The sequence below is a fragment of the Mauremys reevesii genome, linkage group 1 (assembly GCF_016161935.1).
Source record: "Mauremys reevesii isolate NIE-2019 linkage group 1, ASM1616193v1, whole genome shotgun sequence".
NCBI lineage: Eukaryota > Metazoa > Chordata > Testudines > Geoemydidae > Mauremys > Mauremys reevesii.
This window is the reverse complement of record NC_052623.1, coordinates 201,629,855-201,742,240: the sequence shown is the minus strand read 5'-3', so window position 1 is coordinate 201,742,240 and position 112,386 is coordinate 201,629,855. Positions and strand designations below refer to the sequence as shown.

Genomic DNA, 112,386 nt, shown 5'->3' with positions numbered 1-112,386 from the left:
AGCAGTCCAGGCTCCTTGCAGGCTAGGGGTATGAAGTGAGGTAGCTTCCAGGAGGTCAGTGTGTTGGGGGAGAGCATGCTGCTCTTGTCCTTGCCCTCGCGGAAGGATGTGCCTGCGCTCACAGGTGCCCTGCCCTGCCCTAACTCCCCAGCCCCATGAGGCGCACAGAACAGGGCAGCCTCACACCCCGCTTCTTTGCCCGCAACTTCTCCTGTCCAGGGCAGAGCACGTGGCCGCGCTCAACAGAACTACAATTCCCAGCAGGCCCATGTGCGGTCGCTTCCATTGCGCTGGCGCCCGGCCCCCCCCCCCCCCCCCCGTGGGTCTATCCGCTGAGGCCGCGTTGGCCGGGGGCTGAGATGCTGCCGGCGCGAGGAGCCATGGCCAGTGAGTGACTCTGCCTCGTGCGGCCTGGGGGCGGGCTGCGCCGCGCCGGAGTGCGCGTGCGCGGGGAGAGGGGTCTCCTAGAGCAGCTCCCACCCCGGAGGTGTCCGGGGGCTTCCAGCGTGTGCCTGTAATAGCCACTGCCCTTCCCCCCCCGCCCCGCGGGCTGGGCTGCCGCTGGAGGGGGATACATGTAAATCTGCCTGCTGCCCCCACAGCACCTCTGCCTGCTGCCCCCTAACCTTCTTCCCCCCCATGGGGCTCCCTGCTCCCCCCCACAGCACCTCCCCCCTCTGCCTGCTGCCCCCCAGCCTCCGTCCCCCCATGGGGCTCCTGGCTTCCTGCTTCCCCCCCCCCCCAGCACCTCCTCCCTCTGCCTGCTGCCCCTAACCTCCTTCCCCCATGGGGCTCCTGCTCCCCACAGCACCTCCCCTCTGCCTGCTGCCCCCAGCCTCCTTCCCCCATGGGGCTCCTGCTCCCCACCGCACCTCCCCTCTGCCTGCTGCCCCCAACCTCCTTCCCGGGGTTCCTGGCTTCCTGCTTTCCCCATGGCACTTCCCCCTCCCAGCCTGCTGCCCCCAACCTTCTTTCTCCCCTTCCTCCCCTGCCATGTGGCTCCTGTTTTCCTACTCCAGCACCTGCCCCCTCTATCTCCAGCCTGCCATCTTTGGTACTTTTTCCTCTCCTCTCCCCTGGTAGACCACAGTCAGCTACGTGGTGGGAAGGGGAAAATGGGTCTGTGAGTCTGTAGTTTACCTGAATCTTACTGTGTTCTCTTCCTTTCACACCAAGTTCTTATACTTTACTTTCAGTTGTATGGGATGTTGGATGCTGCGAAAGGCAGGATCCCAACCTAGATCGTCTGATAATCTGATCAGGTGTGTTAGATGTTGATAATTTTAAGCCTTCAAACCATTTCACAGACTGTTAAACTAAGGTTTGTGAAATATTAAAGGCACACAGGATTAAGCAGGCTTGTGCATTCTGCACTTAGCAACAGCGGTAGAAGGTTATTGAGCGCTATATTGGTAGTTCTGAACATGATGTGTTTTCAAAGACTTGATCTCAAATTTGTTTAGCTTCTGATCTTTCATAAAGCACAAGGATGCTTTGTAGTGAGGCAAAGATGAAGTAGTTTTGGCTTTTGCCATCCGCTAAGCAGTCTGCATGCCTGGAGACCTGAATCCATCCCTAATGATTTCTTGCGGTGTATTTTCTGTAAATGCCAGGACATACTAAAAGCAGACCTAGAAAATTAATATAATTCTCTGTCCTTCTATTAGTTTACCATCTAAAGATCTTAGTATGCTTAAGAACATTAATTTATTAAGTCTCATAACTCTTAGTGATGTGGGTAAGCTTTATTATCCCCGTTTCACAGTTTGGCATTTAAACACCATGCCAGGCTATTCAATTCTGCACTGTGCGCACTCTCTCTTGCGTGCTCTTGCTCTCTCTGTTATTCTGTCTGAATAATTGAGATAATGTTCAGGTATAAAGTCTGTTTTTATTTCAGTGAGCAAATTTTCTAAAATTGTTCTCTGAGTTTTCAGAGGAAGGGAGAGTTTAGAACACCACAAATTCTTGCCATTGTTAAACAGACTCTGAGATCGGATGCTTTCATGTCTGTTTAAAATTTCAGTGAAGTTTTATTTACTCAGTAAACCAAATATTAAAACAGTCTCCAGTGTGACTGTGGCATTGTGAGGATTTTATCATTTGCTTGACCTTTAGCACTCATGAGCTTGGCTACTAATGGGTGACTAAAGGTGGAAGAAGGTCTTTGACTGAAAGTATGTTACATTACAAGCAGCACAGCTGCAGCTCTGCCATGGTAGCATAGACACTTTCTGCAATGACAGGGTTTTTCTGTTGCTGTAGTAAATCCACACCCTCAAGAACTGGTAGTGAGGTCAATGGTGGATATGTCTATACTACAAGCGCTTCAGCGGCAGCACTGCCTGAGCTCTGCCACGGTAGCATAGACACTATAGCAACAAAAGAGGTTTTTCCATTGCTGTAACAAATCCCCCTCTCCAAGAGACAGCAGTTAGGTCAATGGAAGAGTTCTTTGGTCAGCCTCGCTGCATCTACAGTGGTGATTTGTTTGACCTAAGATTTAGTTGGGGATTGGTCCTGCTTTGAGCAGGGGGTTGGACTAGATGACCTCCTGAGGTCCCTTCCAACCCTGATATTCTATGATTCTAAGTAAGGCCATGTCTACACTTACAAGCTTACAGCGGTACCGATATAGCTGTGCCATGGTAAGAGCGCTTAAGTAGCCATGTTATGCTGATGAGAGAGAGCTCTCCCATTGACATGACATAACACCAGCTCAACGAGAGTGTCTCCCGCCGACATAGCACTGTGCACACACGTGCTTATTCTGGCAAAACTTATGTCACTCATGGGGGTGTTTTTCACCCCTGAGCGACAAAAGTTTTGCTGACATAAGTGCTTGTGTAGACATGACCTATGTGGCGCAGGGGCCAGAGTGTTTTAGCTAGGTCAGCCTAAGTTTTAGGTGTAGACCAGGCCAGTATTTATACCAGGGTTCAGATCAGCTTAACTGTGTCTTTCAGGGGTGTGAATTTTTCACATTTCTGAGCAACGTAGCTAGGGTGACCTAAGTTTTAGGTGTAGACCAGGCCTGACTCTTCTTGGCCCAGTCATCTCTTCTCTGGGACCAGTTTTTGCTCTTCCTCTCACCTTTGTGAAGTGAGGTTTATCTTTGCTCTTTCCTGACCCTGTACTTATCTACCACTATGGAGGAGGTTGGGGACATTTTTCCACTATGGAGTGGGTATTTTTCTTCTCCTGGTTCTGGTCTGTTTCCTTGCAATGTTTGTGGGCATTTTTATTGTTGGTAGGCTGGACAAACGTTTTTCAGAAGCCTGGGTTGTTCTGACACTCAAGCTAATGGTAGGAGTTCTAAAGGAAGCTAATGAACTCAGCATAACACGTGATTAAGGACGGGCTTTGCGGAGTGTCTGCTGGACTAGAAAAAAGCACAGTAAATAAAGTCTACTAGCCCACATAATTCAGAGGACTCTGCCAAGGTATCATCTAGTAGAAGTTCAAACAAGCACAGTTCTGCTTACCCACTACACAAACTGACATTGCTGTGTAACTCCTGGGTCAATCTTCTGTCTTGATAGGGGTATAACTGAATTGTAAATGTGTTATCTTTACTGTTAGATATGTTTTTGCATTAATTTTGCCAGGGATGAGAGGGGGGGAAAGAGAGCCATTAATTTTGTGTAAGACTTTGTTTTTAGCCCAAAATAATGGTTCACTATCACTGTCCTGTGGTATGCAATGCCAGTTTAGCTGACGTGTTCCCAAAAGGTAATTCTTAAGCAGAGGAGGTAGGTTGAGGGGGAAGAAGCAGACTCAGAAGAGACCATGGTTGTGAAATGGATAGAAAAGACAAGAAAAACACCATTAGGATTGGTGTCTGGCCACTGTTAAATTGAAATAGACAAGGCAGGTGAGGTAATATCTTTTATTGGACCAACTTCTATTGGTGAGAGAGACAAGGTTTCAGACTCCACTGAGCTTTTCTTCAGGTCTGGGAAAGGTACTCCGTGTGTCAGAGCTAAATACGAGGTGGAACAGATTGTTACGCATGAGGAGTTAACACGTTGCAAGAAACAATTGCCCACTTCATTATGAATGATTTATTGCGATATGTGAAACTTTACTGTACCTGAAGAAGAGCTCTGTGGAGCTTGAAAGCTTCTCTCTTTCACCAGCAGAAGTTGGTCCAATAAAACATATTTCCTCACCCACCTTGTCTGTCTCATCCTGGGACTGACACAGCTATAGCAACACTGCAAACACTATTAAACTGTCATTTTTGGACTCATGCACTTAAAAGCTCCCCATTCCTTATATAGGATTTTGCTTGAGAACTTGGACAGAGAGTGGTACAGTGTTGAGTGGGTTTCTTTCCTATAGGTCTGCCCACTTTGAATTAGCATTTGAGTTTATGGTTGTTAAACTGACAGAAGTCTTGGTGCTGTGCAGCTCCTACCTATTGGAAGAGCTGGCTATCACTCACATGCATGTACTCCTCTTGGTACAGTGGTTCTCCAGAGGCAGCTGCAGGATCCTCCCTGCACTTATTTGGAAATGGTATGTGTAGTAATTAAGTACATATATAAGTATACGTGCAAATTTTATTATTTGTTCAACTCCTTTTAAAAAGCTGTAATTTAGAAGTGTTTTAGCAAAGCTGCATTGACTAATTATTTGTCTTCTCTGTCTTTAGACTTCCGTCTAGCGCTAATCCAGCTTCATGTATCTGCTGTCAAATCAGATAATCTGAACAAAGCTTGTGGATTGATAAGAAAAGCAACAGCACAAGGAGCAAAAGTTGTGGCTCTGCCTGTGAGTATTGACCAAATCTCCTCAAACTACTATGCGGCACACACCCACAGAAATCTGTTTTTCTTGGGCCAACGCTGCACCCAGCTATGTTGCTATGGGGTGTGAAAAATCCGCCCCCTTGAGCAACGTAGTTAAGGTGACCTAATCCCCAGTGTAGACAGAAGAATTCTCCCATCACTGTAGCTGCAGCCTGTCGGGGAGATGGATTAACTTCAGCAATAGGAGAACCTCTCCTGTCACTGTAGTGTCCACATTTAAGCACTATAGTGGTGCCGCTGCAGTAGTTTAAGTGTAAACATAGCCTTGTATTGGTCAAGTACTAATTTCTGTCTCATTTCTGGTATGCTAAGGTTCTCTGACATAATAGAGTTAAATAATAATGAGCCATGTTAGGGGTTAATGTCACTTGTAAGAAACTTAAGCGTACAACGAGAGTTGTCTGGAACTAAGCAGGTCTTCTTTACATGGGGCCAGATTCTGATCTCTGTTAAACTGATTTAAATCCAGAGTGACTCCATTAACTTAAATCAGTTTACTATGGATGGATAATGGTGTAGTCAAGATGAGAACCTGTGCCTTATTGTCCTTTTTCTTTTCTGTTTTTCTTTTTGTCACTCTGCTACTTCTGCTGGTGCACGCTCAGAATGAAGAAGTGAAACCAAATGGATTCAGATCTTTCCTGTGGCTCCTTAGTTGCAGAATTTCCTGGCACTAACATTTGTACAAAAAATGCCTTTTAAAACATGAAAGCTGTGTTTGCTCCCAGGAAGAATATACAGTTGAAAATAGGTTTTGAGACTTGCATCCAGCTAGTGAAATGTGTTCTGATCCAGATATTTCATCTTCCTATGCTTGGACTTTTTTTTTCTTATTGATCTAATGGCTTCTGATCTTTCTAATTTGTATCTTCTTATTTTTTCTTTTGCCTCCTAAGGCCATGTCTATATGTACAGCGCTGTATGTGTACAGCTGTGCCGCTGCAGCACGTCTGGTGAAGATGCTCAGTGCTGATGGGGGAGAACTCTTCTGTCGGCATAAAAAAACCCATCCCTTTGAGCGGCAGAAGCTATGTCAGGAGGAGAAGCTCTCCCATTGACATAGCGCTGTTCACACAAATGTTTACATCAGTGTAACTTATGTTGCTCGGGGGGTGGTTTATTCACACCTCTGATCAACATAAGTTATGCCCACGTAGGCTGTAGTATGGATATAGCCTAAGTGACTGCACTTGCAGAGGTGACTTTTCCAATGCATCTATGAGCTTTTTTCTCTTACAAGGCCTATTTGTTAATCCTCTGCTGTGCAATGCATAAGTCAACAGTACAAAGTTCTTGGCAGAGTGGACTCTAAATCTAACTTTTTAATTATTGGGAGAGTAAGTGTTACAGGCAAACTTCCCTTCTCAGTTGTGCCAAAGCAGCTCTCTCAACAAATATGACCTTTGATTTTGCTGCATTTGGCCTCCTACATATGTGCAAATGCCAAGACCACCAGACGAACTTCTTTAAAATGAATATGTAAGAGAGCATAGCTCTCTGTGGGCTTGTCTTCCCGTACAGCACTATAGCAGTGTAACTGCATTGGTGCAGCTGAACTGCTATAGCACTATATGTGAAAATGCTACTATGTCAACGGGAGAGCATCTTCTATCAACGTAGTTAATCCACCTCCCCGAAAGGCAGTAGCTGTGTCAATGGGAGAAGCTCTCCTGTCCACATACCGCTGTCTATATGCGAGGGTTAGGTCAATATCACGATGTCACTCAAGGGTGTGGATTTTTTACACTCCTGAGCAACATAGTTATACTGATATAGATCTGTAGTGCAGACCTGGTCTTAATTGCTCATTGGTTGTGTCTGACAAGCTCAAAGCACTGTACTAATGTAATTGAATTAAGCCTCACAGTACCGCTGGGAAGTAGGCAAGATGTATTATTCCCTCACCATGTTTGTTTGTTTAAACAGGTGGGGAAACTGATACACAGAGAGGACTGTCTCAAGTTCACATAGTAATTCTGTGCAGAGCTGAGCAGGGAACTGATGGCTGACTCCCAGGCTCGTGCTTACACACACAGACCACTTTCATCAGTCCTACACCCCTTCTAGTGGACTTTAGTGCTGCATTGGGGTGTTTTCACATGGCATACAATGTTTGACTTTGTGGGGAGAGGGACACTGTTCTCATTACACATTTACTACTTGTTAACTTTTTTCCCTTTCAGTCCTGAACAGAGAAATGTCAAGGCCAAAATCAAGTAATAATATTTATAAATAAATATTAAAAAATTAAATACAGCTGCAGCTGTTTCAATTTTGTTACAGCATTGATTTATTGTTTAACTCCATAAACCTGTGCCATAGTCCCTGGTATAACTTTTCCCATTCTCAGTGGTATGTAGTTCCTGCTACACTCAACTCCTCATGCTGGTGCTTTGATTCTTGTTGCCCTAGCAGCACTAGTTGGGTTGATGATATTAATATAATAGAAAAGATCTGCTATCCAAAGAGGAGTCCGCAATGAGGAAAAAAGGAGTTGGGTTGTACAACAATTAGTCCAGTGTTGACTCATGGGTTATACGGCTGGAAGTGACCACTCTGATCATCTAGTCACCCAATTTGGAAAACACCGATCAGGAGTGGAGCATGGACAAACATTTGAATTGTTCTCCACAGTCTCAGCTTTTTTTTTAAAAAGTTAGTCACTAGAGTCACAGATTGTTAAGGCCAGAAGAGACCATTATCTTCATCTAGTCTGACCACCGACATAGACATAGAACTTCACACAGTGATTCCTGCCTCAAGCTACGTAATGTGTGGATTTTTTAGATTGGTGACTTCAGCATTCATATCTGTGACAAAATTTTAGAAGGACATTCCAGTCTTGACATGAAGAACTCAAGTGCTGGAGAATCTAGCACAATCCTTGGGAAGCTTTCTCAGTGATTAATTTACCCTAAGTGTTAAGAATGTGTACTTGTTTCCAATTTGAATTTTTCTAGTTTCAATTTCCAGTCATTGGAGGTCAAAGGAGAGCAGAAACTTGATCCAACTAACCAAAGGGTACATACCTCTCTTTCTCTGGCTGACAGTAAATCTTAGCGATGGACTAGGGATGGAAGACACAGCTTGCTGAGCAAATAATATTTAACAGATTGCTTTGGAAGGCCTAGAGGAAGGAAAAACACCTTAGAAAATAACTTGTGTTTGAAAAAGCACTCTTTAGATCATGGGCTATGCATAGCCACAAATTCCACAGTGCTGATGGGGTCTTCAACCATAACTTTTCAAACCAGCCTTTTGGGGGGACCAGATAGCTCAGAGTAACAGTAACAGGAGATGGATATTTCAACTCAGGGTTGCTGATTCAAATTGTTACCAGATTGATAAATAAGCAGAAATTGTTACCATCTGTTTGGCCTTTGTTAAATGAGCAGGTGGTATCTCCTCAGTTTCCAGTGCAAAATTCTTCACATTAAACGACTATCAGAGTTGGTGCCAATTGTTAGTCTTCCTCTGGCCTGTCTATTAGCTTATGAGTAACCTTGTAGATTCTCGAATATTATGTTGATGAGGGCCATTTAAGTACCTAGATAGAGGTTTCAAAGGCCACACCTTCCAGTGGTGCTTTCAGATTTTAATTTTGTTTCTTTGTTTTCCACTTCTAGGAATGCTTTAACTCTCCCTATGGTACTAAATATTTTTGTGAATATGCAGAGAAAATCCCTGGAGAATCCACACAGAAGCTCTCAGAAGTTGCAAAAGAGTGTGGCATCTATCTCATTGGAGGTAGCTTTTTTGTTAGTGTTTGTCTTCTGAGTTTAAATTCAGGTCTTAGTTTGAGAGCAGCACAAGCATTGTTTCCTTATTTGTGTAGCTGGATCATCACTATATGTAATTGTTGGAAATCTGTCTTCTCTTCCTAATAAAGGATCCATTCCAGAAGAGGATGCTGGGAAGTTGTATAACACGTGTACTGTTTTTGGACCTGATGGTGCTATGTTGGCTAAGCACAGAAAGGTGAGAAAAGATAGAGGCATTTTGTTATCCGTGGGTTTCTCTTGATGTGGCTGTGACTGATATTTGGCTGTGTTGTGCAGAAGTGATAGCTGCTTTCTTTTTAAGTCTACATCTAGGTTTCTAATAGGAACCCAACAGCCACAGACTTCAACATTGAATATGAGGAACAAAAGAGGTGGTAGTTATGAGACTATGTTGTGCTATAGTTTCGTTGTTATATATAATGTAGGACCTAAAATAACTTTAAAAGGTGGTGGGGGGGTGTAATATATTTGTTTTACAGATGAGGTAGGTGAGGGGCAGAAAGGTTAATTAGCTTGCCCAGTGTGCTATGGCAAATCAGTGTTAGAACTGGGGTTCACACTGAAGTCAGTGGCAAAATTTCCATTGATTTCAATTGGGTCAGGATTTTACCCTATGCCTCCTGCCTCTCATTCCATTGCTCTGTCTACAAACCCGTGTTGTTACTATTTTGTCTGTTGTTATAAATACATTTTTGGTTTAATTTAGCTTTTTTGTGTTTATGAAAGTTTGGATTTTTATGTTCTTATTCGCTATTTGGTGAACAATTACAAAGCGTTTGTCAACAAATTTGATCTGCTGGGTTGTTCACAAGCTATTTGCCTCCACTCTCTGCTGTCTGTGGTGAGCGATGGGTCACTCAAGTCATACTTGTGTATTGTCTGCTCCCTGATTGGATGGTAGAAAGTTTCTATACAGGACAATAGCAAATAATAGATCCCCTTGCTTGCACACAGACACCCCAGCTCCCATGAGAATACACGTTTGTCTGAAAAACACCGGTTGACCAAACACTTGTGTGAAGAATATTATTTTCTTATGAATGTAGTAAGTGCAGGCCCTAATAAAGGCCCAGTATGAGGCCTGAGGCCTGAACTAAAGTAATGGTCAAGACCTTGCTAACATAAAGCAAGTTGAGGTAGGCCCTGCTCACAAGCTGGCATGAAGGGCTGATGACAGGCCGACCCATCCCAATGACAGGGGCAAAAGTAAAAAAATGGATATAGAGTTTTTTTTGTTAACCAACATGTACAAGGTAGAAGGTGGTGCCTTAATAAAAAAGGTTTGTAACTTGCTATGAGAGAGAGTTGTGTACCTTAAGGTAGGTGGTGTGTGTGTTGTGTGTGTGTGTATAAAGAATGCAGCAGTCCTGGGAGGCCTTGTTTGTCCAGCCTAGGGGCAGTGGAAATCCCGCTGACTGCTGAGCAGTCCATTCCATTGTCAGGGTACATATGCTGGCTGCTGCTTGCACCTCACCCTGGACTTGTTTGCCGGGGGGGGAGGGCTGCTGTTTTTTTTTTAACACAACCTGGCGTGCGTGCCTACTTTACTTTCTTTTGGTTGTGGGGGGGTTCAGGGGGGGGTGCTGGTGGTCTGCTCTGCGCAAGAGCTGGGGCAGGCACAACAGGAACAACACACCAACACACGTGATAGAGTGATATCAGAGAGAGAGAGAGCACCACACCAATGCACTCTGACACAATGAATAGTGAATAACAAGAGGCTTGTGCTGGGCCATTATTTTTTTATTATTTAATATTTATGTACCATAGCACCAAGAGACCCACCTCAAGGTTGGACCACCCCCACTTTTGCTAGATAGAAGCAGAGCCGGTCTAAGCTTTTTGAGGCAAAATCCCCAGTCCTGCAATCACTTGTGCATATGACTAGTCAGAATGAGTTTTTGGTGGAACTTCTTGACTTGGTGGAAAGTTACTTGCCTGGGTAAGTTTTGCAGGACTGGGGTTAAGTCCATGTTATCAGAAAGATAATTATCTTTCTCTTTGAACTAAGGTCTCAGATTTTACTTACAACTTCAATGTCGGGGTAATTTAAGTGTCTCTTAATATGTACATATTCCTTTGGAAGGTAGCTCATCTAATCTAATCTAGTATAAATGAGTGAGGACAGAAACTAGTAAGGATAGTTAAATAGAGGAACAGGTTGCCTAGGGAGATTATGGAATCCCCATCTTTGAAGATTTTTAAGAATAAGTTAGACATACACTTGTCAGGGATGGTCTAGGTCAGCTGTTCTCAAACTGTGGGTCAGGACCCCAAAGTGGGTCCCGACTGCCTTTGAATGAGGTCGCCAGGACTGGCTTAGACTTGCTGGGGTCCGGGGCTGAAGCCCAAGTCCCACTGCCCATGGCCAAAGCCTAAGCCTGATGGCTCCCACCCTGGGTGGTGGAGCTCAGGTTGCAGGCCCTCGGCCTGGGGCTGGAGCCCTTGAGCTTCAGCTTTGGCCCTCGTGTCTGGAGCGGTGGGGCTCAGGCTTCCTCCCCACCCATGGCAGTGGGGCTCCTGGGGTCGTGTAGTAATTTTTGTTCTGAGAAGGGGGTCGTGGTGCAATGAAGTTTGAGAACCCCTGGCCTAGGTATAATTAATCCTGCCTCAGCATGGAGGGATGGACTAGATGGCCTGTTGTCCCTTCTAGCCCTACATTTCTATGATGAACAGAGTATATAAAATCCTCCTGCTATTTCTGAATGACTCGTTTCATGAACAAGTTAGAGAGCCCCAATAGGAGTTCTTTATTATTCGTTATGTCTTTAGCTAGTTTTACATAGTTTCTATTACTGCATCACACCAAAGACTTTTCATTTTATCTAGTAAGCAGTATAAAAAATGGGCCTATGGATTAACTGGTGCACATGATTTAAAAGGCACAGATATTTTTTCAAATAGTTTAGGAAACTTGTACACAAATCCAGGACAGGCTTTTGAGCTAAAAAATCTTGCCACAGTCCCCAAATACTAATCACGTCTAAAAGAATATTTGATTGTGATTCTGATAAGGCACTGGTCTAGGATAATAAAATAGGCCAGAGCAGTGGTTCTCAACCAAGGGTATGTGTACTCCTGGAGGTACGCAGGGGTCTTCCAGGGGGTACTTCAACTCCTCTAGATATTTGCCTAGTTTTACAACAGGCTACAGAAAAAGCACTAGCGAAGTCAGTACAAACTCAAATTTCATACAATGACTTGTTTATACTGCTCTATATACTATATGCTGAAATGTAAGTACAATATTTATATTCCAATTGATTTATTTTATAATTATATGGTAAACATGAGAAAATAAGCATTTTTTCAGTAATAGCGTGCTATGACACCTTTGTAAGCAAGTAGATTTTAAGGGAGGTGAAGCGTGGGGGTACACAAGAGAAATCAGAATCCTGATTTCATCTGGTACAGTCATCTGGAAAGTTTGAGAGAGACTGGGCTAGAGGATCCATAAGTTTAACATAGGCTCATACACAGTAGGGAGAAATCCTTGTTAATATCATTGTGCTGAATAATTTGTAAGGAGTGTCTTGGGTTATTTTTGAAACAGATTCATTTATTTGACATTAACGTTCCTGGGAAAATCCGGTTCCAGGAGTCAGAAACTCTGAGCCCAGGGGACAGTTTCTCCATGTTTGATACTCGTGAGTATAAGACAATCAGTTACATTTCTAATGGGCCCTAATAAAATGACAGCAACCACCATCTTGACATTGACATAAATACTACTACTATGGTGGGAAAAACAGTGTGCTACGCATTTGACAAACAGAGGAAGTTAGAGAGTGCAAAGCACTAAAGTCCTGTTATCAAGTGAAGGAGCCTATCTCATTGGGAGTCAACGGCTCTTAAATCTCCCAGACACTTCTTGAAAAGTTTACCCATAGTCAAATCTATGATTTGAAAAGACAAAGACAGAGGGTGGTGGAAAGAGATGCAACATCCAAACAAAATGATCTGGGCAGTGATAGACATGTATCATGTTGGTTCCATTCGTTAAAGATGGTGGTTGTAAGTTTGTATAACTAGAAGTCTTATACTTTAGTCGAACAGAAGGGTGAATTCTATTTTTGTAGGGCCTGGTTTGGAGTGTTACACATACCATGAGCTGTATTTATAAATAGCAGTGGTATCTCCCAGGAGTGATGTTGGTTTTGTGGAGCCCTGGCATTGCTCTTGTGGTTTGGAGTTCTGGTTCCATAATTCCCAGTTGCCTGTTCACAGATCGTGCCGAGGCTACTGTAAGATTTCCTGTCAAACTAGAATGGAAAGAATGGGAAAAGCAATTACTGAAGCAGCTTTTTTGTGAGGGTTCAGTATTCCCATAGCACATGCTGGCAGTTTACAAAATTCGTTTGAACAATGGAATCATTTTATTTAGGTCATTTATATGGGCCTCATTACACCCGAAAGTTGGCTTGGAAAAGAATAAACAAAGTGTTGAACTAGACCTGACAAATTATATCCTATGAGGATGGCATGGTAGTGGAGATTTAAAATTTCCAGCTAACATAGCAGAATGTCCCATGTGATTTGTTTTTATATCCACTCCCAAGACGACTTGCTCCCTTAAGTGACGCTTGCACTTGCTATCATCCCCACCAAAATTACCATGTCCTATTAACTGAGCTCTCTCCAAATTATCAAATATCCCTTGGGCTGTGGTCATCTCCTTTTGCAACACAATGGTTGTGTATGGGAGAAATCTCTTAGCAACAACTGTTATTATCTCAGTGCATGTAGTTTGTGTTTTTTCTTTCCCATCTGTGTGCTTCATTGAGAAGTTGATCAATAATTTTTGAGACGATACCTATAAAACCAAAGACATAACATGACAAGCTTTTAAAGGATATAGCTGCTTGATAAGGCAGTTGTGACAGGGACCTTTCTACTCCATAAAATAACTAACAATATCCACATTTAAAAAAAGAAAATTCTCAGACTGGTGCACTTTCTTGGGTAACACTTGCTGAAATTCACTGCAGGTACAGTGGTTGCAGATAAGAAAGCACATGTCTAAAATCAGTGCTTGTTTCTTGTGGTGGAAAGTATTGTACAAGAGCTTTCACGATTGGTGGATGGAGACCTGAGATTCCCTTCCTGCATTCAGCATGACAGTGACTTCTGCTTTGTGTCTCTTCTGTTTTGGGAACAGCATACTGTAAAGTGGGACTGGGGATCTGCTATGACATCCGATTTGCTGAGCTTGCTCAAATCTACACACAGAAAGGTGAGGATGTGTTGCTAAGTAAACTTGTCCAGACTTTGTACAATGGGGACTTGCCATTAATTGAGAGGTGACCCATCCATACAGAACTGCTTCAGAAAAAGTGCTTCTTGCTTTTCAATCCACAGCTGCATACATGTGGTCAGACCCCATGATTATCCACAAACTGCATAGATAGCATTAGGAATAGAGCTCATGAGCTTCTGGTCCAAAAATACAGCTATCTGCTTGGCTAGTCAAAGGAGCAGCGCCTCTAATTGAGAAAGTAGGGAGGTGCTGGTCCTACATGACTAGATCAGAATATCAAAGACTGATGCATGCACCTGTTCCTGTGAGCCAGTGCACGAAAGTATTCCCTGTGGTTTACTTGGTATAAGTGTGTATACATACCCTTTGTGGAGGTTTTGCATATTCTAACCAGTTATGGATACTGATGTCTTTAAGTAAATACATTCAAAGGAACTTCTCCTCCTCCTCTCCCTCTCCCCCCATTCCCTTAATCCCAGCCACGCAGTTTTTCTGCCCCCGCTGTGTGCCAGAATTGATTGGGGAGGATGGAAAGTTCCTGGCTTAGGGGAAGCAGGGCAAATCAGGACTTTACCTCCCCACATGCTGCAAACCACCCTCCAAAAGCCAGATTGGGGGTAGGGGAGTAAAAGGATTGCATGACTCATGACATAAAAGGGATGATGCAGATCTTCATAGCCTCTCTTCCCTTTCTTGTTGCATGCTTTGATGAGCAGTAAAATAGTTAATAACGTTGCCATTTTAAAATGTCAGTATTGGGTTTCAGAATCATCGACCCGTTGAGATAAATCAGGCAGTTCATGTCTCCTGACTGTCGCTTTAGGCTGTCTGCAGAGTCCAAGCATCTGATAATATTTGCTGCACAATGTGAAGGTTTTCTTCACAACCTTAAGGGGAAGAGACTTGCTCCTCTTTAAGGGAGAACTTAGATTCTGGAGCACAAGATGGCAGCTGTGACAGAAAGATACCAGGTCACTGAGTCACAGTGAACTGGACTAATTCCTCCCTGGCCTGTCTTTTGAAAGGAGTGTAGAGGAAACAGGTCACATGAAGAGGTGACTGTAAAGAGGAATAGTTCTGGATCTTGAGGTTGCCAGGGAGGGGAGGCACTGAGTTAGTTGAGAGGACCCCGTACAGAAAATCTGAAGATGACCATATTCTATCCTTGGAAGAAGGCACATCTGTTATAACATCTGGGGCGTGCTCCCGGAGGATGATAGACAGCAAGTCTGCTGCCAGGCAGCTATGAAGAGCCAATACCCCCTACACTTCCCCACCGTCACATGGCTTGTCCTGTCCTTAATTAGACTCATGCAACTTACAAACTTTAGACAATGTAGAAGTTAAAGGCCAGTGACCTACAAAGCATTTTAAAAATGAGAAAATACATCACTCCACGGTTACTGCAGCTGATGGAAGAATGTTGGGCCTTGTGCTACATACAGGAGAGGACAGCTGGGCAGCTGGGATCAGCCCTAGTAGTCCAGGTTTCTTAGTGCCTTCCCTCTGAGGGTCTCCAGATACTTTCAAAATATTTATTTGATTTAGCCTCACAACACACCTGAAAGGATGTATTGTCTACAGATGGGTTAACTGTACATTAACTTACTTGCCCAAGGCCATGCAGGAAGCCTTTAGCTAAGCTAGGACTAAAGCCCAGATTGCCTGTCGCTCAGACCATCAACCCCTGCCTGTAAATATAGCACTGAGCAGCATTGTTTTTGAGTGTCTAAACACCAGCTGCCCTCTTTTATTGGAGGGTGGGCCAAGTTTCATAGATCATTAGGGTTGGAAGGGACCTCAGGAGATCATCTAGTCCAACCCCCTGCTCAAAGCAGGACCAATCCCCAACTAAATCCCCAAATGGCCCCCTCAAGGATTGAGCTCACAACCTTGGGTTTAGCAGGCCAATGCTCAAACCACTGAGCTATCCCTCCCCCCCTTAGTTTTAACAGCTAAGTACAAGTCAGCTTCGTGGTGATCGAAGTGTTCAGGTAGCCTGTGCTGGCTGTCTCCTAAAGCCACCACACTCTTTGACACAACTTACCTGATTGACTGGGTGTATTTCAGCAGTGCAGGGATACTGCAGCTCTGAACTGCAATAACCATGCTTCCTCCATGACAACTTCTTTTGTTATCTTATAATACCAAGGCATTTCTTTTTTAACCAAGGTTGCCAGCTGCTAGTGTATCCAGGGGCTTTTAATATGACAACTGGACCAGCCCACTGGGAACTGCTGCAAAGAGGACGGTAAGAACTAAGCAACAGCCTTTCCTTCCTCCACCTGAAAGGGATTTTAGCTTGTTGAACTGACTCAGAATTTTATTTTTAAACTGTATTATTTAATACAGAACTGGGCTTTGGTGTCAGGATAGAAAGAATCATGTAACTCCCTTATATCTTATAGGCCATACACAACACCAAATAATTCCCACCATCAATAGGAAAACTCTAATACTTCAGTCGTGATATAAACACCTTTGTGCCAATTTCTCCGATCCCAAGCTCTGAGAAAGCTCTGGGTGCTTTACACAGAGACGTAACACACATGGGGTAGCTTGAGGCACTGAGAGGGAGAAGGGGGTTAATTCTAAGAGTTGCTCGCTGTGATTTTTCCAAGATCATGCTGAGTCAGTGAAAGTCAAGAACAGAACCCAGATCTCCTGAATCCCAGCGCTGCTTAGTCACTTAGTTGGCATGTTTGCTCCTGTGTTACTGTCTGGATCCTGAAATGTAGGCAGTGGTTGGGATTCAGACTGAGTGTGATTCAACCAGTCATCCCTATTGAGCAAAGGACTTAACTTGGCATTAATGGGAGCTTAAATGCTTTGGACCATTAAATCTGGTCCACTTGGCATATAGAGATTTCTCCTTTCCTGAGTCTCTGGATTTTTGCCTTGCTGACCTTCACATTATTTATGGCTTTGGCTATTTTGAATCTCCTAAAATGAAGCGAGATGGAAAATCCAGATCACCTTTTTGGCATAATTTTTCCTTCCCTTCTGTTTATTGTTTTTCTCAAATGCAGCTAATCTGCGGCGTACAAAGATGTGGACAGTAACTTTTTTCTTGTCCTTCTTTGAATACAGAGCGGTTGATAACCAAGTCTATGTGGCTACTGCATCTCCTGCTAGGGACGAGAAAGCATCTTACGTTGCCTGGGGACACAGCACTGTAGTAAACCCATGGTAAATGGAGAAGAATAACTGAATTTTTCTGCTAACCAAGCTTTAAGGGACACTGTCACACTTCTCTCTGAAAATGTTTCTACCTACTCTTAAAAGTATCACCTAAGATTCCTTTAACTGAAAATGACATACAGTTCTCTACTCTAGTTTTACAATTCACTTATGCATCTGACAGCACCTTATGTATAGCCACTTTGCTCTTTTTGTGGGTTTTTCACATAGCAAGAAGAAACAGAGAACCTTAGATAAAATGTGGTTCAAAAAACACAGAAATTGTCTGAAGAATTCAGAGGTAGGTGTAGCAACTGGGATTACTTCACCACTTAAAAAAAAATAGGCTGGATTTCAAGTTGTTATAGTGTCCATCTAAGAAAATCTCCTTTCATTAGCTTAGTTCCTTAAGCTAATACCCAGCAGAATTGTGAAAAAGCCATTAAAGGAGGAAAGTAAGAATATTTAACTTCCTGTGGGCTTGTGCATCCCCTTTCTAACAAAGGGAAAATATTACTTGGCTATCAGTTAAAGTGCAACAAAAAGACTAAAAAAAAAATAATTACTGCTCGGTAGAAATATTTTAAAGCTAAAGGGAAGCAAACCTTTTACTGCAATGTGATCAGGGCTGCTTGGACCAAACAAACTGGGTTTGGGTGAATGATCAATATCCAAATAACAATGGGTTTAAAGTTTTCCTCTGAATATAATTGGAGTTGAAGTTGACGCTTTGAAAGCTTTTTACCTGGATTAAAAACTAATACCAGTGTATTGAACCCTGCATCATCCACTCTCTAACTAGCTTGATATTTTTAATTTTGTTTAAAGATCAGACATAAAGATCCAGTTAAAAAACAATTGAGTATATACCATAGTCTTGGGAAGGATAAAACAATACATTCAAGTTGAGTATCTCATCACATTCCACAAGATATCTACTCATTTACATGACGCTTACCAGAATTATCTGCATGAGAGAGAGAGTATTAAAAACCAAACCACCATTCAGAAAAGTCAGTGTATTATGTGGTTAATTGCAAAGCTGAATCACCTTGAGAGCTGTCTGCTAGAAACTCCTTAACTAGAGCTTTACAGGCTTTGGCATCATAATCGAAGAATAAAACAAACTTGATCTTTGAGACAGAATTAGCGGGGCATAGACCAGATAGGTCAGAGTGTATTCCATGAGTAGCAGTAATTTTCATCGATGAGCCTGAGTAGCTTTGGATAAATCAGGAAAAATATGTAACCAAGAACCTTTCTAGGCAATAATTACCTTTTTTCTTCCAAATAATTAACTCCATTCATGTTACTAATCAGCTAGAAAATGGCACTCGAAGTTCTCGTGTAAAGCTCAGACCTGTTTATCTGATTGTTGGTGCCTTAGCCCTTTCACTTAGCAAAGAGTCATGCCATTGCAGCGAACAGCAGAGGTGGTGAAAAAGAAGTGTGTAGGCTCAATGTTTGTTTGTTAATCCTGACTTTAAAATAGACCCCTCTATGCCTGCCTGGTTCCTTGCAATAACACACGAGTAGAATCTGAGATGGGACGGACTCACTAGCTAGTCAGCCTCCAGGATGGGCAGTATGCTGGAGAATATCTGATGCTAAACTGATTCTACAGATAAACTTTGCCTGTGCAGCAAAGACATTTTTTCTCCATATAAAGTACTTTTAGATTTATAGATTCAGTGCTGGTTTGTCTACAGAGGATCACTTCTTAACAAGAGCTATATGCAGCCTTATGTCTACTAGAGAACTTGAACCTTTGAAATGTGAACTCTTTTTTACTTCAGGTTGAAGTGGTGCAATGCATTCATGCTAGCCGGCCTGGTTTGGTGCAGTACTCGCATGCATGCATCCATCCATCCACTTCACTATGTTGCAATAGTATGTTCTTCTAAGTACCTATCCCGCAGCTCCTTAAAGTGGTGGATTGTGGGAGATTGCTTAGGGTATTGTGCCATGTCCAGGAGGCTTCTGGGAGAGGGAGATCAAAAACCTGCTGTCTGCTCTGGCACTGTAATGGTGCAGAATGACATAGTGAGGAATGCAGGAGTGCTGAGACCTGCTCAGGGCAAGTGTTAATCATCAAAGTGCTGATACAATTATGGAGGGGAATCTAATGAGGTGTAATCTTCGTGAAGCAGTGCAATTCCAGAATGACTTCCAATGTGTGTACTATGCTTGCTGATTTTTAAACAAATCTTCTGATTCAATTTCTCAATCTTATTACTTAGATTCATTTTACATGTTTCTTCGTTAAAACCAAGTGCCCATGGTATGCTAGAATCTGAAAGTGACGTACGGTATGGGAAACGTTCTACTTCTCAGGCTCCCTCGGTCCCAAGAGAACTTGTGGGTGTGACCATGACCTTGTGCTTAGATTAACTCTTAGATTGTATATTAGTGGGGGCAGGGACCATCTTTTTGTTCTGTGTTTGTACAACACCCAGCACAATGGGGTCTGGGCCCCCGGCGGGCTCTCAGGTGCTCCTGCAGTACAAATACTAAATAAATATTGTTTCATTTTGCAGGGGGGAAGTCATAGCCAAAGCTGGCACTGAGGAAACCGTTATCTACACAGATATAGGTAAGCCAGTAGTGTTTTGTTCTTTCTTCCCCCCCAAAAAAAGAGGAAAAAGAGAAACTGGAGTCAGTGAGGCTAAACCACAGGTCCCCAAACTGTGGGGTGCGCCCCCTAGGGGGGCATGGGGGGCAGGGATGGAGTGCCACCCTGCTCAGCTCCTGGCCCCGGCTGCTGACCCTGCACCCAGGATCTCAGCCTCAGCCCTCTTACTCCTGTCTGCATCCCCCCCTCTCAGAGCAGTGGCCCCACAGAATTCAGGGGTGTGTGTGGACATGGGGGACATGAGGTAAAAAGTTTGGGGACCACTGGGCTAAGCAGACCAAAACCCTCTGTAAGCTGGGCAAGTTTTATTTTCCTATTTTTAAAGACATTCTAGTGAAAGGTGAGAGCCTCATGGCCAGCCCTCAGCTTCAGAAACTGAAGGCTTCTAGTCATTCACAGAAACCAGTATAACATGGGTAGTAGCAATGCCAGACCCTGCAGATCTGCCACACCGACCTGGAAGGCTCCTCTAGGGGCATAGGGAGTTCAGTGTCCATGAGCCATTCAGTCCTTTGCCTCTCTGCCGAGACCGCCACCTATGGTGCCTAGCCTTCTCTGTGCCTGCTCCGCAGGCAATACAAGCACTCCCCAGTAGGCCTAAGTAGGCCCTGCTATTTTTCTGCAAGTTGGGGATGGGCACCCTCTGGCCATCTGACTGTCTCCCTGGAGCATCCAGCCCTATTCCACTGGACACTCGCAGTATTCAGCTTTGCTACTTCCAAAGAAGCAGTGCACCCCAACTTATCAGTTACGCCTCCGCTCACCGCTCTGCTTAACACACAGCACTTGTGTTTATAATGAAAACAAGTAAAAAGTTTATTTAACGAAGTATAGTGTGGAGCACTGCGATTCAAGTGGCAGCAAGTTAGAAGTATTGGAAACAAATGGCTGTATAGAAAATCATAACACAGATTCTAGAACCTAGACTTACTTAACTGGAGACTTTCCTGTCTTTGAGAGAGCAGAGCTCACCCAAAGTCCTTCCAGCATTTTTACAGCCTGGGTTGGTTGTGATCTTCCATTCGTGATACAAACCACGCTGTCCATTTGCCGCCTCGGTGAAGGATCCAGCATGTCTGTTTGCACCCCAGACATATCAGAACAATCCATTGCCCTTACTGGTAAACTGGATCACTCCCCACCCCACACCCCCTGACCTATTTTGTAAATGTCCTCCCTTGAAGATTTCAGTCTCTTGATTAGCATTTGGCTCAGTATGCAAACAGGCATCCAGTGTGAGACATACGTTGCTCAATACATACTTCACCAGCAAGAGGAACAAGCATCCGTTACCCACCACCTGGTTACCTGCCTTCTGAACATAATTTTTAATATAGACACAACTCCTTAAGTATTATCTGTCCATGCCTTTTGCAATGGTTATGATGGCTACTGGCTCTGAGTGAAAACCTTAGTGAATTATACTGCATATATCTGATCCTGGGGAACCCAGTGAAACTGTCTGCATCCTGTGCCGTCTGCCAGTTGGCACCAAGAGATTTTTGGGTCACAACGTCACTTGTGGCAATAGTTTTTGTGATCTAGCCATTGACCAGCCACAGAAATGCACAGGCCCAGATTAGTCAAACCCATTCAGACAAGTTCCTCTTCACGTGACTTGTACAAGTCTCCTGCCTTGCATAAGCATCAGGCTCTGTGTTCATGCACGCAAGTCAGGGACACACAAATGTGTGCAGGTTTGAAAATCTCACTAATCCTTTTTCAGTTTCTCCAGCTCTGTATAGTCTCTTTCTCATGGATCTTTGCATACAAAGTGGTGCACATGCTTTTTTCCAAGCATCAGCTGGAGTTTGTCTAAACTATTTAACTTTTCACTTTTTACAGACCTGAAGAAGCTTGCAGAAGTCCGCCAGCAAATCCCCATTCATACTCAAAAGCGCGCAGATCTTTACAGCGTAGAGGCAAAGAGAGTGTGAGGCTTCATGCGTACAGCTCCATGCTCTTCAAAACTCAGATCAAGAGCCGCTCTTTTGACATTTGCTTGTATCATCAGACAGAACAAGACAGTAAAATAATCATTTTCACAAGCTATTGCTGACCTAGTATCCGATCCCATACAGTTAAGCACAAGAGCACATGCTGGTGTAATTCTGAAATGAACCCTAAGTGAAGCTGAATAGAGGGGGCTTGTGAGCTGGCTTTTATCTCCTTTCATACTTTAGCTATTTCATGGCACTTTACAAAGCCATGACTTAACTGCTGGGGCAGAGTTTTGCCTGCAGCTTTTGAACACTTGACCCTTGTCTAGCTGAGGAGGAATGCTGGCCAGGACCCTGCACTTTCTGAAAAGTGCCATGAGACTTTTAGTTTCTACCCAAACGATTACTGAAGGTCTAGTATCTCGACTGTATTGGATAGAGTGAGTCCTGCCGTGAGGCTTGAACCCACTGCTGTGGGTCCAGAGGTACGGCTAACACCACCCCACTGACACACACCGAAGTTATATTTTCTGTATGCAGTGATGTAAAATCAAAGGTGTTTCTACTGTGCCTGTCACTGTCATATCTAGGCATCAAATTAATACCGACTTTTCTTCTCCTTCCTTTCTGCCCTATGCATGCCAGCCCGGGCGTAGAGGATGAATTCCTACTCCCATTTGCTGCTGCTCGCAGTTCTCTAGCACTTGCCTGTCTTCCTGCCTCAGGTTCCCTCTGGAGCCTATTGCTGTCAACCCTTAACTGGCTGCAGAGGAGGGGGAGCTGGGCTAAGGCTGCCATTTTATGCAGGATCCTTGCAACTGTGTTCAGCATCAGTATCTACCAAGTTAATTTTTACACTGTTCTTTATATTAAACACACTATTATTCTTAATTTGGTGCTTGTGTTTAATGCAACAAGAGGAGCTGGCGTGGATTCTTCTGCAAGCTATAACCTAGTGGTGGTGGTACAGCATCCTTTTGACAGGCTCTAAGAAAATCCAGTTAAACAAGACTGGCTTGAGATGGCTCCTGGAATATTTTACCACCTTGCAATGTACAAATAAAGCACCAATCACTGGCCCTAATAGAGGTTGTGATCCTGCCACCCATCTGGGTGTGGAATTCCCCCTCTCATGGAGGGGATGATTAGGCCTGTTTTAAATTGCAGATCCTTAAAACAAAACTACTATGTAAACAAGTGTCACCAGTAGCAATTCGGGTAAAGCTAGTTAATGAAAAATCTGTAATAACTCCTCTCAAGAATGTGGGATACCAAGGCTGAGAGAGGAGACCATCACACACATTCCCCCTTATATTTGCTTTGGTCTCCCTGACTTCTGGAGTTCTCTGGACAATCTAGCCCCATTCCCTTGTCACTTTAATGGCTGCTTCTCAAGTTTGTAAGCAAGTGCCCAAATTCTTTTATGTAAAAGTTTTTTAAAATGTAGATTAATAGTTTGTCACCATTAGCTCATCTAACAAGCAACTCTTCCTCTTCACTGCTGTAAACATTTAACTCACTCTTAGCATTTACACAAGTCATTCTGTTTAATTTCTAATTAAAGCTGGACTCCAGCCTGTGTAAACATACTAAAAGTGAGGGGCTAAATTCTGCCCTGGAACAGCTAGACTATCTGCAATGGAATAATTCCAGACGGAGAGCAGTGCTAGAAAGGTTTTAGACCATTATGTCTTGCATGTAGAGTCTAAGCTAATTATGGTGCAATTCCTGGCTTTGGCAGCTGGTGCTGCAACTTTAGTGATGTGGAATTCCTTTTCTTTGTGTGTCAGGACTCTATGTGCACAGACTTTGAGGTTCAGTACTACCTAAAGTGGCTTTTTCTAATTGTTAATTATGCCTCCTGCTATTTTGAACTGAATAATTTGCAAGCAGAAGAGGTGGTTAGAAAGGTACCTTTTGCTGAGGAGCTTTTGAAAACAGGCCTATTGCTGGAATTTGTGTTTGGGGTGGGGGAGGGGGAGGGAATTACTACTCGAGCAATGTGGGCCTACATCTGAGACATACTGAGCACCTGCAGCTCCCACTGAAGATTACTGCACAGGTGTTTGCTGAACTAGCCATCTGGGTAGAGATGAGGCCTATCAGCTGTAGAGGATCCTTCATTTCTTTACTATTCCCCTCACTGAAATGAGGGACAAATTTTGGTAACATGCTTCATCATGACAAACTGGCAATTTAAGTGGCTAAAATACCTTTGCAATAAAACAATGGCTTTTCTGCTATCTCTGAGTCTAAGAGACATTGTTTTCCAATTTCCAGGGTTTACAGTTGCCTCTCTCTCAAAAAAAGCACCATAACAGTAGCTGCATTGTACAAGGCCCTTTTAATAGCAATCACAGCAGCTTGCTTCTCAAGTAAAAAAATAGTCATTTCAGCACCTTGTTTTCATTAAGTAGACACACTGCATAAGAATTCCCCAAACCACACTATAAAATGAAATGAAGATTTATTAGTTGAAAAATATAAAAGATTTAGCAAACAATGTACCATTTTGAGTCTAGTTTAATATAAATTTCTGCAAGAAGCCATCCCCCAAGCCCCTCCTGTCTGCCACCCTCAGCATGATGATAACCCAGGTCAGCATATATGACTTATAAAACATCAGCTATTTGTTTCATTTTTAAACTACAGTGTCTGATAGAAGGATAAGGTTTGGGTTTTGTTTTTTTTTTGCTTCCTGTGCAGCAGAATGTAAATTAAAGTTTATTTTTCATGTTTGGAGGATTAAAAAAAAAGCAGGATTCTACATTGCCTGATTCTTAGTTTTGCAAATGTAAAGTGCAATCTACATCTGGTGGTAGGATAAAGAGAAAATTCACATCTAGGCAGGGACAATTTTCTTAGAGAGCCAAACTGCAATAACATTTCTCAGTTTGACAAGAGGTCACAAAATGATCATAGCTGAGGCTCACATATATAGCACTGTTATGAGCAGGTGGCAACCTTCTTACATCAGTTCTTGATGTGGCTCATTGATCTCCTTTTGAAATGGATGCAGTGCCATGTGTGGGAATTTGGGGGTATTTTTGTTTTTTCACACAATAAAAAAAAACCCTTCCCACACTATTTAATAGTTAAAGCAGTCACTAATGTTTTCTGTGCTGATGAAAGACAGATACTTTATTAAGGTGCTGTATTATATACATATGCATCAGAATTCTATAAATATAGAATATCACCAGCACTGCACCAGTATCAGCATATTCCCCAGAGTTCAGCTGCCAGGAAAAAGTAGTTTTAGGAATGACAGAAAAGAGGGCAATATCTTGCATTTAGACAGAAGGCAGGAAAGCTGGTATGAGCGCTGTTGGGAGGTTTGGGCCGAGCTATCCCTACTGATTCAGCTGCTCTCACTCCCCAGTCCAATAGACTATATAGACCAGTTGTTGAATAGTTACAATTTAGAAGCAGCAAAGAATCCTGTGGCACCTTATAGACTAACAGACGTTTTGCAGCATGAGCTTTCGTGGGTGAATACCCACTTCTTCGACTTGCATCTGAAGAAGTGAGTATTCACCCACGAACGCTCATGCTCCAATACGTCTGTTAGTCTATAAGGTGCCACAGGATTCTTTGCTGCTTCTACAGAACCAGACTAACACGGCTACCCCTCTGATACCAGTTACAATTTAGTTTTGGAAGCCTGCCTTCATTTTTCATCTTTGGAATCTGGGTTCAAATCCTGCTGATTTAAGTCCCAAATGAAGCATGATCTCTTCCTAATCTCCATTTATGCACCTTGTGAACTATTTGGCATGCCTCTCTAAGACTCTTTGTGCAAGAACTAGAATAGCAGGGATTTTACAAGATCAGGATTAAGCTACGTGGCAGAAACATGTGGGGAAGCTGCTTCTCACAGTGCCTGGTGCACCAAGTCTGCAGTATCAGTGGCTCACTTTCCCTAGATTATGTTTTTAAATAAACTATGGAAAACAGGAATTTTTAAAAGCTGGTTTACATTCCTGGCTTGAAGGCAATCCTTAGTGGTCATGCCTACAGCATGCTATTACTGGGATTCTGAGCAGAAACTGCATACAGGTAAGTGGAATGCAGAGTGCTCAGTTTCCTCATTACAGATTGGATGGCCTTTCTTCATGTTAAGTTCTGAACACTGTGCCTGAGCGAATGGCAGGAGTCACAGCTTGGGTTGTTTGTTCATCCCACTCTTTTTTGGAGAAGACAAAAGGGAGTTTTGAATATTCATTAGTTAGAATCAGTTCCTCCTAGATTCACAGAAACCTTGTTTACACAAAACAATTCTAGATTGGTACAACTTCCACTTAGCAGGTAAGTAATTTTCCACCAAAACCTGGCCTTATTATGTAAAAGAGAGAGATCTGAATGTAATATTTATTTGGTGACTTTACAGGTGATAAGTCATTTACAAAAAAAAATTACAGACAAATGCATCTTTCAGTGCAGTTTCAACTATCTGACGAGCAGGCAACAGTCCGTGATGTGGAATGCTAGTATTAGGCAGCACATGCTTTTTCCCCTTAATCTTTTGGAGGAAGAGGAGGAGGAAAAATAACTGTCCGTTGTAGATAAGGCCATGCAAATAAAAACCCTGCTGGAGAACAGGATACAGTCAAGCTTATGACTAGTTTCTGAGGATTTGGCATGTTTTTGTTTTCGATTAATAGAAAAACAGATTGAAAATTTCATAAGCAGCCCTGTGCTCTTCTTTAATGCAGCGTCCTTTGAGACTGTTTGTGTCTTCAATCATCTTTCATTCCACACCCATACCACTGGTTCAGAAGCAACTGGTTCCTGAATCGTGTAAATGGAAGGATTAAGCCAGTATGGCTCCAGGTCCTCCTCCACCCCATTATTCAGAGCAATTGCTGGGAGGGAAGGGGAAAGACAGGGAGGCTGAGGTAAAAAAAAATACAGCTTAGCTCATTCCTTTAAGTGACACAGATTAGAAAGTCACCATAGATTTGCATATAGTTTTGGGGTGGAGATAAGACCCAAAATTAAGGGTATGAAATTTGATGATATGCAAGATAAACATCTGCAAGATATGAAGAGCTCCCTACCTCCCATGAAGCTAGTGGGAGGCAATCATGGACTGACTTTGGTTCCAAAGAGTAATGAGCAGCATCTACAGTCCCCTTCACAGTTCCTAGCCATAGGAAGTCTTCATTTATACTAGTGTTCTAAGAAAAAGTCATTCAGAAGGAACGTGCTGTTCACTGAACAATTGTGTTATTTGTACAGAACATTTGTAGTTTTAGCAAAGTAACAAGAAAATTAAGATTCCAAATCCATTACTGGGTAGTTCAGACAGCTTTGTTCATTTTCTCATCCAATCCTCTCGTGGGAATTTACAAACACTTGGCTAGAACAAGGATCTATGCATTTTCTTGAGTTGAAATGTAAACACCGTATTATCTGTTACATCTAGGCCAAAACTCTGAACTGTCCCAAGTTTGAACTCAGACACGACTGTACCTTGGCAGTTCCAGTCTCAGCAGAACATTCAGTTTCTTGAAAAATTCTCAGAAGCACTGGGACGCTTTTTAACAATTTCTCCTGGCATTAGAGTGAGGACAGCTGTAGAAGGAAAGGGCATTTTCCTTTTCAGCATAATGAAAGCTTTTTTAAATAGCTCTCAAATATAGTACACAAGTGCTTTTTGGGGAGAGGGAAATGACTACCAAAGTAACCTCTTAATAGCTCCCACGGGACCATTTCTCTAAGTAGTTATGCAGAGGGTGGAAGAGGTTGTAAGGGAAGATGATTGTGCAGGCTTGGATGTATGTACAGGGTTTGTCTTCACATCTATTGGCTTTTAAAAAATCCCTACAATTAAATAGTTTAGTAAATTAAGTTTTGTTTTTGCAAAACTAAATTCAACCCATAGAAATTAATTGCATATAAAAGAAACCTATTTTACAGCACTATTAGCTATAAAATCAACAGGAAAACATGCTGTAAAATTCTATTTTGATAAAGCAAAAATCGTTCACATCATCAACACCCAAAAATTAAAGTTTTTATTTGCATGGCCAAAATATACTTTGTTCCCTTGCAACTTTGTTTTATTTCCCTTAACAGCTGGTAAGGTTTCCTGCATAGGGAACAAGTCACAGCACAGCATACTTCCTTCAACAGCCACTCCCACAACACCTAAACATTTAATAGATGTAACAAATGACAACACCACGAACGGGAAAAAACTAAGTTCCACCATTCAACATCGTTTGCAACAGTGTCTTCAAGGCTAGGTTGAAGTGGGCAACTTTACTTTAAAAGGTCATTCTCTCCCTCCCCCCTCCTTGTTTCTTTACAATGTTGGCGGTTTCAGTCCATATTTCTTTGCAACTTCTGTCTGGGCATAAGCAGCATCACAGAGTGAGTAGAGGTGGGCCATCTCCATTTCAGATTTGGCCAGGTTAATAGCTTTGTTGAACATTTCAATGGCTTTATCCAGATTGCCTCTGAAATAAACCAGATCATCATCAAATTAAGACACTAAGTAACATTTTACATTTCTATAGAACCTTTATTCCCAGGGAGTTTACCAACCCATAGGTATTGCACCAGTGAAACGCAGCAGCAAGTTTGGTAACCAAAGGCAACACAGGGGAGGGAAACACTTGTCTTACAGATCACATTTTGAAGTTTTCAGACAAGAACTTTCCATGACTGATGCAAGAGAGCACAGATTTAATTAGCTTTGTTATTACTCAACTACATCATCTAGAGGAACAGCTTTCAGTGGACTCTATGACATGCCAAAAAGGGGGAAGTTTAGGGATTACACAGGCAACATGGGGATGCCAGGGAGAAGTTTTCAATCCGTGTTCTTGAGGAAATGGGCTCTGTCGCCCATAAAAGCAAATGTATTGAACTTGTAATGAAGTAGCCTAGTAGCGGCCTTCTAATCAAGATGGCAGCTGAAGTAATGCAGATTAATTATTCTGAACAAAACTGCTTGCAAATTATTCCCTGCAAAAAAAATACAACTGTCTGCTTTTTTGATGCCAGGTACATCATGGACTTTGTCAGAATCTACACTGCCCAAAACACTTACGCCAACATGCTATTCTTTTATCTTTACCAAGTCAGTTTGTGAACTTGGAAGAATTGCAAAGGGGATACAAACTCAAATAGCTGGAGGAAGGGATAATAGGTAAAATATTGCAAGAGGTCTTAACCAGTTGCCAGCTAACTATCTATATCCATTCTAAGAGCAAAACTGGTTCACATTTTTCCAGCATAATGAATTTTCACAGTTGTAATACTAGTTGTTATAGAGCACTTTCTATCAGTAGATCTCAAAATACCACAAAGGAGGTCAGTATCATTATCCCCATTTTACAGATGGGGAAACCGAGGCACAGCCAGCCAGTGTGACTTGCCAGTGTCACCCAGCAGCCAGTAGATCAGCTGGGACTAGAACACAGATCTCCTGACTCTCAATACAGCACCCTTACTACTAAAACACACTGATTCTTAGACACAGCTTAAAAGGGAGGGCAGAAGATGAGACTGATAGGCTTGGTCAGAGGGGAGACAAGGACTCTTCACTGAAACTCAACCAAAGCCGTGAGTATCTGGCTTAGCTGCCAAGTTTATGACTAGATATTCTGCAAGTGGTTTCAATCTGATTGCTCAGTTTTTAGTTAGACTATTTTGGAATTTCATGCCAATAGTCCCAGAGAGGTGAAACAACCCTCAACCTCTAAGAAGAGTTAGTCGGGGCCAGGGTGTCTGGAGCCTAGTCTGCTCAAACTTCTTGGGGAAAAGGGCATGGATTAAGGAGTCCTCTGCCATCAAGAGATATTACTTGCAGAACTATGGTTTAACAGAAACACAGGGAATGCCTATTAGTCATGGATGTGAAATGAGTTTAAAGAGCAAGAAGGGACATGTAGATGGGTATTTAGTTCACTAATCAGAGCAGTCTTTTTTGCTTTTCACAGGCTTGGGTGTGGATTTTTTTTGAAGGTCATACCAAGGGGTGTACAGAGGTTATTTTTAAGAAACAACTTTCACCACATTACTACACCCTAATTGACAAAATCCTATCACCTGAACTTCAGCTGATCTAGCTGCCCACCAAAAATTGTATAAAATATGGCCCTTGTATTTAACTTGCTCCTCCCACACTCGACATGTAAGTGTTAAAGGCTGAATCATGACTGGAAAGCAATTCCTTGAATGCAATGTGTGAAACCTGCACTATGCCAATTACAGAAAAGGGGTTACTCCAGACACTATTCTTATCTCATTAGCACAAACTCCTGGTGAACTGGGGGAGTTTATGGGGCCACTAGATGGTGAAATGCCAGGGAGAAGGGAGGATTTTCCCCAAACGTTACACTAGGCAAGTCAGGACTCTTGGGTCCTGCCCCACGGCTTCCCATTGTTCGGAGCTACTCTCCAATACAAAGAAGTTTTCAAGAGTGGTAGAGAAACCTACTGGATTTCTATAATTCCAAAGGTAACTTGACAGCTTTAGTCTCTGCAAATGAAAGCGTTATATTTAAAAAAGTTACCTTTGCACTTCAATCGTTCCCATAGTTTCATATGCAAAATCACATTTGTTATCGATTTCAATGGCCTTGCTTATGAGCTCCAAGCCTTTGTCTAGATCCTGCTTCCACTGAAGTTGAAGTAAACTGCAAAAAGATGCAACAGTTACAGACCAGACTTATTTCTATATATTCCATACATAGTCCTATCGTAGGGAAAGTGAAATCCCATATAAAAAACATAGTTCCTTTTGCAGAGTGGGCAAAGATTTTCACTTCATATATGAAATGAAGACACTTAAGTCATTTAAATAACAGACTGTCAGCAGTTTAAGGACAACAAAGAGAAATTATCTCCTCTTCATGTGTACATAACTCTTTCCATTAGGAGGATCAACCACAAATTGTTTTTGTCCACATGAAGATTTGGAGCATAAAGCTCCAATTTAGAATGGTTATTGACTGCGTAAAGAAGTTTTAAGATTTGTAAACTAACATTCTTACACTGATATCAATTAGATGTGCCTTTCGGAATGCATGTTAATGGAAAACATACTGAAATTTCAGTTCAATTTACATTTTAGTTGAAAAAAACAAAAATTATAATGCTATTTTTCCAACTTTGAAATTACTCAAGTATTTTCAGGGGAAGAGCAATTAGTCTTGGGTTGAACTTTTAAGGCAAATATACGTAATCAGGTGATGAGGCCTTAAAACAGTGACTTATTCAGAAATGCAGACAGTCCCTTAATGGTAACAGAGACAATAGTAACTCAATAATACATACCCTTTATGAACATACGTAGTAGCATTGTCTGGCTCAAGGTCAATACACTTATCGTACATTTCATCTGCCTTACCAAATTGCTGCTGATCTGTTAATGCCTGCACGAGAAGAGATACTTTTAAAAAAATGAACAACCAACACACTGAGCGAATCTAGAACTACTTAAAACTGTGTCGGTGCCATTCCCTCCCAACTTGGATGTCTCATTACAGATATGGGCAGGCACATGCACAAGTTAATCACCATTGTTAATTTGCAAAAAAATCACTATTGTTGGTCTTTTGGTTCATCAACCCTTTCAGAAACATGCCATAGAGCAGGGGTAGGCAACCTATGGCACGCGTGCCGAAGGCGGCACGTGAGCTGATTTTCAGTGGTACTCACACTGCCTGGGTCCTGGCCACCTGTCCGGGGGGCTCTGCATTTTAATTTAATTTTAAATTAAGCTTCTTAAACATTTAAAAAAACTTTATTTACTTTACATACAACAATAGTTTCGTTATATATTATAGACTTACAGAAAGAGACCTTCTAAAAACGTTAAAATGTATTACTGGCACGCGAAACCTTAAATTAGAGTGAATAAATGAAGACTCGGCAGATCACTTCTGAAACGTTGCTGACCCTTGCCGTAGAGCTTTAGCTGCACAGATTAGTGATCACAATGTGCGTAATGGCAGGTCCACAATGACCTGTTCTAATTATACTGCGAGTGAGGAACAATAAACCAGTGAGCACAAGTCTGAGGTTGTGAGCTATACCACGCCCTTAAGAATTCTTGTCTTCAGTAACTTCTGCTGCTGAAAACACACAGACATAATAGGAACTCTATTCTGGTCCCCACCTGCATTACCCATCTGAAGTCAGAGTACCAGTGAATGCATTCAGATAACTTAAAGCCAACTGACTGACTATTCATTCCAGTCATACTTTCTTACAATGGAAACCACATAAACAAGTGTACTTAACACAACTGTGCCAAATTCTATTTGCTTAGTGCACGTTATTTTTATATGAGTAAAACAGAATTAGTTTATGACAGACCTGAGCATAGAGCGCATAACCTTCAGCACACCTTGGAAATATTTTAATGACATCCTCAAAGCCTTTCATGGCTGCCTGAACTTGTAACGGATTATTTCCAGTATAGGCTTGGCGATACTATTAAAGAACAGAGTAAAAACATAAGAAAACAAAATAAGTAGCCAGGACAGGAAATCAGCCTCCTGAGAGAAAGAGAGAGAGTGTTAAATTAAATCCAATATAATTACAAACAAATTACACAAAGTGGTACGCATGCCTGCATTCGGCTAAGTCGGCATCTGTAGGAGTTGGCCACACTTCCAACCATCCAGTGGCATGGACCTTGCATAAGATGGGGAGGCATGGTAGTCACCAGCAGCCTCCCTCCCTCCAGAAGGTTTGGATCCCTTCCTACTCCCATTATGCTAGCTCTCCCCTGCAAAGTCTCTAATATGAGTGGAATATCCACTTGCTTGAAATAGATACTTTCCCCTTCTAGAAGACTGTCTTGTTTTTTCCAGTTGCATTAGTAAAGAACAGCTATATTTGATGTGATTAATGAGAAAAAAATTTTATTGCTTTATTACGGGATGTTAATAAATGGTTACTTTTAAAAATATTGATATGATAAGATATGAGGTACTTGCCCAAATACAGAAAAATTGGTAAGAATTGGCCAAATGAACAAATACTCCCAGGCTGACTAAAAAGTTTTCTGTATTAATTCTTGAATTTGATGTCAAAGGATTGCAAGATATATTGATGCATGATATTTCAATTCATTTAAAATGAAAATAGGAAACCAAAACATCAAAATAAACCTGGACAAGTTCAGTGAAAACTGCAAAAACACAGACACAAAAATTATAGGACAGCACTTACCAATGCAAAACATTTCTGTGCTTGTGCCAAGGCAGAATCTGGTCGTAATCGAATACATTCATCAAAGTCTTCCACAGCCTCTTCAACTTGGTCAAGAAGGATTTTCAGCTAGAGAGAGAGAATAAATCCTAATTCTGTGTTTAGTCTGTGTTTTATATGCTTAAACAGGATTTCTATGTTGTACTAGTTAGTGATATGAAGAGGTTGTTTGTTCAGTCTTACAATTGTAGCGTAAACCCTACATGATCTTCAGGAAAGTCCCTGGCACTGAATGTACCAAACAGCTGTCAAAGAATTGAACTTTGGCTTCATTCAAAACTGTTCAAATATAAGCATGCAGCCTATAGGTCTGCACCTCCTTTTTCTTATTTCTGATGCTGGTTATCTGCATTAATCCTTTGGCACAGATTTTGTGGGTTTTCATGTTGCTCTCTGCATTGTTTTCCAAAGCCACTTGACTTCACTTCATTTGATACTAATGGATTATCTGGAGGTTAACAATATAATCTTAGTTCTCTAAACTTGTGTTTTAAAATATCTTCTAAACACAAAATTAACCAAGTTCAAATTCTTCCTTTTCATTCACCCCAGGCATTTATTTTATGTTTCCTAAGTTACGTTGCGCAGAAGTTTCATTCCTCTCATAAGTAATAAAGAGCTGGGTTTCTCGTTTAGCATGATCAAGGTAAGCAATGCTAAATTATTTCAACAATTCAGATCCACATTCTGTATTAAACAAAAAAAAATGCGATCTAACTCGTGAACAGAACCATTTAGTCTTAGTGAGTTTTGCCTATGTATTTAACTATTACCATATATGTATGCACTAACTCCCTTCTATTTCTAGTGGATTTAATGTTATGGTGTAAGCTTATTATTGTCAGAATTCACAGTTTTTGCCATGCACTATATCAAGTGTGTATAACAATTTATTAATCTTTGTTCTGTATTTTTCCTTTAGTTCAAGCTAATCAAATATTTAAACTTAAAAAATTAGGTAAAACTCTGCAATACACCTCTTACCTGTCCTCTGTGGTGGTAAACATCTGCATTCTGAGGATCAATATCAGCAGCCATGTTAAAATCTTGAGTGGACAGCATAGGCTGTTGCTGCTGCATATACATACTACCTCGTTTGATCAGGGCATTAGCACGGAGCTATAAAAAAGTTCAAACATTTTTATTTTTAAATATCAGATGCTGGTCTTAAGATTTTTAGTTACAATAATGTTAACGGACAACTTTTCATTTAATTGGTCACTCCCATGATAAAACAGAAATTTGTTTTTCATTCATTCTAAGCAGTAGTAAATTGTGCTACATAAGTTTAAAAGCATTAATACAATTACGTGCAAGGGTCATTTCATACCAAGTCAACTCATGCTTCCTCCTTGACTTAATTTACTTCTTTTTGATATATGTCTTGTAAGTGTAAGGGACATATCTACCAAAATCAGCAGCCATTTTCATAGCAGTTTAGTGTGCAAAAACCAACTGAGCTACTGTCTTACTTATGAATTAAGTTGTTCACACCTAACAAGTACCTTACCTTACTGACTTCAAATCCTATCTGTTCTCTAATTTTCATCATTCAGCCCAGGCAAACCCTTCTTGTTTCTTCTTTATTTTCTAAATGGAGATTCTGTCCCTTAGTCATTCTGCATAGGATATTAGGAATTTACCAATCTGAGCTTCCTATTCTAAGGTCACTTTTTTTCTTCTCAGATGTAAACGGGTCGACAATTAGGAGGTGATTTAATAATCATGTGAATTATTTTTCTGTATTTATATTTTAATGTCTCCGACAGTTTACAAAGAAACTAAGATAACCACAAATACAGATAAAATGTGGCACTGAACATGATCCCATGATCTGCTTTTAGTTAGAGAGCCCAGCATGACCATTTCATAAGTTGTTACACCTGTGGTATTAACACATGGTACTCACGTGACAAAAAAGACCTTTCCAAACTACTGAAGAGCTAACTGATACTTAGCTTTCTCGGGTAACATCTTCACTCCACACTACTGGCAGTGGCAAGCAGTGTACCTGGAGCTACACGCTGCAGTGAAAAGCAAGCTGCATCCATACGGTGGTGTGTAGCTACACGTCAGTGAAAGGTTCTGGCCAAGGGGAGGCAATGGGAAAAGGCTTCAGCAGCTCTCCACTGCCAGAGCCTTTCACTGCGATAGGGAAGGGCTCCAGCAACGGGGAGCATGCAGAGCCTTTCTCCACTGCCAGAGTCTTTACCTGCAGTGGGGAAGGGATTCAGCAGCGGGATGATACACTGCTAAAAATAGCAGTGCAGACAGGGAGGCCTGGCTTGGGTGAGTAGGGAGAGCTGTGTAAGAGTATGTAGTCTGGTATATCCCCACACCCTTCAGCCGTGTCTTTACTCTACTTGCATAAGTCAGACCTCACTTTGAACACTGCTGTTTATACTTGTGCTTGGGAGGCTACCTGAATATTAATCTACAAGCTGCCGAAAAAAGCGTGCGGTGTGGATATACCTTTAAGGATGCCAATCACAATGCAATGAAAATATCCACCCATTGATAATAAGCACACTACAAATAATTAGGCAAAGTGGTGAAAAAAGTAGGGCTGTCAAGCGATTAAAAAAAATAAATCACAATTCATTGCACAATTTAAAATATTAATAGTGATGACTCGTGCTGTTAAACAATAATATATTTAAATATTTTTGGATGTTTTCCACATTTTCAAATGTATTGATTTCAATTACAACACAGAATACAAAGTGCACAGTTCTCGTTTTGTATTTATTTTTTATTACGAATATTTGCACTGTAAAAAACAATTATTTTTCAGTTCACCTCAAAAGTACTGTAGTGCAATCTCTTTATCATGAAAGTTGAACTTAACAAGTGTATAATTATTCACAAAAAATAACTGTATTCAAAAACAAAACAATGTAAAATTTTAGAGCCTACAAGTCCAATCAGTCCTACTTCTTGTTCAGCCAATTGCTCAGACAAATAAGTTTCTTTACATGTGGAGGAGATTGTTTACAATGAAAGTGAGAACAGGTGTTTGCATGACACTGTTGTAGCCGGCGTTGCAAGGTATTTACGTGTCAGATGAGCTAAAAATTCATATGTCCCTTCATGCTTCAACCACCGTTCCAGGAGACATGCGTCCATACTGATGATGGGTTCTTCTCAATAACTATCCAAAGCAGTACAGACCAATGCATGTTCATTTTCATCATCTGAGTCAGATGCCACCAGCAGAAGGCTGATTTTCCTTTTTAGTGGTTTGGATTCTGTAGTTTCCGCATGGGAGTGTTGCTCTTTTAAGAATTATGAAAGCATGCTCCACACCTCGTCCCTCTCAGATTTTGGAAGGAACTTCAGATTCTTAAACCTTGGGTCGAGTATTGCAGCTATCTTTAGAAATCTCACATTAGTACCTTTTTTGCGTTTTGTCAAATCTGCAGTGAAAGTGTTCTTAAAACGAACAACATTTGATGGGTCATAATCTGAGACTGCTATAACATGAAATATATGGCAGAATGTGGGTAAAACACAGAGCAGGAGACATACAACTCTCCCCCAAGGAGTCCAGTCACAAATGTAATTAACACATTTTTAAAATGAGTGTCATCGGCATGGAAGCATGTCCTCTAGAACAGTGGCTGAAGTATAAAGGAGCATATGAATGTTTAGCATATCTGGCATGTAATTACCTTGCAGTGCCGGCTACAAAAGTGCCATGCAAATGCCTGTTCTCACTTTCAGGTGACATTGTAAATAAGAAGCATGTACCATTATCTCCCATAAATGTAAACAAACTTGTTTGTCTTAGCAGTTGGCTGAAAAAGAAGTAGAACTGAGTCAACTTGTAGGCTCAAAAGTTTTAAACCATTTTGTTTCTGAGTGCAGTTATATAGCAAAAATAATAAAAAAAAAAATCTACATTTATTAGTTGCACTTTCACAATAAAGAGGTTGCGCTATAGTATTTCTATGAGGTGAATTGAAAAATACTATTTCTTTTATTATTTTTACAGTGCCAATATTTGTAATAAAAAATAATATAAAGTGAACATTGTACACTTTATATTCTGTTGTAATTGAAATCAATATATTTTAAAATGTAGGAAAAGAGCCAAAGATATTTAATAAATGTCAATTGGTATTATATTGTTTAACAGTGCAATTAAAACTGCGATTAATTACGATTATTTTTTTTAATCGTGATTAATTTTGGGAGTTAATTGCATGAGTTAACTGCAATTAATCAACAGCCCTAGAAAAAAGCTAAAACATCTTCCATTAAATGGCCAGGGAATTTGAAAATACTGAACTGTTTTGCAAGCGTTCACACTTTTTCAGTAGAATCCATGCAAAGTAAAATCTGACTTAAGATTTTTTACCTTTACATTAGCATCTTCCATACTAATGACCTGATCTAGATCAGGTCTGGCAGCATTTGCATTGCCAATAAGCAGATAGAAAGTGGCTCGCAGCAGCAAAGCTTCTGCCATATATTTGCCTTTAACGTCAATTTCTTTTGTGCTCTCGCTGATGATTTTATCATAGTTTTCTTCTTCCATATACTGCTTTGCCTTTAAATATCCAGATCTGCAAATTTAAGTGTAGAACAGTTAAAATACGTAAAAATGTGAATGTTTCACTAGGAATTCAGATTTCTTGATCACAATAGATAGCAAGTTTGCTACACTATCACTTCTAACAATTAGAGATATTGGCACCATGAGTAAAGTTACAAACATAGTTAAAAGGTTTCCTGGATGAGGGCGATTGTAAACAAATTAGTTTGGAGGAAAATGCACAAGTTACATCAGTGGGGGAAACAGAATCCACTCCAGCCCTCAAAATCCACTTCTTTAGAAATGATAAGTTTGGCAGGGGATGATTTTTGGTCAAGGAACAACTGTCCTTACACTAGGACTCTGCTTGGCCCTAGTGCTATTATGAAGTCTTCTGCTTACGTCATCAGGCAATCATAACCTCTGCCTGAAACCTGGGAGAGTAGGCAGGGGATATAGATCAGGAAATAAAATATTAACAGTAGTGCTTTTTAACATTTTTTATAACCTCAGCTAAATTAACACATCAATTTTTATATTCTGAAGAGGATTTGGTGGAAAAAATCATACTTTAAACAGTGGTGTCTGCTCAACTGTGTGCCTTTGAATCAAAACATTTTCACAGAACTAAAAAGACCATTAACTCGTTTCCCCCAACTTGCTCTAGGAAGCTCATAATGCTACTTGCAATAGTTTCCTTATTGAGGGTGAAGATGTGATCCAACAATAACTCTAATGCAAAACAGTAAAGTAAGCAAGCACCCCTCATTACATTCAATATACAAAATATGAGTACCCAGCATTTGTTTTTCTTGGTAAACAAGCATTTCATTTAGGTACATTTTAGATATTACCATTCTGTACAATATCAGATGGTGTTTATTAACTTGTTAAAAACTTTAGGTTTTTCGGCCTCCACTGTTTTAGTTCAAAGCTGCTGCTATGAAAGGTGCTAGTTTGTACAGCACACTCTTCCCCATCTCCTCCCCCCAGCATTATTACAGACAGCACCAAAGGAAGGAAGGGAAACACTCCTTCAATCCAGAGTCTCGCTTCCTCTAACAGCATTGTTGCAGCTATCCACTTCCTCCCATCCACCAAACCTTACTGCAGCACTGTTGATGTTCAGTGTCCCTTCTCACTGAGCCAGCTACCCACACCATTACTGCTGTTCCCTATGGAAATACAATGCTAAGAGAGCTAGTATTTAGGGTGGAGTCAACGCCACTCTAAGTCTGGAACTAATATTTCAGATCTAATTAAAATTTTATTTTTCTTTTAAAAAGTTCCTATCTAGTAATTCTAAAATTTCCTACCTTGACACTATATTATATAATGTATAAAATAAAACAGTGCAGAGTATCTGAGGCTGCAACAAGTTTTACCAACAATCCCCATACTCACTTTTCTTTAACTTCTGAAGCCTCCCCCTCCTTGTCCTTATCTTCATCAGATTTCTCACCCTTAAGCAGAGGTTGGGAGATAATGTCATCTGTGAAAGAGCTGAAGTAAGATTTGATGAACTGTGGAGAGGGCATCAAAGGTTCACGGTTCTGAAATGGGACAGAAAATGTAATGTTCATGTTTTAAATACTGAGATCAGGTGGTAATGAAGATGTGGATGGGTTACTAGTGAAAAAAATATATATTTTGCACTGAGAATTTCCTGTAAGCCTGGATCAGTACTCACATACTATAACACTCTGCCTTAAAAAGGCAGATGCATTTCCCCATCAAAAGGGAAAATGAAAGCAAAGATTAAATGAAGGAAGAAACAGGATATTTTCTCATAAGGTAGGAAATGGGGAATCCCTTTAATCCTGCTTGCTCTTAACACATTTGGGTAGACATACATTTCCTCCTTGTCCCTCCCACAAGAGAAGTTTGTTGATCCCTATGATGAAGGCTCTCTCTTGCTAGAGAACATACTCACTCTGCCTAGCGCTCTGCTCAGACATCGCTCATTTCACCTTTGATCTGACAATTACCAGGGGTGAGCTCCTTTGTATGTCAATACATAGTATCTTGTTCAAAGTGAGGGTAATACATAAGGGTTACAATTCACTCCTTCCTGATATAACAATTCAAATGCACTCACCTTAATTTCCCAAGTCCTAATTAACTTCCAAGATAGTTTTGTCCATTTCAAACAGCTCTGAACTAAGACTGATAACCTTGTTCAAGATTATTCACTTACACATTATTTATTATATCTTGGCTTCCCAGTCACAGAAACTCTTGGAAAATCTGAACCTTTAACCAAAATAAATTGTAGATGTGTGTCTTTCATCCAGTGTTCAACACTGAAACACACCACAAAATATGCAATCTGACTTAGATGTGTCTTCACTCCTCTACCTAGGCCCTCTACCCCATCTCCCAGACTCCCTTGCTCCTGGCTACAGGCATGGTTCTACAATCACAGTTTAGATACAAACATCTCACAACCATTACTATAATAATGAATACAGTGATACTCACAATACCCTTCTGAGATATTACCACCCCCAATTTACAGATGGGGAAGAGAAGCCAAGAATAAGTGACAGACTAGCCCAAGGTGATGCAGGTAATCTGCGACAGAGCTGAGAATCAATCCCAGATCTCCTGACACAGAGACCAGAACCGTAATAATAAAGCCTTACTTCCTACTGCATCCCTTTCCCTCATGCTGCTGCTCCTCAGTTTTTAAACAAACTATCATTTCTTTATGCTTTAAAACCAAAAACTCTTCCTTGACCCATCTCCTTCTGCTTATTTTGCCCTGGCAGTATGGAAAGATTTCAGTTTCTAACTTTCTTTGTTTATTTAAAAAAAAATAAAATAAAAATCAAGAACATGTACAAAACACCTTGCCAATGCCCTTTTACATTTTAAGTCCATTATTACATCGAGAACAGAACAATTGATCACAACCACTCTTCATCTTTCCAATTACCGTTGACTGCCTTGCCTAACTTGACAAGCACCATAATTAAACTGATAGCCTGCCATTTAACTGCACATTTGGTTGATAGAACAGCAGCAGAGAAATAGCCTTTGGTGACACTTACTGACAGCCCCTAAAGTAGTTCCCATTATACCTTAATTCTAGTAAAGCCCTAGTCAGGAGTGTCGCCTGTGCATAATAATAAATTAGGCTGAATTGTATGGGTTACTGTCTAAGATGAAACCACCAAACTGTTTTGCTCAAATCCACAATATGTAAAACGATGTATTCTAGAAGTTAAAAAGCATCCATTCCCCATTTCTTACAGGTTGTTGTTTTGTTTTTTTAATAAAAGGCTGTGACAGAGCTCAGTGGAGAACAGCATCAGTGAAGCCACAGCTCAGAATGACAGAGTGCTTATCTCAATTTTAGTTGGTTAAAACAGTAGCTAATTAATAATCATTGACAAAGAAGCTGAACCATCATCAGTGCTTTTGTAATCAAAGCAACGTATCAGATGGAAGCAGAACCTTTAAATTTGTATTACAGTCATACCTTATATTTCTCTTTGGCCTTTTCTTTTCCAAGGAGTTTAAGAACTTTATCAGCTAACAACATGCTTTGCTGGTTTTGAAAACCTTCTAAAATACAGACTGCAGTGACATCTGGGAAAAACAACACAAAGGCAGGATTGTTAGTAATTACCAGTGCAGCGGTCTTTCAAGTGCTACACAAACAGCTAACGTAATAAATCATTACCGAGGAAACAAAATCACCCATTCACAGGCTGAAAGTTTTCACATGAAGTTTGCTACATTCTCCAGAATATCAAGTTGTTTTTAAAAGACATGAGGCTATGTCTCCTTGTTGCAAAGAACTTTAATGAAGAAGATGGATGTAAGTAATTTTGTGGTATCTACAGCCAAACAGGCTTAAACCAATGTATCTAGAGGTCTGAACTTTCATTGTTTGTATGAACACTTTGAAGCTTATCTGAGAGAGTAATCTGCTATGTTCACGGAAACAAGCCCGCTAATGTGGATTCCTGTTTGGTGACTAGGTCTCTTATTGCTCTCTAAGATCTCTAATTTTCTACCTCTTCAAGTTCCTATCCTTTCCTGCCCTGTATCCTGCACCTTCCCATCTGATCAGTGTTCTTTACAAGCTCCAACTCAAACTGCACAGCCTTCATCTATGCCTGGGGAAGAGGGCAAGTTTAAAAGGAAATCCCAACACTGTGCTACCTCCTGGCCAGCATTAAGTCCAGGTTGTATCCACTTCCACCCATGCATGATGCTTCCGCAATACTACGAGCTGTGTGACAAGAGAATCGTTGTTCTAAGGCTGCCCTGCAGACAGGTTAATACACCTGCATGGACTCATACAGTCACAAGGACTAACTGGACATAAAAGAATCTTTTCCCACAGTTCCTCAAGAAATGGGAGACAAATTGAGGGGACAACAAAAAAACCCTCAATATATGCATGCAATACTGACACAGGTTTTCCCATATACTTCTACTCAACTGTTCCCTCATGCAAACAGATATATTTGGAGGGGTGGGGGAATTGGGAGGCAGATGAGGAGGAAGGGAGACAGTGAAATATTGGAAAACTGTCTACCACAAACTAGCACAAGTCTGGAATATAATTCCCATTAATAACCTTGCATGCTGAGTCAATTTGCAATGAACGGGACTTCTCTTTCAAAAGTAGGGGGTCAATTTGACTCCTCGTAAAAACCAAGCTTTCCATCCTTTCCTTTCTCAGGGCTTGTCTATACTATGGTGTAAGTCGATCTACGTTACGCTACTCCAGTTACATGTCTACACCAGGCTGCGCTCTCCTGTCGACTTCCATTACTCTTCTCATAGTGGTACCCGTTACCAGAGTCGACCAGAGAGTGCTCTGCAATCGACTTAGCAGGGAAGACCCACTAAATCGACACCTGCTGCATCGATTGTCACAGTGCCAGTCTACTGTAGTTTCTGTAATCCTGCATGGTTACAAGGAAAGTGTCCTCCACTAACCCATTATTCCTAAGTAACAGAAAGGCATCTCACTCAGTAAAGAAAGCAACAAACAACTAAAGGTCCTTTTTTCCTCAGCTTAAGGACCCTCTAATGAAACCAACTGATGATTTCCTTACTACACCCACCAAGTAATTTATAACATTGTTTTTCATCCTCTCTTTGGGGATGAACATCAGTATGATTAAGAACAATTTCATTTTTCATGCACACACATCAGTAGGAATGAAGTGCAGACATGACCTAAGCAACGGTGCTAAAGGGACAACTTGAAATATTGTCAATTAGTGAAAAGATAGTTTCAGGAAATACATTTCAACAGACTTGCCAACTTATATTGTGGTTTGATTTAACGGCATGGAGGAAGACAATTAACACTGTATTCTCATTAAAAGATGATAGCAGACTTGCCCCTCATTTGAAACTGAAGACAATTTGAATCTCTGCTTAGAGTGAGGTGGGAGTTCTGGAAAATGCTCATAACACCAACCAGTTTGGAAGGGCGACTCCACTTGCCAAATAAACTTGTACAAAGGGCACTTGCTGCAATTACTTATAGAACTTTATATACATAAGCATATTTTCAGGAGTGTACCAAAGAGGTGGGTGCAAATATAACCCTTTCAGAGGGATGCAGGGATAAGCAAAGATACAAAATCAACAGAAGTATGTAATAGAATGTCTGCTAGATTCAGGGTGAATGTGTATAGTTAACCTTCTCCTCCTCCAACGTCTTAAACATACCCCCAATAAGAAGGGTTGGGTTCTCAATAGGGTTTTGAGGCAGAGACCTTGAATGAAAAACAAACTTTCCTATCTTCCTTTTCTTGTCATTTTAGTTGTTATAGGTAATGGTAGACAAAGTTTTGTAAGAGTTTTGGATTTTTAAGTTGGTGTCCCTTTGAACACTAGACCACAAGATTTAAGGGAATTTAATAGCTATTTTGAAGATGTTTTCCCTACCATTATGATGCACTTCTCTCCCACCCCCCAAAAAGAATATAGGTTTCTAGACTAATTTTGCTCCTCCAGAATGGACAGGAAGGAATATTTTTTTGTTAGGGCATGAAATTAGAATGACTAACATCTTAATTAACAGTGTATATTCCCTTATTTAGCTGGATCTTTCTTTAACGCACAGGGTGTTTACTGAAACATGAGCATAACAAACAGCTGCAGTAAGAGCAACTAATTTCTCAGATCTAAACCAATTAATTGCTCATAGATTGAAAGATGCACCTAAGGTTAGAGAAATTTAACTGAAGAAAAAAATTACATATAGTAGCTTTGAATTAATAGTTTTAAAGGAGTTACTGTGTATTCTACCACAGTTGCAGAAATAGAACAAAGAGTTCTATCATGTGCTCCAAAGTTTCATTCTCTTAAATATTAACTTCATTTCAAGTACATACACAGAAAAGTACCCACCTTCTAAACATTCCTTCTTATTATCTAGTTTCTCATACGCCTTTGCACGTCTGAAGAGAGCTTTCACATATTTAGGATTAAGCTCAACTGCCTTTGTGCAATCTTGTGCCACTTCTTTCCATTTTTGCTGCAGGTATAAGAACAGCCTAGTTAAAAAGGTATTACTCATTCAAAGGGCATTATAATAATAGCTAATTTCTCTCAATTTCAGAGCCCCAGCCAAGTGATTATAGCTGTAATTCTTATGACACTGGTTCCTTCTCCTGCATATTTTTCAATTAGTCATGTACGATCAGAATCTGTGGGAGCCACTAATATAAGAGTACATCCACATCTTGAATACTGTGTACAGATGTGGTCTTCTCACCTCAAAAAAGATATTCTAGCACTAGAAAAGGTTCAGAAAAGGGCAACTAAAATGATTAGGGGTTTGGAGAGAGTCCCATACGAGGAAAGATTAAAGAGGCTAGGACTCTTCAGCTTGGAAAAGAGGAGACTAAGGGGGGACATGATAGAGGTATATAAAATCATGAGTGATGTGGAGAAAGTGGATAAGGAAAAGTTATTTACTTATTCCCATAATACAAGAACTAGGGGTCACCAAATGAAATTAATAGGCAGCAGGTTTAAAACAAATAAAAGGAAGTTCTTCTTCACGCAGCGCACAGTCAACTTGTGGAACTCCTTACCTGAGGAGGTTGTGAAGGCTAGGACTATAACAGCGTTTAAAAGAGAACTGGATAAATTCATGGTGGCTAAGTCCATAAATGGCTATTAGCCAGGATGGGTAAGGAATGGTGTCCCTAGCCTCTGTTTGTCAGAGGATGGAGATGGATGGCAGGAGAGAGATCACTTGATCATTGCCTGTTAGGTTCACTCCCTCTGGGACACCTGGCATTGGCCACTGTTGGTAGACAGATACTGGGCTAGATGGACCTTTGGTCTGACCCGGTATGGCCATTCTTATGTTCTTAAGAGGACAAAGGAGATGGGAAAGGAATTTCCAGGGAACCAGGCAGTTAGGCAGCACATGTAGAAGACAATGAAATGGCAGGAAAGCATGTGCAGAGGACTAGAACACAGGGACACAACAGATGAGACGAAAAGATGAAATCATGAGCAAAAGCATACCATGAGATTAACTTTTTGAAGGAGTTACTTCACAGGGATGTTATGCAATAGCACACAGGAGTAGAGGTCACGGGTCACTTGCTGGTTTAAAATAAAGTAAATGGTAGATTCTCTTTAACTTGAAGTCTTTAAATCATGATTTGAGAACTTCATTATATCAGCCAGAGGTTATGGGTCTATTACAGAAGGGGGTGATTGAGGTTCTGTGGCCTGCAATGTGCAGGAGGTCAGACTAGATGATCACAGTGGTCCCTTCTGACCTTAAAGTCTGAGTCGGGGGCTAGTGAATATTGAGGGTACAGGTGATGGGATTCTGCTTTCTACATGCAAGAAGGAAGGCAGCACTATTCTGGCATGTGCTGGAATTGGGGAGGCCAGAGGAAGAAGACACAGCACTTTTCGGAGTACAAGCACATTTTAAAGTTCAAGCGTCATACCAGTTGTTCATGTGCAGCAGCTCTGTTCTGGTAGAAAGTAGAAAGGTCAATGTTTTTCTCAGGGGGGCATAAACTGATGGCCTCTGTGTAGCACTGAATGGCTTGCTCATATTTTCCTGCTTTAAAATACTTGTTGCCTTTGTTCTTTGCTGCTTGGGCTCTATCAAGAGGGCTCTGAAAAAGAAAAAAAACAAGTGACTGGTCAGCCACACTTAGCCTGCAAAGTACAAAGAAGAAGAGCTACAGAGTGAGTAATAAATAAATGTGGGGAACTGACTCCCAATTGTGTCTCTGAACATCCTTCTTTGTGGTTTTCAGGCAGGACATAATGCAGCCACCTTTTGCAAGTACATAACATGGCAGAACAGCTTCTAAATGGACTTCCTGACACACCATCAACAAACAGCATGTTTCTTCTTTATAAAGCTAGACAGGTTGGGTTTTTGGGGGGGCGCAGGGGAGGGAGAAGGGGTTTAGGCCACATGACTTAAGGAGACTGGTTTGTAAAAGCTATTTCTGTAGTTTAAATGATAGCATCAATGTGAAAAAAACAGAACAGCTCAAGAAGGAAATCTGTCCCTTACTAAAGTGCATACATTTCATTCACCTGTGCTGAATCAGTGCTATGTGAAACACACATTGACAAAGAATATGCTGTGAAAAGTCCTATTGATCAGGAGAAGCAAAACCTGTTTAGGAAAGCAAAGTTTAATCGCTTTATACACCGGGCAAGCTGTTAACCTCTTGAGAGCTTTAAGTGACCTGTTCATCTAACCTCAGGCTGAAAATGAGAACTGGCCTACCACCCTCTGTTGTTTATGGCAGAAGAAAGAGATATGGCCTTCCCAAGATGGCCTGCTTCCTTACTATATTCCCCCTCTGGGTCTGCTCTGCCCATTGAATCACACACATTTTGAGAGAACGCCACATGGCCAGTTAGGTATGTGATCTCTCCAAAATACAGAATAAGGTGTCCCTGCCATTCCATGTTCATAAGGAGCCTGAGTTGGAGGCCAGTCTTTGTTTTCAGTCTCAGATCACATATGCCAGATAGAAACCAGCCCAGAATTTGTTACAGTTAAAAGGACAGCATCAACAACCCATACTGCTGACTTTCCCCTCCTACTACTGTTGTTACAATTAATACTTAGATCTGGTCTACACTTAAATTTAGGTTGACAGTTACAGCATTCAGGGGTGTGAAAAACTGACAGCCCTGATCACCTAGCTAGGCCAACCTAACTCCTGGAGTAGACACAGCTAGGTTGATGGAAGAATGCTTGTCAACCTAACTACTGTTGCATGTGGCGGTGGAGTTCCTACAACAGCAGAAAAACCTCTTCCGTTGCTATAGTCTGTGTCAACCGTATAGGGTTACAGCAGCATAGCTATGCCGCTGTAGCACCCACAGCGCGGACATGGCCTTAGACAACTTTAATAGGCTAAAATGAAAAACGTCTTTCATTTTACTGCACAGGCAACAGTCTAAGCTAGTCAGTTCCCCTTGTTGTTTGTGTGCATCTTTCACAACAATATGAAAATATTTTTAGTAATGGAAAAAATATTTGTAAAACTGCAAAAATTGGCATGGAGGCCTTGGGGTAACTGTAGCACCTGATGCTATTCTAAACTTTTTTTAAGTTGACTAGATCTCAAATTGATAGAGCACAATGATTAATAAGTGAAATAAAAAACACAGGTTAAGACACAAAGACTATCACAATTTATTTATTTAAAACCTATCCTTTTGGCTAGATATACGAGGTGTGAGATCCTTTGACAAGTCACCTTAATTTAGCTTCATACCGCAAGGAAGAGAACTTTGAATTTCCTGATTTTGTTTTTGAAAGGAGGATTTACGTCTCAGCACTGTTCAAACTGACTGGCATAGAAAAATATTATTGTAAGTACACAGAAAACTTTAGAAAGTAACAAAAACAGAACAATGTCATTCACTTAGTCTCTGTAGAGATCATTATTTATCTCTTAAACCCATTAACAACGTGCAGGACACTTCTGTATTGATTTCTGATTAAGTCTCTCCAATTGCCATGATATATTTGATAGTATATAAAGAAAAAGTGTGCAGTTCTACATAAGATTTTTCCCCCCCCAATGAGTTATTCCCAGTAAAACAGGCAACGTTGTGCAATCACCTCGACAGCCTTCCCATTTTCCACGGCTTATATTTTATTAAAATTACATTCAAAAGATAATACCAATCTATTTTAAACTTGAAAATAAAGAGTAGACCACTGTCTTCAAACTCTTTGGTGATAGGAGACATATAATACATTGGACTAAACAGTCATTTGGCCTGCACTCTGTAAAATGCCAGTGTTATATCTCTGGATCCCAAATAATGACTTGTCTGATGCTTTTTGTTGGCAGGGATTCCTAAATAACTGTTTGAAAAAGCAGGACTCCAGTTTCTTCATAATTATAGAAGTAACATTTGAGGTAATACAGAATTGTGACAGCACCTGTTACAAAGTTTTATTTCCATAGGGTTTATAACTCCCATAAAAATTGACTCTGAGCCAAACTCTGGCATGTGGACAATTTCTTCTACAATACAAATAGTAGAAGGGTCCAAAATACCCCTTTGTACTACTATTACAAGTTGTGATAGGAACTGTTTTGTAAATTTTAACCATAAAATCTATTGTACACTTTTGGAAAGTGCTTTTGGGAAATGAAAGAAATATTAAAAATTGCACTTTATTCTGCATGCAGTCCTCCCTGACACACACACACCACAAAAACTCAAAAGATTATAGAGATTAAGTCTATAAAAATGGGTCAACAGAACTAAGACAAAAGCCTACTTTAAGGGCACCTTTACATTTGTCTACTGAGTTTACTACATTATAACAAAGTAATCAGAGGCTAGATTGTTACAAGTTAACATTTGAAACATTTGCCAATAAGTGCATATTTTAATGAATTATGTGCATATACTACCGGAAGGATAGCTTACACATTAATATTATCTCATCCCACAATCCTTCGTATGCTATGTGCATGGCTGGTAGTATAGCCTATAATAATCCTACCTAACTCATACAATGCTTTTGATCAGTAAATCTTAAAGTGCTTTAACAAATGAAGTTATATTATTACTCCCATTTTACAGATAGAAAAACGGAGGTACTGGGAGGTGAAATGACTTGCTCCAGGTTATTCAACAGGCCAGTGGCTGAGCTGGAAACAGAACCCAGGTCTCCCAAGTCCCAGTCCAGTGCTCTAGCTACTAGGATACACTATCTTTCTATTCAGGTTGCCCATTTCCTATTATAAAAACCCTGTTTTCAGTTGCTTATAACTATCTATTTTATATTTCAGGTGTCTGCTTCAGGATTAAATTTTGAAATTTCAGCCAAAACAGTTCAGCCACCTGATTTGAGCGTAGAGGGGACTCAAGGCAGACAATGGGGAAGAGAAAGGAATAGAATGGGACATGGCATATGGTGAGCCTGGGACTTCAGAGTGGAGGAAGACTGGGAACTAAAGGGAGATGGGGAGGCTGAAACTGGTTGGACTAGGATGAGGAGCTGTGGGGAGGAGAGAGACTTGGACTGGCTGTACAAGGAGACTGAGATGGGAAACCTGAGGAGAGGAGGCTGGGACTGGGTAGACAAGAAGAATAGGACTAGGAATTCAGAAGTAAAATCAGTAGTGCCAGAAGAGACAATTTTTCTTCTCAGAAATGTGAACTGGCCCACATGGGTGTTAATGCTGAAACTTAAAGAAGGCAATTAAAACGATTGGCAAAACAGTTAATACTGACATTTAAGTACATCCAGCAAATATAATAAACAGACGGGACAACAAACAACATATGCACTTAAAGCTGGGATAAAAATCTATCAGGAATGTATTCCATATAGGAAGCCAAAACAGGGTCTATTTAAACAAAAACATTACTGTGAGGACCTGTTTTAAAATTTTAACAACTCAAATTGTGACACAGATTTACTTGAAAATTAATTCTTTACTCAAACTAGGTGCAGTAAATTGGTGGATACATTGTTATTTACATATGGCAAAGATTTTTATTCTCTGCTTTATGGACAAATCTTAACACACCTTAACTATGGAACAGCTAGGCAGCCTTTATAACAAGACTAAATGACGTTCATAATCCATGTACTACCAATATATGTTATAGAAAGATCTAGTGTTTGTACCATGCCATAAACTTTTATGCAGTAATTTGCAGGAGAAATGAGGGAAACAGATGTAAAATCCCAAAATTCAAAACTTAAAGTGCATCACAGCTTCTCTAAACATCTTTAAAGGGTGTTCTTTCATTTTGGCAAATAACCACTTTCCTTGCATGAAGAACTAGATATTTCAAAGATCTGATTTTTGCAGAGTGTAATTTAGGGTTTTGTTGTTATTGTTTAAACAGTTTATCTAATCCTTTTTATTTTTAGTTTTCATTTGATTTACTTGTCAATGGATAGGTTTAGCAGAGAACATATAAGCTGCAAGAGAACCACCAGTGATCTGTGCTATTACACTCCCACTGATGAATAACTTTGTGGAACACAATAATTTACGCTACGTTTAAACAGAAATTAGTTTTACCTGCTTTCCCACTAGAAAGATTCGTTGTACAGTTGCTTCTTACTACTAAGCCTTCCTCTCCCCTCCCCCAAACCAACTAGCATTATGATCAGCTTTTCTAGAGGTCTCTACAAACCTCCAGCAAAAAATAGTTACCCTGTCTGAATATGAAAAGGCAGTACATAGGTAAAATACTTACTGGATACTAATAGTAATAAAAAGGAAAGATTCTTGAACCAAGCACTGGCATCACAGCATAGCACCACCTTCACAACAAAAATATTCAGGAGGGTTGTTTGAACTATAGAATTATTTTCAACCCACTGACAGAGTGCAGACTAGGGATGTAAAAGGTTAACCGGTTAGCATTAGGCTTACTGTTAACCGGACCTTAACTGTTAACCCCAGCGGCCAGCTGGCTGGAGCAGCCCCGGCCATGTTGGGTCGGCCAACCAGAGGGACCCCAGCTGTAGTGGGCCGGACGGACTGGAGTTACTATTGGTTCACCAGAAGGACTGAATCTAGAATGAAGCTGTTCTGATGCAACAAAATAATTTAACTATTTCAACGTTATGGTCCAAATATGCACCAAATCAAAGCAATCTTGAACTCTGTGACTAATTATGTTACTGATTAATCTGCATCCCAATTTACCACAGATTCTAAAAGAGAAATAATGACAACTGCAATAGTACACAGAACTCCTTATGTAGGAGCCTTAACTAGCTGATCTTCAAAGTAACGTGTCCGAGGAGAAATGGGAACTGCCAAGCAGCAGGGCGGACTAAGTTTGGTCTATGCTAGGAAATTAAGTTGGTATAACTATGTCGCTCAGGGGTGTGAAAAATCCTCCTGTCAACCTAGCTACTGCCTCTCAGAAAGGTGGATTTACGTACGCCAACAGGAGAACCCTCCTGTCTGCGTAGGTAGCGTCTTCACTGAAGCACTACTATGGTGCAGCTGCAGTTTTAAGTGTAGACAAGCCCTAAAAAGGCTTGTCCTGTAGTCAAAAGAGTATTAAGCTTAAATAAGGATATATCAACACTTCAACCGCTGCAGCTGCACTGCTGTAGCACTTTAGTGTAGACTCTACCTATTCTGACAAGAGGGATTCTCTCGTCGGCATAGGTACTCCACCTCCCTGGGAGATGGTAGCTAGGTTGACTGAAGAATTCTTCCATCGACCTAGCACTGTCTATGCCAGAGCTCACCATAGCTATGTCTCTCGGGGGGGGGGATTTTTCACACCCCTGAGAACTGTACCTAGGCCAATTTAAGTCCCAGGGTAGACCTGCCCTAAAACAGGGCAGACACCAGGACCTTGTAAAGGGGTTTACAAGAAAATGAGATGGCACTTCAGAAAATAACTGGGTTTTCAAATGAACAAAAAAGCAATATAAAAGAATGCAACATGCAAGAATGTATGAGATCTAGGATCAGTGGTTCTCAAGATGCAGAGGTGGTACATGAACTCATCTAGATATTTGCCTAGTTTTACAACAGGCTACAGAAAAAGCACTAGCGAAGTCAGTACCAACTAAAATTTCATACAATGACTTGTTTATACTCCTCTATATACACTATTCGCTGAAATGAGAGTACAATTTTTTATTCCAACTGATTTTATAATTATATTTTTACCATGTAATTATAAAATAAGCAATTTCTTAGTAATAGTGTGCTGTGACACTTTTCTATTTTTATGTCTGATTTTGTAAGCAAGTAGTTTTTAAGTAAGATGAAATTTAGGGTACGCAAGACAAATCAGACTCTTGTAAGGGGTATAGTAGTCTGGACTGGTTGAGAACCACTGATCTAGATTACACAAAGTTACACAACAAGCTTCTGCCACCCATAAACATACATTGCCCATTTCGACTGTATAAATATACTATAGATTCTAATTTGTACATTTGAGATTAAATCTGGACTGCTTTCAAAGACAAATCTATGATACAAGAACAAGGCATTACAGCAGTGGTTCTCAAACTTTTGTACTCATGACCCCTTTCACATGGCAAGCCTCTGAGTGCGACTCCCATAATAAATTAAAAACACTTTTTTATATATTTAACACCATTATAAATGCTGGAGGCAAAGTGGGGTTTGGGGTGGTGGCTGACAGCTCGTGACCCCCCACGTAATAACCTTGTGACCCCCTGAGGGGTCTCAACCCCGAGTTTGAGAACCCCTGCATTACTGTAATTCCAATAATCACTATTTTTTCAGTGAAATTAAAGCCTTGTACAGTTAAAGCTTTTTAAAAGGTTATGCTACCTCACATGGGTGATAGTCAACCTGTACAATTCAATGCTGCAAGAAGCTAGTGAGTAAAATACTGTGGTGGCTGCAGGTAAAAGTGATATTGTTAATTTTATGACAAAAATATGTATAGCTGTCAGGTTAAATGTAGCAAAATCTTATGCTTCATAAGCTATTTTTCCACCAGGATCTCGGAAGAAATTCCAGAAAAGCAGCAGTACGGCCAGTCTACTGCTGGCACCATGTTGTGTGTTGATGGACTATGCACGTACCTGGGTAGGGCAAATCTGATTACCTTTGCTCTACCTCTTCTGCAAATTTACCAAATCATTTCAGTTTCAGAATCTGTTCCCATTACTTTGCAAGGACACCCTTCAAGGAACTACAGATCATGTAGTTGATCAAAACATACATAAAAAAACATGTACAGCTCTAGCAGTAAGAAATTTCTTTAGCAGAGGTATCTGAAAAAAAGTTTGAGACTCTAAAGAGAATCTAACAGTTCCAAATTGGGAAATGCTCAGTATTTTCACAGAATCATCATAGGGTTAGAAGGGACCGCAAGGGTCATCTAGTCTAACACAAATAATCCCCACGTTTTCCATATATAAAAGATTTAACTCCTACTTCAAGTAAAAGAGTCAACACAACAACAGCTGCAGAGCCATTGTAGGCCCTCCATATTAAGATGACAAGTGGATTTGAAAACAGTTTTAGACATCAACCCTTGGATTCATGTATCAGAGGGGTAGCCGTGTTAGTCTGGATCTGTAAAAGCAGCAAAGAGTCCTGTGGCACCTTATAGACTAACAGTCTTATTGGAGCATGAGCTTTCGTGGGTGAATACCCACTTCATCGGATGCATGTAGTAGAAATTTCCAGAGGCAGCTATAAATATGCAAGCAAGAATCAGGCTAGAGATAACGAGGTTAGCTCAATCAGGGAGGATGAGGCCCTCTTCTAGCAGTAGAGGTGTGAACACCAAGGGAAGAGAAACTGCTTTTGTAGTTGGCTAGCCATTCACAGTCCTTGGATTCATGTTATCTGTGTTCATCATCAAGTGGGTTTGCCACTTAAAGTTTTGACATCTAAGATTTTAAAATGACTAAATATATTTGTCAATTATATCATCAGATCAGTAATCAAAAGGATCTATGACAAACAGTGCACCAAATGCATTTGTCAATTAGATTGACATTTCTCCTAAAGTGGTCATCAGTGAAATAGTTGTCATTTAACTAAAATCTAAGAACTCGTTTAAACCACTCATTGAGATAATGGGACAACTCAAAAGTGTTTTTCCACTGTCTGCACACTTAGGAGAGCAATAGTGTCTTGGTTTGAACAGCTATATTTTTTTCACAACAACAAGCTAGAAAGAGTTTATTTTTAAATGAAGGCTTAAGATCTACACTAGGGGAACTTTTATACTGATATAACTGCATCTATACTGGTGCTTTTACCAGCATAACTATGTTGGAGAAAACCCCACATTATCAACCAACACAGCTATCATGGCAAAGCTTTCTAATGCAGACCTGTTTTCAGATGCTGGAGAGTCCTTTTGATGATGAAAATATTCTACAACAATCACAATGTAAACAAAAAAACAGTTATGGCTAATGTAAATAAATCAAAATTAACACTAAGAAACTTACAAAGTAGTCCACATCTTACATTTTGCTATAATTTAGAAGTCAATTTTCAAATGTCAAAATTCAGGAATTTGATAGAGAAATAAAAAAAGTGCAATTTAAAAAAGATCACAACCAACCAACTCACTGATTTACTTGAAAATTCTCAGCGTTTATTCTGCATACAGTCAATGTAAGTTTGGAGATCCTACCTACTCACATATAGATTTAAACTTTGCTTTGAATGCAAATCTCAATAACTGACTATGGATCAGATATGCTGGCTTCATATTTAAAGAAAATAAGATTTTGCTCCTGATCCTATGCTCATTTCTACTCTATTCTACCCAGCACTTCAGAATAAGATTAGTCCCCAAACCAGAGCCAACAGCTACAATTTCCCTTTGCATTTTAGTCTCAGAAGCAATTTGCATGTACATATTTATTGTTTTAGAAACAAGATACGTTTATGGAGCAATAATGTATTTCCAGATCCAAATATTTGTAGATAATTCATACTCCATGATGGGATTCTCTCAATCACACTCATTCATATTCCCTTCTCAAAACCGATTTATCAGCACTGGGAAGCAGCCAAATTAGTGTTTCATAACAAGCAACTCTAAAGACCAAATAAGTAAAGGAAACATGAACTAAACAAGCAAAGGGGTCCTGAAAACTAAAAGTTGACCATTTAAGTTAATAATCTAAACATGAAAGCTAGCTGTATACTGATACTAGGTAACACTGCCAAGTTAAGGCAGGATGATGCAGATACTCACACGTCACCCCCCCCAGCAAGAACATAAAGACCGCCACACCAGAATGGACACAGCAGTCCACCCCCAAAGTAAGGTGTCGATTCTCTTCTTATACCAGTGTAAACCCACCACTTTCAGCATGTTACTCCGCACTGACATCAGCAGGAGTGAGGCTAAATCCACACTACAAATTACTTCAGTATAAATTACGTCACTAAGGATTGTGAATAATCCACAGCCCTGAGCAATGTAAATTATACTGACCTAAGAGCCGGTGTGGACAGTGCTAGGTCAGTGAGAGTGCTTCTCCCACCGACAAAACTACCGCCTCTCACAGAGGCAGGAATTACTGTGGCTACAGCTACACTACAGCACTTACAGCAGCACAGCTGCCCGATTCAGCTGTGACGCTGTAGCACTTGTGGAGATAATCTAAGAGCCGATGGGAGAGGGCTTAATAACTCCTGTTTCTGCGATAGCTATAGTGCTATCTAGCTACACCATCACTTAGGTCATGTAATTTAGGCCTTGTCTATACTACAGGGGGGAGGGGAGACTGATCTAAGTTACACAATTTCAGCTCCATGAATAATGGAGCTGAAATTGACGTACTTATATTTACTTACCATGGGGCCCACAATTTGCGATGTTGACTGGGGACGCTCGCTTGTCAACTCCCCTTGTACTTCAGGTGGAAAACTGGAGTCGAGGGGAGAGCAATCGGCAGTCGATTTAGTGGGTCTTCCCTAGACCCGCTAAATTGACCGCCAATGCACCGCTAAGTGTGGACAAGGCCTTACACCACTCAAGGGTGTGGATTATTCACACCCCTGAGCCATGTAAATTACACCGAAGTAGCCTTTGCTGAAGACAAGGTCTAAACCGATGGCCGAGCTCCTGCGCTCAGAGGCCTGCACCTCAAGCGCTGCTGCAGCGCAAGGTCGCTCCCCCGCCCCGGGGGGCAGGTGTCGGGCTGGGCTGGCACCGACAGACACGCGGACGCGCCCACTCGCCCCTCGGGCCACGCGCTTTGCTCTGCCAAAAACCGGTCCCGGGAGCGTGAAAACCGGTCCCGGGAGCGTGGCCAACTCCCAGGGCGGCGCCCCGCCCCGCGCTGCCCGGCGGAGAGCGGGACTCAGCGCGGGGCTGGGGGGAGGGGGAACCGCGGCTGCGACCCCGGCCCGGCCCCTCACCATCTCCTCGTGCCCGGGCCCGTCGGGCTGGCTGCCCCCGGGGGCGGCGGGGCCCGGGCTGGCCCTTCCCTCCGGCGTCGTCCTCTCGCTCGGCCCCGTCCCGCGCGCCGGGCGCCGCCGCCGGGCCCACAGGTAGAGCGCGCCGGCCCCGAGCAGCAGCGGCGCCCCCAGCGCCAGGGCCACCTGCCAGCGCAGCAGCCCCGAGCCGGAGCCGCCGCCGCCCCCCGCCGCCGCCGCAGCGGCCTCCACGGGCTTCGAGGCGGCCATGATCCCCGCTCCGCTCGCAGCGCCAGCCGGGGGGAGGGCGGAGGGAGCTGAGAGAGGGGTCACCGGAAACCCGCGGCATGCCGGGAAGGGGTCAGGGGTCCGCACTTCCATGCGCCGCGCGCCCGGGCTCGCCGCAGACAAGGGGCGGCGGCGCCACCTGCCGGCGCAGCTGGGTAAGTGCGGTGCCAGCCCCTCCCCTCTGGGCTCAGCCACAGAAGCGGCTGCGCCACCTGCCGGCGGTGAGGGGTAAGTGCAGCGGTTCCCTCCTAGGCGCTCAGCGGGGAGAGCAGGGAACCCCCGGCTGCTACTAGCGCGAGTGCGCCCTGCGGGGCGTGGATGCTAACGCGGTGTGCCAGCCCCAGGCATTCAACCATCAGAGCCTGGCCCCCAAACTCGGGAGGTTTCCTTAAAAACACAGGGTGCTGGGTCCTGTTTATTTGCCTTCTGTCTTGTGAGCCTTTAGGGTTCGCGTTTCCAAGCTACTCTGCGCAGCCCTGAGCACTAGTAATGTACTGGATTGTTGTTGTTTATCAATGAAAGCAGGGGCGGCTCTTGAAATCACATGACAGCAGGAGCTGGGGCTTTCAGGCAAATCCCAAATAGCACAAGATGTGTGATAAAATCACAAAAATTGGCAACCTTGTGCAATGAGACTGCAGTTGTATTGGGATAGATCCTGAAAGGTGCTGAGCGATTCCCACTCCTATTGAAGTCAAAGGGGGCATTTTTCACATCCTTAATTTTAACTCATATGAGATCAATGGGGCTGTTTAAATGATAAAAGTTAAGCATATGAGGTAACCCCAAATATTTTAAAAAATAATGATTCAGTCATCAAAATTATAGGATTGGCTTAAACAACAATAAATTGGGGTGGGGGTGAGGATGTTATTTGCCTTCTGGCTTTTGAGCCTTTAAGTACACTCTGATCACATTTTCAAACAATTCTCTACAACTGTGGAAGATGGAAACTGAGTTTTTCCTTAAATAAAAACTGTGATTCTCCTATAGTTATATAATATTATATAACTCAGAGGTTCAGCCCTAATTTACGTCACTGGTGTGAGGTCCATCAGATGTCTGAGAGCTCTACTCTGCCATGTCCTCTCCCCAGCCCCAACTACAACCAGCCCTGCCATACCCCTCCTTCTTCTTATGGCTGGGCCATGGCTGACATAGGAGACATGTTCTGGCATCTCCACCAGCTTTACAATAGCAGAGAGTTCCCTAGTTCATGAGGGAATTCTCCACTGGCTTTGCCAGCCATTTTATGGCAACTTTGCACTGCTTACCTAGCACAAAGATGTTTTAGCAAACTGGAGAAGCTGGCCCTCCAGTTTGTGCTCAGAGAAATCACTTACAAAAATTGTTCCTGGCTTTTCAGCAGCCCCTTCCCCAACTATTTCCTATCTCCAAACAACAGAAAGAGAAGGAAAATTAATCACTGCAGCTATTTTTTTGCACAGGGCTGCCTGGGGGGGGGGGGGGCGCAAGTGGGACAATTTGCCCCAGGCCCCACAGGGGCCCCCACGAGAGTTTTTGGGGCCCCTGGAGCGGGGCCCTTCACTTGCTCCAGAGGACCTGGAAAACTCTCACGGGGCCCCGGAGCTTCTTCCGCTCCCGGTCTTCGAAGCGGGACCTGCCGCTGAAGTGCAGCCGGGTCTTCGGCGGTAATTCGGCAGCAGGGGGTCCTTCCATTCCGGGACACACCGCCGAAGTGCCCCGAAGACCTGTGGCGGGGGCCCCCTGCTGCCGAATTACCACCGAAGACCCGGCTGCACTTCAGCTGCGGGTCCCGCTTCGGCAGTAATTTGGCGGCAGGGGGCCCCTGCCGCAGGTCTTTGGGGCACTTCGGTGGCAGGTCCTGGAGTGGAAGGACCCCCCGCCGCCGAATTACCGCCGAAGCGGGGGCCCCCCGCCGCCGAAGACCCCAGGCCCCCAGAATCCTCTGGGCGGTCCTGTTTTTGCATGGCACCTTCTGTGACATACTGTACGCTGTGTTACCCCCTGTACCCACCTATTCAACACTGTTACATGATTATGATACATTTTGTACAAAATATGCCTTGTGAGGTATCATTTGGAAAGTTATAATCTGTTGAGCATTACTATCCTGTTGAAATGCATGTATCTTTGTATATGAAGTTATGAGATTTTGCTATATATGTTGGTTACTGAAATAGGTTGAGAGTCTGGGAAATGCCCACAGATTAGCTCCTCAGAGATAACAAAAGAGTGACCAACACACAGCCAGGTGTTAAGCGACCATCACCAGCTATTCTTGAGCAGGGGAGTTTAAACAAAGACAGTTGCTCGAGCATGTATACTATCAGGGTGGCCTGATCCCATGACACAGAATAGATTTTTCTAGCACCTGGAGAAAAGTATAAATGAGGGACAGTGATATCACCACAGAGTTGCTTTCACCTCCCCCCTCTCTACACCTGGAAGCAAGATTGTTTGGAAGACAAAGAGAAGTCTCCTTGAACTGGGGAGAAGGGATGAACCTAACTAGAAAGCTGTCTAGTTAATATGAACGGTGAACTGAAAACTGCCTGCAACATCCAGAGAAAAACTGTTTGATTGAAATCTTGCTTAGCCTGATAAAGTTTAGGATTTAGAATGCATGTTTATTTTTTATTTCTTATGTAACCAAGTCTGACCTTTATGCCTACCACTTATAATCACTTAACAACTATCTTTCTTTAGTTAATAAACTTATTTTGAGGTTTAATCTAAACTAGTGAGTTAGTTTAAAGCAGGGGTTCTCAAACTGGGGGTCGGGACCCCTGAGGGGGTCGTGAGGTTATTATGTGGGGGTTTGCGAGCTGTCAGCCTCCATCCCAAAGCCCGCTTTGCCTCCAGCATTTATAATGGTGTTAAATATATAAAAAGGTGTTTTACTTTATAAGGAGGGGGTCGCACTAAAAGGCTTGCTATGTGAAAGGGGTCACCAGTACAAAATTTGAGAAACAGTGGTTTAAAGTGCTTGGGGGATCTGCCCAGATTACAGAGGCTGGGGCATGTCCAGTACCCTTGAAGGAGTGGCAAACTAATAAATGGGCTTACATTGATTAAGATGCACATTTTTGGGGTGTAAGGCTGGGGTTGGGGAATTTGCTGGTGTCTCCCTATATACAGTTCATGTGGCTTGGGAGAGCCTTCATGCAACTTAGCTTGGTGTGCCTCTGCACGCTGATGGCTGAGTGAACAGAGCCTAGAGGGGTTTGCAATTCACTGGCATAGCAATGTAAGATACAGTCTGGGCAGGAGAGTTAAAGGGGACACAGGTTCTACAGTCTGGATTGTACTCCGGGGCATGTCACGCCTTCCCCTGAGAAAGGTGCCATTGGTGCTGCCACTGACTTGAAAGAAGCACTCACCTGAAAAGAAAAGTTTGCTGCTGATGCTGTTGATTCTGCATGTTCGATGAAAGAACTCATTGGAGGGAGAAAAGGAGGTTTGATTGTTACTGCTTCTTTCTTGTCTAAAACATTCAATGGAGGAAGAAAAACCTTTGTGGTCGAGAAGGAGGAGGAAAAGGAGGAAGAAGCTTCCTTGTCTGGAGCTCTTAATGGTGGGAGGGGAGCAGATGCCATAGATGATAATGAAGCTGGTGATTGCTTGCTTGACTCTCTCAGGGGTGGGAGATGACCTTTAGTCATGGATGATGATGGTACTTGTCTGCTTGGAGGTCTGACTGGAGGGAGTGGAGAGTTTGCCATTGCTGCCTCTGTTTGCTCACCTGGAGCACTCACCTAAGGGCAAATAGGAAAGTTTGGTCTGTTATTATTTTTTGCTCAGCTGTACTAAGCATTTTGCACCCTGCAGGTAACTTGTTGGCTTTCTTTATAGGTGGGAGAGAAATGAGATCTTTAAAGAACTTTGATCATTATTCCAAATAAAAGTGCCAACAATTACAAAGATCAAAGAATGTTAAGGCCGCAAAGTGAAACACTTGAAAGTCAGGTGATACCAAAATGAAGGTTGCACATGCAACCGTTATTCTTCCCCCTTGTGCTGATGCGTTATGACACTTATTGACAGGATCACCATGACAGGGTATTACCCCTCTCTATTTTTCCCTGACCAGGCATTAACCACTGTTTCTTTTCTTCTCCATTATTTTCTTTCCTACCAAAACATTGGCCAACATGCTCATGCTTTGTCTTTCCCTTAGTGATTCTGTAGACAGGAAAACTGGCTGGACTTTCACTGAAAAGGAGTAGGTTCCCCATTAGAAGCTGGCACTAAACACCTTGAACCAAGTATGCACTGGCATATAGACATAAAAACAATACTAGTTGCCAACTCATGGTGTGCTTGAGCAGCAGAGAATTCGCCCCTTACCTCCCCGCTCCCCAGTAAATGCAGAGACATCCCTGTGGTAGGCAGAGAAGGATTTAGACTGATTTCTCCCTCCTCATAATGAGAAAAGCATATGCCTAAGACAGAGATGCCAAGGGTTGGCTGTCCTTATGAGAGAGATTTACAGCCCCAAAGAGTGAGATTCAAAGCCAAAGACTGAGACTTTCCAGGTGGTGTGTTAGGTCATTGCTTACGACAGGGACTCTCATCCTTGGTCCTTGGTAACATCCAATAGTCCAGGTTTTTAATCCAACCAGCACTTAATAGTTTGTTTTAAAATGTACACTGCTTAATATTGCATATAAAACACTTAAATATCCTAGTTCATATTAGTCTAGAGCACGTGAGAATTCAGTGCAAACCAGTGGATTTTAGTAAAAACAATTATTTGCTGGTTGGAGCAAAAACCTGGATGGTTGGAGATCCCTACGGACCAGAATTAATAACCCCCGGTTTAGGCACAAAGTCAGTGGACAGAACAAGATATATTAAAAAATTAACCGTTTTTATATAACAAAAAAGCAAACATTATTTTGCATATCACCTTGTCTTAGTGATCATCCATTTGGAAAACACTTTACAGTACAAATATTATTTGGTTTATATACTATTGCTCATATTATAGCCATAGGAAACTCAAATAATTAGATTCCAAAATAAATTAATTAAAATAAAACATGACCAAACAATACATTAAATTAATGTAAAAATAAATAAAACAATTACATTGAATTTAATTAATTTGAAGCTAACAAACCATAGAAAAATTCCACATTTCTTTTAATATCTAATTTGGTTTTGCGTTTTATTCATGTGCTTTGTTATATTGCATGTGGCCTCCTTTGCTATTTTTATAACTTCTTTTGGTAGCTCAAACTTGAAACATGGCTCAGGATTTGCACCTAAGGGTATGTCTACACTACATGAGTAGTTCGATTTAACTTAGGTCGAATTTGTGGATTCGACCTTATGAAGTCGAATTTATGTATCCACACTAAGGACACTAATTCGACTTTGTGAGTCCACACTAACGGGGCAAGCATCGACATTGGAAGCGGTGCATTCTGGGCAGCTATCCCACAGTTCCCGCAGTCCCCGCTTCCCATTGGAATGCTGGGTAGAGCCCCCAGTGCCTGCTGGTGGAAAAATGTGTCGAGGGTGGTTTTGGGTAACTGTCGTCATTCAACCGTCACTCCTGCCCTCCCTCCCTGAAAGCGCCGGCGGGCAATCTGTTCGCGCACTTTTCTGGTCAGTGACAGCGCGGACGCCGCAGCACTGCGAGCATGGAGCCCGCTGCGATCATCGCTGCACTTATGGCCGTTGTCAACTCCTCGCACCTTATCGTCCACCTCTTCCACAGTCAGCTGCTGAGAAATCGGGCGAGGAGGCTCCGGCAGCATGGTGAGGACATGAAGTGTCAGAGTGGCACAGACCTCTCACAAAGCACGGTACGCCGCGCCGCGGAGATCATGGTGGCAATGGGTCAAGTTCATGCTGTGGAACGGCGATTCTGGGCCCGGGAAACAAGCACGGACTGGTGGGACCGCATAGTGCTGCAGGTCTGGGATGACACAGAGTGGCTGCGAAACTTCAGGATGCATAAGGACACTTTCCTTGAACTGTGTGAGTTGCTGTCCCCTCCCCTGAAGCGCCAGGACACCCGGATGCGAGCAGCCCTTAGTGTGCAGAAGCGAGTGGCCATAGCCCTCTGGAAACTTGCAACGCCAGACAGCTACCGGTCAGTAGCGAACCACTTTGGCGTGGGCAAATCTACCATGGGGGTTGCTGTGATGCAAGTAGCCAACGCAATCGTTGACCTACTGCTCACAAAGGTAGTGACCCTGGGAAACGTCCAGGTCGTCATAGATGGCTTCGCCGCGATGGGATTCCCAAACTGCGGTGGGGCTATAGATGGGACTCACATCCCTATCCTGGGACCAGCCCACCAGGCCAGCCAGTATATTAACCGAAAGGGCTACTTTTCAATGGTGCTGCAAGCACTGGTGGACCATAGGGGATGTTTTACCAACATCTGCGTCGGGTGGCCGGGCAAGGTTCATGACGCGTGTGTGTTCAGGAACTCTTGTCTGTTTAGAAGCCTGCAGGAAGGTAGTTTCTTCCCGGACCACAAAATAACTGTTGGGGATGTGGAGATGCCTACAGTGATCCTCGGGGACCCAGCCTACCCACTAATGCCCTGGCTCATGAAGCCCTATACAGGCGCCCTGGACAGTGACAAAGAACTCTTCAACTACCGGCTGAGCAAGTGCAGAATGGTGGTGGAGTGTGCTTTCGGACCTCTGAAGGGGAGATGGAGGAGCTTACTGACTCGCTCGGATCTCAGCGAAACCAATATCCCCATTGTTATTGCAGCTTGCTGTGTGCTCCACAATCTCTGTGAGAGCAAGGGGGAGACCTTTATGGCGGGATGGGAGGTTGAGGCAAATCGCCTGGCTGCTGATTACGCTCAGCCAGACACCCGTGTGATTAGAAGAGCCCAGCGGGAAGCGCTGTGCATCCGGGAGGCTTTGAAAGCTAGGTTCCTCAGAGAGCAGGTTTCTTTACAGAGAAGCTGAACCTGCCCCTGTTTCAGTTACTGTTGACTTTTTTCTGCGGTTACATACCCCGTTCACCAGGTTTCCCCCCTTCCAACAGACGTTTAAAAATAAAGTTAATGGAACATTGTTAATTAATAAAGTTTTCTTTACTAATGAATTCGCGTTAAAGGGTTCAAACAGGGACGCAGACTGTGGTGGGTACGGTGTGCAGTGATGTACAGACCGCTTCTACACTCGAGGAATGACAGGCTCCTGCTCCTACAGCGGTCTCTGGGGGGAGGACGGTTACAGGAGGGTGTGCAGGAAGGGGTGGGTTTGCAGGAAGGGGTGAGGGGTGTGTGGGAAGAGTGAGTAGGTGTAGGGGGATGAGGGCTCTGGCTGGGGCTCAGGGCATCGGAGAGGCTCATGGCTAGGGTGGAAGGGCATGGTAAGGGCAGCCTGTCTTGCCATTTGTGGATGGCAGGCGCTAGGACCCTGGGGCAGCATATACCTCCCAGACTGACCTGGGCCAGCAGACACCTCCCAGAGTGACCCGGGTGCCTAGTGACTGCACTCTGTGTGTGACCTGCTGTTGATCCTGCCCCAATGTCTGCACCCTGGTAATGGTGGCTGTCCTATGCAATTAACAAACCCCTCCCCCCCTTCACACAAAGTCTTCTGCAAAGAAACATGACGGAAACAGTACTTAACAGCAAACTATTTTTAATACTCAACTACACAGTTTGGGGATGAAACTGGGATTTGGGATTGGGTGAGCCAGGAAGGGAAGCACTTCTCAAAATTTAGGTAATGAGAGCTGTTTGGTACATGAGCGCTCTGCTGGGGTGGAGTGACAGTTTTCACGGCCCCTAGCGCCCCTCATTCTTGTTATTTTGGGTGACAGGGGGACAGGACTTTGTGACGGGGGAGGGCGGTTGCAGATACAGTGCAGGGGGGCTCTCTCCTCCTGCCTGCGGTCCTGTAGAACATCCACAAGGCGCCGGAGCGTGTCCGTTTGCTCCCGTTCGCTGTGTGAGCGCTGGTACTGGGAGAGGGTCTCCCTCCACTGGCTCTGCTGGGCCGCCTCGGCTCTGGAGCAGGCCATCAGTTCAGCGAACATCTCGTCCCGAGTCTTTTTCTTTCGCCGCCTAATCTGCGCCAGCCTCTGTGAGGGGGATGCTGGGGCAGGTCGGGAAACAGCCGCAGCTGTGTGATGGGAAAAAGGAAGTGATTTCCTTGCAAAGATACATGTTTGTGAACACTGAACACAGTCTAGTCTGTCTCTGTGAACAAGACCATACACGGCACCTATCTCATGCGCTCTCAGGACAAGTTCGAATTTTCGGCCTTCACTTTCATTGCCTGGGCTCTTGCACTGGAGATCAGACAAGCGGGGCAGGACAGCAGAATCCGTGTAGCAGCCAGGCATGGTAAGCCGTAAACTTTAGGCTGCTTAAAAGTTAATGTATAGCAGTGCCCTCCTGCTGCAGGCAATCCGGAAAGCATAAACTCTGACCCTGTTCCACCTCCTCGCGGCTGTCCCCGGGAAAGATCCCTGTATGCTTCCCCTCTGCAGCCTCCACCACGTGGCTGTTAAACGACGCTTATTGTTATGCAAAGGAAAAGTGAAGCATTCCCAATAGTAACATTACACTAATTCCCCTAATTAGATGCAGCAGTCGCCGAGCGAGATCACCCTGAGGCGGGTCTCTAAGAGAGACAGAGAGTGCATGCTGCGTGAAACCCTACACAAATCAGGGCCCTATGCGGCCATGCTCGTGGAGGCAATGCTCCCACAGTACCTGAGGATAGCCTGGCGCGGAAGAGTGTGCTTCCACGGAGCACCCAATAAGGCACCTCTGCCCAGGAACCTCCTGCGGAGGCTTTTCGAGTACCTCTACGAGAGCTTCGTGGAACTCTCCCAAGAGGATTTCTGTTCTATCCCCACATGCATTGACCTTCTTTTCATATACTTTTCATTCCTGTTTTTTAAAAAATAAATGTTTACATGTTTATAGCACTTACCGACTGATCCTTCCCCTGATTCAGAGTCCGGGTTAACGGCCGGGGAGGGTTGGTAGGGGATCTCTGTGAGGGTGATGAAGAGATCCTGGCTGTCGGGGAAATCAGCGTTGTAAGCGCTGTCGACTGCCTCCCCCTCCTCATCTCCTTCCTCATCTTCCCCATCCGTGAACATCGCCGAGAAACTGCCCGTCGACACTATCCCATCCTCAGAGTCCACGGTCACTGGTGGGGCGGTTGTGGCAGACCCACCGAGAATGGCATGCAGTGCCTCGTAGAAGCGGCATGTCTGGGGCTGGGCTCCGGAGCGTCCGTTTGCCGCTTTGATTTTTTGGTAGCCTTGTCTCAGGTCCTTGATTTTCACGCGGCACTGCGTTGCATCCTGGCTGTATCCTCTGAGTGCCATGGCTTTGGAGACCTTCTCGTAGGTCTTTGCATTCCGTTTTTTGGAGCGCAGCTCCGAAAGCACAGACTCCTCACCCCACACAGCGATCAGATCCAAGACTTCCCGGTCAGTCCATGCTGGGGCCCTCTTTCTACTCTGAGATTGCATGGACTCCTCTGCTGGAGAGCTCTGCATCGTTGCCAGTGCTGCTGAGCTCGCCACGACGTCCACACAGGAAATGAGATTCAAACTGGCCAGACAGGAAAAGGAATTCAAATTTTCCCGGGGCTTTTCCTGTGTGGCTAGTCAGAACATCGAAGCTCGGACTGCTGTCCAGAGCGTCAACAGAGTGGTGCACTGTGGGATAGCTCCCGGAGCTACTAAGGTCGATTTGCATCCACACCTAGCCTAATTCGACATAGCCATGTCGAATTTAGCGCTACTCCCCTCGTCGGGGAGGAGTACAGAAGTTGAACTAAAGAGCCCTCTATGTCGAATTAAATGGCTTCCTGGTGTGGACGGTTGCACGGTTAAATCGAATTAACGCTGCTAAATTCGACATAAACTCCTAGTGTAGACCAGGCCTTAGAGACTAACACATTTATTTGAGCATAAGCTTTCGTGGTGCCACAGGTACTGCTGTTCTTTTTGCGGATAACACGGCTGCTACTCTGAAACTTATTCTTTTGAACAAGACTGAACACATTCCCCACTCCCACATTTGAGTGGGGTAAAATTAAGATATCTAGCAACCGTGGACAATAATGGGAAATTGAGAAGATCACTAGAGTTTTTGACATTTCTAAGATATGCCCATACAGTGTCCATCCTGTATTGCACAGTAGTGTTATCTGGGTCAGTCTGGAGTGCTGCCTCATCCCATACACCAGTGGTCTCCAACCTTTTTATGCATAAAATCACTTTTTGTATTTAAGATCAACCCAGGATCTACCCTGCCCCTTCCCCGAGGACTCGCCCGCTAACTCCATTCCTCACTCCCTCCGTCACTTGCTGTCTCCCACCCTCACTCACTTTCACCGGGCTAGGGCAGAGAGTTGGAGTGTGGGAGGAGGTGCAGGCTCTGGGCTGGGACCGAGGGGTTCAGAGTTTGGAAAGGGGCTCCAGGCTGAGCCTGGGGCAGGGGTGCAGGAGGGGTGCAGGCTCTGGGAAGGAGTTTGGGTGCAGGAGGGAGCTCCGGGCTGGGGCAAAGGATTGGGGTGTGGGCTCTGGGAGGGAGTTTGGGTGCAGGAGGGGGCTCTGGGCTGGGGTAGGGGATTGGGGTGCAGGCTCTGGGAGGGAGTTTGGGTGCAGGAGGGGCTCTGGACTGGGGTGCAGGAGGGGATGTGAGGTATAGGCTCCGGCCGGGAGGCACTTACCACAGGGAGCTCCTGGTCAGTGGTGCAGCGGGGCTATGGCAGGCGCCCTGCCTGCCCTGACCCTGTGCCGCTCCCACCAGCACCGACTCTGCAGCTCCCATTGGCTGGGAACTGTGGCCAATGGGAGGTGAGGGGGCAGCACTTGTGGGCACGGGCAGCGCGCAGAGACCTTTCCCCAGGGCCGCAAACACGGAGACCTCCCCCTGGGGACCACAAGTGCTGCCCCTGCATTGGCCACAGTTCCTGGCCATTGGGAGTTTTGGAGTCAGGGGGAAGGGGGAAGGAGGGCAGCAGCAGCACGTGCAGCCACCTCCCCTTATCCCCACCCCCCAGGCCACAGAGACATGCCAGCCACTTCTGGGAGCGGCATGGGGCCAGGGCAGGCAGGGAGCCTGCCATAGCCCCACTGCGCCACTGGACTTTTAGCGGCCAGAGATCGGGATCAACTGGAAGAGGCTCCAGGATGAACCAGTTGATTGCAATCTACCAGTTGGTGGTCACTGCCGTACAAGCTAAGGGATATCTGATTTCTGCAACAACTGGTAATCAACAAACTTCTGTTACAACTTCTCTATCTCAGGTGGAGAGAGATTGAACATGTGCTGATATCTGCCAACAAAGTGCTCAATGTATTTAGAAGTGCAGTTTTCCTTCATATCAAAGTTCAGAAATGCTGCCATCTTTAACATTTCATCATTCAAAGATAGCTTCTCCCGTGCATACTTGGCATGGGCACAGAATGCTCTGGCTGCACAAAAGAACTTCTGTTTTGCAATCAGGGGTGCCATTTCAGATTTGGGGGGTGGGGGGCGCAACTTTAACTGTGATTCATGGGGCTACTTAGACACTTGAAAACTATATTTTTGGCATATAACTTAGCAATTAGCTGACAGGAACATTGTATCTAATTCCTATATACAAGAAAGAAAATTAAATAAATATTAGACCCACTCAGGTCTAATACTAATATGTTCTGACATCTTGTGGTAAGTCACTTAAGGGACACTGGTTAGGTTTAAAATTGTAATGTATTTTCTTACTTTGTTACTAATTCTGTGGAGAGAGAGACCCCGTCAGGACTCCTGGGTTCTATCCCAGCTCTGGGAGGGGAGTGGGGTCTAGTGGGGTACAGTGCGGGGGAAGATACATCTAGGTTCTATATAAGAACATCAGAATGTCCATACTGGGTAAGACCAATGGTCCATCTAGCCCAGTATCCTTTCTTCCAACAGTGGCCAATACCAGATGCTTCACAGGGAATGAACAGAACAGGCAATCATCAAGTGATTCATCCTCTGTTGCCCATTCCCAGCTTCTGGCAAACAGAGGCTAGGGACATGCAGAACATGTTGTTGGATCCCTGCTCACCCTAGTTAATAGTCATTGATAGACCTATCCTCAATGAACTTATCTAGTTCTTATTGGAACCCTGTTATATTTTTGGCTTTCACAACATCCCCTGGCAAAGAGTCTCACAGCTTGACTGTGAAGAAATACTTTATTTTGTTTCTTTTAAATCTGCTGCCTATTAATTTCATTGGGTGACCTCTAGTTCTTATGTTATGTGAAGAAGTAAATAACACTTTTTTATTTACTTTCTCCACACCAATCATGATTTTATAGACCTCAACCATATCACCCCTTAGTCATCTCTTTTCCAAAGTCCCAGTCTTTCTAATCTCTCCTCATACGGAAGGTGTTCCATATCCTTAATCATTTCTGTGGCCTTCTCTGTACCTTTTCCAAGTCCAATATATCTTTTTTGAGCAGGGGCAACCAGATCTGCATGCAGTATTCAAGATGTGGGTGTACCATGGATTTATATACAGGCAATATGATATTTTCTGTCTTATTATCTAACCTTTCTTAATGATTTCCAACAGTCTGTTAGCTTTTTGACTGCCGCTGCATATTGAGCAGATGTTTTCAGAGAACTATCCACAATGATTCCAAGATCTCTTTCTTGACGTGTAACAGCTAATTCAGACCTCATCATTTTGTATGTGTAGTTGGGATTATGTTTTGCCATGTGCATTATTTTGTATTTATCAGCATTGAATTTCATCTGCCATTTTTTGGCTAGTCTCGCAGTTTTGTGAGATACCTTTGTAACTTTTCACAGTCTGCTTTGGACTTAACTGTCTTGAGTAATTTTGTATTATCTTCAAATTTTGCCACCTCACTTTTTACTGCTTTTCCCAGATCATTTATGAATATGTTGGACAGCACTGTTCCCAGTACAGACCCCGGATGGACATCACTATTTACATCTCTCCATTCTCATAATTTATCTTCATTTCCTATCTTTTAACTGGATTGCGTGGCAGTGCTTTCAGGATCATCTAAGGATCCTTAATTTAATTTAATGACAAGCCTTTTGTTATCTTAATCACCTGGCCGCTGTTTATAAACAAACTCCCTGCCCCAAAGGTGGAAGCTGGGAGCAGCACAGAACTCATCACTTATCACACTCAAGCTGTGTTGCAGTTACGAGTGCCGTCTGGGGCTAGGGTGTGCGCTGTGAGCAGATCTCAAGTACGAAACTCGGGTGGGGGGCTAGAGCCTCTCCTGCCCCCTAAATGGCCCCCCTGTTTGCAAGAGGACTACTATCTTCCAACTTCTGTTTTGTGACCAAACCTACAAACAGACGTGTCTGGAAGCTGATTGTCAGAATTAGCAAAGCCTGCATCTATAAATGAGGCAGAATTTTTGACTACTTGTGCCTGAATAAGCTTTCAGAGAAGTTTTCTCACAGAAGTAGAAAGCACCCCATCTACCATGTATATACAAGGATCTTCCCTCTGCAGAAACTTGTTAGTGGTGCCAAACACTTGGAGGACGGTAGAACCCTGGGAAAACAACAAATAAACCTCTGTCATAGGATGCCTGAAAGCAGGGACGGCAGGTTTGTATAATTTTTGGTGGTGCCTGTGATGTTGCACTCCATATGTTTATGGAAATATTCTTATGACTGTGAATATAATGTAACTGGAATATGCTTTATGCAAAAGGTCTTTTGTAAGGTATCATTACAAAGCTTATAATCTACTGAGTGTGTTCAACCTATTTGTATGAATGTATCATTCTTGTATCTGAAGCTAGAAATATGAAGTATTACTCTGAAGTCCTATTGAAATTATGCAAAGTGTGGACTATTAATGGTGCCTTGGAATCTTGATGGCTCCCATTGACTAGGACAATTGGTTGTGAATGGCTCTGTTTACTTGCAAACCTTTCTGGGGATGTGCAGGCCAGCCCTGGAAGAATGGAGGTTGGGGTCTCATAGGATATGTAACCATGCCACATTATACTGGAGTCCATCTTAAAACAGGTGCTTTTCCATTTAGAAAGAGGGGTGTGGACCCAGAGAGAGACAAAAGATTCCTGCCTTGTGCCAAAGCTATAAAAAGGTGTGGAAAAGAACAAAGGGGGCTACCAGTTATCACCTGAGCTGGAACTAACAATGACTGTACCAGGGCAAAGAATTGGGCCCAGACTAGGAAGGAGTCTAGTCTGTGAAAGAAGCTTATTGGAACATCTCTGAGGGGGAGATTTTATCTGTAAATAGTTTCTTAATGTATTGGGCTTAGACTTGCGTGTTTTTGCTTTATTTTGCTTGGTAAATTACTTTTTTCTGTCTTACTTGAAATCACTTAAATCCTACTTTTTATATTTAATAAAATCACTTTTGTTTATTATTAAACCCAGAGTAAGTGATTAATACCTGGGGAGCAAACAGCTGTGCATATCTTTCTATCAGTGTTATAGAGGGTGGACAATTTATGAGTTTACCCTGTATAAGCTTTATACAGAGTAAAACGGATTTATCTGGGGTTTGGATCCCATTTGGAGCTGGGTGTCTGGGTGCTGGAGATAGGTGACTTGCTGAGCAGTTTTTTGGTTAAAGTCTGCAGCTTTGGGGGCGTGAACTAGACCTGGGTCTGTGTTGCAGCAGGCTAGCGTGTCTGGCTCAACAAGGCAGGGTTCTGGAGTCCCAAGCTAGCAGGGAAAATGGGCTTAGAGGTAATTCCAGCATGTCAGGTGACAGTCCCAAGGGGGTCTCTGTGACTGAACCCGTAACAGTGCCCAGAATGGGTCCAAGTCCTGCTCCCACACACACACCTGCCTAAGGCTCTGGGAGCGAGTTTTGGTGCGGGAGGGGGTGCAGGCTCTGGGAGGAAGTTTGGGTGCAGGAGGGGTGCGGGCTCTGGGACAGAGTTTGGGTGCTGGGTGCAGGCTCTGGGCTGGAGCAGGGGGTTGGGATGCAAGAGGGGGTTTGGGGTGCTGGATGCGGGCTCTGGGAGGGAGTTTGGGTGCTGGGTATGGGAAGGGGTTTGGGTGCTGGGTCCAGGCTCTGGGAAGGGGGTTGGGTGCAGGCTCTGGGAGGGAGTTTGGGTGCTAGATGCAGGCTCTGGGCTGGGGCAGGGAGTTTAGGTGTGGGAGGGGTGCAGGCTCTGGGAAGGGGATTGGGTGCTGGGTGTGGGCTCTGGGTTGGGACATGGGATTGCAGTGTGGGAGGGAGTGTGGGGCATGGGGCTGGGCCGGGGATGAGGCTCACAAGGGCGGCAGGTGGAGCCGGGGGAGAGACCTGGCCCCGAACATTGGTGGAGCCAGGCCCCCAGGGCCCTGAATTTGCTGGAGCCCAGGCACTACGAGCCCATATAACTCGCTGCCCCTGCCTGAAAGCAAAACTTAAATCTCTTGAACCTTGCACAGCTATCATCAACAGACAAAAAGTAGCTTTTGAGAGCTGCATACTGCTGCAACAATCCGTTACTAGCTATTTCCAGGTTAAGCCATTGACTCTGAACATGCTTCAGACACTGTTTTCAACATCACAGAAGTGACAGAACTCCTCCAAGAATGACTTTCATTTTGTTCTTTTGTCAAAGGAATAGTAGCAATCAATACATACATCTTTAACATCAAATTCTGACATTTTAGAAAACTGTGTAGCACCGGCACAGCGGTATTGTGGATGATGTGGCAAGGACATCCCATGAAATACACACATGCATTCTTACTTTGAAGCAGTGTCTTAATTGAATTATTCATACCCAGGTTTACACTGGCATTGTCTACAGAAAACCCAACACAGTTATCCCGTGGTATCTCATGCAATGTCATTCTCCCATCAATTTTGGAAAAGATTTCTTTGCAGTGACTGTATGAATGCCAGTAGTGAGATGTAAGTCAAGTAACTGTGTTGTCACAAGGTGTTTCTGAATCTCTGTCAGTGGATTCATTTTTTCTAAGCTTGTGTCATATTAGAGCCATCAACAGAAAGAGAAAAGGCTTCAGTCTTTATTTGCCTCACAAGACACTTGGAAATAGGGAGTAATGGCACCATTCAACATACATGTTGACTCTGGTCTTACAGATGCATAATATTGGGCAATCTGGCTGTCAGAGAAGATATCTTTAAACAGGGGGCTCAGATTGGCTGCAGTTGCAAAAGGAATATTGTGCTATGCAAGCAGAGTTGTAACTTTCATTTTTTTTTCACCTAAACAAAAAAAAAATTTCTTTTTTTACATTAAAAAAATGTAATAAAAAAAATAAATAAATTTTAAATTTAAAAAAAAAAAAAAAAATAAAAAAAAGACAAAATACATCCAAACAGTATAACCAGATTTTTACAAGCATATATGTTAACAATATGATACACATAGTGAGTGGACTTTGGACTTTTTATAGCATATAAAAGTGTGTGTGTTGTGTAACATATTTTAATAATATAATCCTGCCTTGGATAATAAAGGCATCGGCAAAATATGAAATGATTTAACCTTAACCTTACAAACAAAAAACAAAAAAAAAAAAAAAAAAAAAAAAACAAAATACAAAAAAAAAATAAACAAAAACAAAATCAATCTTTTCTGAAAGAAACAACAGAAACAGAGTATCTGACAAAGTACTAGGAATAAACTACTGTACTACCACCCCACCCCACCCCGCCCCATCAGCAAGCAAATTACTTCTGGGGAACTCAAGTGCCCTGAAGAGGATTATTATGATTAATAATAACAAGAACAATAATTAATAATAAATTAAAATAATTAATAACAGCAAATCATAATTATTAAACATATTTGACTTACTTTTACAATGAGGGGATTCGCCACAGGTACAAAAGGAATTTGTGGTTGTGGAGACATTGCTCTGCTATTTGCATATTTCATTTTCCAGATGATGAGTTACATCTTTTTCTCCTTGATGGCCACAGGACAGCTCTGGGGTGACACAGCCCACATTTAAAAAGAGACGTCTTGCCTGCTACTGGGACAATGAAGGGCCATGAATTCGTCCAGTGTGGTTTAAATTTTGAACTGTATTTTGAGAACCTGAAATTTTCGATTAAGTTCTGCTTGTTTTTGAGCGAACTCATATTTTTTTGACTGTCAAGTATTCTCACACACAACCCTGCCACCTCTCTGTATAGCCTCCTCTCCTGTATAGAACAAAGGCCAGTAGTCTCCATGGTTACCACAGTACACAAGCTTGGAAAGCGGCTTTCCAAGCACTAAACCCTGTGCCTGAGGCCCCGGATGTATTGTTGTCTCTTTCAGTGCCTGAGTAAAAATATTTTAAATCTTTATATATTTACTCAAAATGAGTGAGATAAGCTTAGGGATGGATGTGAGATTGAGATAGCATGCTAATGAATGAGACTTGACATGTCTGCTGAGACATCCAAGTAGGCGAATAAATACGCTGATGGGATATAGCTCTCGAGTTTGAACGACTCACACTAAAAGTCCAATTCAGGAGGTTTGAGGTAGTTTGATATTTTTTTTCCAGTAACCCATAGGCCCCATCAATACTAGGCCAAAAGGCACCGCAGCCAACTCTTGGTTGCCATCACTCACACTTGCGATGCCTTTGGAAGGCTTTGCATCCACACACTGAACCAGGGTAATCTATAACCCACATGTAGGTGGAAAGGCACAGATGTTGCACATACATTAACTCCTCTGTTCCTTCAAATTCTGTCTCAAAATAAAGTGCCTTATCTTTCTATCTAAGGCCCCCATCACCAAAGTATCTGAGCACCTCTTTAATGTATTCATCCTCACAACACTCCCGTGAGGTAGAGAAGTGCAATTATCCCCCTTGTACAGACAGGCAAATGAGACACAGACAGGATGAGTAACTTGCCCAAGGTCACATAGGATGTCTGTGGTGGAACAGTGAATCAAATCCATGTCTCCCAAGTCCTAGGCTAATGCCCTAAGCAGTGAACCATCTAGCCACTCTGACTCAGAGTCCCACAGCACTCTCTGCCCTAATTCCCATTGGACAATTCCACAGGGAGTCTCTACGGCCTGATTCTCCATTGTCCTGCATCTTGTGCAGCCCTTTACACCAGTGCAAAGGGAGTGTAAAATGCTACCAAATCAGAATGGTAGCTTGTGTTTTAAACCCACCTTGTGCTCAGTTTGAACTGCTGTAAGTGACTACACAAGGCCCAGGCCAACACAGAATCATGCCCACAGGGCCCAGCAATTGTTCTGCCCCATGTGGGGAGGCAGCTTTGGCCTTCAAACAGTTCTGTTGCCTCAGAGCTCCTTGCAATTCCTTTATTCCTTATACACGCCTCTAGGACAAGGGCATCCCATGGCAGATTTGCCTACGGCAAACATGTCCGCCAGCTACTGGTACTCAGTATTTGAAGACAGTGTGCTACACTCCCAGGTAGAGTGAGAGACTGGTTTTGGGCTGATCTCTTCATAGGAGGAGAAACTCACCCCAGAGAAGAAGGATCACACATGGTCCTTGCACCACTTGAGCAGGAGCCATTGTTTGTGCTCAGTAGGCTCAGTCCCCGCTTGCCAGGAGTGCAATGAACATCGGGACTGTGCTTGGCCCAGGGCTCAAGTGGGCAGGTTATAATATATGGAGATGTACCATAGAACTGGAAGGGACCCTGAAAGGTCATCAAGTCCAGCCCCCTGCCTTCACTAACAGGACTGAGTACTGATTTTGCCCCAGATCCCTAAGTGACCCCCTTAAGGATTGAACTCACAAGTCTGGGTTTAGCAGGCCAATGCTCAAACCACTGAGCTATCCCTCCCCCCCAGCTCTGTGCTCTTTGTGCCCTTGCCCTTCATTTCTTTGTGCACTGGAGCTGTGCTAGGCCCAGTCTAGCCCTGATTGTGGGAGATGAAGTGACCTTGGTGAAAGACAAGTGATCTGGCCTTTGGTTCACAGAATCTTAGAGTCTATGTCACTCCATGTTGTCTGACGTTGCTCACCCACAATAGATGATAAAAAGATTTCTCAGGAGAGCCCTGCTTCCTGCCAGGCCGGGCATATTTTTAATACCAGCTGGAAGAACAGAGCCAAAAGTTATTTCATAAAGTCAGTTAAGCCTCAATAAACAGCTGTGCCAGTTTCTGACCACTGTCAATATATCCATTCTCCTTCTCCAAATTACAAGCCTGTTTCATATCAGAGCGTGCACCTTCCAGGCATGTTTTTGTGGGCAACTCTCCATTGTTATTGACAGTTGATGCACTCAGCAGCAATGAATATGAATTAGGACACACATTTTCCTTGCCTCCCTCCAGGCTGTGTGACATTGGGCATCTCTGTAATGGAAAGATTAAAAGAAACCTCATTTAAAATAGATTACTAAGGATTGGCTTATATATAAGCAGTGCCTAGGGCTGCATTGGGTTGGATTGTTTTTTGGTTTTTTTTTTTTGTTAATTTGGCAGGGAATGTTTGAAACTACAGCCCCTTTGCCTCTTGTTGACAGATCACTGTAGGACTATCTGCTTGACAGTCTGCTTTAACGTACATCTGTCCTGTCTGGTTGGGCGCTCCCCCCAGTTTGGAGTGTCTGTACATGGAATATGAAGAGGATGATGACATTTCCTTTGCAAAATGGATGAGCAGTTTCTGGGGTCACAGCTTGATTGATGAGAATGAGAAAGAGGGTAAAGGCTACAGGAAACGCCAGACGCGAGCCTTTAGTGAAAGGAGAGCCTCCCTTCCAGTAAGAAGTGTGTGTGTGTGTTGGGGGGAGGGTGGGGATAAGTGCCTCATCAAGAGTCTGATCTTGAGATACTGTGGTGATGAGTGTGATACACATTACTGAGTAAATGCAATTCCTGTTGGCTACATTGGGAGGTGTGGGTGGTCAGTATCTCTCAGCATCAGGCTTCTGGTACCTTTATAATGAAAAAAAGAAAGTTAGCTCCATGCCAGAAAAACAATTAAGGTATCTCAACTGGATGAGCAAAATGTTTTCACTCCTTAAGAGTTTAAGCCATACGGGAAGTTAGGAGGCGTATATGGGTGGTGCTCACAGCATAAGGGAATGGATGTGCTTTAATTATTTATTGAAGGAGGATGAGTTCTGTAAAAGAGGATGAAGGGAGAGTCAGAGGGGTTTAGGGTTATTCCCTGACAGGTTTGGTTCTGGAAGGAAGGATTAGGTTATCTCAGGTTTCAGAGGAGTAGCCGTGTTAGTCTGTATCAGCAAAAACAACAAGGAGTCCTTGTGGCACCTCAGAGACCAACAAATTTATTTGGACATAAGTTTTCATGGGCTAGAACCCACTTCATCAGATGCATGGAGGTATATATATTACAGAACATGAAAAGATGGGAGTTGCCTTACCAAGTGGGGGGGTCAGTGCTAAGGAGGCCAATTCAATCAATATGGAAGTGGCCTATTCCCAACAGTTGACAAGAAGGGGTGAATATCAACAGAGGGAAAATTACTTTGTGTAGTGCTAACGCGGCCAATTCAATCAGGGTGGATGTCACCCATTCCCAACAGTTGACAAGAAGGTATGAGTATCAACAGAGGGAAAATTATTTTTTGTAATGACCCAGCCACTCCCAGTCTTTATTCAGGCCTAATTTGATGGTGTCAAGTTTTCAAATTAATTCCAGTTCTGCAGTTTCTTGTTGAAGTCTCTAAGGTGCCACAAGGATTCCTCGTTGTTTTTAGGTTATCTCAGATTCTGCTCCAGCTTCAGTGAGTGAGCTATTGTATAGATCCTTTGTTGTTTAAGATTTATTTTTAATGTAACTTTTTATGTAGAAATAAAATGACTAATTGTTAGGAAATGCATGACAGGAACGCAGCCAAGGATTAAGCCCACGTGGAAGGAGTATTCCAGAAAGATTTCTGTCCAGGACCCCCTACTTCACTGCTTTTGCTTAGCCATCTTACGTTCTTCTTCTTGTAGGGACCAAACCTGCTCTCCTTGCTTGGGCAAAACTCCCACTGTCTTTAATGGGAGTCTTGCCTGAGTAATGAGTGCAGAATTGCATTTACAAAAAAAAAAAGCGCAGACAGTAATTTCCTAAACTACTGTAGTATCGCTAGTGGAGGCTGACGCACCTTTTTATAAGAGTGAGCCAGCATAATTATGTGGTACACAAATCTGTAGTATAATTATGTAAAATGTGTTCTCAATTTAAGGCCCTGATCCTGCAAAGCCTTAAGCACCTGAGTAACTTTGCACACATGAACAGTCCCATTGAATTCAAAGAGACTACTCTCATATGTAAAGTGATGTAGGTGCCTATGTCTTTGCAGGATCAGGGTCTAATTCTGTAACTATTCTGAATCAGACAAATCTGAGCCTGCTGTCCTTGGCACCACATGCATAACTTCTCCTTCAGGTCAGACTAGATGATCATAATAGTAACCTTCTGGTCTTAAAATCTATGAATCATTGTAATGAAAGATGCTATATATAACTAAGCTTACTATTGTATTATGGAGATCCAGCTATTTTTGCAAGAAATTTTCTGCATTTACCCCTTGTGGAGACTATATTTAATCTACCCATGCTGAACCCTTGGTTCCTTTTCTCTGACATATATTATGCTGTGGGTTTTTTCATTGTTAGAATAGGTTTGCTTTTTTAAAAACATTCTACCTTGGTACTTTAGTCAAGTTCAGGAGACAGGTTGAAGCTGCACCCCAGATTCACCAGTTTTGAACTGTCCAGTCAAGTTCTTTCTTGGGCCAGATCCTGGGATGGATCTATGCTGAGTGACTTCTTCACCTTCACTTGCATCCGAAGAAGTGGGTATTCACCCACGAAAGCTCATGCTGCAAAACGTCTGTTAGTCTATAAGGTGCCACAGGATTCTTTGTTGCTTCTTCACCTTAGGGTGTGACCCAGAATGTATTTATAGAGCCATAGGTTTAACACACCCTTTCCTAGTACATAAAAAAGTTCATCAGTTTTGCTGACTGTGGGTAATGTCTCTCTCAGAACAGGTTTCAGAGTGGTAGCTGTGTTAGTCTGTATCAGCAAAAACAATGAGGAGTCCTTGCGGCACCTTAGAGACTAACACCTTTATTTGGGCATAGGAGTCACACATCATACTTAGAGTTAAACATGTGCTTAAGTACTTTGCTGAATAGAGATAGTTTCCTGAATCAGAGGTGCCTGGAGTATTTTCTAGATCCCTGTGCTTTTACAGTAAAGAGAGGGAAGACTGGGGTTTTCCCCAGAGGCCAAGATAACTAATCAATGAGAGTTTTGCTGTTAACTTCAATGGGACTAGGAGTTGCCACTTCTATTAGTGTCCTTGGATAAATTCATTTTACTTCAGTGGAGTTACACCAGGGATACATTTCACCTGTTTTGTTTCTCAGTCTCAGGACACTATATATATATATATATATATATATATATATATATATATATATATATATATATATATATAATTTGAGACTAGAAATTTCTGACCTAGAAACCTGACCAATTTGCAATGAACAGGGTTGAAAAATGAAGCCTCTGAGCTGTTTCTAAAAATGATCCAAACAGTGGCACTTGTAGTTTCTTAGAATCCTCTGTTAGCCATTTCATGCATTCACCATGTGCCATAATCTCCCATGGCAGACCTGCCATTACATGCACATCGTCACTTATGCAATGGGCAATACAAGATATCTATGTCTAGCCATGTATGGACAGAGATTTGTAAAACAACTCCCCCTGCTAACTGCTATAAGAAAATTAATAATAATTTTCACTTTTAATTTCAGGATCCTAGTATAATTTATAGACATGAATGAGATGAACCTCACAACATGTCTCTGATGTATTATCATTCCCATTTTGCAGCGAGGAAGTTGAGTCATGGGATAAGAGGGAAGGTCCTCTCATGGATTGGTAACTGGTTAAAAGATAGGAAACAAAGGGTAGGAATAAATGGTTAGTTTTCAGAATGGAGAGAGATAAATAGTGGTGTCCTCCAGGGGTCTGTACTGGGACCAGTCCTATTCAACATATTCATAAATGATCTGGAAAAAGGGGTAAACAGTGAGGTGGCAAAATTTGCAGATGATACAAAACTACTCAAGATAGTTAAGTCCCAGGCAGACTGCGAAGAGGTACAAAAGGATCTTTCAAAACTGGGTTACTGGGCAACAAAATGGCAGATGAAATTCAATGTTGATAAATGCAAAGTAATGCACATTGGAAAACATAATCCCAACTATACATATAAAATGATGGGGTCTTGAATACTGCACTGCAGATGTGACCACCACATCTCAAAAAAGATATATTGGAATTGGAAAAGTTTCAGAAAAAGGCAACAAAAATTATTAGGAGTATGGAACAGTTTCTGTATGAGGAGAGATTAATAAAACTGGGACTTTTCAGCTTGGAAAAGAGATGACTAAGCGGGGATATGATAGAGATCTATAAAATGACTGGTGTGGAGAAAGTAATAGGAAGTGTTATTTACGCCTCATGGCACAAGAACTAGGGGTCACCAAATGAAATTAATAGGCAGCAGATTTAAAACAAGCAAAAAGAAGTATTTTTTCACACAACGCACAGTCAAACTGTGGAACTCCTTGCCAGAGGATGTTGTGAAGGCCAAGACTATAATAGGGTTCAAAAAAGATCTAGATAAGTTCATGAAGGATAGCTCCATCAATGGCTATTAGCCAGGATGGTCAGGATGGTGTCCCTAGCCTCTGTATGCCAGAAGCTGGGAATGGGCGACAGGGGATGGATCACTGGATGATTACCTGTTCTGTTCATTCCCTCTGGGGCACCTGGCATTGGCCGCTGTTGGAAGACAGGATACAAGGATAGATGGACCTTTGGTCTGACCCAGTATGGCCATTCTTATGTTCTTATGAGCACATGGGGCTTAAGTATTCGGTGTCACTCAGTGGGTTATTAGCAGATCTGGGAACAGAACTCAGGAATCCTGGCTCCCACGCCCTGCTCTAACTATTAGGCATTACTATCTGAATAAAATCTATGCTGCCACTCCTTCTCAAAAAATCTTAGTTGGATACCATGGCATACTCTTGCCTGTACACATGAGACAGTGGTACACATGAGAACTGACATTGGAAATTCTAGAGATCTGTTTCAAATCCTTTGCTTAACTCAGTGACCATTGCAAACTTTAAATACAGTGACTTATGATGCCTTGCTGAAGTTCCTGAAATCAGCAGCTATGATCTTTTTTTACACATTTTGCGATCATTTATCATCCATCATTAAATATAATCCAGCTCAGACCAAATTCTTTTTGCCAAAGCATTTTATGCATGTGTGTCACATATGCAAAGAGAATTAGTCCCCTCAGTGCCAAACACAAATGAGACTTGTTCCCTGTTCTGGGCATTTGAAAATTATAAAACTTTATCTCCTCAGGTTCTCTGAGTGGAAAACTGAGTTATGTGGAAGGCAGAAAAGGAAAGAGAGTTTATTTCTATATAAACATGTCCACTTTCCAATAGACATTGTTACTCTCAGTGATGAATTTGATAAGCAAGCAACATAAGTGCAAGGGTAGAAATCATAGAAATGTAGGGCTGGAAAGGACTTCAAGAGATCATCCACTCCTGTCAGGGTTCCCTCCCCACTCTGAACTCTAGGATACAGATGTGGGGACCCGCATGAAAGATCCCTTAAGCTTATTTCTACCATCTTAGGTTAAAAACTCCCCAAGGCACAAATCCTTCCTTGTACCTTGGATTAGGTAAGACTGCCACCACCAAGTGATTTAAACAAACATTTAGGGAGGGCCATTTGGAGCCCTACCTTCCCCAAATATCCCCCCAAGCTCCTACATCCCCTTTCCTGGGGAGGCTTGAGAATAATATCCTCACAAATTGGTACAGGTGAACACAGACCCAAACCCTTGGATCTTAAAACGATGAAAAAACAATCAGGTTCTTAAAAGAAGAATTTTAATTAAAGAAAGGGTAAAAGAATTACCTCTGTAAAATCAGGATGGTAAGTACTTTACAGAATAACAAAAGACTCAAGAACACAGAGGATCTCCCCTCTAGGCAAAACCTTAAAGTTACAAATCCAGAGATAAACTTCCCTCTAGACAAGGAAAATCACAAGCCAAAATAAAAGTAAGCTAACGCATTCTCTTATTATTACTTACTAATTCTAATGGAGCTGGATTGCTTGCCTTCTTGATCTGTCTCCGGCAAGCACACAGAACAGACAGACCAAGAACAGACAAAACAAAGCCTTTTCCCCCTTCCCAGATTTGAAAGTATCTTGCCCCCTTATTGGTCCTTTTGGTCAGGTGCCAGCTAGGTCACCTGAGCATCTTACCTCTTTACAGATGAAAGGATTTTGTGCCTCTAGCCAGGAGGGATTTTATAGTACTGTATACAGAAAAGTCGTTACCCTTCCCTTTATATTTATGACAACTCCACCTCCTTGCACCAAGGCAGGACCAAGTAAATCTAGACCATCCCTGACCATACCCTATTCTTAAAATCCTCCAGTGGTGAACACCCACAACTTCCCTTAGAAGCTTATTCCAGTACTTAACTATTATTATAGCTAGACATTTTTTTCTAATATTTAACAAAAATTGCCTTGCTGCAGATTAAGCCAATTATTTCTCATCCTATCTTCAGTAGACACAGAGAACAATGGATCATCTTTTTTTATAACAGCCCTTAACATATTTGAAGATGTTATCAGGTGGGTCTTCTTTTCTCAAGACTAAACATGTCCCGTTTATTTAACATTTTCTTACAGGTCAGGTTTGCTGGGTTGCTGCTGTTGAAATTACTGACACTTTATCTATGGCAGTGGTTCTCAGCCTGCAGGCTGTGGGCCGCTTGCACCCCAGTCAACACATAGTTGTGGCCCATATGACATCCTCAGGGCCGCACAGGTAGTATAAATAGTGTGTGGATATGGCCCACATAACACATGGAGAGCTACATATGCGGCCCATAATGGAAAATAGGCTGAGAACCACTGATCTATGGAGAAGCAAAACCAAGTCAGAATGAAGGTTTGCCTATCACTACTCTATTAAAGAAGACAAACCTGATTCTAGGTTCAAACCATTTTCAGGCACAGAATGCTTGGTTATGAGGTTCTTCAAGGGAAAGAAAGGAATGGACAGATAGTTTTGGATTCTGAATGTCTGATGTGCTGGGGCCTACATGCTCCAAATCTACTGTGATTCTTGAGTAGGCCCCAACAAACAATCAACAGTAACGTTGGTACAGTGAAGAGCAACTTTGTCTATGGGAGCTGAGGGAGCTTAATGCTTCAGAGCATGAATAGTTTTCTTCAACAAAAATCTGTGGCTTATAAAAGGGAAAACATTTTATATTCTGAGCTATGCAGTCAGCATAAATCCTGCTTGTGATGGCTGGAGCTCACTGGAGGCATCACCTCATGGATAGGCGGTCAGACCTTGAGTTGCTAGATCTGTACTCTTTCCCCCATACCACCTCCAGGCCTGGTGTCAATCTGTCTTCTCTTTGTTTGGGGTGCAATTGACCATGGAATCACAGCAATATGATTATACAGATTGGTATTTAATATGGCCCTTTCTCAGTGATCTGCACCGAGGCCTACTCATTGATCTTTAATGTGGCTTATTCAGTGATCTGCTCTCAGGATTTTTGAGGAAGACCTGTTCCTTAGCTGGAGCAATTGTCATGTCTAGAATGTGCTTTTCAGTCTGGCTTTAGCTTCAGACCTTGTTCTATAATTCCACATTGTGAATGCAAATTTAAAAAATGTGTTAATCAAAAAATAGAATATTTTCAAATACTACACGGAAAGAATGATAGAATATAAACCTGGATCTCAAAAGTTCTCCTGTTTTTGCCCAAATCTCCGAAGAATAGACTCTAAGAGATTTTTCCAGTAATTGATGCACACATTGACCCAGGAAATAGACTTGAAAGCTATAGTTTTGTTCAGTTTAACATAGTATGTTTACTTTCCCCCAAACTTAATTGATTGCTTTGATGTACTTTTAAACCATAATACAATATGACTTAACAGTAAATACAGCCGTATTGGCCTGTTTGAAATAGTTATGCTTCAAAGTAAAAATAGTTTGACCAGAATCATTACAGCTTTTCTCAAAAGTGATTGTACTGGTGCTTACTGAAGGAAGTTATGTTTGGAAATGAGAAATGAGAGAATACAGTACAAGATGAATAGCCTTGGGAGCAAGGTGGTTCCATCTGTAGTAAAAATGTGTGGAAAAGGTAAAGATTTGCAGAATTCTACTGCAAAAGTGGGATGTACAAGTTAACAATTATCAGGACATAAAGTCACAAGAAAAATCTACATAACAAGATTCCAAGAATGTCACTCTGTGTGTCGCTCTGAAACCTGTTATGTCTATCAAGTCAGTGTGAAATGATGGAAGCAGCTACCAGCATTTTTGTTCACAATATCACCAGGTTCAATCATCACCAGGATTCATGGTCTGTTAGCATCAAATTTTCAAGTTCTCAGCCATTTTGACTTAACAAATTACACCCTTGTGGTGTACAGCTCCAGTTAGGCATGAATCTATGACATGCCAAGAGTCTTAGACCATTGTGATATCAGAGGTAACTCAACCAATCACCACCCTTCCTCTACAGTTAATTTGCATGCAACAGTTTCATTGGTTGTATGAGGGAGACTGCACAGATGGTGGATTACATGGTCCAAAAGCCACACCTCTGTGTCCAACTGCCATGCGCACAATCCAACACAAATCTCCCCACACAACCTTCTGCCAGACACAAATCAATGCAATCACTCACACAACACAACCAGCATACACAATAATCCCAAACACACATAGCCCCTCACTGCAGCACATACAACTCATTTGCCACCTGCACAAATCTACACAACTTTCCCTGCACAGCAACACAATCAGCACACACAATAACCCCAAACATCACTCTGAAGCCTAAAATGTGTTTTGGGTCAGTGTGAAACTATGGAAAGAACTACACATGGTTGAGAATATCACCAGGTTCTGTCATCACTGGGATTCACGGTCTGTTACTCTCCAATTTTTAAGGTCTCAGCCCTTTTGAGTTTGATACACTGACTTTACTAATTACACCTGGGCTGCAGCATGGGATTATAATTACTGCCAGTGTGTGTAAATTAAAACAACCAATTAAAAAGTCAAAATCCATGTATATGGGACTGTCATATCTTGATGAAAAATGCATAGCTGTCTTGCTGCAAATATGGCAGTATCTGGGCCTGCACAAATGTGAATGTCAGTGAGATTATTTATTTATTTATTTATTTTTAGTCCCTTGGAGTCTGAGCCAAGTCCACCCACTCCCTGTATTGTTAAAAAACCCACTGAAACTGTTTCATGTCATGCTGGTACACTGATTTCTGCAGGCAGACAGTTACTGCTCCCAAGAACAGCCATAATGTGCAATGGGCTTTCTGTAGTAGGGTGCGCTATTTGTCTAGGATACAGGGCATTGTAGTTTGGCTTTTCACAGACTCTTCCTGTGTTCTGATAGACCACACCAACATTTGTGGGTTTTATGGATATTTTCTGGGTCTTATGTTTGGGACAATTTTTATATTGGATGTCAGTGTGGCTGCTCCCAGTAGGTTTAGCTTTGCGCTACTACTGCTAATAAGAGAGACCTGAAGACCTTTGCAAATAACGGTACCATTATTAGTGCATCAGACCCAGAATGCACAATTCAAAAATTGGGTGGGTGTAAGAAATCAGAGAGTCAGGGGCGGCTCTAGTAATCCGGCCGCCCCAAGCAGGGCGGCATGCCGCAGCGCCGCGCGGCCGGGGCGGCGGCACGGGCGGCAGGGACATGCCAGCGCGGGGTGCGTCTGGTCCCGCCAGTGGAGCTGGAGCTTATCCCCCCTGAGGTCCCACTGAGCCGCCGCAAACGAACCAGGAACCGTCGCGTCATGCTGCCTGCGGAGGTCGGCTGTCCGGCGGGCGGCGGTGGGCCTCCCGCAGGCATGGCTGCGGAAGGTCCGCCAGACCCGCCTGCCGCCCTCCTGGGAAAATGCCGCCCCACGCACGTGCTTGGCGCGCTGGGGTCTAGAGCCGGCCCTGCAGAGAGGTGAGGCTCATAGGTTCCATCGTGACTCCAAGAGCTAGAGTCATGTTACGGACAGTAGAAGGAGGTAAATCACTGGAGTAGAATTAGCCAGAGGCAGCAGACATCAGATGTAGGGCCTAATTTTAAGAGGCGCAGAACACCCAGAACACCAGATGTAGTCAATGGGAGCTGCAGGTGCTCAGCGTATAAGAAAATCAGGGTCCGAATGCCTTTGTGTATATGGGGAATAGGGGAGAGTGAGCTCCACAGTGGCCCTTGCTAGACCATAGCTCTGCAGCTGCTTACGAGCACACAGAGGAGTGGGAAAATCAGGCTATGGCCAAGGCCTCAGTCATGCCTCCTCTGGGGCAGACAGTGCTTCCAGCCTCACTGGTGTCCCCTCCTTGCTGGGTGCTGCGTGGGATCACTGTGTGGGAAAGGAAGACTGTGCATTAAGCCTGTGGCTAATGCATAAGCCCCATTTAGAAAATATACCTCATATTTAATGCTCTTTCCCATCTTTTCTTAGAATATATTTCTAGACTGTGGGACAGATCCTCAGCTGGTATAGAATTATAGAAATGTAGGACTGGAAGGGACCTCAATAGATCATCTAGTCCAGTTCCCTGCACTGAGGCAGGACTTTCTTAAAAACCTCCCATGACAGAGGTTCCACACCCTCCCTAGGTAATTTGTTCCAGTGCTCAACTACCCTTACACTTACGAAGTTTTAACCTAAATTTCCCTTGCTCCAATTTAAGCCTATTACTTCTTGTCCTGTCCTTAGTGGATAAGGAAAACAATTTATCTTCCTCCAATTTGTAACATTTTACATATTTGAAGACTCTTATGTCTCCCTTCAGTCTTTTCCAGAGTAAACAAACCCAATTTTTTCCTTGTAGGTCATGCTTGCAAGACCTTTAATAGTTTTTGTTGCTCTCAGGTGTAGCTTCCTCGATGGAGCTACTCTGATTTATAGCAGCCGAGGATCTGGCTCCAACTTCAGAAAGACACTGTTGACTATTTCGAAGGCTATATAATACTTAGTACTTATGTATCACTTCAATCTCCTTTACAAACATTGAATTAATCCTCACAACATCCTTGTGAGGCAGATCAGTAAATGTTATCTTCTTTGGACAGCTGAGGAAACTGAGCTACAGAGAGTTCACATTTTTCAAACTTGGGTGCCTAAAGGTAAGGCACCTGAACTAAGGCTACATGCTAGCAGTTTGATTCCCAGTTCACACAGACATACTTGCGCAAGCTCCCATCAAGTCGGCGAACTAAAAATACTAGTGTAGCGGCGGTAGCACAGGTTCAGGCAGGTTTGTGCACATCGTGGCCAGCCTATGCTACCCTCGCTGCCCGTGCTACCACGGCTATACTATTGTTTTTAGTGTGCTAGCACAATGAGAGCTAACACGAGTATGTCTGCACGAGCTGGGAATCACTCCCCTAGCTCACGGATAAATGTAGCCACAGTGCCCTGATTTTTAGAGGTGCTGGGCAGCCACAATTGCAGCTGGAATCCATGGAAGTGGAGAGTGCTCAGCACCTCTAATAATTAGGCTACTTATTTGAATGCCTAAGGTTAGGTATCCACAATTGAAAAATTGGACTAAGGGGCAAATTCTGCTCCGGTCTCTGTGGAGGGTCCCTTGGCAGGGTGGTTCATGGCACAGGGCGGGCAGGCTACAAGAGGCAGTACAGCGTCCTTCATTCATTCTGTAGCAGAGTTTGATGTACAGAAAGGCTGCTCTGCTTTTATGTGTAGTACTGAACATTGACCTCTTCTATTGCAGGCCAAGCTTTCGTCCATCCATATGACAAGACTTCATGCATCTACCAAAACCCCATCTTCAGGCCACTTGAGGGGCTGCAAGGAATTTCAAGAGGGCCAAGATGTTAAATGCCATTGTCACACGAAGGCATGCAAAATATCCTCACCAGATGGCTCGGGATCAACAAGTAGATCAAACTCGATCCAGGAATTTTCAGAATCCTTTGAGAAGCAACTGCATTTCAAAATCAAGCGCTCAGTTTCTCTGGTAGGTAACTACCATTACGGGTGCTTATTCCACATAAGAAACAATGAGCCAAATTCATCCCATTGACTTCAATGGGGATATACCAAGGATGCATTTGGATTAGTCTCTTAAATGAGGCAGTTTGTACAGTAGCACAAACAGGCTTAGTTTGATAATATATTATTAGCCTGAACTCCCTTAATGTAGTGCAATTCTCTATACCAGTTGCTGGTGGGATTCCAAAATAAGGCAACTAGCTGGCCTGGACTGACCATGGTGGTAAGATGTTTTAAATGGATTCTCCAGCTGTGCCAATGAAGTGTTACAATATTAAAACCCTGCTGCTTTTTATAGCTGGACAGGTAGCTGCTCACCTTAGCTATGAAACTCTGTCCTCTTTCCCGTTGCTGCTGACCTATTTAACCATATAGAGTGTTGCTTGTAAGATGGCCCCTGAAGCATAGGCATTTTACTATATTTTCTATTTGCCTTGATGACACAACCAGTTACAATAGTTTCCGTCTTTTATAGTTCAGTTTCCTAGGATTTAACACATATTCTCCCGTCTTAACTATTCATAAAAATGGAGAGAGAATAATACATTTTAGCATATTTTTATTTCAAGGCCTTTCATAACAGGAACACAGTCAACTCGAATCATGCTGCCTGAAAAGGTTTTACTTATTGTTGCAAGTGAAACTTAAGATTACTAGAACTGAATAAACAGAGGGGGAAATATTTCTCCCTCATTTTCCAATTTGTTTTCTTTGCATTTAACAATACTTTGTGTGTAGTCATTTTCAGCTGTCTGTGTGAGTCTTTCATACAGCAGTATGGGAGAGAAAATCTTCTTTACAAAAAGGAGATGTGATTGTAAAACCACAAAAAAATCAGTAGATGGACTCTGGAGCAGATCCATTACCTGAAATGACTTTTAACTCTTGTTATTTTTTGTTTTGCTAGATTTCAAGTTGATTCTGGTCCAGCAAGGCATTTAAGCAGGTGTCTCAAGCATGAGACTTCAGTAGGACTACTCCCATCCATTACAATTCAGTGGGCCCACTCACATACTTCAGGGTTAGGCACCTGCTTATATAAGTTGCTGAATTCAGCCCCAAAGAGACGAGAGTGCCTACCCCATCTCTTTCATAGATAAAAGCTATTTTAAAAGCACTGATTACATTTTCAAGTTGTGAACTCTTAGGGTCAGATCCTCATCTGGCATTAATTTGCAAAGCTCCATTAAAGTAAATTTGGCCACACTGGTTTACACCAGCTGCTCTGTAGTTTTAAAAAAGTTGTAAAATATCCTTTAATTTGATGATTCAATATAAAGTGGACAATGGTACATGGAAAAGAAAGGGCTGGCCGTTGGGAACAGATTCTGACTGGCTTTGAGTGGTGGGACAGAGAGGAGAGATATGTCATAAATGTCCTTCACTTTGCTTGTGCTCCCGGGCAGGAACCAGCCACAAAATCACAGTCCTTCAACTCCCTGAACACAAGGACTGCTCCAGGCTCACAAAGATGACAGTTATCATGAGGATGATAATTACAGTGTATAAGACCATTGTTATAACTTTATGTGCCCCTTTGCAACCTCTTTTCCCCTTTAGGGACTGCTGAGCTCAGAATTTATTTCATTTAGGACCTTGCACTGTCTCTTTTGCTTTTCTCCACATAACTATTCTGGTTTATTTATTGTTTGTAAGAGTTGTCTATGGCTAGATAGTCTGTAAGTGCACGATACGGTTTGGATAAATGTACTGCATATAATACACAAAGCTCTCACTTCTGACTGTACTTTGGAAGGAAACCAGAATGTGTGTACATAACAGTAGTGTTTCCATGGGGTGTAACTGGGGTATACTTTGGTTCACCTTTCAGGCAGCCTGATCCTTCAAGGTGCTGTGTACGTTCAAAGCCTTTTGAAGCCAGTGCAAGTTGAAGGTGTTCAGCACCTTGCAGTATTGGACGTTAGATGTCAAAAATATGAGAGAGAATTTGAGAGTGCACTTGAACTTGGATTTCAAATTTAGCCATGAGAATTCCTATTTCTTTGAACACTGTAAAAGTCCTTGAGGTGGCATTCAATCCATCCCTTACACTGCAACACAGGAAAGATACATGGGGAAGAGGCAATCCTATTCAACCTCATTCTTAGTGTATCGCTTTCCTCTTGAAAGTTGCATTGATGACAGCTAATAACCTTCAGCACCTGTGTTTGGGGAGGTCTTCAGAACCAACAGAGAACATCATCAAGGCACGTGGAGGCTTCATTACAATCTGGATCAAGTGAGAGAGTAGCAAGACAGAGGCTGGTCTGAAATCCCAGGGCTCCTCCTCCCTCATGTCCTTTCAGATGGGTGATCCCACCTGTAGGTGTGCAGCATATCAAGGTTATAGGGGAACACATGTTGCATCCTGCTGGGTTTTAGGGTGACTACTCTGGGGCCATGAGTTTGAGACAGTCATGTTAATGCTGATTTGGCACAGGTAGGTGACCAGCATTTTTATAATATCTTTTTTATTAAATAAATTATGAGCTTTTGTCACTCTTTTGGGTATTTATTTCTAATTTTCTCCATTCTATTTTCCTTTCAGCAACCTGAGGGCATGAAGGAGAGGAGAGAGCGAGCAAGGATGTGCATGTCCAAGAGCAGATCTCACAAGAAAGAGGGAGGGAAGAGGGAGCCAAAGAAAGAGCAGGAGGAAGAAGAAAGACCAGAGATTTCTGCTGGAAAACAAAGCTAATAGCATCCATCCTAAGTAGGCATTAAAAAGAGAGATTTCTATATTAAAGGTTACAGTGTATTGGAGCCATTTACTGAAAGAGTAAAGTGAGTTTTGTTTTGATTAGATGGAAGAGGCCAGTTAGCTAAAGTAAAGTAAACCCTAATTTTTAAAATAAAATTATTGCAGTGATACCTTTGAGGCTGTTTTTCTATTGTCCTCTTTTTACTTTCTCCATTAGAAGCGTGACACTTGCTTTAAGGAGAGTGTGTGCCTAGTTGGATCAAGGTTTAAGTGAGCCCTGCATCATTTTAATCTGGATTTCAGTCAGATTTAGATGTCGCACAGCAGTGGACATGCTCATTTAAGAGGAGAATGCACATAGGTTGCAGACCCTTGCAAAATCGCATGTAACCCACTTCATTTAAATTTTTGTTAAAAACTGGAAATAGAGCCCAGACTTATCAAGAGGTTTGAGAAAGAAAAACATCACACAAACTGCCAAGCACTGCACAGCTCTGGCAGTTGGTTTGGTTTGTCTTGTAAATTAAAATTTTCTTTTTTTAACCACCCCCCCAAACATTTATTGAAGCAATAAAACAAAAGGGAATACACATCTTTCACTGAATATATCATTGGCTCTGTTTAAATCCAAGATCTTGCTGCTGCCCCACCCGTCCCTGCTATACCTCATTGCTTCATCCCACCACCTTTCCTTCCCCTTCCCTCCATGTTACCCTTCACCTCATCTCTCCCCACCATGCCCCCAATGTCAATTTCCCCACCCCTGAACTAATGCATCCTCACACTTCTACCCCCATGCCTCACCATCTACCTCAATCTCTCTTGTGCTGGTCCTCCCCACCCCATTTATTGTCTCACTTATCCACTCCACAGTTCGTTTGAACCCTCATTGTCTCATTTCTGACCTTATCTCTCTTTTGCCTCTGTAATCCAAAGACTTCCCCAATAAAACCAGACTAACCCTCACCAATCTGTGTTCTTCAGGGAGATTGCCAAGAGAGAACATTGCTCCCACAATCCAACAAAGCAGGAATGTTCAGTGGAAGGGTACCAGCCCTTTATCTTTTCCACTTGTTCCACTTCCATGATTAGGGTCTTTGCCAAATGAAGGGAGCTGGGCTCCTGGTCTGCCTTTTGTAAGTAGGGCTTAGAGAAGCCCCATCTCCCAAAGAATGAAGTTTCCCTGTACTCAGGGGAAAGTCCCAAGAAATATGGGCAAGATTTCCTTCTGGGCACAGGAAAAATCTGCCCAGGTGATGGGGCTTACCTCAGCAGAGGAAAAAAAGAACTAGATAAGTTCATGGAGGATAGGTCGACCAATGGCTATTAGCCAGGATGGCCAGGGATTGGAGTCCCTAGCCTCTGTTTGCCAGAAGCTGGGAATGGGCGACAGGGGATGGATCACTTGATGATTACATGTTCTGTTCATTTCTTCTGGGGCACCTGGCATTGGCCACTGTCGGAAGACAGGATACAAGGCTAGATGGACCTTTGGTCTGACCCAGTATGGCTGTTCTTATGTAACCCTTCCTTTTGTGGGAAGGGCTTTCCTAGGCTTTGCCTATAGAAAATAGAGACAGGATGACACTATTAGGGAAGATGGAAGGCTAATGACACTACCGGCAAGACTCAAATTTTTTTTGGTTGTCCTGTGATTTTCCATGATTAGCAAAAATCTTGTCACTTTAAACCAAAGTAGAGTCTTAATTTTGAATTTCCAAACTTTTAAAAGTTTAGGTTATCTGTAAAACTTTTCAAAAACTTAGCTCCATCTTAATTTTGTGTTTGTTTCTGAGTATAAAAAAGGTGATTGACCTGTAGTTAGTGTCTGTTAAATGTTTTTCCTTTGTATCAAATGTTATAAAATTAATAAACACAAATGAAAAAACTAAAGATGTACTCATTTACTGTTGTCATTAGTGGGTTCATTTCAGGTTCAAACTGGAATTCCACACAGTCCTCCTTTCATACAAAACTGCCATGCTGATGCAATTTTCTTTAACTAAAATTTAAAAATTACATTACACAACAATTTAGGCTAGAAGCTGTAAAAGCTACTGGGTAAGCTATGCTTTGGACCCCTTTGCAGTCCCTCTTGAGCAGTGGTTCTCAAACTTTTGTACTGGTGATGCTTTTCACATAGCAAGCCTCTGAGTGCGACCCCCCCTTATAAATTTAAAACACTTTTTATATACTTAACACCATTATAAATGCTGGAGGCAAAGTGGGGTTTGGGGTGGAGGCTCACATCTCGTGACTCCCCCTGTAATAACTTCGCAACCCCCTGAGGGGTCCTGACCCCCAGTTTGAGAACCCCTGCTCTTGAGTGTACCCCTCAGGTGGCAGGCTTCACCTCTCTCAGGGGTGGAAATCTGCAGTTCAGCCATTCTTAGACTGGTTCTCTGGGTTGCAGTCCCTCCTGTTTCCCAACCATGTTAACGTGACAAGGCCAGCTCTAGTTGGACCTGCAAGAAAATTCCCTCTAGGAGCATGAGACCAGTGACTGATTGAAATTATTTAAAACAGCTTCTTCTTCCAAACCAATGTATTGTTTATTTGGCCAAAGGCAAATGGCAATCAGAAAAAAGGTTAAAGGCCTATATGTCAGGTCCCAAAGCTTAATTATGAATTGCAAATTGAAGTAGATGTGGGAAGCTGATCTGGAAAAAAACAAGTCACTTGTTCCCTCAAAATGCTCATAAACAACTAATAGCGATGAACTGAGCTAGTTTTAAAGCAAAGGTCTCTATCACTGGAGTTAAAGGAGAACTAGCTAGCTGCAGGAGTAGGTATTTTAGCTTCTCTTTGGGGCAGTCACTGAAGGGTGACATCACACGTGTCTGTGCACATTTTAAAGCCCGACACTTCCCCGACTGACTGGGGATGGGTCAAGCTCTGTTAAAATAATCTCCTCTGCTGTGTTTCCTGACACCTGAGACTGACTGGTATACTCTCCTCTGGGAAGTGAATCCAGGGGTACACAGAGAAATTCTTCTGGAATAGGCATCTCAATAGCAGGATCCATCCATAATAAGATGATTTCTAAGAGGACTATCAAAACAGTTTACAGCGTCACTACCCACGCTTTTAGGTTTGTGAATGTTCAGCGTCACAGCAGAGTAAAAATACTCTGACGCTTCTGATGTATTGTTTAATCAAAGCATGATTTTGAGGATGGATCAAAGTTCAGCTACATATGTATATAATTAAATGTAACAGTTGACAAGGACAGCATGAAACCATTGATACATTTATTTATATACTAGTAACACATTCTAAGAAAAAGGGGGAAATCTGTAACAGAAATTCAAAACCAAACAACTCAGAGCCTCTATATACATAAAAATAGAATATGAAATAAACACAGCAAAAGAAAAAGCTAATAGTAAATATGCAAACATACAAATGAATATATTTTGCATTTGTTCTTAGATATATGAAATAATACTGATGGATGCCCATGCCAGGCTTTGGGTGCTCTCAATGCACACATATTGCATACAGTCTCTAGATATATTCATATCATCATCATTCATCATTCATGCCCGTCACCCCAACCGGGGTATGGGCCGCCAACCACAGATCTCCAGAGTCTTCTATCCTGGGCCATTCGCTCTAGCTGGTTCCAGGTATAGCCCATTTTTTTGCTATCAACCTGACTGCCTAAAATTATCCACTAAGAAAACCAGTCATAATCACAGGATATGCAATGATCCTATTATCCACCAAAGCCCTGGAAAACAGATAGGCCTTGTAGCATGTCCAGAAGAATATACATCCAGAGTTGGGTGGACTAAGCTGAGAAGTGAATTCCAGAGTCAAGGAACCCTCACAGAGAATCAGTTCCCTTTCTGTAACACTGTGGCCTTGTCTACACTATGGGGGGAGATCGATCTAAGTTACACAACTTCAGCTACGTGAATAAAGTAGCTGAAGTCGACGTACTTAGATGTACTTACCGTAGGGTCCACACTAAGCTATGTTGACAAGTAAACATCAGATGTAAAGCTACTCTTTGGTCTGCTAACTTATCCGATACAATCTGGTTACTCAACCACAAGTAGTTCTGGGTTGGAGTCATCCTATGACTGACAGTGATTTATGTTCCTTTGAAGGATGAAGATTCGGATCCATGTGTTATTTGTCATGATGATCTTGAGACTGGCAGTATAATAGAACTTCACTGCATGCACAGCTTTCACAAAGAGGTACTGCAAGAAACTCGGGGGGGGGACCTATTTCCCATCAGTTACAGTTTACTTGGAAGAGGAAGGATTCCATATATGACCTTCCATGACAGCAACTAGCCTTTGACTGAGCCCCTTATGCTGGTGGTTGAGATGGGGGGCGGGGGTATAGAAGCTGCTGCACTACTTGATACTCCTCTTACGTGGGATGAATTCCCCAGTGCCCAGCTAAGCTGCCTCCAGGACAGCTTTGTACTAGAGGAGAGTAACAAAAACTGCCCTAATGCAGGGCCGGATCAGAACCTCTGTATCCAGTGTGTATTTGTTCCTGATATCAATTGGTTGAAAAATAATTATAGCAAAAGAATGGAATCTGGATGTCTCTACAGAATTGATACTGGAATAGGGAAAGAGGGTTTAACTTCTAGGCTCTAGTTCAAATCTGACCCAGGACAGAAGTGGCCAAGCATTGCTATAAATGTTGGATCTTAGTGTGAATGAGTTTGGTGGGTTTGGTACAATCTTCAGTGGACAGCTGATCACATGACAACAACCAGTAGCATAAATGGCACCCTTATTGGCACACTCAGCAAAGTGACCAAGGATCAAATTAGCCATAGAAAATGTATCATGTCCCTAGAAATGATCTCCCAGGGTGATGCTTTAGGCATAATGGTTGGGAAGCTTGATACTCCTGCTTATATTATACCTCTTCTGTGGATAAACACAGGACCTTAGTCTCAAGAACTGTCAATCTAGCACTAAATTAACTAACTAACTAACTAAAGAGAGAGAGAGAGAGAGAGAGAGAGAACTTATACTCCTGAAAAATTAAAATTGGGTCTGATCCTGATCCTATTGAAGTCATTTCAATGAAAGCAGAATTGAGTCCAATGACAGCATTCATGGAGGAACTCAGGGAGAATGGGTGAGATCGTGGAGGACCGGAGAAGGGGACCTGGGGAATTATAGACCAGTCAGTATAACTTCGATACCTGGAAAGATACTGGAAAAAATTATTAAACAAACCATTTGTAAACACCTAGAGGATAATATGGTTGCAAGGGATAGCCAACATGGATTTGTCAAGAATAAATCATGCCAAACAAACCTAATTTCCTTCTTTGATAGGGTTACTGGCCTAGTGGATGGGGGGAAGCAGTAGCCAGAATATATCTTGATTTTCATACTGCTTTTGACATAATCTCACCTGACATTCTCATAAGTAAACTATGGAAATGTGATCTAGATGAAATTACTATAAGGTGGGTGAACAACTGGTTGAAAGACCATACTCAAAGAGTAGTTATTGATGATTCACTGTCAAGCAGGGAGAATGTATCTAGTAGGGTCCTGCAGGGGTAAGTCCTGGGTCCAATGCTATTCAATATTTTCGTGAATGACTTGGATAATGGAGTGGATAATAATCTTATAAAATTTGCGAGATGACATTAAGTTGGGAGGAGTTGCATGCACTTTGGAGGACAAGATTAGAATTCAAAATGATCTTGAGAAATTGGAGAATTGGTCTCAAATCAAGTAGACAAAATTCAACAAAGTTAAGTGTAAAGTACTACACTTAGGAAGGAAAAATCAAATGCACAACTACAAAATGTGAAATAACTGGATAGGTGATACTGTTGAGGGTTATAGCAGATGTCAAACTGAACATGGGTCAGCAATGTGATGCAGTTGCAAAAAAGGCTAATATCATTCTGGGGTGTAGTGACAGGAGTGTCATATGTAAGATATAGAAAATAATTGTCTCATTCTACTAGGCACTGGTGGGCCCTCAGCTGGAGTATTGTGTCCAAGTCTGTCTGTCACACTTTAGGAAAGATGTGCATAAATTGAAGAGAGTCCAGCGGAGAGCAAGAAAAATGTTAAAAGATTTAAAAAACCTCACTTCTGAGGGAAGGTTAAAAAAACTGAGCATGTTTAGTTTTGAGAAAAGAAAACTGAGAGGGGATCCTGATAGCAGTCTTCAAATATGTAAGCGCTGTTGTAAAGAGGACAGTGATAAATTGTTCTCCATGTCCACTAAAGGTAGGACTTAATCTGCAGCAAAAGAGATAGATATTAGGAAAAACTTTCTAACTATATGGATAGTTAAGCTCTGGAATAGGCTTCTGAAAGAGACTGTGGAATCCACATCACTGGAGGTTTTTAAGAACAAGTTGGACAAACATCTGTCAGGGATGGTCTAGGCTTAGTTGGTCCTGCCTTATTGTAGGGGCTGGACTTGATAAATTCTTGACATCCCTTCCAGCCCTACATTCTATGATTCACTGAATACATGGGTTTTTATGCTGCATTTTAAAAAAAGGTTAGATCAAAGCTTTGGTCATATATGGGAATTTACCAATCATCCCTCTCAAAAATCCTGGTAGTTGACTGTCAGTGCAACAAATTTGGATTGCTAACTTTCTTTTTCCCATATTCTTTTCCTCCAACAGTGTATCGAAAAGTGGCTGCTAAAGAAACCAACCTGCCCAACTTGTCGCATCCATGTGCTCATGTCAAAGTCTGTTTTAGACCTTCATCAACCAGGATGAAAAGAGAGCTCAGAAGGACTCCATAGAGTACTCATTACAAAGCTCCATTTCACTTAGAGAAGAGAAAACAAAAAAGAATTGTCATTCCTTAGATCACAGGGTACAAGGTAGTTATAACAAGTATAGCTTTTTTTAATGTTAGAAATCAACTTTAAAAGTCAAAAATGAATTAAATGAAAACCAACTAACACATTCTGCCTGTGTGTGCCACTACAACATGCCAATGTTTGTGGGAAAAGAGTGAAAAAATATTTGTTTTTACAATTGTACAGGCAACTGTAAATAAAAATCACATATTTGCTACAAAAAGAAATAATTTAATGGTGAATTTCACTCATTTTTGTTAAATGGCTGGATTATATGATTATGCAATAGAGGGAACTCTTTAATCCATAGCAAGAGAATTAAGTGACACACTGGCATGAAGTTAAAAATTAATTACAGTGCCACTGAGAGACTCTGGATTGACAGATATTACAATGAAAGCTGGAGCAGTGATGCTGTAATCTTCCCCTTGTCTCTAAACTTTCTCTACACTATTCTTTTTAATCTCACTGTATTAATCCTATTCATTTTTGAGGTTCTACGTTCCTATGCCTGTTATGAAAGTCAGTTGACTAGTTGGTTGGTCAGATCATAGCACCCTGGGCCGGTTGAAGGACTAATATAAAAAAAAATTGCTTATGCAAAAGACATTTCAAGAAGACATATCAACAGAATGTAATTCCACTAGCAGTGGCTAAATTATGGCAGATGTAGTGATACAAAATGAGAAAAGGGAAGGAAATGATTGCAACTATAATCATACGCAATTCAAATCTAAAGCTGACTGTCATCTCATGTATCCCATAAAGTCAAATTATGCCCTTGAATGTGCATGCAGGAGTCTCACTGGTGTGGATGGGAGCAGCACGTGTCACAGGGCAGAATTTGGCCTGTTGCTTAGGGATTGCAGCATATACTGAGTTGATCAAGGGGATATTGCTGGTATGTCTAGAAGTGCCCTCCATCTATATTCTCTAGTCACTAAATCATTATGTGACGCAATTCCCAAGCTGTACATCAAATTCCATAGACCAAATTCTTCCATATCATCACTGATAGATTAGAAATATGGCATTCCCCAAGAATCAGCCCTATTTTCCACGTTGTTTAATGTACTCTCTCTATGAGGCCTTTTGGGAAGATTGTTTCTAGACACAGGGCAGAACATCATCAGGAGACTGATAGGTTACATCTTGTCCCAGGGTCATTGCACATTTGGTCCCTACTCTGACAGAATCTTTGAAAGGGTGCAGAAATGGTGTCTGATCCTAGAGGTATCTTATTGAGAGTAGGGAATATTTCTTTTTTGAGATAACAGGTTTTCTTCAACAAATACAGAAGAACCTCAGTTTTATGAATACCAATCATTTGAACAGCCAGTTATATGAACAATTTTTCCGGACAGGAAAAAAAAATCACAAAACAAAAGTTATATTGATGACGAATAAGTCAACATCCCTTCACATTCCCATGCCCTCAGTGCATTAAACATCATTTTGCCATGGTTTGAAGGACAAGAAGAAAGGGAGGCATGCACCACGCTGCAACTTATGCACCATACTTTTTGTAATCTTGAGATGTTCAATTTTATAAACGTTTTGATTTTATGAACTCTTCAGTCCCCAATTTGTTTGTAAAATAGGGGTTCTATTGTACATCTTCAGAAGCAGTTGTTTCTTAAAGCCTTCTGCCTTAGCAAAACCTTTAAGAAAGAAGAACATTTTCCTACCTGACGATCTAAGTTGACTATCTGTTGCTTAGTAGATCTATCCATGATTTGTGTGAGAGGCTCACAGTACTTCTTGTCTTATCAGTCAGGTAGATGTACATTTGGAACTCTGATTTCACTCCACCATCATTCACAGAAAAACTTCATTGCTCATGTTCTCTGGTCAAAATATCCTCTCTTAAGAACTAAACACAACAGGCTATTTTTTGTTGTTGATGTTGTTGTTCTCTAAAAATACAATAGTTGAAAATCAGAAAAGCTCTTCAGAAATTTCAAAACATCTCCATTTATGGAATATGAGAGTGAACTTCCACTCCCTTGCTTAGTCTGTTACCATTAATATATTTCAGAGAAAATCTCGGGAAATTAAGTTACACTGCACATTAGAACACTGATTCTGCAAACTCTTGGACACATGCTTAACTTTACTACCTTGAGTAGTTCCTGTGAGTAATTGTTTGTAGGATTGGGGCCTATGCTAATATTTTTTTCTGTCAAATAAAGTAACAAATATCTTAAGCAACAAATAGGAGAAAATGGGCATGTAATACAGTTAACTTTCTTAAAAGACATAATTTAAAAAAGAAATTAGCAAAGTGGAAATCAAAATAAAACAAAAATGGTGGAATAAATTTGATAGTGCATCTTTACTTATTTCAGATAGTTTACAGAAGGAGTGTTACCTGGAGCAGGGACTGAGCATCAGGAGTCATGGCTTTTATTTCTAGCTCTGCCACTGACCAGCTGAATGACTTTGGTCTGGTCATTTAATCTCTCTGGGCCTATTTAGACAATCTATAAAATGAGCACTAGTCATTACCTGTTATTCCAGGGCATTGCAAGGCTTAAAATTCCATCACCAAACTTTGTTAACCAGAAGACATGCTGAAAAAACTAAGCTGTTATAGCACCAGTGATAAAGGTCAAAGGGTGTTGCATCGGCTGGATTGTTTCATCACTGGTGATGTCATAAGACAATGAAGTTCATTCTTCTCTGTAGTATGGCTATATAAATTTTTCTCCCAGTAAAGAAATATATTTCTTTTATATCGTTAGATGTAGAAAACCCAATTTGGTCCTTAGATGCAGAAATGCAACTTCAGAAGTAGTAGTTCCCAAAAAGTTGGTCTATCCCCTTTCCTTTTTACCCAAGTTGTGTCACTGAGCGGGTGCATCCATCTATAGTAGAGGGTCAACGTATGAGTGGACTGTAGACAAAGTGAATAACTACACTGCTTATGTCCTTGCTTTTTACAGTGAGCATTGGTGGGATATGCAGCCTAGCCACATTAACTTATAGTTAATGAATGTTTTTTGATTTGTTTTGTTTTTTTGGGGGGGCAGAGATTTCTCAATTTTCTTAATAAATATCTACATTGATAATTATTCATATGTATCAGCTGTCAATATTGAAATAGATAGATAGATAAGATTAGATTAGATACCCCATACATCTCTCAAGCCTCCTCTCTGCTTTGCCTGCTGGGACCCCACACACTTGCACTACTACTCCAATTGCCTCCATGTTTCCCTGCACAATCCTGCTTCCCTTATCTTCCTAATTTTTCCACTTCAAAACATGCTCCCATCATAGGTCCTACCATTCCTCCTATTTCCCTACCACACTGTATTATTAAACTGCTGCTTAAACCCCTGAATTTGGGTTACCAAATACAGTATTTTCCTACGTAACCCTGGGTACAAGAATTGGTGTTGATACATACTAACATAGAGACAGAGGGAAATGCTGAAACAATTAAATTTGCAAAGGGGGGTATATAGTAGAAAGAAGGAACTGTGTGGAGGGTGGACAGTAATATGCTGTCAGTGTGCCTAACATACCCACCCTGTCAGCAGTGACTTTAATTCTGGAAAAGAAAGAGTTAAGTGAGTTAGCATTGACTCACTGTTGCAGAATAAACTGAGACTTGGCTAGACTGGCCTGCTTTCAGGAGATAATCTGTTGCAAACACCAGCTCTGTTTTGGTTGGGAGGAAGTTGAAGTGGGACTGAGCCTGGGGAGCAGGCTTGGCCGGAGAGATCCTGTGATGAACCCAGGATCCCAGGGTGGCTTGTCCGTGGGAAATTATTCCAGTGAGGTCAGAATCAAGAAGAGGTAAATATGTGAGAGGTTGTGGTGTCCAGTGTGAACAGAGGAGAACCTTTGAGGAATGACTTTGGGTAGAGCTTGAAGACCCTGGAGTCTTGTTTGAAGTGTGGTGGGTGTGATGGGTTGGATCACAGAAAACCCCTTGGGAACTGCCAACTGACGTGCTGAGACTACTTCTGAGCTGTTTCCCCTGCCAGCCTGGGACTTCAGAACATTTCCTGGTTTGAGCCAGGCACGTTAGCCTGCTGCAAACCCAGGCCCAGGTCTGAACAACGTCCCCCCAAATTACAGGCTTAACTGAAAACAGCTTAAGAAGTGTTCCTGTCTCCAACACTCAGATGCCCAACTCCCAATGGGGTCTAAACCCCAAATAAATCTGCTTTACCCTGTATGAAGCTTTTACAGGGTAAACTTATAAATTGTCCACCCTCTATAATACTGATAGAGAGAGATGCACAGCTGTCCTCTCCCCCACCCCCGGTAGTAAGACATACTCTGGGTTAATTAATAAATAAAAAATAAGGTTATTAAATACAAGAAGTAGGATTTAAGTGGTTCCAAGTAATAACAGACAGAACAAAGTGAATTACCAAGCAAAATACAATCAAACAGGCAAGCCTATGCCTAATACAGTAAGAAACTGAATACAGATAAAATCTTACCCTCAGAGATGTTCCAATAAACCTCTTTTACAGACTAGTCTCCTTCTAGTCTGGGTCCAGCAATCACTCACACCCCTGTGGTTACTGTCCTTTGTTCCAGTTTCTTTCAGGAATCCTTTGGGGGTGGATTGGCTATCTCTTGAGCCAGATGAAGACAAAATGGAGGGGTCTCCTAGGGGTTTAAATAGACTTTCTCTTGTGGGTGGACACCCCTCCCTTGTGTAAGTAGCAGCAAATCCTGTGGGCACCTTATGACTAGACTACTTTTTTTTTGCAGCAGCTTTGTGTGTGGTGAAACTTCTTCTCTTCATAAAAGCCACAAAAGCCATGCTGCAAAACGTCCTGTATCTCTAAGGTCTTATGCCTTCTTCTTTCTACTTCTCTCTCTGATACTTGTCCCCCTGTGTAGAATCCCAGCTACAAGATGGAGTTCTGGAGTCAAAGAAGCTGCCCAAATGCCTTACTAAGGTAACTTAAAATCAAATAAGTACACAGCCAATATTCATAACTTTGAATACAAAAAGGATATGTGCATACAAATAGTATGAGTATATTCAGTAGATCATTACCTTTACAGAGATATGTTACATGGCATATGTAGCATAAAACATATTCCAGTTATGTCATAGGTACATTCATAAGCATATTTCCATAAAGCATTATAGGGTGCAATGTCACACCCTCCTCCTGAACTTACTGCCAGAGGCTTGGACACTGTCCACAGCGGAGGCAGTATACCTAAAATTCCTCTTTTCTGGACAGGGCATCTGCTACCCAGTTCTCCTATCCTTTAATATGCATAATCTTCATTTCAAATTCCTGCAGGACCAGGCTCCAGCGTAGCAGTTGGAGTTTGTGCCCTTAGTCTGGTGAAGCCATACCAAAGGTGAATGGTCAGTTAGAATTCTGAACCTCCTATTAAAGAGGTAAGTCCTTCGTTGTTTGACAGCCCACACAATGGCATAGCACTCCTTCTCTATGACAGAATAATTCTGTTTGGCAGGAGACAGCTTTTTGCTCAGGAAGGCAATGGGATGCTTCTTGCTGTCTTCCCCTGTCTGCATCAGCACAGCACCCAACCCTGTGTCTGATGCTTCAGTACACAATTCGAAAGGCTTATCGAAGTCAGGGCTGGCTAGCACAGGCTCCACAGACAGGAGTGCTTTTACCTTGTTGAAGCCTTCCTGGCACGCCTCTGACCAAATTGCCTTATTAGGTTGATGCTTTTTACATAAGTCTGTGATTGGGGATACATCATTGAACCCCTCTACAAACCTTTTGTAATAGTTTGCCAAGCCTATGAAGGATTGGACTTGCCTTTTAGCTGGGGTATGGGCCATTTTACGATGGCTTCCACCTTCAGAGGGTTGGGGGATATTTTACCCCCACACACACCCAGGGGCCCAGATAAGGGACTTTGGCTGCCCCTATCTTGCACTTAGAGGGTTTTACAGTTAGCCCAGCTTCTTTGAGCTTCGATAGCACAACTTCCAGGTGCTCCTTGTGGTCACCCCAGGTGTTGCTGAATACAGCAATGTCATCTCTGTATGCCCTAGCATAATTCTGCAAACCATTTAACACTTCGTTGACCAGTCTCTGGAAGGTCGCACCAGCCTTTACCAGACCAAAAGGTAACACTGTTAATTCATAGAGCCCTATATCAATGATAGAAGCTGTTTTTTGTTGTGCCTCCCCCGCCAAAGGGATCTGCCAGTAACCTTTGGTTAGATCAAAGGTACTAAGGTACTTGCCTTGGCCAGGGCCAGTGCAAGGAAGTTTCACGCCCTAGGAGAAACTTCCCCCTTGCACCAGCCCCCCACCCAGCTAACTCCCGCTCCCCGTGGCAGCTAACCCTGCCCGGGGAGACCCCCGCCATGGCAGCTAACCCCGCCTGGAGAGACTCCCCCCTTCCGTGGAAGCTAACTCCGCCCGGGGAGCTCCCCCCCGCGGCAGATAATCCCACCTGGGGAGCCCGCCCCAGCTCACCTCGGCTCCACCTCCTCCGCTGAGCACGCCGGTGCCGCTCTAATTCTCCTCCCCTCCCAGGCTTGCGGCGCCGATTGGAGGAGACTTAGAGCGGGGGCTGTGTGCTCAGCGGAGGAGGCAGAGTGGAGGTGATCTGGAGCGGGGAATGGTTCCTCTGTGCACCCCCCGCCCCCGTTACGGCGGGCGGCCCTCCCCTTGCCCCAGCTCAGCTCCACTCCACCTCCTTGCCTGAGTGGGCTTTTAGGCACCTCCAACCACTAGGCGCCCTAGGCAGCCGCCTAGTTTGCCTAAATGGTTGCACCGGCCCTGGGCTTGGCTCAGCACATCCAGCATGTCATTAATTCTTGGCATGCGGGTATGCATCTGTTACAGTGACAGCATTGAGTTTTCTATAGTCTACACAAAATCTAATGGTGCCATCCCTTTTGGGGACCAAGACCACAGGGGAAGCCCATGCACTGTCAGAATCCTTAATCACCCCCAGGTCCAACATGCTTTGTATCTCAGCCTGAATTTGCTCCTTCACCTTGCCGGTGGCCCTAAAAGGCCTGGAAGGAGGAGGCTGAGCTCCTTTCGTGAGGATTCTATGGGACAGCAAGTGTGTTCTCCCTGGTTTGTTGGAAAATACCTCACTGTACCTTTGCAGCATGGACAATGCTTCCTTCCTTTCGACAGGTGTCAGCTTATTACAGATTTTCATACTTTCCAGGGTTGACCCATCTTGGCATTCAGCCATCAGATCAGTGAGTAGGTGTGCCTCAGTTTTCCCTTTGATACAACAGGTCATGTTTACCCCGGCCATTCTACTGTGATAGGCCTTGAGTCTGTTTACATGTACCAATTGGGGCACAGCATCATCCAGGGGCTTTTGAACTTTATAAGTGTCCTCCCTTGCCACTTCCACCACTTTAAAGGGCCCCTCCCAGGAGTTTTGCATCATGACCTTTTTTACAGGGCTGAATACCATGACCAAATCTCCTATGTCAAAAGTGCATTTACAAGTATTTTTATCATACCATGCCTTTTTGGTTGGCCTGACTGCTCTGGAGGTTGTTTTGGACAATTTCCATCATGTCTTTCAACTCCCTCATGAACCTCTGGACATACTTAGTCACGGGTTCCTCCTTCACCGTGTTGCATAGTTTGAAGCATCATCAATAGGCATCTTACTGAATATGTCTAGAGCTCTGCCAGTCAATTTTGTTATCAATGTGACCATCTTTTGATCTTCAGGGATAGCATAGAGGGTGCATAGTCTCTCAAAGGTGATGAAATATTTGGCAATATCGCTGGATTTGTCATATTGTGGACATAGTCGCTCCCATTTGTGGATTTTTGGGGAAGTGGAGCCAGCAGCTGGAGGGTTTGTCTCTTCCACTCCATAACAGCCAGTTCATGCTTCTGGGCCTCAATCTGGGCCTATATTTCTCTGTCTCTTAACTCCAGGGCTCTTTTATGGGCAGCCTCCTCCCTGGCTGCCTCTGCATTAATTTCCATTTGTTTTAATTCCATCAGTCTTTTATGTTCATTTTCTTTCTCAGCCATTTGCAACCTGTGCAGTTCAGCTTTTTCTGAGCCTCACTCTCATCCATGTTTCTGATTTTCCTGCCTCTATTCCCTTCCCTGAAATAAGCAAACAGAAAATAACAAACCAGTAGCCACTTTGTCTGCTCTCTGTTCAGGCACCACACCCAAAACTCACTTAAAATCACTACCAATATCTCAAAACAATGAGCTGTGCAGATCCTGCCGACTACGTCACTGTGACAGGTTGGATCACAGAAAATCCCTTGGGAACTGTCAACTGATGTATTGAGACTACTTCTGAGCCGTTTCCCCTGCCAGCCTGGGACTTCAGAACACTTCCTGGTTTGAGCCAGGCATGGTAGCCTGCTGAAAACTCAGGCCCAAGTCTGAACAACGTCCCCCCAAACTAAAGGCTTAACTGAAAACAGCCTAAGAAGTGTTCCTGTCTCCAACACTCAGATGCCCAACTCCCAATGGGGTCCAAACCCCAAATAAATCTGTTTTACCCTGTATAAAACGTATACAGGGTAAACTTATAAATTGTCCACCCTCTATAATACTGATAGAGAGAGATGCACAGCTATTCCCTCCCCCCCCCCGTCCCAGGTAGTAAGACATACTCTGGGTTAATTAATAAATAAAAAATAAGGTTATTAAATACAAGAAGTAGGATTTAAGTGGTTCCAAGTAATAACAGACAGAACAAAGTGAATTACCAAGCAAAATACAATCAAACAGGCAAGCCTATGCCTAATACAGTAAGAAACTGAATACAGATAAAATCTCACCCTCAGAGATGTTCCAATAAACCTCTTTTACAGACTAGTCTCCTTCTAGTCTGGGTCCAGCAATCACTCACACCCCTGTGGTTACTGTCCTTTGTTCCAGTTTCTTTCAGGTATCCTTTGGGGGTGGAGAGGCTCTCTCTTGAGCCAGCTGAAGACAAAATGGAGGGGTCTCCCAGGGGTTTAAATAGACTTTCTCTTGTGGGTGGACACCTCTCCCTCCCTCCCCCTGTGTAGAATTCCAGCTATAAGATAAAGTTTTGGAGTCACATGGGCAAGTCACATGTCCATGCATGACTCAGAACTTACAGGTAGAAGCCATGGTTCACATGCTACCTTGAACGTTCTCATGTAGACTTCTTATGTGGATTGGAGCCTTCCAAGATCCATTGTCTGGTAAGTGCTTCTTGACTGGGCACTTAACTTGCCAATTCCTTTCTAAAGAAGCTGACCAAATGCCTTACTAAGGCTATTTAAAATCAAACATGTATACAACCAATATTCATAACTTCAAATACAACGATACTGTGATCACTTTCACCCAAGCTGCCTTCCACTTTCAAATTCTCAACCAGTTCCTCCCTATTTGTCAAAATCAAGTCTAGAACAGCCTCTCCCCTAGTAGCTGTCTCCAGCTTCTGAAATAAAAAATTGTCTCCAATACATTCCAAGAACTTGTTAGATAATCTGGGCCCTGCTGTGTTATTTTCCCAACAGATGATCTGGGTAGTTGAAGTCCCCCATCACCACCAAGTCCTGCTGTGCTTTGGATGACTTTTTTTAGCTGTTTAAAAAAAGCCTCATCCACCTCTTCTTCCTGGTTAGGTGGTCTGTAGTAGACCCCTACCATGACATCACCCTTGGTTTTTATCCCATTTATTCTTACCCAGAGACTTTCAACAAGTCTATCTCCTATTTCCATCTCAACCTCAGTCCAAGTGTATACATTTTTAACATATAAGGCAATACCTCCTCCCTTTTTTCCCTGTATGTCCTTCCTGAGCAAGCTGTACCCTTCTATACCAATATTCCAGTCATGTGTATTATCACACCCAGTCTCTGTGATGCCAACTATGTCATAGTTGTGTTTATTTACTAGCATTTCGGGTTCTTCCTGATTATTCCCCATATTTCTTGCATTAGCACACAGCCATCTAAGATACTGATTTGATTTCCCCACCCCACCAGTTCTGTCTTGTCTCTCCTTTATCCTTGCTATAACAGCCCACATTCCAAACCGTCTCCATGTTCTTGACTTACCTGTGGGCTTTGGTCACCTGTCCCCTTCAAACCTAGTTTAAAGCCCTTGTCAGTAGGTTAGCCAGTCTGTATCCAAATATGCTTTTCCCCTTCCTCGATAGGTGGACCCCATCTCTGCTTAACAGTCCTTCTTCCTGAAACTGTGGTCAAGGAAGCTGAAGCCCTCCTGGTGACACCATCCTCACAGCCAGGCGTTCACCTCCAGGATGTATCTGTCTCTGCCTGGGCCACGAAGAGGACACCACCTGTGAATTCATCTTGGCTTTGCCAAATTGTCATCATCAAACAAACACAACATTAACTAACATTTTGATACTTCAGAAATGTTTTGATTTTGCAGATCAAAATAACTTTTAATTTAAAAACTTTGTTTAATAATATTAAACAATCAGAAACAGTTAAAACGGGTGAAATTGAAATTTTTGATTTTGTCAAAACCAAAAAATGACCCCAAACATTTTTTTCCCCTTTTTGATTCACCAAAAATTTTTATACATTGTTTTCAGGTGGACCTCACAAGATTTTATTTAAATCGCCAGTGAACTGAACCATCCATTATTTGCTCAGCTCTAGTGGCAGTGCCATGAGAAGCCTTTGCTGTACTTATGTATAGACATAGCGCTCTGTCCATCCCTGGCTGCCTGCACAGTTACAATCCTACTCTGGCCCTCCCCAAAAAGTATTTTTACTCTCTCTCTCCCTCTCTCTCTCTCTCTCTCTCTCACACACACACACACACACACACACACACACACACACACACACGGAACCTCCCTGATGTTCTCCAAATCCTGCTTTCTCTGTCTGGGTCCCTGCTTACACACGTCTCATATTGTCTCTAGAACCCACCCCAATATCCCTGCTGGCCAGCCTGCTTTCCTGACTCACCAAAAGTATGTGCCGAGGACAGCTAGTGAGTCAGAGGTAAAGCTGGCTGGAAGAAACATTGATGAAAAGGAAATTGCATCACAAAAATAAGGTTAAAATAACATTAAGGTTGCAAAGTCAGGAAATGCCTAAACTGAAATCTCCTTGCAAACCTTAACACGGTCCCTTCATATGTATTATAATACCATCTTTAATTACATGATCACATCCTATTTTTTCCCCCATAGCACCCTGTCTCCAGTGCTTAGAGAACAAATTGGGTCTCTTGATTCAGTGTGTGGCTTCAGGCCTTATTTGCCATACTTTCCATCCAAATCCCACTCTGAATACAGAAATATTATTTTTTTCATGGTATGGTATTCTCAGCTGTAGTATCTGAGGGCTTCATAAACATTAATTAATCTTCACAAAACCTTTGGGGGTAAGGTGGTATCTCCATTTTTCTGAAGGGGAACTGAGTCACAGAAATTCAGATCAAAATTACCCATAACCTAGGGCCAGACTCTTTTAAGATTATTTTGCATTTTATATCACTTTATAAGGTTGCAAGCCCAGCTCCAAATAATTTCAATTGGAGTCATGCGTACATATCACATCTGCAAATCTGACCCCCCAGGTGTCTTTTATTGGGCACTCAAAACAAGAACACACAAATTAGTGACCACCTGTGAACATTTTGGTTTAAGGGACTTGCCTACCATCACATAGGAACTTTGTGTCTGAGACAGGGATAGAATCTAATTCTTCTGTATGGCATTCTACTTCCTTAGCCAAGAGGCCATCCTGTCTCTTGCTAGAATCCTCTGCTTCACTCACCACACACCTTCCAATTTTTGCAATAAATAAGCGAGGGGGGCAACATACAACAGCTCCTTTCACTACACAACCCTGATTCTTCATCAGAGCAGATTCATCCTGTGCACTGAATGAGGCAGAGGTTCCATGGGGAGAGGGGGGAGTATATTATTTATGAAACTAAAGACTGTATTAGAACACATACACACAAGGGGGATGAGTTAAGGTTGCACAGGCAACTGTAAATCGGGCATTTCCTAACTTTTAAGTGCTGGACTTTGCAACCTTAACTTTCTCTTCATGTAGCTATTTTGGGATGTGATTCCTAAGTCTTTAAAAAAGCAAACTAGGAAGAAAAAATATTCTAACGTGGAAACTTCAGGAGGATTGGAACCTTTAGATCCACAGCACAACCACTGCCACCTGAGTTAATAGAATATAAATAGTAACAGTAATAGACTATTATTGTCAATGTGGACCAACCACTGTACAAGTGGCCACAGCTATTGGCTGATATCAGAGGGATTTTGCGATTCACAACTCCTGGGTTCAATTCCAGGTTCTGTAGTCTAGTAGTTATTTACCCTTGTTCTTTTCTCTCTGCTCCTGTCCCCCATTCCCCTTCTCCCTCCAGCTCTTGCTCCTCACCCTTATGTTTTTGAACCAGTGTGCTTCATTGGTCTCCTCCATGCTGCCGGGTGCCAGCAGGAGGGGGTTTGATGGTACTGAAGAGAGAGAGTCTCCCTGCTCCCAGTTCTGGTGCCCAGCATCAGAGCAGCAGCTGGGAAGAGAAAATCCTAATTCTGAATTATATCAATTTAGGTTGTGTTACTGTAGCAAAAAATCCAGTGAAGTAAAGGCTGTATGACTAGGCTGTGATGCTGGCAAACTGTCATGGGAGGCTAGGTTGTGTGGAGATCACTAAACTTTTTAATTTTGATCTAAATCAAATCTCAAGCATGAGAGAGAGAGAGTGAGAGAACACACCATTTTCACAATGTTGTACATTTTTTCTACTTCTAATAATTTGTATGCTTCTGACCCATGTGTAATAGAAACTACAGCAAACAGAAATAAAGTTCAAATTTGCCTTTGTTAAATGTCAGCATTTATATTGGCATTTCACTGAGAAAAATCTCACGAACAGGCACTCTGCTTCCTTTTTATGTTTTTGTACACTGTCCAGATAACACTCCTTTAAGCTGAAGTCTCATCATTACCAAACTGGACATTTTTATAGTGGGAAGTGACTGAGTAACTTGCTCTTCCATTTTATAATCCACACTTTTTTATTTTAAGGGCACTTGAGAAATGGAAATCTGATAGTTGGAATCACATGGAATTACTAGGATTTACCATACTGGAGAAGGCACATAGTCTGATTGCATAATCATCCAATGAGGGAAAAGAAACAATATAATATGCTATCGTAATCAGACCTAATCCATGCAGTTCAAATTCTGAATACTTGCACAGAACTCTTCATACCATGAAGATAAAAATCACAAAAAAGCCAAACCAAAACAAAAGTCAGGCAAGTTTAAATAACCAGTTCACTGGAGGGATTCATTATCATGTTGTGAACATTCTGCAAGCAGAAAAAAGGTGAAATTCATCCACTAAATTATTCCCTACAAATTAGTCACATGGCCTTAATAACCAGTTACATATTTTTACACTTTTTATTGTATTGTAGAGGATAATCTTGAACAAGTAGGAGTTGGACTAGACAACCTAACACGTATTTTCCACCTATATAGTAGATTTTACATGCTTAAACTGTCTTGAAGGAATTTGTCCTTTGTAATTATTTAACAGAATATGTCTTACGTTACCCTGGAGTCTTCTTTTAAGTGAGAAAAATGTTAAACAATTTTTGTTGCTTCATTTAACCAAATATGATCACGATGAGTGTATAACCCATTCAGAGGTTGGCAGAAATGAGCTTACCTATCCCTCTGCTAGAGAAGGAAACATGGTTGTCTTCTGTGAGTACAGGATTTTGGGGTTGGGCGAGGTGTAGCAAGGTTGGACTAGCAACTGTGGGGAATTAATTCCCTGCCATCACACTATATAAGAGGAATGTGGGCACCCTGTGTTCTGGGGTTAGTTGTAACTGAGAGGAGAGCTAAGAAGGATTGGGCCTCCTGAACCTGGCAGAAATTAGTTGTGCTTTAGACCTTTCTTTGGACTTGGCTAAAACAATCATGTTCCTGCTTTGGCTAAGGGAAGCCCTGTTGTCTCCTAGTCCTTAGACCTTAAAGCAGGGGTAGTCAATAGGCAGACCATGGACCAAATCCAGATTGCCAGACGCTTTTGAACGGACCCCCAAACCTTTTTATTTACCTATTATTATCATTATTGTTATTTTTTTTACATTTTCCCTGGTATCTGGACCTTGACTATACCTTGACCAAGCAATCTGGACCTTGACAAAAAATAATTGTCTATCCCTGCCCTAAAGACACTACAGGATATTCTTGTTTACTTTTTGGTTTTTACAGTAACACATACCACAAGAGCATTCAGACTCCCCCTAGGGGTGCAGAATCCTTTGCTGCCTGGCTGGTCAGAGTATTCTCACAAGGGGGAACACTTTGCTTAAAAGGAAAAGAAAAGAGGTGAGTGTATATAAGATGAAGATGGTGAATCCCAGAAGGGCAGAGATCACTGCTGCCAACACAAACACATCAGATAACTGGTAAACAGATGAGATAAGTGCACTCAGATTGAAGTAGTTTAGTCTGCCAGCAGCAGAAGTATATCCATTAGGCAGAGACGGTATCATTACATGAGAAGCACTCTACTGTCGGTTTTAAAATAAACTGCTAAAGAAGTACCTTCTGACCAGAAAGCAGGTCTGGATGCCATGTTGTATCCTGCTGTCATGTACCCTCAACAGACTTGCCAACTTATATTGTGGTTTGATTAGATGGCCTGGGGGGAGACAATTAACACTGTATTCTCACTTATAGGGTGATACCTTTTATTAAATTCTGACTGCACATGGCAGACTTGCCCCTCATTTGAAACTGAGGACAACTTGGAACTCTGCTTAGAGTGAGGTGGGAGTTCTGGTAAGTGCTTATATCACTATGCAGTTTGGAAGGGCAACTCCACTTGCCATATAAACTTGTATAAAAGGCACCTTCAGCAACTACTTATACAATATTATATGTAAGCAAGCATATTAATAATAGTATACTAGAGAGGGGGGGTGTGGATTTAGCCCTCTCAAAAGGATCCAGGGACAACCATAGTTTTAGGGGTGTATGGACTTATTCTAGACAGTCCCATAAAACAGATTATTTAGTAAAAGAGGTGAGATTAGCATCATAGGCTATTCTGGGCGCTTTGGAGGAGAGGGACTGCCACTCCAGCTTGTGTGTCCCTGGCTCTAAGGAGGAACTTTTAAAAACACCTGTTTACCAGAACTTCCTGGTAAACACTTGCAAGGCGAAACTCCCTCTGTTTAAGGCTTTTGAACTGTGTTGATAATCTCTGCCAGTTGATATTGTGCAAATAGTGTAAGGTATCCTTTATATTGTAATGTATTATTATGCTGTTAACAGTCTTTTCAGTTTATAATAATTCCTGGGTTCTATTCCTGGCTCTGCCATAGATTTTCTGTGTGACTATGGATAAGTCACCTAATCTTTCTGTGTCTCAGTTTCCACCTCTGTAAAATGGGCACAATAACCCTTGCCTACTTTTGTAAAGATCTTTATGATCTAGAAAAGGCACTTCTATTATAAAAAAAGTCACTTTTCTAGCTAATTAACCAGAGTGAATAGGGGGATAGGAACAAAAGAATGGTGATACTAGGTCAGACCAATGGTCCATCGAGCCCAGTATCTGGCGACAGTGGTCAATGCCAAGTGCTTCAGAGGGAATGAACAGAACAGGTAATCATCAGGTGATCCATCCCGTTGTCCACTCGCTGTTTAGGCACATCCACAGCATGGGGTTGCATCCCTGACCATCTTGGCTAATAGCCATTGATGATCTAGCCTCCGTGAACTTATCTAAGGGT

The 112,386-nt window shown here is 42.4% G+C and overlaps 3 protein-coding genes across 10 annotated transcripts; 2 read left to right on the top strand and 1 right to left on the bottom strand.

Annotated features, from left to right (window-relative positions):
• Positions 1-306: 306 nt before the first annotated feature.
• Positions 307-22,739, top strand: NIT2 (nitrilase family member 2). Of its 3 annotated transcripts, none has more exons than XM_039530830.1 (12): positions 446-514; positions 1,197-1,262; positions 4,472-4,521; positions 4,658-4,776; positions 8,441-8,561; positions 8,704-8,792; positions 12,150-12,243; positions 13,755-13,829; positions 16,026-16,104; positions 16,944-17,042; positions 19,571-19,626; positions 21,511-22,739. In XM_039530830.1, the coding sequence occupies exons 2-12, from the start codon at positions 1,201-1,203 to the stop codon at positions 21,600-21,602; spliced, it is 936 nt and encodes a 311-aa protein (XP_039386764.1). In that variant the 5' UTR covers positions 446-514; positions 1,197-1,200; the 3' UTR covers positions 21,603-22,739. The 3 variants fall into 3 exon arrangements, with proteins under 3 accessions (XP_039386770.1, XP_039386764.1, XP_039386760.1); XM_039530826.1 differs by having other exon boundaries at positions 480-577; XM_039530836.1 differs by lacking the exons at positions 446-514; positions 1,197-1,262; positions 4,472-4,521 and adding an exon at positions 307-387.
• A 4,865-nt stretch (positions 22,740-27,604) lies between these two features.
• Positions 27,605-99,288, bottom strand: TOMM70 (translocase of outer mitochondrial membrane 70). Of its 5 annotated transcripts, XM_039530812.1 has the most exons (15): positions 99,161-99,288; positions 98,341-98,568; positions 96,500-96,618; positions 59,405-59,779; positions 45,333-45,506; positions 43,765-43,891; positions 40,862-40,971; positions 38,782-38,930; positions 37,201-37,408; positions 33,825-33,959; positions 32,802-32,909; positions 31,941-32,057; positions 30,897-30,994; positions 30,134-30,256; positions 27,605-28,069 (listed from the first exon to the last, which is right to left on the bottom strand). In XM_039530812.1, the coding sequence occupies exons 3-15, from the start codon at positions 96,527-96,529 to the stop codon at positions 27,916-27,918; spliced, it is 1,908 nt and encodes a 635-aa protein (XP_039386746.1). In that variant the 5' UTR covers positions 96,530-96,618; positions 98,341-98,568; positions 99,161-99,288; the 3' UTR covers positions 27,605-27,915. The 5 variants fall into 5 exon arrangements, with proteins under 5 accessions (XP_039386746.1, XP_039386743.1, XP_039386753.1 ...); XM_039530809.1 differs by lacking the exon at positions 96,500-96,618; XM_039530819.1 differs by lacking the exons at positions 59,405-59,779; positions 96,500-96,618.
• LNP1 (leukemia NUP98 fusion partner 1) lies at positions 75,561-96,745 on the top strand. Of its 2 annotated transcripts, XM_039530844.1 has the most exons (4): positions 75,561-75,710; positions 86,843-87,088; positions 93,940-94,032; positions 96,468-96,745. In XM_039530844.1, exons 1-4 carry the CDS (start codon positions 75,561-75,563, stop codon positions 96,564-96,566), a joined length of 588 nt encoding a protein of 195 aa, XP_039386778.1. In that variant the 3' UTR covers positions 96,567-96,745. The 2 variants fall into 2 exon arrangements, with proteins under 2 accessions (XP_039386778.1, XP_039386783.1); XM_039530849.1 differs by lacking the exons at positions 93,940-94,032; positions 96,468-96,745 and adding an exon at positions 89,672-90,069.
• Positions 99,289-112,386: the final 13,098 nt, after the last annotated feature.

Excerpts from the sequence above, each read along its gene's own strand:
- NIT2 (XM_039530830.1), top strand. The coding sequence starts at position 1,201 with ATGGGATGTTGGATGCTGCGAAAGGCAGGATCCCAACCTAGATCGTCT. Across the intron at positions 8,562-8,703 it reads TGGCATCTATCTCATTGGAG|GATCCATTCCAGAAGAGGAT; the intron begins GTAGCTTTTTTG and ends TTCCTAATAAAG. Across the intron at positions 8,793-12,149 it reads TGTTGGCTAAGCACAGAAAG|ATTCATTTATTTGACATTAA; the intron begins GTGAGAAAAGAT and ends TTTTTGAAACAG.
- TOMM70 (XM_039530806.1), bottom strand. The coding sequence starts at position 72,891 with ATGAAATATGCAAATAGCAGAGCAATGTCTCCACAACCACAAATTCCT. Across the intron at positions 59,780-72,810 it reads CGAATCCCCTCATTGTAAAA|GTGAGTGCTCCAGGTGAGCA; the intron begins GTAAGTCAAATA and ends ATTTGCCCTTAG. Across the intron at positions 37,409-38,781 it reads GCTTCAGAAGTTAAAGAAAA|ATCTGGATATTTAAAGGCAA; the intron begins GTGAGTATGGGG and ends TTAAATTTGCAG.
- LNP1 (XM_039530844.1), top strand. The coding sequence starts at position 75,561 with ATGGAATATGAAGAGGATGATGACATTTCCTTTGCAAAATGGATGAGC. Across the intron at positions 75,711-86,842 it reads AAAGGAGAGCCTCCCTTCCA|GCCAAGCTTTCGTCCATCCA; the intron begins GTAAGAAGTGTG and ends CTTCTATTGCAG. Across the intron at positions 87,089-93,939 it reads TCAAGCGCTCAGTTTCTCTG|GATGAAGATTCGGATCCATG; the intron begins GTAGGTAACTAC and ends GTTCCTTTGAAG.